A 121,896-nucleotide genomic window follows, 5' to 3' on the forward strand; every position below is an offset into this window, starting at 1 on the left:
GAAGCAATATCAATTGTGAGAGAGGTTGTTCCAATGAGGTGACACTGGATAGAGAGTTTGCTCCAAACACTTGCAACCTGCATAAAGCTCAATCTGTCTTCCAAATGCAGTAAGCAACAACTTCTGAGTTTGGAAAGAGGACAGCTGTGAGATGGGAGCTTTTATAGCACATTTCCAGCTGACAAGTAATGAGATGATTCCATCGCCATTCAACTCCCACCCACCTTGACAGACGTGATCGCCAAGCAGCGTGGACGCCGTGGGCGAGCTGGGAAATTCTAAAGGTGTGTTCAAAGTTGTTGTTAATCTTCTGTTAAAAAAGTCATAATGACCTGAATTGCTTCCCCCGCCACTGCGTGTCAGGTCTGCTCAGCGCTGACTGACCTGACATTTGCTAATGGCAGCAGGTTCCCGGCCCGCTGGGGAAAAAAAACACATTCCCATCCGACGCACCACTGATCGCGCCCGCTGACCCCCCGGAAAATCCAACCCGCAGTGTCAGATTCCCAAGTCCAGCCCCGGGCAGAGTAAATCCCACTGATGGTGTCTAACCAGGGGCATAAACCTGTCTCCAGGTGACATCACAAAGGAGCCACAAATCATGTTATAAAGCAGCCCAAGCCCCTCCCACACTAGGTATTACACGGTCACATGGCCTGGCTCTGCTTCTGGTGTGCAGTGTCACTGGGCATGAGCGCAGGTTGTACAATCTGTCCTGTCTCCAACCCTGCTCCCATTTACTGAGGCTCCAGGCAGGAATCACAGGATACCAAAATTAAAATTTTTAAATTATCCCTCTCATCCCAGAAATGTCAGGTCCCACTATTCAATGGTCCCATGTCTACCTCTTGCTTTATTCACTAGAAAGTATCCCCTCTCTTTATATCAGCCAGTGTGTCTCCCTCCTGCATTGGCAGAGAGAGGCAGTTTGTGGGAATGGTGTTTGAGATGAGGCAAGGATATTACAACCACCTTTGCACTCTGAAACAAGTCTATTCCCTGTAACAGGAAGGGCGTCAGAGGCAATAAGTGAAGGGCCAGGTACAGCATGGATTAGATTCAGTATAAGGCTCTCTCGAAATTTTTGCACAAAGCACAGCCAACTCAGATACAGCATGTGTTAAATGCAGCGTACAGCTCCTCTGACACTATCCAATGAAGCACACCAGGTCAAGTACTGCATGGTAAGAATACAGAATAAAATTCCCTCCAACTGTAAGTGTGAAGCACTCCCAGTTGAGGGATTGGCGAGCTTCACACCGAGTTAATCTAAGGTCAACTTGTTGCATCAAAGGCCGAGCGTTCAGGCAGCTGTCAGACAGCTCCCAGTAGCTGGTTAGACTCTCATCTCGGGCAAAACCCTGGACTGATGGGAATCCCAGTAAAGTTGCTCACCTTTACAATCATTGTTGAAGCTTCTTATTATAGCCCATCTTCAACACTACAGTGGGACTGTTTTTGTGATTATGAATATATTTAATTTGAGTATATTTGTAATGAATAACATTTGGTTGAATTACTTAGTGTAATATAATTTGTTCTTTCCTTTCCCCTATTTATATGGACTAAACTCACTTGCAGGCCGTGATTTTGCTGGCCTCGGCGGGTCCGTGGTGGGCGACGTTGGTGGCTGGTTCCGACCTCGCTGCTGCCTCCATCCCGCTCTCTGAAATGAATTTACCTTGATAGGGCTTGTTAAGCCTGCCCAACGCATTTCCCAGCCAATTAGAGGAAGCGGGTCTGGTGACGTCATTTGATGACGCGTCATCAACTGGTTTCCTTAAAGGGACCATGCGCAAATTTCCTTTGACATTTGGGCTGTCAGTGTTCTACAGCATTGAGGTGCTGCAAACACTGACGAGCACTGCACAGAGATGCATGGCTGCACCCAGGCTGTCCCATGCTTATGGAGTGTGTCACAGGACACAGGGATGTTCTCTTCCCTTCCAATAGGCAGAAGTGACCTCCCCAGGAGACCAACGCAGCCTGGTTGCACATTGCACAGGAGAGCACAAGCAGGGATGTCGTCAGGAGGAGCAGGCTGCAGAGGTGCAAGCCTTTCCATGATCTCAGTAGACCACGAAACGTTACTGCAAAGCCACACTCAACCTCATCCTGCTGTGCCTCTCATCACATCCCCATCACTCTGCCTTCCCTGTCCTACTCCTGCACATTCTTACTCACAGCAACTTACGTTGCACCTCCATCCATCCCTCTCTATCTACATTATCACTTCCCCACCTCACTAGCCATCCCTCACACTCACCCGCATCCTAGTTCAATCATATCAACTAACAACACACAAGGGTAGGCACTTATGTGTTTTAGCCAATGTCCATATGTAGTTTCTGTTAATGTGCTGTCAAACATTGAAATCTTTATTTTCAACACTTTGCATTCTTGGACAGAATTGGGTGCCCTTTTGGAAGTGGCTTAGTGAGTTGCAGTGAATGGTGAGACATAACAGCACCACCCCACCTTGCCACCCAGCCCCCCCCCCCAACCCGCAATGCTGAGGAGTGTGAAACGAATGGCTTGGTCATTGTAGGGATGTTTTATGGTGTTGGTGTGGGGTGGTGCTAACCTGGCACATCATGTGGCAGCCAGGGTGTGCAGCTTCAAGTGAAGTAAATCTGGTCATGGTGAAGCCATCCCTGGTGTCCTGGGCAGCAATGAGTTCAGTTGCTGATGCCCTCTGTCCTGTGCAGCATCAGTTGATTGCGGAGAAGGTTGGTGTGGTTGTTGGTGCTGCTGGTGTGCCTGATGATGCTGGTGTTGCAGCTGATAGTGGTCAGATTCTGAGGACCAAGGTGAGAGAGTATAAACTGTACCCATGCTAATGGAATAGATGGCAGTTGAACTTGAGATGACAGAAGCAATGTCAATTATGAGAGAGCTTATTCCAATGAGGTGACACTGGATAGAAAGTTTGCTCCAAACACTTGCAACCCGCATAAAGCTCAATCTCTCTTCCAAATGCAGTAAGCAACAGCTTCTGAGCTTGGAAAGAGGACAGCTGTGAGATGGGAGCTTTTATAGCACATTTCCAGCTGTCAAGTAGTGAGATGATTCCATGGCCATTCAACTCCCACCCAGCTTAACAGATGTGATCGCCGAGCAGCGTGGACCCCGTGGGCGAGCTGGTAAATTCTAAAGGTACGTTCAAAATTGTTGTTAATTCTCTGTTAAAAAGGTCATAATGACCTGAATTGCCTCCCTCACCACTGCGTGTCAGGTCTGCTCAGCGCTGACAGACCTGACATTTGCTAAAGGTGCATGGTGGCGGGTTGGCAGCAGGTTCCCGGCCCGCTGGGGAAAAGAAAACACATTCCCATCCGACGCACCACCGATCGTGTCTGCTGACCCCCTGGAAAATCCAGCCCACAGTGTCAGCTCCCAAGTCCAGCTCCACGCAGAGTAAATCCCACTGATGGTGTGTAACCAGGGGCATAAACCTGTCTCCAGGTGACATCACAAAGGAGCCACAAATCATGTTATAAAGCAGCCCAAGCCCCTCCCACACTAGGTATTACATGGTTGCATGGCCTGGCTCTGCTCCTGGTGTGCAGTGTCACTGGACATGAACGCAGGTTGTACAATCAGTCCTGTCTCCAACCCTGCTCCCATTTACTGAGACTCCAGGCAGAAATCACAGAATACCAACATTAAAATTTCTAAATTATCCCTCCCATCCTACAAATGTCAGGTCCCACTATTCAATGGTCCCATGTCTACCTCTTGCTTTATTCACTAGAAAGTATCCCCTCTCTTTATATCAGCCAATGTGTCTCCCTCCTTCAATGGCAGAGAGAGGCAGTTTGTGGGAATGGTGTTTGAGATGAGGCAAGGATATTACAACCACCTTTGCACTCTGAAACAGGTCTATTCCCTGCAACAGGAAGGGCGTCAGAGGCAATAAGTGGAGGGCCAGGTACAGCATGGGTTAGATACAGTGTAAAGCTTCACTTTCCCATCAAACACTCCAGGCCAGGTACAGCATGAGTTAGATTCAGTATAAAGCTTTCTCTAAATTTTTGGACAAAGCACAGCCAACTCAGATACAGCATGTGTTAAATGCAGCATACAGCTCCTTTGACACTATCCAATGAAGGACACCAGGTCAAGTACTGCATGGTGAGAATACAGAATAAAATTCCCTCCACCTGTAAGTGTGAAGCACTCCCAGGTGAGGGATTGGCGAGCTTCACACCGAGTTAATCTAAGGTCAACTTGGCGCTTCAAAGGCTGAGCGTTCAGGCAGCTGTCAGACAGCTCCCAGTAGCTGGTTAGACTCTCACCTCGGGCAAAACCCTGGACTGATGGGAATCCCAGTAAAGTTGCTCACCTGTACAATCATTGTTGAAGCTTCTTATTTTATCCCGTCTTCAACACCGCAGTGGGACTATTTTTGTGATTATGATTATATTTAATTTGAGTATATTTGTAATTAATAACATTTGGTTGAATTACTTAGTGTAATATTAATTTGTTCTTTCCTTTCCCCTATTTATATGGACTAAACTCACTCACAGGCCGTGATTTTGCTGACCTCAGCGGGTCCGTGGTGGGCGACGTTGGTGGCGGGTTCCGACCTCACTGCTGGCTCCATCCCGCTGTCTGAAATGAATTTACCTTGTTAGGGCTTGTTAAGCCTGCCCAGCGCATTTCCCGGCCAATTAGAGGAAGCGGGTCTGGTGACGTCATTTGGTGACGTCATTTGATGACGCTTCATCAGCTGGTTTCCTTAAAGGGACCGTGCGCAAATTTCCTTTGACATTTGGGCTGTCAGTGTTCTACAGCATTGAGGTGCTGCAAACACTGACAAGCACTGCACAGAGATGCATGGCTGCACCCAGGCTGTCCCATGCTCATGGAGTGAGTCACAGGACACAGGGATGTTCTCTTCCCTTCCAATGGGCGGAAGTGACCAACAGCCTGTGTGTGTGAGTTAATCAGATTCTGAGGACCAAGGTGAGAGAGTATAAACCGTACCCATGCTAATGGAATAGATGGCAGGTGAACTTGAGATGACAAAAGCAATATTTGGGATGAGGCAAGGATATTACAACCTACTATGTGCTTTGAAACAGGCCTGTTATTGGTTATTGGTCAGTAAGTGCCGCTTGATAGCACTGTCATGGCACCTTCCAGCACTTTGCTGATGATTGAGAGTAGACTGATGGGGTTGTAATTGGCCGGATTGGATTTATTCTGCTTTTTGTGGACAGGACATACCTGGGCAGTATTCCACATTGTCGGATAGATGCCAGTGTTGTAGCTGTGCTGGAACATCTTCGCTAGAGGCACGGCTAGTTCTGGAGCACATATCTTCAGCACGACAGCTGGGATGTTGTCGGGGCCCATAGCCTTTGCTGTATCCAGTGCGCTCAGCCGTTTCTTGATATCATGAGGAGAGAATCGAACTGGCTGAAGACTGGCTTCTGTGATGGTGGGAACCTCAGGAGGAGGCCATTATGGATCATCCACTTGGCACTTCTGGCTGAAGATGGTTGCAAACGCTTCAGTCTTGCCTTTTGCACTCACGTGCTGGGCTCCACCATCATTGAGGATGGGGATATTCATGGAACCTCCTCCTCCCGTTAGTTGTTTAATGGTCCACCACCATTCACGACTGGATGTGACAGGAGTGCAGAGCTTTGATCTGATCCATTGATTGTAGGATCGCTTAGCCCTGTCTATAGCATGCTGCTTCCACTTTTTAGCATGCATGTAGTCCTGTGTTGCAGCTTCCTCAGGTTGGCACCTCATTTTTAGGTACGCCTGGTGCTGCTCCTGGCATGCTCTTCTACACTCCTTATTGAACCAGGGTTGGTCCCTTGGCTTGATGGTAATGATAGAGTGAGGGATATGCCGGGCCATGAGGTTACAGATTGTGGTGGAATACAATTCTGCTGCTGCTGGTGGCCCACAGCACCTCATGGATGCCCAGTTTTGAGCTGATAGATCTGATCTGAATCTATGCCATTTAGCACGGTGGTAGTGCCACACAACATAATGGATGGTGTCCTTAGTGTGAAGACAGGGCTTTGTCTCCACAATTACTGTGCGGTGGTCACTCCTACCAATGCTATCATGGACAGATGCATCTGCGACAGGTAGATTGGTGAGGACGAGGTCAAGTAGGTTTTTCCCTCGTGTTGGTTCTCTCACCACTTGTCGCAGGCCCAGACTGGCAGCTATGTCCTTCAGGACTTGGCCAACTCAGTCAGTAGTGGTGCTAGCGAGCCACTCTTGGTGATGGACATTGAAGTCCCCCACCCAGAGTACATTCTGTGCCCTTGCTACTCTCAGTGCTTCTTCCAAGTGGTGTTCAACATGGCGGAGTACTGATTCATCAGCTGAGGGAGGGTGGTAGGTGGTAATCAGCAGGAGGTTTCCTTCCTCATGCTTGACCTGAAGCCATGAGACTTCATGGAGTCCGGAGTCAATGTTGAGGACTCCCAGGGCCACTCACTCCCGACTGTATACCACTGTGCCACCACCCCTGGTGGGTCTGTCCTGCCGGTGGGACAGGACATACCCAGGGATGGTGATGGAGGAGTTTGGGACATTGGCTAAAATGTATGATTCTGTGAGTATGACTATGTCAGGTTGTTGCTTGACTAGTCTGTGGGACAGCTCTGCCAATTTTGGCACAAGTCCCCAGATGTTGGTGAGGAGGACTTTGCAGGGCCGGCTGGGCTGGGTGTGCTGTTGCTGTGTACATAGCTGGTGCCGAGGTCAATGCTGGGTGGTCGGTCCGATTTTATTCTTATTATTGTGTTTCGTAGCAGCTTGTTAACAACCGAGTGGCTTGCTAGGCCATTTCAGAGGGCAGTTAAGAGTCAACCACATTGCTGTGGGTCTGGAGTCACATATAGGCCAGACCAGGTAAGGATGGCGGATTTCCTTCCCTAAAGGACATTAGTGAACCAGATGGGTTTTTTACGACAATCCGATAGTTTCATGGTTACCATTACTGATACTAGCTTTTTATTCCAGATTTATTTAATTAACTGAATTTAAATTCCCCAGCTGCCATGATGGGATTTGAACTCACGTCTCTGGATCATTAGTCCAGGCCTCTGGATTACTAACCCAGTAACATTAGCACTATATCTCACCTTGTTCCTGGGACTAGGGACAGGGTCACTGGCAAGGCTTGGAAGCTAAGCAGAGCCAGGCCTGGTTAGTACCTGGTAGGGGTTACCTGGAGGGGTGACCATCAGGGTAAGACCAGGTGCAGAAGGTCACGGAAGGAGCCCCGAGGAGGGGCGGTTGGTGAGAAGGTCACGGAAGGAGCCCCGGGAGGGGCGGCTGGTGAGTGGGCGTTGGGCTGAAGATTGTGGAAATGGAATGGCGGCGCGCACAGACGCAGTGGCTTTGCTTCTCCCAGGACGATGCTATTTACATTTAATGTTAATGTTATTTGTACTGGACTCATGGGAGCTTGCAAGATCACATTTCGTTATGCATTGTACAATGACAATAAAAAAAAAAGTTGAAGTTGAACACCAACAATTGCACCAACCTCTCCTCAACCACCTGATGCTGCACAGAGGGCATCAGCACAGAGCTGCACCGCGCCGGAGGCGGAGAATGAGCTTCCTAAACTTGACTGAGCAGCAGTGCCAAAGGAGGCTCAGGCTATTGTGCCAGGTCTTTGCAGACATTTGCACATTGCTCGAGCAAGACCTGTAGCCCAGAGGAGCAGGTAGACACACCTTTCCAGTGGCTGTCAAAGTCACCAGTGCCCTCAACTTCTTCGCCTCAGTGCTCCTTCCAGGGATCTGCAGCAGACATTTTTCGGCATCTCGCAGTCCGTCGCCCACAGATGCATCACACAGGTCACCGATGCCCTCTTTGACAAGTCAGCCAATTATATCAACTTTGCCACTGATGAAGCCAGTGTTACTGAGCGGGCGCTCGGCTTTGCAGCTCTGGCTGACTTCCCACGAGGGCAGGGCATCATCGACTGCACACATGTGGCCATCAGGGCACCCCGTCTTTCTTCCTCTCTTCTTCTAGGTTTTTGCGTTGCCTCCAGTGTTCAATTGCTGCTTTTTTATATCTTTTTCCCTCTCAAAATACTTGGCAACTTGCAGCTGCTTGGGCTGTCTCACCATTCTTGTTGCCAATACCTGACCTTCAATAGTACGGTCTATGATTCCCTCCCTTTTTCTGAATGAGCTTTCCTCTGAGAACTTTTACACAAACAAACTTCCCAGAAATTGCGACAGATGTCTTTTGCCTTTGCGTGCACATCGAACTTACGTTTCTTTTGCAGGTTTTCCCGGGAGGGTAAGTCTCCAGAAGTCAGACATGTAAAAAGCAGTCGCAAGGCCTGCTTTTTACAAGGTAAGTGGTGAGTTAATTAAAATTAAAACATTTTTTCCACAGGTTTATTATTTTTAAATACTTTAAAGAAAGGTAAGTTTCTTTTTAGCCCCGTTAGAAAATAAAATTGTTTTTTTCAAAAATTTAAATTATTGTTTAAAATAGTTATTTCATGTAATTTATAGTTTATTTAAAAAATGTGATTTTTAAAAATTTATTTGAGGTTTTAGTGATGTTTTGGGGCTTATAGTATTTATGGTTTTGACAGCTCTTCCTGTCAATTTTATGAATGGGCATTTCCCTGCTCTGATTGGCTCCCCATGGCCCACGTGATCCCAGGGGACGCATTGAACTAACTGCGCCCCTGGGATACGCAAGCACTGCGCGCCGGCAGTTGGAGCAGACCCAGGATCGGAATTCCACGGGGGCCCACAGCTCAACGGCCGGCGCACAAGATAAGTGCAGGTCGGGGGCTTGCACCCGCGGGAAGCCCCCGACCTGAATTTCTGGGCCATTATTTAAAAACATTATTACACATTAAAAACATTATCATAACATGCAGGTAAGTTCTATCTTACACACCTACCAACAATCTGCACCAATAACGAGGCACATCTCCCATTCTTAGCCTCACCTCACCCGCTTGGAGGAGACGGTGCAGGCCATTCTTGGCAGGGGCATGGCTGAGCCCTTGGCCAGCGGCGGGTTTGAAAGGATACAAGATGCTGTATCCTTGTATGTTATTCTGGTTTTGGCTTGCACCTCTTGCTTTCCCGCCCTCCCATCAGTGCAGCTCCACCCTTGTGCCTTCTTCATTTCACACACCCAAGAAATGCAGCCTGCCCAGCCAATGGGTCGACAAGAAGAGCCAGCCTGCCCGGCCAGTGGGACCGCAGGTGGATGATTCCATCCCGGATATCCCGGCCACAAAAGGGCTGTCTGGGATGCATCCTTCCGTCAGATTCCTCCTCTTCGGCTTCCTCCTCTTCTGCGTCTTCCCCTTTCTTCTGCAAGCGGATGCTGTAAATGTGAAATGACAGCATAAAATGCTGGAAATACGTAGTGGATCAGGCAGCATGTCGACCTGACGTGAACTCTTTTTCTCTCTCCACGGATGTAGCGTGACCTGCTGAGTATTCGCAGCATGTTCTCTCTTCTCAAAGGCCATCATTTACAGTCGCCATCGACTGCGACACGGTGGTGCTCATGTTGGAGGTGGACTCCTCCATTCTCTGAACATTTGCAGACATCGCGCTCGCAAACCTGTCAAAGCCTCCTGCACTTCTTGCTGCACCTCCAAGATCGCCCTCTTTCTGGATGGCCCTCGAGGTTCAGCGTCTGCATGCAGTTGAGCAGAGCTGGGAGCGTCCTGTGTCCTCCGGCGAGGAGTCTCCACTGCTGTCCCTGTATCCACCATCTGCTCTTGCTTACTTGTGACAACGCTACTCTATCTCGCATGGGACCAACCCAGGTGTGAGTATCTGCGCTGGTGCTGGGTGCGCTTATGTCTGGTGACGCTGCGCTCTCAGAGGCTGGAGGCTCTTCTGAGGAGTCATCTTCCTCTTCCTCCTGGACAGTGGGGGCAGGGGGGGGGTGGGTGCAGGGGGCTCTTGATGGACCTGTGGGAGAGTAAAAAGATGAGTTAGCTGTACCAGATGAAGAATGGGTACAGATACCATTATGCACATGATGGCCATTCAGTGGCTGCTGACATCAGTGCCCATATGAGTGACTGCTGTATGCCATATAGCTGAATGAGATGTAATTCTGTTACCAGGTTTCTGAGATCTCCCCTTCTCTCCATTTTCCACCTCCAGCTGCTCGGCCACTACCAATACTTCCAACGCAACCTCCTCGGTTGTTGTGAGGGTGGCCAATGATGGAGGCCCACCTCCAGTTCTCTCCCTCTCCCTCTAGCTAGTAAGATGGGGATGTGATAAAGTAGATAGAGAGAGAGGGATGGGTGGATGTGCAAGGTATGTTGGTGTGAGTGAGGATGTGCAGGAGTTGGGTTGGGGAGGTAGAGTGATGGGGATGTGATGAGAGGAACAGCAGGATGAAGTTGAGTGTGGCTTTGTACTCACCTTTCCTGATCTAATGAGATAATTGAAACATTTGCAGCACTGCACCCAGGTCCTCCTGAACACATCCCTGCTGTTGACCTCCTCTGCAGTTTGGAGCCAGGCTCTTTTTGTCTCCTGGGGAGGTCTCTTCTGCCCATTCGAAGGGAAGAGGACCTCCCTGCGTGCACTGACTCCCTCCACAAGCATGTGGAGGGAGTCATTGGAGAACCTGGGTGCAGGTCTCTCCCTTTGTACAGTCATGTCTCCAAGTGTTTGGAGCAATCAAAGCCTCCAGTGCAGTGACTGCACACTCCTAGATGAACCTTCAAATGCAATGTGGCCATGGCCCCTTTAAATATCCCGCTGAAAACGTGTCATCGATGATGTCATCAGACATGCATCATTTAATAGGACCAGGTAACACGCAGGGTGGGGTTAATAGACCCCATTAGCACAAAGTCGATTTCTGCAGCGGGATGGAAGCAAGAACAGGGTTGCAACCAGCCATGCTGAATGCCCGCACTTGACCCGCCCAGGAAAAGAAACAGCCAATAAGTGGAGGGATATTCAGAGGTATCAAGTGGTGGCACCATCGGAGGATTAATTGGAGGATACATCATGGGCAAAAATGGGGTAAAGCTCCCTCTGTACTATCCGATTAAGCACTCTCAGACCATGTACAACACGGATTAGGTACAGAGTAAAGCTACACTTTCCCATCAAACACTCCCAGAACAGGTACAGCATAGATTAGATAGAGAGTAAAGCTATACTTTCCCATCAAACACTCCCAGAACAGGTACAGCATAGATTAGATAGAGAGTAAAGCTATACTTTCCCATCGAACACTCCCAGAACAGGTACAGCATAGATTAGATAGAGAATAAAGCTACACTTTCCCATCAAACACTCCCAGAACAGGTACAGCATAGATTAGATAGAGAGTAAAGCTGCATCTCAACTGTGTTCTCCCGCTTCGCGTTGCCGGTAACTGGCAGTGCCCTGGAAAAAAAATGGCAGCGTGGTGAAGTCAATCGGCGTGCAACGCCAACTTAACTTCACCAACACGAACTTCGACCCTAGCGCTGAATTCAGCGCAGGGTCCTAAGCATGCCAGGTTAAGGCATGCAAAGAGGCTGACAGTGGCGATGTCCGCAGCTCTTAAAGGGACACACACATCATTCAGGTAAGCTTGAATTTAAGGCTTTGGACTGGTTTAAATTTTTTTTTATTGAATTGGTGGCTTGCTGCAATAGATGTGAAAAGTTTTTTAAGTGTGTAGGGAGTTAGCTGGACACTTACAAGGGCTCGGATGGTAAATGATGGCCTTTGAGAAGAGAGAACATGCTGCGAATGCTCAGCGGGTCACGCTACATCCGTGGAGAGAGAAAAAGAGTTCACGTCAGGTCGACATGCTGCCTGATCCACTACATATTTCCAGCATTTTATGCTGTCATTTCACATTTACAGCATCCGCTTGCAGAAGAAAGGGGAAGATGCAGAAGAGGAGGAAGCCGAAGAGGAGGAATTCGACAGAAGGATGCATCCCAGACAGCCCTTTTGTGGCCGGGATATCCGGGATGGAATCATCCACCTGCGGTCCCACTGGCCAGGGAGGCTGGCTCTTCTTGTCGACCCATTGGCTGGGCAGGCTGCATTTCTTGGGTGTGTGAAATGAGGAAGGCACAGGGGTGGAGTTGCACTGATGGGAGGGCGGGAAAGCAAGAGGTGCATGCCAAAACCAGAATAACATACAAGGATACAGCATCTTGTATCCTTTCAAACCCGCCGCTGGCCAAGGGCTCAGCCATGCCCCTGCCAAGAATGGCCTGCACCATCTCCTCCAAGCAGGTGAGGTGAGGCTAAGAATGGGAGATGTGCCTCGTTATTGGTGCAGATTGTTGGTAGGTGTGTAAGATAAAACTTACCTGCATGTTGTGATAATGTTTTTAATGTGTAATAATGTTTTTAAATAATGGCCCAGAAATTCGGGTCGGGGGCTTCCCGCGGGTGCAAGCCCCCGACCTGCACTTACCTAGCGCGCCGGCCGTTGAGCTGTGGGCCCCCGTGGAATTCCGATCCTGGGCCTGCTCCAACTGCCGGCGCGCAGTGCTTGCTTATCCCAGGGGCGCAGTTAGTTCGATGCGTCCCCTGGGATCACGTGGGCCATGGAGAGCCAATGGTAGCAGGAAATGCTTCATTCATAAGTTTGACAGGTAGATCTGTCAAACGTATAAATACTATAAGCCCCAAAGCATCACTAAATTTTCAAATAATTTTTTTTTAAATCACATTTTTTAAATAAACTATAAATTACATGAAATAACTATTTTAAACAATAATTTAAATTTAAAAAAAAAATAATTTTATTTTCTAACAGGGCTAAAAATAAACTTACCTTTCTTTAAAGTATTTAAAAATAATAAACCTGTGGAAAAAATGTTTTAATTTAAATTAATTCACCACTTACTTTGTAAAAAGCAGGCCTTGCGACTGCTTTTTACATGTCTAACTTCTGGAGACTTACCCTCCCGGGAAAACCTGCAAAAAAAAGTAAGTTCGATGCGCACGCGCTGCCTCTCCTGCGCACGTGTTCGACCTCTGAACCCCTTCTTTCAGGGGAACGGAAGTGCCGGTTTCCCGCGCATGCGCAGTGCATGCACAAAACCGGCCCTTCCATTGGGCCTACGGGTGAGTACCCCGTGCGTACTCACCCGCGGAGACCCAAATTTCTGGGCCATTATATGATAAAAGTAACTGCAATGTATGTTAAGCTTAGCTAACATGATACAGAGCCGAGAAGTAAAGCATGATGGTAAAATTAAGCCAACATAGTGTTAACTGCGAGAATAGTGCTGAAGTGGGTAGAATTTCTGTTATGTTAAAAACAAGAAGCCAGTGAAGGACAAACATTAATTAAGTTTCAAAGTAAGATAGAGGGTTTTCAACACCTAACATCCCTTATTGCTAAAGTTACAGACCAGGCTAGATAATGGGCTATGTCAAAGGCAAAAGACATCTGTCGCAATTTCTGGGACGTTTGTGTGTGTAAAAGTTCTCAGAGAAAAGCTCACTCAGAAAAAGGGAGGGAATCATAGACCGTACTATTGAAGGTCAAGTATTGGCAACAAGAATGGCGAGACAGCCCAAGCAGCTGCAAGTTGCCAAGTATTTTGAGAGGGAAAAAGGTATAAAAAAGCAGCAATTGAACATTGGAGGCAGCGCGAAAACCTAGAAGAAGAGAGGAAGAAAGACTACGGTCAATAGAACACAGCAAAAAGAAAGAGACCGTGCCGCAGTCACTCAGAGGGCTTCCGTTGAGGTTCCAAGGAACAGACTGTTGACTATCATCTTGTTAACTATTATTTCTTTGTACTGGATGTAAAGTACTTAATAAATCTGTTGTGTTTATAAACAATATACCTTTACCCAGAGTGGTTTGTTTTAGTCACGAACGAGTCTCTACTGTCAGATTAAAGTGACGGATTTACAGGTGAGTGATTGGGGGTTGTACGTTGAGCAGTGTGTGAAGCTAATGGTGCAGTTGGTAGGAGATGGCTTTTGAAGATGCATTCACTGACCTTGACCAGTGGTCTGAGGTCATGAAGCTTCTTTGGGCACTGGAGCCAGGTGGTGGGGGCGACACTGCTGGCAGTGACAGCCTTGGTGATGTACTCCCACATCGTTCTTTCTGGAGGGCCTCATGGCCCCTGTGGGTAGTGGGCCGCTCTTGCAGTGCTGACCCCCTGCATAAAGCTGGAGTGCTGCGTGTCAGACCCTTGGTGCCCCTTCCCTGGCTTGCTGAGACATTTGTGTTCGTGCTGAGGCAGTTTTCCCATTTGTTGAGGTTAGGAAGGTAATTCAGCTTTAACAGCTGAATATTCACATTTGAAACTTTTAAATATTGAATATTTCTTAAAAAGCAGAAAGTGCTGAAAAATGTATTGATTCACTGCATTTTATTTTGTATTACTTCAATGTGCATGGCCCCTTTAATTCTCAGACCTCTTCATTGCCCACAGTTCCTTGTGAGCACCACAGCTTCACTCCCAGAGGCTGTGGGAAGCTGCAACTCTACACCTGGACACAAACTGCATCCCGGATTCCTCCAGCAATGCCACCAGGACGCCGTTGCATGGAAAGTAAGCACTGCGCCACCTATCTCCATGCCCTCCAGACCAATTTCACTGGGTTAGCTTTGCAGCCATTTCCAGCGGCTGTTAACTGCAGTTGCTGGTAACACCGGCACCTTTGCTGGTGAACACAAATTTTCCCCCATGTGTTAAATGTAACGTACAGCTCCTCTGACACTATCCAATGAAGCACACCAGGTCAGATAAATCATTGTAAGAATACAGAATAAACTTCCCTCTAACTGTAAGTGTGAAGCACTGCCAGGTGAGGGATTGGCTAGCTTCACACCCGAGTTAAGCTAAGATCAACTTGTGGCATCAAAGGCCGAGCTTTAAGGCAGCTGTCAGGCAGCTCCCAGTAGCTGGTTAGACTCTCACCTCGGGCAAAACCCTGGACTGATGGGAATCCCAATAAAGTTGCTCACCTTTACTATCGTTGTTGAAGCTTCTTATTTCATCCTGTCTTCAACACTGGGGGCCTAGGTCCCACCAAATCTGCTGTGAATCCAGCGACATTGCTTCAGACCCAGTTAGTGTGATGATGATTCAACTCCTCTCTCTCCACCTCCTGAGATACTGTTTACTCCAAGAATTTTTTAACATAAAAGTGATTAATATTAATTATAGAACCAGTAATTGGAATACAAGGGACTGTTTTGTGACTATGATTATATTTAAATAGAATATATTAGTAATTAATGACATTTGGCAGAATTACTTACCTTAATATTAATTTGATTTTTTTTATCCTTTCCCCTATTTATATGGACTAAACTCACTGGCAGTGTCAGCTGCCAAATCCTACTCCACCCAGAGTAACACCCACTGTTGGTGTGTAACCAGGGGCGTAAACCTGTCTCCAGGTGACATCACAAAGGAGCCATGAACCATGTCATAAAACATCCCAAGCCCCTCCCAAGCTAGGTATTATATGGTCACATGACCAGGCTCTGCTTCTTGTGTGCAGTCTCACTGGGCATGAACACAGGTTGTACATTGAGTCCTGTCTCCAACACTGCTCCCATTTACTGAGACTCCAGGCAGGGAGTACAAACTCCCAAAATTACCACTTCTAAATTATCCCTCCCATCCTCCAAATGTGAGGTCCCACTATTCAATGGCCCCCCATATCTACCTCTTGCTTTATACACTAGATAGTCTAACCTCTCTTTATATCAGCCAGTGTGTCTCCTTCTTGCTTTGGCAGAGAGGCAGTTTGTGGGGATGGTGTTTGGGATGAGGCAAGAATATTACAACCTCCTTTGCGCGCTGAAACAAGTCCATTCCCTGTAACAGGAAGGGCGTCTGAGACAATAATTGGAGCGATCTTCAGGGGTATCAAGTGGTGGGACAATTGGAGGATGCATCATGGGCAATATTGGGGTAAATCTCCCTCTGTACTATCCCATTAAACACTCCCAGGACAGGTACAGCACGACTTAAATGCAGTGTAATGCTGTCTCTAATATGTTCATCAAACACAGCCAACACAGATACAGCATATTTTCAATCCAGTGTACAGCTGCCTTGATGCTACCCAGTGCAGCACACAAGCTCAGGCGCAGCATGGAACGAATATGGACGAAAAATGCCTCCACATGTAAGTTTCAAAAACAACCTGGTGAGCTCTCTGGCTCTGTCCCTTTTTCCCCTATTTATATGGACTTGTAGATAGAGGTAGGCCAGGCGGGGAAGACCCTAATAATTCTAATAACTTTATTAAACATTTCTCAATATTAAAGACACTTACACATATTAAAGCTAAGTATCTGCAATAAAAGCAGATTCTAAGAAGTCATATTCAGGACAAGATTAAAACCTGTGAACAAACTATGCCAGTAATCTGCAAGGGCAGGCATGGTAAGTTCTAGGCACCAAACCAAATAGTCAGAAGACTGACTAAATGCAAGCAAATAATAGAGAGGTTATTAGAAAAGATGAGATAGTAAGGTAGAAACCGCTAAAATAACCATGGACTAATAATGCCGTGTCAACTCACTGAAGAGAATTATATAATTTACAAGATGATTTAATGGGTTAATGTGTTATGTATTAATTAAAAATAACCAGAACGCTTTGACATGTTATCATCACATTAGCAATACGTTACTAAGACTATTACAAGTACAACACACAAAGAGCTACCATTAGTCCCACTACAGTACTCTTTCCCCATAGACCTGATTTTTTTCCTTTTCAAGTGTGTATCCAATTCCCTTTTGAAAGTTACTATTGAATCTGCTTCCGCCACCTCGCTTTCAGGCAGTGCATTCCAGATCATAACAACCCACTGAATAAAATAAATTCTCCTTATCTGCCTTCTGGTTCTTTTCCAATTACCTTAAACCTGTGCCCTCTGGTTACTGAGCCTCCAGCCAGTGGAAACTTTTTCTCCCTATCATAACCCTTCAAAATGTTGAATACTTCTATTAAATCTTCCCTCTGTTCTAAAGAGAACAATCCCAGCTTCTTAATTTCTCCACATAACTGAAGTCCCTCATCCCTGGTACCCATTCTAGTAACTCTCCTCTGCATCCTCTCCAAGACCTTGTCATCCATCCTAAAGTGTGTTACCCAGAATTGGACACACAGGGCTGGATTATCTCAGCCCCGAGGAGGCGGGTATGGAGGCGGGACTGCCGGGAAAGTTGCAGAATTTGGGGGCAGGTGACAAACCCGCCCCTGACCTGCCTCCGTGCCCTCTTGCCAGGAGGCGGGAAGCAGTCCTGCCCCGGGTCCCGTCTCCTTGGAGGCGGGAAGGAATTAAAGCCTATTAACTGCCTGTTAACAGGTAGCTAACAGACAGAAAATAGGATTATCCCCATTTTTCATGCTGAAGTGCGGGCTTCCCGACCTGGGGGAATCCCGCCAGGGTGTAGGAGGTGAGCAGGAGGTCTGCGGGGGTCAGACGGGTCTGAAAGTGCGATGTAGAGGTGAGTGATGGGTGCAAGTGTGGAGTGGTAAGTATGTGAGGTGAGTGTAAAGTGTTAGAAAATGTTAATTTACCTTTGTTTCTCCCTACAGTCTTCAGCCACTGTGGAGCTGTAGTCCCCGACATCTCCATTGTAGCGATCACAGACTGGCTGATCCAACAGACAGCTGGTTTCTGCAAAGTAGAAAGGTTTGATGAGTCCTGAACACAAGGACTCATCAAACTACACAGAATGTCAGTGTTTGACAGCTTCACAGAGCTGTCCAGCGATGACATTTCTTCTTGGTGAGACCACATCTTGAGTATTGTGTGCAGTTTGGTCACCTTATCTGAGGAAGGATGTTCTTGCCATGGAAGGAGTTCAGCGAAGATTCACCAGGCTGATACCTGGGATGGCAGGAATGACATATGAGGGGAGATTGGGTCGATTGGGCTTGTACTCGCTGGAGTTTAGAAGAATGAGAGGGGATCTCATTGAAACTTATAAAATTCTGACAGGACTGGACAGACTAGATGCAGGAAGGATGCTCCCGATGGTCAGGGAGTCCAGAACCAGGGGTCACAGTCTAAGGATAAAGGGTATGCCATTTAGGACAGAAATGAGGAGGAATGTCTTCACCCAGAGAGTGGTGAACCTGTGGAATTCTCTACCACAGAAGGCAGTAGAGGCCAATTCATTAAATATATTCAAGAAGGAGTTGGATATATTTCTTAAGGCTAAAGGGATCAAGGTGTATGGGGAGAAAGCAGGGACTGGGTACTGAATTTGGATGATCAGCCATGATCACATTGAATGGCGGAGCAGGCTCGAGGGGCCGAATGGCCTACTCCTGCTCCTATCTTCTATGTTTCCATGTTTCTATGTTTTCCAAAACTTCTTGACAGATGACACGTCATATGTTGACGTGCTCTGTCACTGACTTCCCCCTAATTGACCTGCTGAGCCCGCTAGGTGGGCTTAACAAGGTCAATCAGGGGAAAATCCCGCTGGTTGGCCAGAAGCTGATGGAGGCAGGACTGAAACCAGGAAAGCAGCAGTACAGAGCGGGGGAGCGGCAGCGGGCGGCTGTCAACCGCGCAGCCCGAGACTGCGTTGGCCCGCTGGAGCAGGAGGTGAGTTGGGGTCACTCGGCCCGGGCCTCACAACCGCTCGGCCCGAGACACAGAGCGGGGGAGCAGCAGCGGCCGGCCATCAACCGCGCGGCCCTCTAAACTGCCCTGGCAACGCCGGGCCCCTCCTGATAGTATGTTTATAAAAGACTTTAGTATTCCCTTTTGTGTTGCCCACTAATCTTTTTTCATACAATCTCTTTGCCCCTTTTATATCCTTTTTCAGTTCTCCTCTGCACTTTCTGTATTCTACTTGATTCTCTACTGTATTATGAATCTGACATTTATCATAAGCCTCCTTTTTCTGTATCATTTTAATCTCTATGGGGGAAAAATTGGGTTCCTTTGCATCTCCCATTAGCGTCCCGCGGTGCTGCACCTCCGGCGATGACATCATCGCGGTGCGCAGCGCCCCGCTCGCGCCCCTGCCACAAACTTCAGTTGCGTCTCCTGACCTATCGCCAGATGGCATATTTGCAGCCACGGCAGCGCAAGTTAAAGGGCAGGTGTCGGGCGGCCATTTCTTTTTGGCCGCCTGCCAGCACCTGCCCCCTTCCCCTTTTTTGTTCGGAGTGCCGGCTGCGATTGCTCAGCCCGGCACTCTTCTTGAGTGCCAGGCTGCTTTCCCGGCACCCTGCTCCCTGCTGGTCCAGCAGAACCCCGGTGTGCGCAGCACTAGGCCCCTCCCCTTTAATCAGGGGAGGGAGGCATAGCGCCACAATATTTACTTGTAGCGCCCCAAGAAGGAGCTGGAATGCTTCCAGTAGCGCCCCGTCTCCTGCTTGGGGCACTACCACTGAATTTACGGCACGGAGCGCTAACATTTTTGGGGCGCCATCGAATTTCTCCCCCTATATCTTTAGTATCCAGGGAGCACTAGCTTTGGATGCCCTTCCTTTGCCCCTTATTGGAATGTGTCTAGTCTGTACCCAAAGTATCTCCGCTTTGCTCATTTACTGTTTTACTTGTCAATCTTTGATTCCAATCCACCTGGGCCAGATCCCATTTCAGCTCACTGAAATTAGTTCTCTTCCAGTTGAGTATCTTCACCTTTGATTGTTCCTTGCCCCTTTCCATAACTACTCTAAACCTAATGATATTGTGAGCACTGTTTCCTAACTGCTCTCCCATTGAAGGAAAGAAGAGTTCTCAGACACTTCCCTTGCTCTCCCATTAGGCATGGGATTATGCTAATATTTGACACTGATCTCCATGAGAACAGATCTCAAGGAATTAGTAATAACCCTTAACCCCTGAGAGAAGGTTGCCGCCCATCCTGCAAAATCTCTTAAATCATGTGCTAGAGATCTTTGAACGCGATAAATATTGTTCCCTCTGCCTCTCTTTCCTCCTTTAAGACGCTCCTTAAAACCAACCTCTTTGACCAAGCTTTTGGTCACCTGCCCTAATTTCTCCTGTGTGGTTCAGTGTCAAATTTTCTGTCTTATAATACTCCTGTGCAGCGCTTTACGTTAAATGCACTATAATACAAGTTGTTGTTATTGTTGTTGCTCTCCTTTCCATTACCCCAGGCCTGAACACCTCCAGTCAAAGTCTGTATTTTGGAGGTAATGACTTGCCTCCATGTCTCTGGCTGGAATTTTCCCAGTCCTGAGCATGTGGGTTTGGGGGCGGGTCAGCAGTAAAAATTGCGGAAATTGCCAGCGCATCAGGAACCCGCCGCCATCCTGTCAACTTCCGCATTTAACTCGGGTGCGTTTCCCAGTGCGCCACGGGCCCGCTCGGGAGAGGCGGACGATCTCATTAAAGTACTTAATTGCTTGTTGAGAGACCCTTAAGAGGCTTTTTAACAGTGGGTTTTGGCTTTAACTTCTTGAGCATGGGATTCACACACCTCGGGAACCTTGCCTGTGAAGGGGAGGCGGAAGCTCAGTGGCCATTGTGCGCATTCATTAACTAGCAGCTGGAAAAACACATAAATACTCCCCATTACACCTGCTTCCTTGCCTAATGGAAAGGCTCTTGCTGACTCCATTTTGTGTGGAGATTTAGCGGTCAGGAATTTGCAGGTCATTTCTGCAACCTTGGAAGCCACTCTCATCACATTGTTAGTCACTCTCACAACATTGAGGGTTTGGGCCTCTGATCACTACTTGACCTGCCATCTATTACAGCAACATGGGTGCCGCTTATGCTGTCTCACCTTGGACCTCAGAATCGGACCAAGATGCACCCCACCACCAACAACAACAGCACACCAGCAGCAGCAGCAACCACAATAGCAGCCTTCTCCTCAATGACCTGATGCTGCACAGGAAAGAGGGGGTCAGCACAGGGTTGCACCGCACTGGAGGTGATAACCCCAACACAGGGTATACAGGCAAAGGATGAGCTTCCTGCACATGACTAGCAGCAGTGCTTCAGGAGGCTCAGGCTATCACACCAGATCGTCGCAGACATTTGTAGCTTGCTGGAACAAGACCTACTGCCCAGAGGACCTGGTGGACATGCCTTACCAGTGGCTATTAAAGTCACCACCGCCCTCAACTTCTTCACGTCAGGCTCCTTCCAGGGATCTGCAGCAGACATTTGTGGCATCTCGAAATCCGTCACCCTCAGATGCATAACACAGGTCACTGATGGCCTCTTTGGCAAGTCAGCCAATTATGTAAACTTTGCCACTGATGAAGCCAGTGTTACTGAGCAGGCGCTTGGCTTAGCGGCTCTGGCTGGCTTCCCACAGATGCAGGGTGTCATCGACTGCACACATGTGATCATCAACGCACCCCCACATCACCCAGGAGTGTTTGTGAACTGCAAGGGCTTCCACTCCCTCAATGTGCAGCTTGTCTGCAACCATAAAAAGATCATCATGCATGTGTGCACCAGATTCCCTGGCAGCTGTCATGACTCTTTCGTCCTGTGCCAGTCCACCCTTCCTCAGCTCTTTGCACCTCCAGAGTTACCGGCTGGCTGCTTTTAGACAAGGGGTATCCACTAAAGACGTGGCTGATGACACCCCTGAGGAGGCCAAGCAATGAGACCGAAGAGCACTATAATGAAAGCTCGACGAGCTGTGTCACAGAACAAGCAGTCGGCATGATGAAGATGCGCTTCAGATGCCTTGACAGATCTGGAGGAGCACTTTCGTAAGCACCAGCCATGGTCTCCAGAATCATTAGCGTATGCTGCGTGCTGCACAACATAGCACAACAGCGAAGATTGGAGCAAGGCGCAGAGCGCAGAGCCTCTTCGGAAGAGGAGGAGGAGGAAGAGGAGGAACTGGCAGTACATGAGGAGGGGGAGGAGGAACAGGTGGTACATGAGGAGGAGGAACCTAAGGTGGAGATGGCACCAGCAGCAGCACACATTGCTGCCCGGGAGGTCCGGGATGGCCTCAATGGCCAGATTTACTTAACGCACCAGTGCACCCATATGGCTGCCAGGTACCAACTTCCTAACTTCCGCCACCACCCCCAACAACACCACAAAGCAGTCCTACGCTCACCAAGCCATTCCTATCACCCAAACACCCATTGCTTGAGGTTAAGTAATGTCTCACCACTCACTCCAAGTGACAAAGCCACTTCCCAGGTAGCAGGCAAAAATAAATTTATGCACATCATAAATATAACTGAAACTTAACATTAACATTTTTTCATACACCGATGTGCATCTACGATTGTGTCTTTTTTCTTTTACGTGTGGTTCTACGAGGTGCAACCCCTGTGGCTTCAGCAGGGGTCGAGGCAGCCTGCTCACTTCCCTGCTGCGACTGCTTAGACACCCTCTGAGTTTTGGAGCCCATGAGAGTCCCACCAAAGACTGCTCCTCCTGCAACTGTGCAGGGGCAGACTCGGCCATCGGGACCCGAGACAAAATGTGGGGCTCTGGCTGAGGGGAAGGCAATGGGGGAGAAGTGGGAGCACTTTGAGCAGAGCCCCCCACTTCCACCCCCCCCCTCACCATCAACCCTCTCATGGGCCACGCGCACTTCCCTGCTAACAAAGAGCTGGAGAGCACCTTGCTACACATCAGTGGGGCGATGAAGGCCCAAGCCTACGTTAGTATCCCTTGCGAAATGAGGTCAATGAGTGTCTGCAATCTGTTGTTCACGGCAAGCATGTTCTCATTGGAGTGGCGCATTTGCTGCTGCATACAGGTGGCCATCCTTTCCATGGAACAGCACATCATCACCATCACCTGCGAGATGGTGGTGCTCATGTTGGAGATGGACTCCTCCATTCTCTGTACAGTTGTTCACATCGCGGCTGCAAAAGCTGCCAGAGCCTCATGCAATTCTTGATGCACCTCCAATATCACCCACTTTCTTGACGGCCCTCGAGTCTTAGCATCTGCATGCAGTCCAGAAGAGCTTGGAGCATCCTGCATCCTCTGGTGAGGAGTCGCCACTGCTGTCCCTGTCTCCACCATCTGCTCTTGCTCACTTGTGATGTGAGAGACACCAGGTGACAACACTACGCTATCTCTCACAGGGCCCACCGAGGTGTGCGTATCTGCGCTGGTGCTGGGTGCGCATGGGTCTGCTGATGCTGCACCCTCAGAGACTGGAGCTTCCTCTGAGGAGTTGTCTTGCCCCTCTGGCTGGACAGTGGGGGTGGCATTTGATGGACCTGTGGGAGAGTAAAGAGATGAATAAGAAGTGTTATAATAAGAATGGGAAAAGTTGCCATTATGCACATGATGACATTTCACTGGCTGCTGACATCAGTGACTATATGAGTGACTGTTGTATGCCATGTGGCTGTATGAGATGTAATTCTGTCACCAGGTTGCTGGGAGGTCCCTCTCTCACCACCACCCACCACCAGCAGCTCTGCAACTCCAGAGATTTCTAGGGCCTCCTCCTCTGCTGGAGTCAAATTTGTGAATATTGGAGGTCCACCTCCGGTTCTCTGCCTCTCCCTGTTGTTGTGGGCTCTCTTCTCCTGCAAGGAGGGAAAGAAGTGAACTCTGAGTGCGAGTGATGGAATGAGTGTAAGGAATGGATGGGCTACACCTGTAGAGGGTGACTATGAGGGAGTGGTGTGACATTGCCAAATGGCCTCCTTCTGTGGTGTTGCTATGATTGCATTAGGATGAGGGTGAGTGTCAGTGGTGGTTAGTCAGGTGGGGATGTGAGTAGGTACATAGATGAGAGGGATGGGTGCACCTTGCAAGGTAGGTTGGTTTGAGGAGCGATGTGCAGGAGTAGACTTGGGAAGGCAGAGTGATGGGGTTGGGGTGAGACACACATCAGGATGTAGTTGAATGTGGCATTGCACTCACCTTTCCTGACCTCATGATATCATTGAATCTTTTGCAGCACTGGATCCACATCCTCCTCACCACATCCCTGCTGCTGATCTCCTCTGCGATCTCTAGCCATACCCTCTTAGTGTCTTTGGCTGATCTTTTTCAGCCATCTGCAGGGAAAAGAACCCCCCTGCGTGCTCTTACTCCCTGGACCAGTACTTCCGGGGAGGCATCTGGGACTCTTGGCGCTGCCCTCTGTCTTTATGTCTCCATGACATACAATCTTAATCAGCAATTTTTAGCTCTTGCAAGCACCTTGAACACTCCTACAGCAACCTTCAAATGAGATGTCTGCAAGGCTGCTTTAATTATCTGTGCTGAAAACAAGTCATTGGTGGCTTCATCAGACCGGCTCCATTTAATTGGGCCCCTCGAGCCTGCTCCGCCATTCAATGCGATCATGGCTGATCATCCAAATTCAGTACCCTGTACCTGCCTTCTCCCCATATCCCTTGATCCCTTTAGCCTTAAGAAATATATCCAACTCCTTCTTGAATATATTTAATGAATTGGCCTCAACTGCCTTCTGTGGTAGAGAATTCCACAGATTCACCACTCTCTGGGTGAAGAAATTCCTCCTCATTTCTGTCCTAAAAGGCCTACCCCTTATCCTTAGACTGTGACCCCTGGTTCTGGACTCCCCGACCATCAGGAACATCCTTCCTGCATCTAGTCTGTCCAGTCCTGCCAGAATTTTATAAGTTTCAATGAGATCCCCCCTCATTCTTCTAAACTCCAGCGAGTACAAGCCCAATTGATCCAATCTCTCCTCATACGTCATTCCTGCCATCCCAGGTATCAGCCTGGTGAATCTTCACTGAACTCCTTCCATGGCAAGAACATCCTTCCTCAGATAAGGTGACCAAAACTGCACACAATACTCAAGATGTGGTCTCACCAAGGCCCTGTATAACTGCAGCAAGACATCCTTGTTCCTGTACTCAAACCCTCTTGCTACGAAGGCCAACATACCATTTGCCTTCTTCACCACCTGCTGCACCTGCATGCTTACCTTCAGCAACTGGTGCACAAGGACACAAAGGTCTCCTTGCACTTCCCCTTCTCCCAATCTATTGCCATTCAGATAATAATCTGCCTTCCTGTTTTTGCCACCAAAGTGGATAACCTCACATTTATCCACATTATATTGCATCTGCCATGCTTCTGCCCCTACTGAACTTATCTCTTCCTATCTTGACTCTATCTTTTCTCCCCTTGTCCAGTCTCTTCCCACCTACATCCGCGACTCTTCGGACGCCCTCCGCCACTTTAACAGTTTCCAGTTTCCTGGCCCCAACTGTGGTGTATGTGCCTTTAAGAGCAATGGTGGTGTATGTGCTTTAAGAGCCCCAGGTGTGCGTAATGCCAGTAATTGCCACTTGGGCTATATAAGCCTGTGTATTGTGTATATCCTTTAGACCCCCCCCCAGACTTGCTTAGTAAATACCTATGAACCAACTCCTGTCTTCAGTGTCTTTATCTACACACGGACACTACAGTGGCGACGAAGTGGAAACGGACTTACCTGCAATTCGGCAGCACTCAAGGACATCGATTCCTCCAGCGTCCAGAAGACTCAAGGAAGTAATAGAAACTGTGGTTTCACCAGCTGGCCAAGCTGGTGGCAGGTACTGCGCTAATCCTTCCTGGGCATCAGGCTGGGGCTCCAGTGGCGGGCTCTACAGCTGAGACAAGCAGCGAAATCGGAGGCAAGCAATAACGGACTGGGAGGGTGCACTCGGGAGACGGCCGGCGCGGCAAGCAGGTCAGCGTTTAGACCTCCGTCGGGAACGAGTCTCCAACAGTGAATAAACGGAAACCACAGTAAAACAGCGTTGTTATCGGTAGCAGCGGCGGGGAAGCGCGGGAAGCACCATATCTTTTTTTTGAAATGCCTAAGTCTGGCAATATTGATGCTTTTGATAACGAAACAGAGCCTAACTTTGGCAATATTGATGTTTTTGATAACAAGATAGAGGATTGGACCACATATGTAGAAAGAGTGGAGGTGTTTTGCACCGCAAATGGAATAGAAGATGAACAAAAAGCTTCAGTTCTTCTGGATCTAATGGGCGCAGAAACATACAAGCTGTTACGCAACTTAATCACTCCAGCCGAACCGATGGACAAGAATTTTGAAGAGATTGTTGATACCCTACACTGCCAATTCGAGGCAGGACTGGCAGATTCTCTGCAAGACAAATTCATCTGCGATCCCCTAAGTGTAGAAACACAAAAGAAGGTATCTTCTAGAAAAGATTTAACACTGGACAAGGCTTTCAGTGCAATAGGAGTGGCAAAGATAAAGCAAAGGCCACAGGACTTCGGTACCCATGAAATGACACGGGGTTTCAAGAAATGTTATCGATGCGGCAGATCCAACCATGACCAGAGGGATTGCTGGTTCAAAGAAAAAGCATGCAAGCGATGCGGAAAGATAGGACACATTCCACGTGTATGCCGATCTGAAAATAAAAAATCCACTAACGGGAAAAGAATCAATAAGGAAAAGCACAGAAAGGTACAAATGATGACGGACAGTAGCTCCAAAGACCAGAAGAGCGATAGCGACTCTGGGAACAAGAGACTAAGCTCTCTCAAATTACACAATGTAATTGCCAATGAAGATTACCAAACCATTTGGGTTACCCTCACAATAGCAGGGTCCCCAGTTAAAATGGAGCTAGATACAGGATCAGCTCTAACCGTGATAAATCGACGAGATTACGAGAGGCTATTTTCGCATATACCTCTAAAAGACACATCTATTATCTTAAAAACATATACGGGGCAGAAAGTCTACCCAAAAGGAAAAATAAGGGTGCCTGTGGTATACAACGGCAAAGAAATACAAAAGTTGTATTTATACATTCTACAAGATGGTGGTCCACCGTTGTTGGGACGTGAATGGATAAGGAAGATACGTTTAGACTGGCACTCCATTCAGGCACTGACGGTGACCAGTAAGGAAAAAAACAATGATGACATCATACCTGAACGATTAAAAGACATCTTGGCCAACGCCAAAGAAGTGTTTCAAGAGAAACTAGGAACCTTGAAAGGCATCACCGCCTCAATAAAAGTGGAAGATACAGCAATTCCAAAATTTTTTAAGGCAAGACCGGTGCCATACGCAATACGTCCGGCAGTCGAGGCAGAGCTGGAGAATTTGGAAAAGGCAGGCGTATTATCCAAAGTAGATTGGAGCGAATGGGCAACACCCATCGTTCCAGTCATGAAAAAAGCATTGAAAAATAACTCTGAGGAACAGAGAAAAATTCGCATCTGTGGGGACTTTAAGGTGACTGTAAACCCGGTCCTTCACACGGTACAGTATCCTCTTCTGAGGATAGAAGATATTTTCGCCTCACTATCCGGAGGGAAACGTTTCACAAAAATTGACTTGGCACAGGCATATCTACAGATGGAGGTTGAGGAGACCTCTAAAAAGTATCTCACAATAAACACACAAAGGCCTGTACCAGTACAATCGACTGGTTTTTGGAGTAGCATCAGCTCCAGCTATCTGGCAAAGAGCTATGGAGCAAGTCCTGCAAGGGATTCCGGGGACTCAATGCTACCTAGACGACATCCTTATAACAGGAGAAAACGACAACGAGCACCTTGCCAATTTGGAGCAGGTGCTCACTAGGCTGAAAGAACGGGGCCTACGAGCAAATCGCCCCAAGTGCGAATTTTTCCAAAATCAGATATCATATTGTGGCCACATAATTAATAAGGAAGGGTTGCATAAGTCACCTGAAAAAATTGAAGCAGTTATAAAAGCCCCAGCACCTGAAAATGTTTCACAATTAAGGTCATTCCTGGGATTAATAAATTACTATCATAAATTTTTACCGAACTTATCAACTATTCTACACCCTCTTAATGATCTTCTACAGACAGGAGTGATTTGGAAATGGAACGAAGACTGTAAACGTGCCTTCCATAAATGTAAAGACTTAATCACATCCGAGAAAGTTTTGGCTCATTACAACCCATCACTACCAATCAGACTGGCGTGCGATGCATCCCCTTACGGCATAGGAGCGGTATTATCCCATAGATTCCCTGATGGCTCAGAACGGCCGATAGCTTTTGCGTCACGCTCATTAAACTCAGCTGAGCGTAACTATGCCCAAATAGACAGGGAAGCACTCAGCCTGGTATGGGGAGTGAAGAAATTCAACCATTACCTACATGGACAAAAATTTACCTTGCTGACTGACCATCAACCCCTCATCTCCATATTCAACCCTAAAAAAGGTGTCCCCATTATGATGGCACAAAGACTACAGAGGTGGTCCCTTTTTCTAGGGGCACACCAATACAACATTGAATACAAAGGGTCAAAACAGCATGGGAATGCTGACGGTTTATCGTGCCTACCGTTGCCAACGATAGAAGAGGCACCTACAGTAGACCCAGTAGAGATATTCCACTCTACCATAGTGGAATGTCTACCGGTGACAAATTCTGCCATTGAAAGGGAGACAAGAAATGACCCTACTCTCTCACGGGTCTACGATTTAACAGTGAAGGGATGGCCAGCACATGGCGAGCCACTGTTGCCAGCATTCTTGCAAAGAAGAGAACAGCTGTCAGTGTGCCGAGGAACCTTGATGTGTGGATCCAGAGTGGTGATTCCACCCAAACTCCAGGATAAAGTGCTAAAGGAGCTTCACGAGGGGCATCTGGGTGGAGTGAAAATGAAGAACCTAGCTAGGGCGTTTGTATGGTGGCCAGGTATCGATGGAGACATTGAAGAAATGACCAAGAGCTGCCTAGGATGCCAGAAGGTCCAAAACGCTCCACCACAAGCCCCTCTACATCCATGGGAGTGGCCCTCATCTCCCTGGCAAAGGGTGCACATCGACTTTGCTGGTCCATTTATGGACTCAATGTTTCTAATCGCAGTTGATGCACACTCCAAGTGGCCGGAGGTAATAAAGATGTCCTCCACCACCACGGAAAAAACCATCACAGTATTAAGGACCATATTTGCCAGGAATGGGCTGCCGGAACAGATATGTTCTGATAATGGACCGCAATTTGTGTCCGAAGAATTCAGAAAGTTCTTAAAGAACAATGGGGTAAAGCACTACACGTCCGCCCCATACCATCCCGCCACCAATGGATTGGCTGAAAGGTTTGTCCAGACCTTCAAGAAGGCCATAAAGGCCATGAGTAATGAAGACATAAAACTTCAGCACAAGGTGGATAACTTCTTATTTGCATATAGGAATGCAACACATATGGTTACAAACCAAACTCCCGCCATGATGTTCTACAATAGAAACCTAAGATGCCGGCTGGATTTGGTCAAGCCCAACATCCGAAGGGACGTGGAGAACCGGCAGTTTCAGGGCATGAATGAAAAGCCAACTAGGACCTTCCAGATAGGCCAACCGGTTTTGGCCCGGGACTACCGTACCGAGAAATGGCAGCCTGGAACTATCTGCACACGACTAGGACCACTGATGTATACCGTGGACATCGGAGAAAGCATAATAAGACGCCATGCTGACCAAATCATCAAGTCATCCGAAAAGGGACAACCTACACCACCACTCTATACATCTAACGATGAAGTAGATATACCCATATCTACCTCCGATCCGGTGAGACTGGAACCCGATGAACCCGACACTGGCATTCAAGCCGAATCAGCCTTGCCAGAAGAACCTACTACACCACCAGAAACTACTACACCCCCGAGGCGTTATCCGGACCGAGTCAGGAAGCCTCCTGAGAGACTAACTTATAATTAATTAATACAGCAATGTATCTTATTTTGCATATAACATTTAATTAATAATTACTTAAAATATGATGTACTAGTTAGCTAGAAGGGGAGGAATTGTGGTGTATGTGCCTTTAAGAGCAATGGTGGTGTATGTGCCTTTAAGAGCCCCAGGTGTGCGTAATGCCAGTAATTGCCACTTGGGCTATATAAGCCTGTGTATTGTGTATATCCTTTAGACCCCCCCCAGACTTGCTTAGTAAATACCTATGAACCAACTCCTGTCTTCAGTGTCTTTATCTACACACGGACACTACACCAACCGCTTCCTTTTCACCATGGACGTACAATCCCTCTACACCTCCATCCCCCACCCGGATGGCCTGAGGGCGCTCCGCTTCTTCCTTGAACAGAGGCCCGACCAGTCCCCATCCACCACGACCCTCCTCCGCCTGGCTGAACTTGTTCTCACATTGAACAACTTCTCCTTTAACTCCACTCATTTCCTCCAAATCAAAGGTGTTGCCATGGGTACCCGCATGGGTCCTAGCTATGCCTGCCTTTTCGTGGGCTATGTGGAACAATCTTTGTTCCAGTCCTACTCGGGTCCCCTCCCTCACCTCTTTTTCCGATACATTGATGACTGTATCGGTGCCGTTTCCTGCTCTCGCCCCGAACTTGACAATTTCATTCACTTTGCCTCCAATTTCCACCCTTCCCTCACCTTCACATGGTCCATCTCGGACTCTTCCCTTCCCTTCCTCGACTTCTCCGTCTCCATCTCTGGGGATAGGTTATCGACCAATATTTACTACAAGCCCACTGACTCCCACAGCTACCTGGACTACACTTCCTCCCACCCCGCTTCCTGTAAGGACTCTATTCCATTCTCCCAGTTTCTCCGCCTCCGCCGTATCTGCTCCGACGACGCCACCTTCCACACCAGTGCTTCAGACATGTCTTCCTTTTTCCGCAACCGAGGATTCCCCTCTACTGTGGTTGACACTGCCCTCGACCGTGTCAGTTCTATCTCCCGCACTTCTGCCCTCACCCCTGCCCCTCCCTCCCGAAACCACGATAGGGTTCCCCTTGTCCTCACCTTTCACCCCACCAGCCTCCACATTCAACGGATCATCCTCCGGCATTTCCGCTACCTCCAAAGTGATCCCACCACCAAACGTATCTTCCCCTCCCCTCCCCTTTCAGCATTCCGCAGGGACCGCTCCCTCCGAGACACCCTAGTCCACTCCTCTATCACCCCAAACAGCCCTTCCTCTTCGCCTGGCACCTTCCCGTGCAAGCGGAGGAGATGTAACACCTGCCCCTATACCTCCCCCCTTCCCACTGTCCAGGGCCCCAAACACCCCTTCCAGGTGAAACAGCGATTTACTTGTACTTCTTGCAATCTAGTATACTGTATTCGCTGCTCACGATGCGGTCTCCTCTACATTGGGGAGACCAAACGCAGATTGGGTGACCGCTTTGCGGAACACCTCCGTTCAGTCCGTAAGGGTGACCCCGAGCTTCCGGTCACCTGTCATTTTAATTCACCGCTCCATTCCCACTCGGACCTCACCGTCCTTGGCCTCTTGTATTGTTCCACGGAAGCTCAACGTAAACTCGAGGAACAGCACCTCATCTTCCGATTAGGCACTCTGCAGCCTTCCAGACTCAATATCGAGTTCAACAATTTCAGATCATAAGCTCGGCCCCCATTTCATTTTCTCTTGTAATTGTTCCACTCTTTTCCCCCCCCCCCCCCTTTCCTTTTGTTTCTCTCTCACACCTGGCAGCTATCTTTTGCCCTGCCAGTACACTTTACACCTAATCCCAGCCTATTACTATCTCGTCTAGCTTCTAATCTCTTTTACTTCTTTTGTTTCTTTTATTCTTTTGTCCGATCGCAGCCCTGCCTCCGATCTAGTTTCTTTTCTTTCCAGTTTTGAAGAAGGGTCCAACCCGAAACGTCAACTCAAATTTCTCTCCACGGATGTTGCCTGACCTGCTGAGTTTTTCCAGCATTTTCTGTTGTTATTTCAAATCATACTGGAGTTTCTCGGCATCCTCCTCACAGCACACACGCCCGCCCAGCTTTGTGTCGTCTGCAAATTTGGAGATATTACATCTAGTTCCCTTGTCTAGATCATTAATATATATTGTGAATAGCTGGGGTCCAAGGACCGATCCCTGCGGTACCCCACTAGTCACTGCCTGCCACTCGGAAAAAGACCCGTTTATTCCAACTCTTTCTGCCAACCAGTTCTCTATCCAAGTCAGTACCTTGCCCCCAATCCGATGTGCCTTAACTTTACACGCTAATCTCTTATGTGGGACCTTATCGAAAGCCTTCTGAAAGTCCAAATACACCACATCCACTGGTTCTCCCTTATCTATTTTACCAGTTACATCCTCAAAAAATTCCAGTAGATTAGTCAAGCACGATTTACCTTTTGTAAATCCATGTTGACTTTGTCCGATCCTATCACTGTTTTCCAAGTGCTCTGCTATTACATCTTTTATAATGGACTCTAGCATTTTCCCCACTACCGAAGTAAAAATGTAATGGGGGCCGAGGTTATGATCTGAAATTGTTGAACTCGATGTAAGGCCTGCTTTTACCAGCTTAAGAGTTTTAAAAAATAGAAAAACGAAATTTGATAACTCATTTATAAATTAAAAATTCTCTTCAAAAAGGGAAGTTTATTTTTAGCCCCGTAAAAACATTTAATTTCTTTTTCAAAAAATTAAATTTTTGTTTAAAATATTTAATTAAATGTCATTTTAATTAATTTGACATATGTAATTTAAAATATATATATTTAATGTGTTGGTCTATTTTTTTAGGTGATCCCCATTCATACTTTTGACAGTTCTGCACATACGGACCTGTCAAAAGTATGAATGGGGATTCTTTTCTTTTATTGGTTGGGCCGGCCCACGTGATCCCAGGAGCGCCTATGAACCGCTTGCGCCCGTGGGTTACGTGGGGATCTGCCCGCGCGGACCCGGAGAGGCCCAGGAGCGCAAGCCGCCATTCTTCCCGGGCCACCAGGTAAATTCGTAGACATTTTGCAGGTCGGAGGCGTCCGCCCGCGGGAAGCCTCCGATCGCAAATGTTGGCCCATAAATGTGTTACTTTTGCAATACAGTAACTGTTATGTAAGCAAACCTGGCAGGCAGTTTACTGGCAGGCACGTCCCACACACAACAAATGAATGAATAACCAGATAAGCTATTTCTGGTGGCGATGGCTGAAGTAGCAATGCTGCGACCACTGCTCTCCGCCCAATAGTGCCACTGGATCCTTCAACTGCATCTGAGCAGGCGGGTTTAGAGTTTCCTCTGAAAGGTGGCACCTCCGACACTGCGGCACCGCCTCAACAAGAGACGGAAGAGCCAGCCGAGAAGGATACGTTCAGGTCAAGAGTGGGGAATTCAGCGAAAGGCAGCTTCTTCCCCAAAGTTGCGCATTCACCCGCCGAAGGTGCATGGCCGCTGTGGGCTGCACCTTTAAAAATGAAATGTATAAAGACGCTATTCTGTCGTTGCAGGACAGAAATCCAGCAAGAAACACGCTGCAAGGCCCGCCCCGGGGCTTCCCATGAGCAGCAATATGGTCTGTCTGGAAACTGACACTCCCGCAGTGCGCGGGGCACCAGGATGTCAGTTTCCTCACCGGCTCCGCCAGTGACAGCATCCACTGAAATGAGGGGATTTAAGAACACGGTTTCACTCATCCGATGCAATGGGAGATGATTTTTCTATCCCAAACCATTTTAAAAAGTACCTTTAAAGCATAAGTGCTGGACCTGGTTTTACGCGGTATCATCCTGTGTGTGTGTTGTTTTCCAGTTTAAAAGGACGATTATTTGGGGATCCCCGAGGGTGGAAGTGGTCACTCGGGTGATATGATGTTAGGTTTGGTGCATTGCTCTTGGAAAAGTGACACTTAAAGACCTGTCTTAATAAATAACGTAAAACAAATTAAACGTCTTGAGTTTTTTTTTCTATAGACCCAGGCATCGGTAACCGACTGGACACGTTGAACCCAAGTGTAGAAACGTGAATTCATCATGAACAAAATGGGAAACAAGAGTTCCCTCGAGAGGCTTACAATCGGCGCGGCGCCCAGTTGAAGACACGCCCACTGACTGTTTACAAAATAGTAACAAGGCTACTTGGAATCATAGACATTTACGGCACAGAAGGAGGTTATTCGGCCCATCCTGTCTGTGCCGGCTGAAAAAAAGAGCTACCCAGCCTAAACCCCGCTTCCCAGCTTTGCAGGTTACGTTTCCAGTGCATATCCAAGTACTTTTTAACTGCGATGAGGGTTTCTGCCTCTTACCACCCTTTCAGGCAGAAACAAGTTTAGCACAAAGTCAGGAGAAGGAGCAGAGAGACAGGGGTGACCGGGGGTGGGGGGCTATATAACTGAAGGATGAAAACAATCTGGTCTTCAGCAAAAACATCATGGCACGTTCTCCGCCTGAAGTCAGTGCCCTCTACTTTTTTTTATATTCCAGTCTGCCCGGCAGCTAATGCATATTAAACAGATGATCTATGTGACGTTCAGAGAGAGAGAGATAATGATCATTCAGAGTGTGACGGGTTACAGATGGGGAGACAGATTCCTTCCCTCCCGCCACATCTCTGAAACTGACTCATGCTCCCCCTCCTCCACCCCCCCCCCCCAAAAAAAAACCCACAACTAGCAAAAGTCTCAACCTGTTGGGCTTTTCTCTCTTTCATGTTGAAGGTGCGATTGGAATTCCGTGCGTCCCGCAGCAGCGCGGCGCTGAACCGAGTGATGTGCCACCTTGGCTGGAGGCTGGAGAAATGGGCTCGTGTTCCAACAGAGCGAGGAGTCGGCAAGTTCTCCTGGGATCAGAGTGAGAATTAAAGCGTTCACTGAAAGGGAGCAGTCGGCACCAGCAAGTCGGGCTGAGGGAAGAAGCGAGAGCCGAGTGCGGTTAACTCGGAATCAGTTCAGAGATTCAACAACGCGAGAAAGCGGTGGAAGAGCCTCGGCAAGGTAAGTGTGGAAGCGTCTTTTACAAGGTAGTAGTGGGGGGGAGTTCGGATCTGCGGCATCCCAGTTACTCCCAACCAGAATGTGTTCGGGACGTTTGGGAGCTGTATTGCCCGAGCCTCTTAGGAAAGAGAGAGGCAGCCCGAGAGAACATGAGGACAGAAGGAGGATTAGAAAAGAGCTGCAACTCGGGGATGGAGTGAAGTTTGATCACTGTTTTTCCCTTCCCTTAATAATTCTCCCCTTGCCTCCCACTCTCTCCCGAAGCGGCTGACAGTGGCCGGGGTAAAACTCCACTTTCAGTCAAGCTTCAGAGATGCGTTGGTCAATCCGCCTTCCTGATCCCGTGAACTGCCTAACCGGATTTACCGGGACTCTCTGACCAGGGGGGCTTTACACTAATCTTAAATCTGAGCACATCCTTAATCCGGAGGAGATGTTCCCCGCCTTTCCCCTAATCGGGTTGTCTTTAAAGCGGAACTGTTCAGTTCGTATTTATTATTCCCCCCCGCCCCCCCCCCCCCCTGGTATTGTGACAATACAGTTTTTAAAAAGTTACAGACCTCCAGATATGGAACTTGCCCCTAATTCCCGAGGGGAGGCTGGTCAGGGATCAATCTTTGGGACCCGCCGTCCTTTCTTGTTCCTTGGCTTCGTTCAGTGAGATAGGAACCAAGGTTAAGACCAATGTGGAAATGATAGGTTTCATTCGTCTATTTGGATCGTCATGGTTACCCGTCCAGTAACCATGGCGAGCGATCTCAGGTTTAAGGTAAATGGAAATTGACAACACACAGGGTTCATTTCAGGCCTCGCATCTCCCGTCCGGGCAGATTCACCCCGCCCCTCAACCCAACAACATTCTCCCCTTTTGTTGTGTCTAATTCGGTCGAATCCAGCAGGAAAAAAAAACTTTCAGTTACAACCAGTTGAGTTATTGCACGATCCAACAACAACAACAAAAAACACGATTTAAACATGTCGATCTGCCATTTAAATTAGCCCGTGATCATTATGTGGGAGCTCTCGGTGATCTTTTTTTCATTGTCATAATGTGCAGGACGGGAGGCAAAATTAGTCCCCAGCAAGTTGCCGTTTAATGGATCGTCGCCCGGTCAGCGGTCCTTCAATGGCTTCGAAATGGGTCCGTTAAAGGGTCCGGTTGCTGTTTGGCCGATCGCCTCGTTTTGTGGCGGAGCAGTTACTGCAGCCACTGTAGTGAGCGATACTTGGTGATAATCTCTGCAATTTGAGCAAAAGCGCTTCGTCTCAAAAAGAACGAACACCTGTCTAGAGAGACCAGCCACCGTTCTTCAGTTTACTAGTAGAGCACGAAACTAGTAAATGAAATACATATTTCACAATACATCCTTTTATTTAAACCTCATCTTTATTTTTTAAAAAGTGGCGAAAAGTATAAATCTGTAGGTTTGGTAAATTGTTACCATCACGTTTATGAATAAAATACAGACTTAGCTCTTCAGGTTTTTAAAATTCATTCATGGGATGTGGGCGTCGCTGGCAAGGCCAACATTTATTGCCCATTCCTCATTGCCCTTGAGAAGGTGGTGGTGAGCCGCCTTCTTGAACCGCTGCAGTCCGTGTGGTGAAGGTACTGCCACAGTGCTGTTAGGGAGGGAGTTCCAGGATTTTGACCCAGCGACGATGAAGGATCGGCGATATACTTCCAAGTCAGGATGGTGTGCGACTTGGAGGGGAACTTGGAGGTGGTGGTGTTCCCATAGGCCTGCAGCCCTTGTCCTTCTAGGTGGTAGAGGTCGCGGGTTTGGGAGGTGCTGCCGAAGAAAAATAAAATTCTATTTTTTTTCTATTATTTTTGCAAGAAGTAATGTTTTAAATATTACACTGGAAAATAACATTCGAATGAGTTTTTATGTCGCCCGCAAGGTTTCTAAACTAATTTACAAACATTATTGAAAAATTATTTTCAGTGTTACAGAGCAGCAGTCATAAGAGCTGCTGTGTCTCTGTATGTATGATAGCTGTGTCTCTGTATGTATGATAGCTGTGTCTCTGTATGTATGATAGCTGTGTCTCTGTATGTATGATAGCTGTGTCTCTGTATGTATGATAGCTGTGTCTCTGTATGTATGATAGCTGTGTCTCTGTATGTATGATAGCTGTGTCTCTGTATGTATGATAGCTGTGTCTCTGTATGTATGATAGCTGTGTCTCTGTATGTACGATAGCTGTGTCTCTGTATGTATGATAGCTATTCCAGCGCGCTCCTGTCTGGCCTCCCATGTTGCACCCTCCATAAACTTGAGCTCATCCAAAACTCTGCTGTCGTTACCCTAACTCGCGCCCGTCACCCCTGCGCTCACTGACCTATATTGGCTCCCAGTCCGGCAAAGCCTGGATTTTAAAATTCTGATCCCTGTTTTCAAATCCCTCCATGGCCTCACCCCTCCTTATCTTTGTACCTTCCTCCAGCCCTACAATCCTCCGAGATCTCTGTGCTCCTCCAATTCTGGCCTCTTGCGCATCTCTGATTTTCTTCGCTCCACCATTGCCGGTCGTGCCTTCAGCTGCCTAGGCTCTACGCTCTGGAATTCCCTCCCTAAACCTCTCTGCCTCTCCACCTCTCTCTCCTCCTTTAGGATGCTCCTTAAAACCTACTCCTTTGACCAAGCTTTTTGTCACCTGTCTCCTTATGTGGCCTGATGTCAAGTTTTGTTTGATAACGCTCCTGTGACGCGCCTTGGGACGTTTTACTACATTAAAGGTGCTATATAAATGCAAGTTATTATTTTTATGTATCTGTGTTTAAAAAAAAAATTCTTGAGATGTGGGTGTCACTGGCAAGGCCATCATTTATTGCCTATCCCTAGTTGCCCTTGAGAAGGTGGTGGTGAACCGCCTTTTTGAACCGCTGCAGTCCGTGTGGTGAAGGTAGTCCCACAGTGCTGTTAGGGAGGGAGTTCCAGGATTTTAAACCAGTGATGATGAAGGATCAGCGATATATTTCCAAGTCAGGATGGTGTGGGGCTTGATGGGGAACTTGGGGGTGATGGTGCTCACATGCCCTTGCTGCCCTTGTCCTTCTAGATGGTAGAGGATGCGGGTTTGGGAGGCGCTGTCGGAGAAGCCTTGGTGAGTTGCTGCAGTGCATCTTGTAGATGGTACACACTGCAGCCACGGTGCGCCATTGGTGGAGGGAGTGAATGTTTAAGGTGGTGGATGGGCTGTCGATCAAGTGAACTGTTTTGTCCTGGATGGTGTCGAGCTTCTTGAATATTGTTGCAGCTGCACCCATCTAGGCAAGTGGAGAGTATTCCATCAGACTTCTGAGTTGTGCCTTGTGCAGAGGCTTTGGGTAGTCAGGAGGTGAGCCGCTCACTGTAGAATACCCAGCCTCTGACCTACTCTAGCAGCCATTGCATTTATGTGGCTGGTCCAGTTGAGTTTCTGGTCAATGGTGACCCCACGATGTTGATAGTGGGGGATTCGGCGATGGTAATGCCATTGAATGTCATGGGAAGGTGGTTAGACTTTCTCTTGTTGGAGATGGTCAATACATGGCATTTGTGTGGCACGAATGTTACTTGCCACTTATCAGCCCAGTGTGTGTATGTATTTATGTGTATGTATATGTGTGTGTGTATGCATGTGTGTATATGTGTGTGAGAGTGTATGTATGTGAATGTGTAGAGGAGTTGTTTTCATGTATTTCTCTTTATTGTTTCCCGAAGATGGTGAATCCAGTGTGAGTGCACCTCTATTTTGCAGGATTAAAAAGTCTAGGTGTAACTAAAGGTGTCAACAGCACATAATTTGACGTGACACCCCAACACAAATCTCAGCAATTCAGACACATCAACTGTCGAACAACTTTCTGTCCGAATACCATAAATTTGCATTAAACATTCTGGAGGCAGCGAAATGCTGATTTTAAGCAGATCTGAGTGATAAATCACATCCTAAACATGATGTTCTCTCCCATCCCTGCATCTCTTTCTGGTTGCAGGCAATTTTGTTTATTTCATTTGTAGAAAGTAATAATAAAGAATGCTTTATTATGAAGTAATAATAAAGAATGTATCTCTTAAATTGTGTTCAGTAACACAAGACTTAGATTTTAAGTTTGTTTGGGAAATACATTGGCCCTGAATTTGCTGTTAGCAGTGAAGTGAAGACATTCGCTGCTGGCCCCAAAGTACGCTCCGCACAAGGACCTCGCGACCCCTGTATCGAGAACTTCGGGTTTTCCGACCTTGAACTCAATTCAACAGAACTTAATGGGAATCCCCTTCTGCAAGTTGCTGTAATGTCAACAGGCTGTCTAAGCAGCCAATCAAAAGGCAGAATTCTCACAGACAGCGAACAAAGAAGTGAGTAAGCTGTTAAAATTCAAACTTTTTGAAATAGTTAGAGAGAGCAAAAGAAAGATTGGGGTTCTCACATGGGGAAAAGGCAAACCTAAATTAAAGATGCACAAACTTTAAAAAAATTGTCATTTTTTTTGCAAAAGTTTCTTAAAAATTTCAATTTTTATTAAAGTGAACAAATTTCACACTGCACTAAATTAAGACGAGTTTTCCAGGCCCTTAGCCTTTGTTGAGAAGTCAATATGCTGTTAAAAGCCAAATCCTGAAGTTGCGGTCAGTTTCAAAGGCGGTATGACAGTGTATGCCGACAGTTCGCCATCATACCGACTGAAAATTCAGGGTCATTGTATTTCTAAGTCAGATCAACAGTTTTCAAGTTAGAAGGGGGTTCCCTACCCCTCAAGCCAAATGGGTTGATATGAGATATTCTCCGAGGGTTGAGTGGCACCATTGTTACCACATTGTACACCATCTTCGACAGTTGGGTTCAAATCCACACCACACAGCCAGAACGAGATTCCTATTCCGCTGGCTGTAAGTGTTTTATGTGAAATGAGTTTGGGCAGGTGGAACTGCATCCATAGAGAACACAAGGCCACAGCACAATCTGAGACAGAATTACAGTGAGTAAGGTTGGCTGATGGAGGAAGGATAAACTCCACATTAGATGCTCTTCTGGCATTGCGGGAAGAATGTCTTTATGTATTGGATGTAGTTAGATCGTAAATGCGCTCTAGGTGTATGATTTTCCTATAGTTAGCAAACAGAAAATCTTCCCACATTTCTGGGGTAGAGTAAAAAGAAGGACTTGCATTTCTATCGCACCTTTCATGACCTCAGGACATCCCAAAGCACTTTTCAGCCAATGAAGTAGTTTTGAAGTGGAGTCACTGCTGTAATGTAGGAAACCCAACAGTCAATTTGCGCACAGCAAGCTCCCACAAACAACAATGAGATAATCTGCTATTTTACTGATGTTAGTTGGGGGATAAATATTGCTCAGGACACCGGGGAGAACTCTCCTGCTCACCTTTGAAATAGTGCCATGGGCAGGTGGGGCCTCCGACAGGGCAGCACTCCCTTAGTATTGCGCTGGAGTGTCAGCCTAGATTATGAATAGAGGGAGCTTTGTTTTCCATCTGACCCATGTTATAATTTGCTTGGGAATTGACACTGTGGGGTCTGCTAATGGGATACTGAACATCCATGGCACCCACTCCCTGACAGACTATGCTTAAGGGTCAGTAAAGTCCCAGGGAATATTTAAATTAAAGGGCTTCCCATAATGAAACTGATGAACCCGAGCAATGCTCCAGTGCTCTGTGGGAGCGAAAGTCCGCATTACTTGAGTATCTCAAATGTTCTTTCTGGGCAATCTGTGGTATCAGCACATGATGAGTTAAAACAGTTTCCTGCTGAGCATGTGTTGTAAATTGTGTAAACAGGCCTAAAAGCAAGGATATCTTCACAGGAAAGTAAAATAGTAGAATGTGTAAGAGTCATTCAGCCATATTTGTAATGGTCTGGAATATGTCAGCTTGGTCACTTGTGTTTAGGGGAATGGGAAGAGTTTATGACAGCAACTTGTTTAGTTCATGTTATTCTGTTGGTATTTGTATGTATCTTTGATTTTTTTATTGTTAGTATGCATGGAATGTAGTGATCAAAGGTGAAATGTGGTATAAGAGGTGTGAGTGAACCACTGTTTAGCAGCTCATACTGGTTGTGGATAGTAGGAGGTTTCAATAAAGTCCTGATACCGCATTGCTATAACTGAGCATGTGTGTAATCTGGCGTTTAAAGTAACAAGATGAAAAAGAACAAGAGAGCAGTCCAACATGCTCCAGTGCTCAGTGGCCATTTGTAATGGGCGCTTCAGGTGGAAGCTGGTGGGGCAGAAGAAAAATGTTGATTCGGGGTGACCCTCTCCTTGGTATAGGACTACCCTTATTTATTGCTTTTGTAACAAAAACAGACAAGCAGTGAACAGAACTTGCCTGTTCTCTTCACTGATGCTGCCTGAGTTGCTGAGTGTTTTCAGCATTCTCAGCTTTCCAACATCTGCAGTATTTTGCTTTTTCATTTATTGGCCAAATTGTGTAAGGTAACGTGACCCCAGGGGCTGCAGGCAGGACACCCAATATTGCAGTTCCTGACCTGTTTGTGGGGGGGGTGGGTGGGGTGAAAGGGGGGATTCCTGTATATCATACACTATGGAGGTAATTTCAACACCTAAAAACGAGTGGGTTGGGGTCGGGTAAGATGTAAAAAATGTTTAAATCTCAAACCCGACCACAACCCACCTCCAACCCGCCCACTTCCCGGGTTTAACAGAGGTGGGACAAGGGGGCGGGCAGCCAACCCGCTCCCAGGAGGCGGGTTGGCCATTTAAATATTACAATGAGGCTGGTAGCCTCACATTTAACCTATCTTACAGGTTTAATCCTGGCCGACCGGGTTTCCCAGGCCTCGGGAAACCTGGCAGCTCAAGGGAGGCGAGGACAGCTTTGGGGAAAAGGTAAGTGCTCTTACAGCACTGCTTGTGAGCCAGGAGAAGCAGGAGTGCTTCCACCCAGCCCCCCAAGCTCACCTTCCCCCCCCATATTGAACCATACCCCCCGCTATCGGAACACCCCCACCCCATACCCCGCGGCCTCCTCCGGAGCGTTCCCTGCCCAACAGGGAGTCAAGCCTGTTGATAAGTCTGACTTCTGGGCACGGAACCTGTAGGAAAAAAAGGTGCCTTTAACTCCACAGCATGTGGGGAAACCTGGGCCTCTGGGTTATCTGACCCAAAACCCGCCCTTGTCAATATCGGGGCCTATGTGCCAGAAGTAAATATTAAAATCAGCTGACCATACGTTCTTGGACCCTGGTTCTCTGCTGAAATAATGTCCTGTTCCTCAGCACTGGCATCTCTCACCATGAACACAACACCACACAAAGATATTTTGGGTTTTTTTTTGCACGGAAGTATTTTCCTGTAGAGTGATGAAATAGAGCCCTAATGCACTGTACCAAGGAGTGGTATGAAATGGGGGTGGGAAGTGAACCAACCCATGCCTGTCCCATTCAACGCCTACTGTCTGGCCCAAGAGGCCTTGGAGCAGGATGCTTGGCCATACTCTGCATCAGGGAACTATTCATTCTTATCCTCGTATTCAAATCCCTCATGGCCTCGCCCCTCCCTATCCCTATACTCCTCCATCCTTAAAACCCTTCGATATCTCTTCGTTCCACCGATTCTAGCCTCTTGTGCATCCCCAATTTCCATCGCCCCACCATTGGCGGCCGTGCTTTCAGCTGTCTGTGCCCTAAGTTCTGGAATTCCTTTCCTAAACCTCGCCAACTCTCTACCTCTCGCTCCTCCTTTTAGACCTCTGTGACCAAGCCTGTCCTAATAGCTCTTTATGTGGCTCGGTGTCAAATTTTAGTTTTGAAAACGCTGCAGTGAAGCACCGTGGGACGTTTTATTATGTTAAAGGCGCTATATTAGTGCAAGTTGTTGTTATTGAAAAAATTTACTTAAAAAGTATGGAGGGGGTGTTATCAATTTTAAAATAACGTAATTCCACACTACTAGCAAGTTTCAATTACAGCTGCAGTTTGAGATTCCTCATTTAGTTGGAGCTGGCAGCGTGAGGTGATCTGTTAGCACTTTCTAGTTACTAGCTTTCAAATGCTTGCCTGTCAGATTCAAAACAGAAAATGTATTAGCCAAGAGCTTCAGAGATCTTCCCTTCATCTTCTATCAGGGGTAAAGGGAATTGTGTGGTTGAAAGGTTTATTAAATATTGATGGCTCAGCCCAAGACACCACCTTTTTCCTGTCAGTGACAAATTATTTTGATGACAAGAGTGTCAACCCGCAACTGACATTAAATATGACGACTGGCTCACAGAATTTTTCTACACAATGTACGATACTCTAGCACAGAATGATCCCTCAAAACATATTGATTTTGCAAAATGAGTCGTTAACCACAGTTCATGTATTCTTGCAAATAGTTTGCAAGTTCTGCCAAGTCACGAACTTCGAAAACCAAACAAATGTACATTAATGTTTTTTCCCTGTTTTTCGATAATGTTCCTAAATAATTCTACGTTTTTTTTGCCCAAAAAATGTTGTTCCATGCGTTCTGCATTTTTAAAAACCAGTTATAGGCAATACTATAAAATCAATGGATTAAAATGATCTGAAAGTTCTCTGGTTCAATTGTTTGCATTGAAGGTAGAAGAGTTTTCTTTTTTAATTTTTTTTAAATTACTTTATTATCTAATGTCCTTTAGGGAAGGAAACCTGCCAACCTTACCCGGTCTGGCCTATATGTGACTCCAGACCCACAGCAATGTGATTGACTCTTAATTGCCCTCTGAAATGGCCTAGCAAGTCACTCAGCTGTATTTAAGAAGGCGGTTCACCACCATCTTCTCAAGGGCAATTAAGGATGGGCAATAAATGCTGGCCTTGCTGGTGATGTCCACATCCTGTGAATGAATTTTAAAGAAATGTTGAACTTAAAACTCTATTGTGAATATTCTGGTCATTGCAACATCAAAGGGTATGTAGCAGAGTATAATATAATCAGGATAAGTTCAGCAATATAGAGTTTAATATAGTTAGAATAAATTCAACAATTCGTAACAAAATAGACGAGTTAATGGCACAAATAACTACATATGGGTATGATCTTGTGGCCATTACAGAAACATGGCTGCAGGGTGACAATGCCTGGGAATTAAACGTACCAGGTTATTTAACGATCAGGAAGGACAGGCAGGAAGGAAGGGGAGGTGGGGTGGCTATGTTAATAAAGGAAGGAATCACTGTAATACAGAGAAATGATATTGGGTCAAAAGATCAGGATAATGAAACAGTTTGGGTGGAGGTAAGGAATAATAAGGGGAAAAAAACACTAGTGGGCGTAGTCTATAGGCCTCCGAACAGTTGCAACTCTGTTGGACGGAGTATCAATCAGGAAATAGTTGAGGCTTGTAATAAGGGAGCATCTATAAATATGGGGGATTTTAACTATCATATTAATTGGACAAATCAAATTGGGCAGGGTTGCCTTGAGGATGTGTTCATTGAGTGTATTAGGGATGGGTTTCTTGAGCAGTATGTAACTGAACCGACCAGGGGGCAAGCAACCTTAGATCTGGTCCTGTGTAACAAGACAGGATTAATTAAAAATGTCCTAGTAAAGGATCCCCTTGGAATGAGTGATCATAACATGGTTGAATTCCATATTCAATTAGAGGGTGAGAAAGTTGGCTCTCAAACAAGCGTGCTAAGCTTGAATAAAGGAGACTATGAAGGTATGAGAGCGGAATTGAGTAGAGTGGATTGGGAAAATAGATTAAAGGGTAAGACGATACATGATCAGTGGTGTACCTTTAAGGAGTTATTTTACAACTTCCAAAAAAAATATGTTCCACTGAGAAGAAAAGGGTGTAAAAGAAAAGACAGCCATCCGTGGCTAAGTAAAGAAATTAAGGATAGTATTCGACTAAAAACAAGGGCATATAAGGTAGCCAAATCTAGTGGGAGGATAGAGGATTGGGAAAAATTTAAAAGACAGCAAAAAATAACAAAAAGATTGATTAAGAAAGGGAAGATAGATTATGAAAGTAAATTAGCAAAAAATCTAAGTAAGAGTTTTTATAGTTATATAAAAAGAAAAAGGGTGGCTAAAGTAAATGTTGGTCCCTTAGAGGATGAGACCGGGAAATTAATGGTGGGAAATATGGAGATGGCAAAAACACTGAATGAATATTTTACATCAGTCTTTACAGTAGAAGACACTAAGAATATCCCAACACTGGACAAACAGGGGGCTAAAGGGGGTGGGGAGCTAAACACAATCAAAATCACTAAGGAAGTGGTACTTGGTAAAATAATGGGACTCAAGGCAGATAAATCACCTGGACCTGATGGCTTACATCCTAGGGTCTTGAGGGAAGTGGCGGTAGGGATTGTGGATGCATTGGTAATAATTTTCCAAAACTCCCTGGACTCGGCAAAGGTCCCGGCAGACTGGAAAACTGCTAATGTAACACCCTTATTTAAAAAGGGCAGTAGACAGAAGGCTGGAAACTATAGACCGGTTAGCCTAACATCTGTGGTAGGTAAAATTTTGGAGTCCATTATTAAGGAGACAGTAACAGGACATTTGGATAATCATAATTTAATAGGACAAAGTCAGCATGGTTTTATGAAGGGGAAGTCATGTTTGACAAATTAGCTGGAGTTCTTTGAGGAAGTAACGTATAGGGTGGATAAAGGGGAACCAGTGGACGTAGTGTATTTAGACTTCCAAAAGGCATTTGACAAGGTGCCACACAAAAGATTATTGCTTAAGATAAAAAATCACGGGATTGGGGGTAATATTCTGGCATGGATAGAGGATTGGCTATCTAACAGAAGGCAGAGAGTTGGGATAAATGGTTCATTCTCAGACTGGCAATCAGTAACTAGTGGTGTTCCGCAGGGGTCAGTGCTGGGTCCCCAACTCTTTACAATCTATATTAACGATTTGGAGGAGGGGACCGAGTATAACATATCAAAGTTTGCAGATGACACTAAGATGGGAGGGAAAGTAGTGAGTGAGGAGGACATAAAAAACCTGCAAGGGGACATCGACAGGCTAAGTAAGTGGGCAGAGATTTGGCAGATGGAATACAATACTGGAAAGTGTGAGGTTATGCACTTTGGCAGGAAAAATCGTAGAGCAAGTTATTATCATAATGGCAAGAAACTGGAAAGTACTGAAGAACAAAGGGATCTGGGGGTCCTGGTGCACAAAACTCAAAAGGTTAGTATGCAGGTGCAGCAAGTGATTAAGAAGGCCAATGGAATGTTGGCTTTCATTGCTAGGGGGATAGAATATAAAAATAGGGAGGTATTGCTTCAGTTGTACAAGGTATTGGTGAGACCGCACCTGGAATACTGCGTACAGTTTTGGTGTCCATACTTAAGAAAGGACATACTTGCTCTCGAGTCAGTACAAAGAAGGTTCACTCGGTTAATCCCGGGGATGAGGGGATGGACATATGAGGAGAGATTGAGTAGATTGCGACTCTACTCATTGGAGTTCAGAAGAATGAGAGGCGATCTTATTGAAACATATAAGATTGTGAAGGGGTTGGATCGGGTGGATGCAGGGAAGATGTTCCCGATGATGGGTGAAACTAGAACTAGGGGGCATAGTCTTAGAATAAGGGGCTGCTCTTTCAAAACTGAGATGAGGAGGAACTACTTCACTCAGAGGGTGGTAGGTCCATGGGAATATGCTGTCCCAAAAAGCTGTAGAAGCTACATCATTACATAAATTGAAAACAGAAATAGACAGTTTCCTAGAAGTAAAGGGAATTAAGGGTTACGAGGAGCGGGCAGGAATTTGGACATGAGTCTAGGTTCGGATCGGTCATGGCCCTGTGGGTAGCGGAGCGGGCCCAGGGGCCGTGTAGCCTGATCCTGCTCCTATTTCGTGTGTCTAATTCTGTTAGATTCAGGAGATGGTTCTGTGATAGTGGATTGGCGGTTAGGATCAGATCAGCCATGATCTTATTGAATGGCGTAGCAGGCTCGAGGGGCCGATTGGCCTACTCCTGCTCCTATTTCTTATGTTCTTATATTCTTATGTTGTTTTGAATGGGCTATATCTAGGAAGTAACGCTTGGTATACAAGTGGAATTAAAGTATGCCATCAGCTGCAGGCTTACATTTGATATAAAAACCTATAAAAGACTTGCCCAATTCCTTCAGGTTTTTCTGTCTAGCTCTTCTAACTCGTAATCTACTATGTGTGGCAACATGGCTATCCAGCTTCCAATTGCAGCACCCACATATTTGGGTTAAATAGACGTAACCTCCTCAAGCCTTACAACCCTCCGGGATATCTGCTCTCATCCAATTCTGGCCTCTTGTGCATCCCTGATTATAATCGCTCCACCATTGGCGGCCGTGCCTTCTGTTGCCTAGGCCCTAAGCTCTGGAATTCGCTCCCTAAACCTCTCCGCCTCTCTACCTCTCTTTCCTCCTTTAAGACGCTCCTTAAAACCAAACTCTTTGACCAAGCTTTTTATCACCTGCCCTAATATCTTCTTACGTGTCTCAATGTCAAATTTTCTTTGATAACGCTTCTGTGAAGCACCTTGGGATGTTTTACTACGTTAAAGGCGCTATATAAATCCATGTTGTTGTTGTTTAAATTTGAACTGCTTAAGTGAAAATATTAATATTCCCCACAATGTCTGTCAGTAAGAAAGGACTTGCATTTCTATAGCGCCTTTCACAACCTCAGGACGTACCAAAGCACTTTACAGCCAAAGAATGATTTTAGTCACTGTTGCATTGTAGGAAACTCTGCAGCTAATTTATGCACAGCAAGCTCCCACAAACAACAATGAGACAATGACCAGATACAGGAAACTTTTTTTTATCCGGGACCGACGTGGTGCCGGTTCATCAAAAATTCCAGATAACCGAAAGCTATAGTAAAAGATACGGAGAGCTGAGAGCTCCATATAAAGCAACAAACCCTGTTGCTTAGCAACAGGTTCAGAACAATGGCCACAAGTTCCAAGCGTCTCTGTAGCTTAGCAACAGCTGCAGCCACACCCTTACACAGCAACAGATCGAGGAAGGCAAATAGAATATGAAGTAAAACTTACCTGAACCTACTCCTGAATTTTGCCGGTTAACTGAGATTTCCGGTTATTTAGGTGCCGGTAAATCGAAAGTTTCCTGTAATCCATTTTAGTGATTTTGATTGAGGGAATAAACTTTAACCTTCTCTTTGAAATCATGGCATAGGATCTTTAACATCCAGATGAGAAGGCAGATGGGGCCTTGGCTTAATGTCTCAACCAAAAGACAACACCTTTAACAGTGCAGCACTCCCTCAGCACTGCACTGAAGTGTCAGTCTAAATTATGTGTTCAAGTCCCTGGAGTGGGACTATGAACTCACAACCTTCTGCCGCAGAGACAAGAGTGCCACCCACTGAGCCACTGGCTGACACTTAGTACAGAACACTGCACATCATTTTTGTTCAACTTGGCCCTATCTCTAATGAGCACATTTTTAAAAACCTTGAAAGTCTCTCCATTTTATGAAAGAAATTAGCAGCAGTTGAATTATTCTTTTGTATTTTCATCCTTTGTTCCTCTCTCACTGTGTCTCCATTTCTCTCAACCGTTCTCTCTGTGTTTCATTCTCTTCTTATTTCTTTATGTCCCTATTATTCTTCCCAAACTGAAAATTGTCTCAATTTTATTAAAACTACCAATTATTTTGTAATTTACAGATGTAGCATTGTTGAGGAGGAGTAGGGGAAGAATGCCAGCATGAGCTGGGGGAGGGGAAAGTGAGAAAAGTGCCAACTGGGAATTGTGGGGTGGGGCGGGCGTGGTGGGGAGTTGGTAGAAGAGTGCCAGCATGTACTGGAGGAGTGGGAGAAAAAAGGCAACATGGTGGTTGGGGGTTGGGGTGGTAGGAGATTGAACAGTGCCGGTGTCAACTGAGGGTGGAGGAGAAGAGTGCCCCCATAAATTGGCGTGGGGTTGGGGGTGGGGGGGGGAAATGGGGGTGTCTAGGTGTCACAGTGATAACTCCAGACTTGACTATTCCACTGCACTCCTGGCTGGCCTCCCACACTCTACCCTCTGTAAACTTGAGGTCATCCAAAACTCTGCTGCCCGTGTCCTAACTCACACCAAGTCCCGTTCGCCCATCACTCCTGTGCTCACTGACCTACATTGGCTCCCGGTTAAGCAGCGCCTCGATTTTAAAATTCTCATCCTTGTTTTCAAATCCCTCCATGGCCTCACCCCTTCCTATCTCTATAATCTGTCCAGCCCCACAACCCCCCCAAGATAGCTGCGTTCCTCCAATTCTGGCCTCTTGAGCATCACCATTTTAATCCCCCCACCATTGGTGGCCACGCCGTCTACTGTTAAGGCCCTAAGCTCTGGAATTCCCTCCCTAAACCTCTCCACTTCTCTACCTCTCTTTCCTGCTTTAAAACGCTCCTTAAAACCTACCTCTTTGCCCGAATATCTCCTTATGTGGCTCGGTGTCAAATTTTGTCTTATAACGCCCCTGTGAATGCGTCTTGGGACGGTTTACTATGCTAAAGGTGCTATATAAATACAAGTTGTTGTTGTATAAACAATTTAAAAAACATTTTAACAATCAATCAGATTTAGCAACAGAAAGTACAAGTATGTATCCACAATCACCGGCAATTCGTCCACAAGGAAAGGCTGCAAATCCTGCCGTCTTTGCTGCAATCATCTAAGAGCCAGGTGATGAAGTGTCATGCTGCCTGCTGCTTAATCCAGTGTCACACTGGACTTTCAGTGTAATTACATATCCTAGGTCTATATTCAGGCTGTCATCGAGTTGTCAACTTCTCTGAGACTGACTCCGTGTTTTTGAAACTGTTGGTCAGCTTTGCTAGTTTTCTAGGTTTGTATATAGGTGAAAACCTGCTCTGGCAAGTAAAACAAATGTCACAACCGCAGCCAATTGCTCTGCATCCTGTGACAATGCCATATCTCTCATGTGTCCTACCTAAACACCATCCAATACAGTATTTAATTAAAATTACTTTCAAACAATTGTTCTTCCCCAATCTATTTAAATGTTATGTAAAATAAAACACTGAGGTATCTAATGATGTGGTTTTGGTGGAGAGATTTACATAGGATTACATAGGATTATATAGGATATACAGCACAGCAACAGGCCATTCGGCCCAACCAGTCCATGCCGGTGTTTATGCTCCACATGAGCCTCCTCCCGTCTTTCTTCATCTAAATCTATCAGCATAACCCTCTATTCCTTTCTCCCTCATATGTTTGTCCAGTCTCCTCTTAAATGAATCCATACTATTCGCTTCAACCACTCCCTGTGGTAGCAAGTTCCACATTCTCACCACTCTTTGGGTGAAGAAGTTTCATCCGAACGATTTCTTCACACTTACTTACGATTTACGGAATAAACTGCCTTCAATGTAGGCATGAGTCTTTCATTAGGGAGCTGTCTGTGCTCTTGCTATGAAAGGAAGGGGGCAGTATGGACTTAGAGCAGGGAAAAGATTGTAGCATTTTCTGTTTCAAACTTACCAATGCTAAACTTGTAGTAATGAAAAGAACTGGGGGTAGAAATCTGTCTTGGACGGTAGCTCAATATGGTTGTTATCGCATCGGCTGCCTGTTGTATGTGTTGCCTGATATTCAGGTCTGTCACAGTCAATGGAATTGAATATCGGGCGGGGCGTATAATGGCCGGGCGATCCGATAGCGCCCGTTTTGCGCTTCCGCCTGAATTTCTACGCTTTGATCTTAAAGGGGCACTGCATTCATAAATCTTCAGTGCTATCACATGTAATAATTCAATGGAGCATTTCAACAATTAAAAAAAGGTACAAAAGACTATGTTGTGTGCTTTTCTTAGCCTTTTCGTCTGTTTTTTTTTGCCAATTTTGTCTAAACATTTTTGTCGATGATATTCCAAAGGAAATTCAGTTGGAGAAATAACTGATCCTGACAGGCTGATTGACCTGAAATAACATGCAAATGTGAAAGGGCAAACTCACTGAAGCCTCCTCAGTTAATGGCTGTGTGAGCAGGCCCGGGCGTTGGGCTGAAGATTGTCGGACAGGAGGAATGGTGGAAATGGAATGGCGGCGCGCACAGACGCAGCGGCTTTGCTTCTCCCAGGACGGTGCTATTTACGTTTAATGTTAATGTTATTTGTACTGGACTCATGGGAGCTTGCAAGATCACATTTCGTTGTTCATGTACTTGTGCATTGTACAATGACAATAAAGTTGAATTATTATTATTATATTATGTTAATGTGGCTCTATCACAGGGCTGAGCTCAAGACTGTATCCAACTAGTAATCAGATGACGTCTTCAGAACTCACAGTTTAAACAAGACCCGTGTGTTCATAAAAGTAAAGCAATAGGATATAAAATGAATCAACATCCTAATTCCCTTTTAATAGTTTGTTTTTCAAAACCATGTTGGCAATGAGAATCCATCCTTAAATGGTTCAACCACACCACTATCTGGGGTTTTAAGTAGCAAGTATTTGTGTGCAAGTTATTCCAAACCCTCTGCAAGAAATGTCTGGCCATTTCTGAGAAGCAAACATATATTCCAGCAACTAGTATTAATGCAAAGCCTACCGGCTACCAATAGAATGCATATTTATTTGTCAGATGGTGTCACTAAAATCCTACTTCATTTATATAATGCCCAACAACTCAAAAAATATGTGCGTCCCTGATGTCAGTTAACAAGGATTTCTGCAACACTTTGTCTGGCTTGTTAAATAATTTTGAGAATTTCTTGGCCAGTACGATGCATCTATCGAACAGTTTTTCATAGATGGCCAACCAATGTCTTATATCAGTCACAGGGCTAGAAATTCAGTAGGCTTTGCACCCAGTTTTCGCCCAAAGAGGGCTTTTGCGCCACTTGCTGAGCTTTCGCCGATATTCAGCGCTGCGGTAATGGCGGCGTTAGCCAGTAGCGCTGCGCCGCCACCGATGACGTCATCGGTGTGCGCAGTGCCCCGCTACCGGCCTGACTGCCATATTTAGTTGCGGCCGCCTCTTCCGCAGCGGCCGCAAACAGGGATCAGAAAACGGGGCCGTCCTGTAGCGTTAGTGGGGCGAGTTAAGGCGGAGGTGCGGTCGGCCGCTTTTTCGGCGGCCGCCTGCCCGCACCTCCTTCCCCGGCCTCCTCCACCCCCCCCCGCGGCATTGCCGGCTGTTTTCCGGGAGCCCGGCACTTCTCCGTGGTGCCGGGCTCATTTGCCGGCATTAGCGAGTGGCGATCTCGCTGTTGCAGGCACCTCCCCCTTAAGAGAGGGAGGAAGGCCTGCAGTACCGCAGCCTGCCGCTCCGCAGCGGGTGGCGCTGCGGCACCTAGCGCGCCGATATTCAGTTTCAGCGCCCCAAGCGGGGGCGCCGAAACCCTTGAATAGCGGCCGCCTTCGAGTTGGGGCGCTGAAACTGAATTTCCGGCGGGCGCAAGTGGCTCCGCGCGCAGCGGTACTTTCTGGGCGCGAGCGAGCTGGCCGCCCCAAACTGAATTTCTAGGCCACAGTCTCTATCTCCTGGCCTGTGACTATGTCCAAGGCAGGATCCTGGTATCTCTTTGGCCTGGTCTCTTAATGGTTGCCCAGGTGAAACTAAGGCTTGATGTTGATTGTTGTGCAATTGTTTGACTGAACTATATGTTCATAATATTGCCTGTCTCCACTACAGTAAATTTACTGTCCTGGCAGAAAATGGTAATTACAGATTATGTTTCATACAGTATTATTCAAAAGTCGAATCAGTAAATAATTAGAATGCAATATATTTGTTCAACATACTCAACTAATTAGTTCAACTAATAATTGTCCAAGAATCAAAAGAAATAACATTTTTGGCATCATTATTTTTAAAAAGAGGTGTGTTTTAGGGGGACGTTGATGCACTAATGTACTGCACCACAGAGTAGGAGAACATTGGTTGTGTCTTTGATTCCAGTCACAATGAGTAAGTTCCAGATCTCACCAGTTCATCGGGGTAGATGATGTGCATCTGCAAAAAGGGGATGGGGGCTGTATCAGAGAATGAGACTAAAAGAAACATGAATAAGAGCATAAGAACATAAGAAATAGGAGCAGGAGTAGGCCATTCGGCCCTTCGAGCCTGCTCCACCATTCAATGAGATCATGGCTGATCTTCTGCCTCAACTCCATTCAAATCAAGTCAAATCAAATCAAATCAACTTTTATTGTCATTGTTAGTGCACAAGTGCAGTACAACGAAATGTAGGCTTGCGGCTCCCGAGAGTGTACATTTGGATTAAGACATTTAAACATTCAACATACATTTGGCTTGTAGTATATTAACATAAATATAACCATAATAAAGTGCATTGGCAGATGTGCAGGCTTTAGAGTTTATTTGTGGAGTTCAGTAGGATGACAGCCCTGGGAAAGAAGCTGTTCCTAAATCTGGTCGTACGGGTGCGAATGCATCTGTAGCGTCTCCCAGATGGCAGGAGGGCGAACAGACTGTGGCTGGGGTGGCACTATCGGCCCTATCGGCCCTATCGCCATATCCCTTGATGCCCTTACTAGTCAGAAATCTATCGACTTCTGTTTTGAATATACCCAATGACTGAGCCTCCATAGCCCTCTGGGGTAGAGAATTCCAAAGATTCATAACCCTCTGTGTGAAGAAATTTCTTCTCATCTCAGTCCTGAATGGCCTACCCTTTATCTTGAGGCTGTGGCCCCTGGTTCTAGACCCCCGGCCAAGGGAAACATTCTCCCAGCATCCATCCTATCAAGCCCTGTAATAATTTTGTATGCTTCAATGAGATCCCCTCTCATTCTTCTGAATTCAAGAGAATACAGGCCTAGTTTATTCAATCTCTTCTCATATGACAGTCCCGCCATCCCAGGAATCAATCTCGTGAACCTTCGTTGCACTCCCTTTATGGCAAGTATATCCTTCATTAGGTAAGGAGACCAAAATTGTACATAGTACTCCAGGTGTGGTCTCACCAAGGCCCTATATAATTGGAGTAAGACTTCTTTACTCCTGTACTCAAATCCTCTTGTAATGAAGGCCAGCATACCATTTGCCTTCCTAATGGCTTGTTGCACCTGCACATTCATTTTCAGTGACTCATGTACAAGGACACCCAGGTCCCTTTGAACATCTGCATTCCCCAATCTTTCACCATTTAGGAAATACTCTGCCTTTCTGTTTTTTCTACCAAAGTGGATAACTTCACATTTATCCACATTATATTTCATCTGCCATATTCTCGCCTACTCACTGAGCCTGTCGAGATCCCCTTGAAGCCTCTTCACATCCTCTTTGCAACTGACACTTCCACCTAGCTTTGTATCATCAGCATATTTGGAAATGTTACATTTAGTCCCCTCATCCAAATCATTGATATAGATTGTGAATAGCTGGGGCCCAAGCACCGATCCTTGTGGTACCCCACTAGTCACAGCCTGCCATCCTGAAAAAGACCAGTTTATCCCTACTCTTTGTTTTCTGTCTGTTAACCAATTCTCAATCCATGCTAGTATATTACCCCCAATTCCATGTGCCCTAATTTTGTTCACCAACCTCTTGTGTGGGACCTTATCGAAGGCCTTCTGAAAATCCAGATACACCACCTCTACCGGTTCCCCTTTGTCTACCCCACTAGTTACATCCTCAAAGAACTCCAATAGGTTTATCAAACAGGATTTCCCTTTCATAAATCCATGTTGACTCTGCCCAATCTTACTATTAGTTTCTAAGTGCCCAGTTATTGCATCCTTTATAATAGATTCCAGCATTTTCCCAAATACTGATGTGAGGCTAACAGGTTTGTAGTTCTCCGTTTTCTCTCTCCCTCCTTTCTTAAATAACGGGGTTACATTTGCTATCCTCCAATCTGCAGGAACCGTTCCAGAATCTATAGAATTTTGGAAGATGACAACCAATGCGTCTAATATTCCAATGGCCACCTCTTTCAAAACCCTAGGATATAGGTCACCCGGTCCTTGGGATTTATCGACTTTTAGTCCCATTAATTTTGCTAGTAGTGTACTTTTTTTTAAACTAATAATTGGGAAACAGTTATTCCACATGTTGGGAGTGAATGAGAACTGATTTATTACATTGGGGTGTTCTGTGCTTACATCATATGCACTGATTTGGAATCAACTGTATTCTGCCTTCAGCTATTGCGGAAGTTTTCAAACTAGGATTCCCTGGCCCCTCGGTGATCCCTTGAAGTCACGAATGTTTCTGTATTTGTTGACTTGCTAGTACAATATTTCCATTGCTGTCTATACTAACAGAACACTTCTCCTGCAATAATAGTAACTTCATTTGGAGTAGCTGACAATGTCTCTCAGAATCTGGAATGGGGGTCACTGGCGGTAGTCTGTTAATATTTGTAAGGGCTCCCCCACACAGGAAATTTTGAGTTAGAATGTTTGTGCTACTAACACTACTTTACTTTCTCTAAAACTAGATGCATGAACAAAGTGACTCCTAAAATCCGAATTCCAACAGTCTCCCACCATAACTCGGGGCAGGAGACCGACGGAACCCATTGGAGAACAGCAGCCACCCGGTTGCCCTGGATCTCCGTGGTCTCTGGGATTTTCCCAGCTTGCCATGTAAGGGGCAGAACTTCCAACTGCCTCTTACAAGTAATTGTTGTTGGGAAGGTGGGGTGGGGTTCAGAGAGAAGACTGGAGATCTCTTATGCCAGGAGCCCCTGCTTCCTTGATTCAATCAGAATCTGGAGGCTGGTATGCCAAGTAAGGTGTAGGGGGGGGGGGGGGAACGGGGGGAGAGTAAGGGGGTGCGGAAAGCAGCCTGAACCTCTAAAGAAAGGCACAGTTTTGAAAAAGAAAATCTTGATCAGAGGGGCCTAGATAGAGTGGTTAGGAAGGACCTATCTCCCCTAGCAGAGAGGTCAATAACCAGGAGGCATAGGTTTAAAGTAATTGGTAGAAGTATTAGCAGGGAGTTGAGGAGAAATATTTTCACCCAGAGGGTGGTGGGGTCTGGAACTCACTGCCTGAAAGGGTGGTAGAGGCAGAAACCCTCATCACATTTAAAAAGTACTTGGATATGCACTTGAAGTGCCATAACCTACAAGACTAGGGACCAAGAGCTGGAAAGTAGGATAGCTCTTTATCAGCTCTCACAGGCATGATATGTCAAATGGCCTCCTTCTGTGCTGTAAATTTCTGATTCTATGATTCTACAAAAAATTGTCAGTTCTGATTGTGACAGTTCATCAGTCACAGAAATGCATTGATCTGATGATTGCTCCATCTTTTTTACCAGGTGCAGATCCAACTTGTGCTTTGTGAGAGGGGCTGTACGAGATGGCTACAATTAGCACCCAGCGGTCATATCCACCCGTTCACAGACTCTCGGTCAGGAATAATGACGATGAGCTGGAGAGAATAGAAAATGGCAACAGCAGGTACATTAAACCTTTTGGATCTCCATTGTTCAGCCTATTCATGCCACAGACAAATGTGTACAATGGGAAAATGCCAGGTATCATAACAGTTAATACGATAGCAAAATACTGCAGATGCTGGAAATCCAAAATAACAACAGAAAATGCTGGAAAAACTCAGCAGGCCAGGCAACATCCGTGGAGAGAAATTAGAGTCAACGTTTCAGGTCATAACCCTTTATCAAGACTAAAGAGGCACAGGGAATGAAATAGATTAAGCGGCCAGGCTGGGCGAGAACAAAAGAGAAGAGACATTAAGAGGTATTCAAAACGAGATGAGATGGTGATAGGACAGTGGAGACAAAAGGCAGCTCAGATTAGGTGTGAAATGCGCTGGCAGAATGGGAGACAGCTGCCATGTGGGAGAGAGAAAAAAAGGAAAGGGGGGGTGGGGAAACCAAAACAAAGGGGTGGATAAAAAATACAAGTAAAAATGTAATAGGGGCCGAGGTTATGATCTGAAATTGTTGAACTCGATATTGAGTCCGGAAGGCTGTAAAGTGCCTAATCGGAAGATGAGGTGCTGTTCCTCGAGTTTACATTGAGCTTCCGTGGAACAATGCAAGAGGCCAAGGACGGTGAGGTCTGAGTGGGAATGGAGCGGTGAATTAAAATGACAGGCGACTGGAAGCTCGGGGTCACCCAAACGGACTGAACGGAGGTGTTCTGCAAAGCGGTCACCCAATCTGCGTTTGGTCTCCCCAATGTAGAGGAGACCACATCGTGAGCAGCTACCTCCAAAGTGATCCCACCACCAAACTCATCTTCCCCTCCCCTCCCCTTTCAGCATTCCGTAGGGACCGCTCCCTCCGAGACACCCTAGTCCACTCCTCTATCACCCCCAGCACCCCTTCCCCTTCGCCAGGCACCTTCCCGTGCAAGTGCAGGAGATGTAACACCTGCCCTTATACCTCCCCCCTTCCCACTGTCCAGGGCCCCAAACACCCCTTCCAGGTGAAACAGCGATTTACTTGTACTTCTTGCAATCTAGTATACTGTATTCGCTGCTCACGATGTGGTCTCCTCTACATTGGGGAGACCAAACGCAGATTGGGTGACCGCTTTGCGGAACACCTCCGTTCAGTCCATAAGGGTGACCCCGAGCTTCTGGTCGCCTGTCATTTTAATTCACCGCCCCATTCCCACTCGGACCTCACCGTCCTTGGCCTCTTGCATTGTTCCACGGAAGCTCAACGTAAACTCGAGGAACAGCACCTCATCTTCCGATTAGGCACTTTACAGCCTTCCGGACTCAATATCGAGTTCAACAATTTCAGATCATAACCTCGGCCCCTATTACATTTTTACTTGTATTTTTTATCCACACCTTTGTTTTGGTTTCCCCCCCTTTCCTTTTTTTTTCTCTCTCCTACATGGCAGCTGTCTCCAATTCTGCCAGCGCATTTCACACCTAATCTAGAGCCGTCTTTTGTCTCCAGTAGTCCTATCACCATCTCGTCTCGTTTTGAATACCTCTTAATGTCTCTTCTTCTCTTTTGTTCTCTCCCAGCCTGGCCTCTTAATCTATTTCATTCCCTGTGCCTCTTTAGTCTTGATAAAGGGTTTTGACCCGAAACGTTGACTCTAATTTCTCTCCACGGATGTTGCCTGGCCTGCTGAGTTTTTCCAGCATTTTCTGTTACCATAACAGTTAACTCTGTCTCCACTCAGGATTTTCTAATTTGGTTTCCTTGTTTGGCAGGATACATAGAAGTTCCCTAAAGTCCAAATAACTGCTAGCATCAAGTAAATAGTAATTCCGGTCCCAACGCGTGAGTACAGACGGGGTACTCACACGTGGGCCCATTGGAAGTGCCAGATTTCAGCATGCACAGCGCATGCGCGGAAAACCGGCATTTCCTCTCCTCTGAACCAAGGGGCTAAGAGGCGGTTCCCTAGCGACGTTTGAGGCAGCGCGCACGCGTTGAACTTCGTTTTTTTTGACAGGTTTGTCCGTGCGTGAAGGCCTCTACTTTTTACGAATGTAAAAAGCAGACGTAAGGACTTAATTTTAAAAGGTAAGTGGTGTAATAATTAAAGTTAGAAATTTTTTTCCACAGGTTATTATTTTTAAAGAATTTACAGTAAGGTAAGTGTATTTTTGGACCCGATTTATTGGAAAAAAAAATTTGGCAGAAATTTGAATAATTGTTTAAAATAGTTTTTTAAAGTTATTAATAGTTAATTTAATTATTGGAATGCTTTTTTAACTTTTATTTAAATTTAAGTAGTGTTTTGGGCGCCCGGACTTTTCATGAGTTTGACAGGTCTTATGTCTAACGCATGAATGGACTTTTGTAAACTCCCATTGGTTGCCCAGTGCTCACGTGATCCCAGCCGGCTCATCACACTAAGTACGCCGCTGGATCACGCACGCACAGCGCGCTGGGAGCTGAACCGGGCCACAGACCGGAAATCCACGCAGACCCAGTCTTCAAATGTCAGCGCGATATGTAAGTGTAGGTCGGGGGCTTGCACCCGTGGGAAGCCCCCGACCCGAATTTCTGGGACAATATATTTTAAGTGTCAAGACCATGCACAATACAAAATAACCTTTATTAGAATTTCGTTAGCTGTCCAATATGACTTATCATGGCTTTACACGCGAATCAGCTTTAGTTTACCAAGAGTAGAAGGGAAGTAAATTAGTAAGTCAAGTTTATGTGACTGCAGAAAGATGTTTGTAATTTAGGAAACATATGGTAGCTACGTTCAGCTAGTCTAGGAAAGACGTATGATGCTTTCTTCTATCACGAGGCGGTAATTGCAAGTCTGTGGTCCAGTGCTGACGATAAGAACATAAGAACTTAAGAAATAGGAGCAGGAGTCGGCCATTTGGCCCCTCGAGCCTGCCCCGCCATACAATTAGATCAACGCTGCTCTGGTCTTGGCCTCAATACCTCTTTCCCGCCCACTCCCCATAACCCTTGACTCGCCTGTAGCTCAAATATATGTCTATCTCCACCTTGAATATATTCACAGCTCTCTGGGGTAGAGAATTCCAAAGATTCACGACCCTCTGAGAGAAGAAATTCCTCCTCATCTCCATTTTAAATGGGCGACCCCTTATTCTGAAACTCTGCCCCCTAGTTCTAGATTCCCCCACGAGGGGAAACACCCTCCCTGCATCTACTCTGTCAAGCCCCCTCAGAATCTTATATGTTTCAATAAGTTCACCTCTCATCCTTCTAAACTCCAATGAGGATAGGCCCAACCTGCACAACCTTTCTTCATAAGACAACCCCTTCAACTCAGGAATCAACCTTGTGAACCTTCTCTGAACTGTCTCCAATACAAGTATATCCCTCCTTAAATAAGGAGACTATAGTACTCTGGGATGTTATGATTAAGGTTATCCACCAGGTGGTGCTGTAGCCAATGCTGCTACTAAGGTCAGAGGTTTGCTTCCTGTATAGGTCAGCACAAGGTGGAATGCCAGGATGCTGATGAAGGCTGTCTGTAAACGTGTTTCCCAGTTGTTAATAAAGTACTCGTGTTAATTCTAACATCTAGCCTCTTTGAGTTCCTTGTTCCACTTTCTGGATTTATCACATTTGGCGACGAGGCAACTAAAGGACCCTGCATAAAGAAGAAAAGTCTGCCGGGACGTTTAAACAACAAAATCATGAGCTAAAGTTAGCTACAAGCTGGAAGAGAGCATGGCTGCCACGGTAGGAACGGTTTCCGCTTTTGATATTCAAGCACAAACCTGGGAAGAATACTGTGAAGTGTTGGGTTATTTTTTCGAAGCAAATGAAATAAATGATGCCGGAAAAAGGAAAACCATTCTGCTTAGTTCAGTGGGAAGCCAAACCTACAGTTTGATGAAAAATCTGCTCAGTCCTGAAAAGCCTGGAGACAGCACGGTGGCATAGTGGTTAGCACTGTTGCCTCACAGCACCAGGGACCTGGGTTCGAATCCGGCCTCGGGTGACTGTCTGTGTGGAGTTTGCACATTCTCCCCGTGTTTGCGTGGGTTTTCTCCGGGTGCTCCGGTTTCCTCCCACAGTCCAAAGATGTGCGGGTTAGGTTGATTGGCTATGATAAATTGACCCTTAGTGTTAGGGGGATTAAATACATGGGGTTACAGGGATAGGGTGGGATATGTGTTGGTGTAGGGGTTACGGGAATCGGGTGGGATATGTGTCGGTGCAGACTCGATGGGCCGAAATGGCCTCTATCTGCACTGTGGGGTTTCTGTGATTCTGTGATTCTGAAATCATTTGTTGAATTAGTGGCTTTGCTAAAAGAACATTTCAACCCTAAGCCTAGTGAAATTGTACAGTGGTTCAAGTTTAATTCAAGGAACAGGAAAGAGGAAGAGAGCGTAATGGACTATGTAGTGGTGTTGCGTAAATTAGCACAAGATTGCAATTATGGGAACAACCTGAAGGAAATGCTGCGAGATAGGCTAGTTTGCGGCATTATGGACAACCGAATGCAGCGTAGATTATTATCCGAGACTGGGCTTACTTATGAAAAAGCATTGGAACTTGCTCAAGCCATAGAGACAGCGAACCGAGATGTAAAAGAAATACAGGGTTCAGACAGGGCTAATGCTATGCAAGTTGCAGGTCAGGTTGTTGTGCACAAGTTGAACATGCGTCAGAAACCACAACGTGAGCATGTGAAGGCATGTTATAGATGCAAGGGAGATCACCTGGCGAGTGAATGCCGGTTTCTGGAGGAAAAGTGCTACAAATGTGGGAAACAAGGACACATAAAACAAGCTTGCAGGGCGAAATCACCTGTGGAGGAATCCAAACCAAAAGGGGGAGGACAGCAAAACCAAGGGAGAGAAGTGAAAAAACATGGAGCACACCACATCAGTGGGGAAGCTGAGGAAGAAGAGGACATGTTCATAATGTATAGCATGTTAGAGAACATTCCAAAAGTGGCTCCTATCACATTGCAACTGAGAGTAAATGAATCTAAGGTGAACTTTGAAGTGGATACAGGGTGCGGCGTGACCATAATGAACAAGGCAGAGTACAGGTAGACTATCCTTTATCCGAAAACCTCGGGACCAGCCGAGTTTCGGATAAAGGAGAATTTCGGATTTCGGAAGGTGGGTTGGCGGGGGTCGGCGGGGGGTCGTGCGCACGACTTACGCTGACGCTCAGCGTAAGTCAGTCAGGGTCGGCGGGGGTCGGGGCTGGCGGGGTACGCGGGGGGGGTCGGCGGTTGTCGGGGTCCGCGGGGGGGTCGGCGGTTGTCGGGGCTGGCGGGGTCGGCGGTTGTCGGGGCTGGCGGGGTCCGCGGGGGGGTCGGCGGTTGTCGGGGCTGGCGGGGTCGGCGGTTGTCGGGGCTGGCGGGGTCCGCGGGGGGGTCGGCGGTTGTCGGGGCTGGCGGGGTCGGCGGTTGTCGGGGCTGGCGGGGTCGGCGGGGGGTCGTGCGCACGACTTACCCTTTATCCGAACTTCCGCAACCGGAACCCTCTAAAAACCGTTTTTTCGTTCAGCGTAAGTCGCACGCACGACTTACGCTGAACGAAAAAACCTTCGGTTTTTAGAGGGTTTCGGTTTTCGGAAGTCCGGATAAAGGGTAGTCTACCTGTACTCAAAATTGTGGAACCATGCAAAAGTTCCAGAGTTAAAGCCTTGCTCCCTGCATCTTAAAACATATACAGGTGAATGAGTAGCGACATTAGGTAGAGCTAAGGTAACTGTGCAACACAGGGACACAGTGGAACAGCTACCTGTAGTTATAGTATCGGGTACCGGACCAAACCTGTTAGGTCGGGGCTGGATAAAAGAACTTAAATTAGACTGGGGAGCAGTACATCAAATAGATGCGGGTAAACAGTTGACTTTGCAAGAAGTATTGAGTGAACATGAGAGTGTGTTCAAGGAGGAACTTGGCACATTTAATGGCCCCCCAGCTAAGATTTATGTAGACAAGGAGGCACCACCAAGGTTTTTTAAACAACGACCTGTGCCTTATGCCATGAAGCCAAAGGTAGAGGCTGAGCTTGACCGTCTATTGAGAGAGAACATACTGGAGCCGGTGAAATGTTCGGAATGGGCAGCTCCCATTGTACCTGTGTTAAAACCGGACAATTCGGTAAGACTCTGTGGAGACTATAAATTGACTGTCAATCGGGTGTCCAAACTAGAGCAGTATCCTATTCCCAAAACAGAGGATCTCTTTGCAAACCTGGCTGGAGGAAAGAAATTCACAAAGTTGGATATGAGTCATGCCTACTTGCAGATTACACTGGATGATGAATCAAAGAAGTATGTCACCATAAATACACACAAGGGCTTGTTTACATATAACCACTTACCGTTTGGTGTCTCATCTAGTCCAGCTACCTTCCAGAGGACAATCGAAGATGTACTGCAAGGGATTCCACATGTTTCCATCTATCTGGATGACATTCTGGTGACGGGAAGAACCGACCAGGAGCATCTGAGCACTCTGAGAGAGGTACTACAGAGATTGGAGAGGGCAGGGTTCCGGCTCAAGAGGAGTAAGTGCACTTTCCTGGGGAATGAGGCAGTGTTCCTGGGACACAGAGTGGACGCCACCGGGCTCCATCCACTCAAGGAGAAGGTACAAGCACTGCAGGACGCCCCTGCTCCTACAAATGTGGCTGAGTTAAAAGCATACCTGGGACTGCTGAACTATTATAACAGGTTTTTTACCAAACTTGTCAGCTGTGTTACCACCTCTTCACAAACTACTGTGCAAGGAGACACAGTGGCAGTGGGGAGAGGAGCAGGGGGTTTCATTTGAACAGTCCAAGAAACTGATGCTGTCATCGGATGTGCTGGTACACTACAATGCAGAGAAATACATCATTCTCTCTTGTGACACTTCACCTTATGGGGTGGGGGCAGTTCTTTCACACTGCATGGAAGATGGAACTGAAAGACCAATAGGGTTTATGTCCCGAACTCTAACACCAGCGGAAAAAATCTATTCCCAGTTAGACAAAGAGAGGTTAGCAGTAATGTTTGGGTTACAGAGGTTCCACAAGTACATATATGGAAGGAAGTTCACCATATGCACTGATCATAAACCTCTTCTCTCTCTTTTCAACGAAATGAAAGCAGTTCCACAGATGGTGTCACCCCGGATCCAGAGGTGGGCAGTGACGTTGAGGGCATATGAGTATGTCATCGTCTACAAGGCGGGCAAGTATCATGGGAACGCAGATGCCTTGAGCCGTCTTCCACTGCCAGGCACACCTATCCGTGCAGCTCCAGAGGACAGAGTTTTGATGTTGGAGGACACTGACACGGCACTAGTGATTGCAGAGCAAGTAAGAACATGGACAGGTAAAGATCCAGTACTGTCTAGAGTTCGAGAATATGTCGTGAGGGGATGGCCACAGCATCCGGAAGGGGCTGACTTCACACCCTACAGTGTCAGGAAAACAGAGCTGAGTGTGCAGGATGGTTGCGTGTTGTGGGGAGCACGAGTGATTATTCCACAGCCAGCATGACAGTCTATCCTAGAACAACTACATCAGTGTCATCCTGGGGCCTCGCGTATGAAAGCCTTGGCTAGGAGTTACTTGTGGTGGCCAAAGCTAGATGAGGAGATAGAAAATCTAGTCAAGACATGCAGCACTTGTCAGGAACACCGGAAGGCACCAGCAGCGGCTCCTCTCCACCCCTGGGAGTGGCCGGATAAACCATGGAGAATTTTGCACTTAGATTATGCGGGTCCATTCATGGCGAAGATGTTCCTCATAATTATTGATGCACATTCCAAATGGATGGATGTTTATCCTGTAAATTCTGCTTCCACCACTACTACTATAGACTGCCTGCGTCGGAGCTTTAGTAATCAAGGGCTACCGGAGATCGTGGTGAGTGACAATGCCACTTGTTTTATGAGTACAGAGACAAAAGAGTTCTTGAGAAAAAATGGCATAGTGCAGGTGACCTCGGCTCCATATCATCTGTCCTTGAATGGGCTTGTGGAGAGAGCCGTACAAACATTTAAGGAGATGATGAAAAAAAGTGCAGAGGGGAGTTTAACAGCCAAAGTGTCACGGGTTCTGTTCAGCTACAGAATAACACCTCAATCCACCACAGGATTCTCTCCTGCTGAGATGTTATTAGGTCGTAGACTACGGTCCACTCTTGACCTTGTCCACCCAGACCTAAAAAGGAAAATGGAAAACAGACAAAACAAACAAAAAGAGAACCATGACAAAAGAACAAAGAGCCGAAGTTTTGGAGAAGGAGATGCGATCCTTACCAGGAATTTCACTTATGGACCAAAGTGGATTCCTGGCTTCATAGACTCAATGACAGGTCCAGTATCATACAAGGTCATGTTGGGAGATGGTAGGGTAGTATGCAGACATGTAGATCAGCTACTTCCCAGACAAGGGGAAATTGAAATGAAGGTTCCAGAGGCAATGACTGAAGAGAGGGTTGCCCCAAGTTATCCAAGTGCATCTGTGGTGCCACCACCAGGGACAGAGATAATTCCACAGGAACCTATCCGTCAAGAGGAAACCATCGTTGCAGAGTCAGATACTCTGAGCACTGCTCAGGAGCAGCTGGTGGCTTCACCACAAACAAGCAGGGACTTTACTGTTAGATGTTCACAAAGGCCTCGCAAGCCACCAGAGAGATTGATGCTGACCTGTTAGATTCGTCAAGTATGGAACATGATGAATGGAGACTCCTTATGTGACCCTTAGGAATGGTTGTTTGTTAAGAAATTCATACTGAAATCTTAAGGGGGGAGAGATATAGTAATCTGGGATGTTATGATTAAGGTTATCCACCAGTTGGTGCTGTAGCCAATGCTGCTACTAAGGTCAGAGGTTTGCTTCCTGTTAAGGTCAGAGGTTTGCTTCCTGTATAGGTCAGCACAAGGTGGAATGCCAGGATGCTGATGCAGGCTGTCTGTAAACATGTTTCCCAGTTGTTAATAAAGTACTCGTGTTAATTCTAACATCTAGCCTCTGAGTTCCTTGTTCCACTTTCTGGATTTATCACAGAGACCAAAACTGCACACAGTACTCTAGGGCCTAGAAATTGAGTTTTGGCTTAGCCAGGGCTTTAGCGCCGGAAGTTAGTGCCGGCGCTAAGTCCCCCTGCGCGCGCCAAAAATTCAGCAGGGCCGCGCCCAAATGGCTGCCAGCGCTACTGAAGGGTCTTTGCGGCGGTAAATCGGCGCTAACTGCCGTTTCGCGCCGCAATTCCGGCGCTGCGGCACCCGATGCGGTGCGGCAGGCTCGGGAAGTGCAGGCCTCCTCCTTCCCTTAAGGAGGAGCTGCCTGCACCCGATCGCGGCCCGCGAAAATCTTTTAAAAAATGAGCCCGGCACCTCGGACAAGTGCCGGGCTTGCTTCTGTTCCGGGGGGGGGGGGGGAAGTCCGGGGAGGGAGCTGCGGCCAGGCGGCCGGCGGGAAAGTGGCCGGCCGCCGCGGGGCCTTTAATGCGCCGGCGCAAAGACTCGTAAGACTCTGTTGCCAGAGTCTTAGTTGCGGCTGTCACGGGCGAGGCGGCCGCAACTGAATTTCGGCGCTGCGGCCCGTCGGCATGGCAACCGGGACGCTGCGCACACCGATGACGTCATCGGTGCCGGCGCAGCGCTACCGGTCTACCGCGGCGTAAGGGCCCCAGGCAATTTCGGCGCCGGCACCAAATGCAGCGCTAGGCCCTCTAGCGCCGCAAAATCGGCGCTAAGGGCACTCAATTTCTAGGCCTAGGTGTGGTCTCACCAGCGCCCTGTACAGTTATAACAAGATATCCCTACTTTTATACTCTATCCCCCTTGCAATAAAAGCCAATATTCCATTTGCCTTCCTAATTACTTGCTGTACCTGCATGCTAACTTTTTGTGTTTCATGTACGAGGACCTCCAGATCCCTCTGTACTACAGCATTTTGTAGTCTCTCTCTATTTAAATAATAATTTGCTTTTTTATTTTCCCTACCAAGGTGGATAACCTCACATTTTCCCACATTATACTCTGTCTGCCAAATTTTTGCCCACTCACTTAACCTCTCTATATCCCTTTGCAGACTCTTTGGGCTGGATTTTACTCATTGAGACGCACTGGCGGCGGGACTGCTGCCTTCCGGGTTCTAGTCCTGCCCCCAGCGACGTCCGACGCACAGACGCTATTTTCCCCTGATTGGCCTTGTTAAGCCCGCCCTGCGGGCTTGCCAGCCAATTAAGGGAAAGCCGGTGTCAGATGACGTCAGTCCCCAGTTCCCCCGTCCCATCCTTTAAAGGACCAACATTCACTTTAGCTACTCTCTTCCCTTTTATATACCTGTAGAATCTCTTACTGTATGTTTTTATATTTTTTGCTAGTTTACTCTCATAATCTATCTTCTCCCTCTTTATTTTTTTAGTCATCCTTTGCTGGTTTCTAAAAATTTCCCAATCCTCTGGCCTACCACTAATTTTCATAACATTCTATGCCTTTTCTTTCAATTTGATTTCATCCTTAACTTCCTTAGTTAGCCACAGGTGGTTCATCCTTCTCGTAGAGTCTTTCTTTCTCACTGGAATAAACCTTTGCTGAGAGTTATGAAATATCTCCTTTAATGTCTGCCACTGCTTATTTACCATCTTACCCTTTAATCTATTTTCCCCAGTCCACTTTAGCTGAAATGAACCAGCCACTATTGTGACATGTTACATTAGATTTGAGCTAGAGTGCCGAGTAGGAAGACTCCTGAAAACACACAGAGAAGCCTGCATCTCAGCCACCTGCTGTGTGACGAAAGTCCTGTGGAAACTTTGTGGTAGCAGAGTTTCTAGTGCCTGGCTTACTTTTGTCTTAATTTTTTAAGAGTTATTTTCACAATCTTTTGGCTTTTTATTCTCCTCCTTCAGCTGGGATGGTCTCTGGACCATGAATGTTTCCACAACAGTTGTCAATGTTGCCCTATATCACCAGACTCCCGAGCGATTCCTCCTCCCACATGAGGTTGAATACTCCGTCCATCAGCTCGGTTAAGAACCAGCAACTTTGGCTAATAAGGATATTGGAGTTCAAATGACAATTAAGCCCAGGTTCTGGATTATTACCTGAGCCACGAGCAAATTTGGCTAGGGTAAATAAAATCAGAGAGTTAAATGCGTGGCTGAAAGGCTGGTGTGAGAGAAATGGGTTTTGCTTCTTGGGACACTGGCACCAGTACTGGGGCAGGAGAGAGCTGTTCCGTTGGGACAGGCTTCACTTGGCCAGTGCTGGGACTAGAATCCTGGTGAATCGAATAACTAGGGCTGTAGAGAGGGCTTTAAACTAATTAGTGGGGGGGAGGTTTCAAGAGAGCAAAAAATAAAAATGTCAGCAGAGAAGGCAATAGAGCAAGGTAGCAGTGGGGGAATTAAAAACCAGAGCATGTCAGGAAGGGACAGAATGTATAAAGATAAAGGTAAAGTAGTAAAGGGGGTAAAAGCAGGAATAAATTGTCACAAAACATATTTAAAAGTTCTTTATCTGAATGCACGCAGCATTCGTAACAAAATAGACGAGTTGACGGTACAAATAATTACACATGGGTATGATCTGGTGGCCATTACAGAAACATGGCTGCAAGGTGACCATGACTGGGAACTAAACATCCAGGGGTATTTGACAATTAGGAAGGACAGACAGAAAGGAAAGGGAGGTGGGGTGGCTATGTTAATAAACGATGGAATCACTGCAATAGTGAGAAATGATATTGGGTCAAAGGATCAGGATAGTTAAACGGTTTGGGTGGAGATAAGGAATAATAAGGGGGAAAAGTCACTAGTGGACGCAGTCTATAGGCCTCCTAACAGTTGCAACTCTGTTCCTCGGAGTATAAATCAGGAAATAGTTGGGGCTTGTAATAAGGGAACAGCTATAATCATGGGGGATTTTAACTTTCATATTGACTAGACAAATCAAATTGGGCAGGGCAGCCTTGAGGAAGAGTTCATAGAGTGCATTAGGGACGGGTTCCTTGAGCAGTATGTTACTGAACCAACCAGGGGGCAGGCAATCTTAGATCTGGTCCTGTGTAATGAGACAGGATTAATAAAAAAATGTCCTAGTAAAGGATCCCCTTGGAATGAGTGACCATAACATGGTTGAATTCCAAATTCAGTTGGAGGGTGAGAGAGTTGGATCTCAAACCAGCGTACTAAGCTTAAATAAAGGAGACTATGAAGGTATGAGAGCAGAGTTGACTAAAGTGGACTGGGAAAATAGATTAAGGTGTAAGACGGTACATGAGCAGTGGTGTACATTCAAGGAGATATTTCACAACTTTCAAGAAAAATATATTCCACTGAGGAAAAAGGGGCGTAAAAGAAAAGACAGCCATCCGTGGCTAAGTAAAGTAATAAAGGATAGTATCCGACTGAAAACAAGGGCACATAAAGTAGCCAAATCTAGTGGGAGGACAGAAGATTGGGAAGCATTTAAAAGCCAGCAAAGAATAACTAAAAGATTAATTAAGAAAGGGAAGATAGATTATGAAAGTAAACTAGCAAAAAATATAAAAACAGATAGCAAGAGTTTCTACAGTTATATAAAAAGAAAAAGGGTGGCTAAAGTGAATGTTGGTCCCTTAGAAGACGAGACCGGGAAATTAGTGGTGGGGAACATGGCGAGGGCAAAAACGCTGAACAAATATTTTGTATCAGTCTTTACAGTAGAGGACATTAAAAATATCCCAACACTGGACAAACAGGGGGCTATGGGGGGGAGGAGCTAAACACGATTAAAATCACTAAGGAGGTGGTACTCGGTAAGATAATGGGACTAAAGGCGGTTAAATCCCCTGGACCTGATGGCTTACATCCTAGGGTCTTGAGAGAAGTGGCGGTGGGGATTGCGGATGCATTAGTGGTAATTTTCCAAAACTCCCTGGATTCAGGTAAGGTCCCAGCAGATTGGAAAACTGCTAATGTAACACCCTTATTTAAAAAGGGAAGTAGACAAAAGGCTGGAAACTATAGACCAGTTAGCCTAACATCTGTGGTTGGTAAAATGTTGGAGTCCATTATTAAGGAAGCAGTAACAGGACATTTGGATAAGCATAATTTAATCGGACAGAGTCAGCATGGTTTTATGAAGGGGAAGTCATGTTTGACAAATTTGCTTGAATTCTTTGAGGATGTAACATACAGGGTGGATAAAGGGGAACCAGTGGGTGTGGTGTATTTGGACTTCCAAAAGGCATTTGACAAGGTGCCACACAAAAGATTACTGCACAAGATAAAAAATCATGGGATTGGGGGTAATATACTGGCATGGGTGGAAGATTGGCTATCTAACAGAAAACAGAGAGTTGGGATAAATGGTTCATTCTCGGGTTGGCAATCTGTGACTAGTGGTGTTCCGCAGGGGTCAGTGCTGGGACCCCAACTCGTTACAATCTATATTAACGATTTGGAGGAAGGGACTGAGTGCAACATGTCCAAGTTTGCCGATGATACAAAGATGGGAGGGTAAGCAGTGAGTGAGGAGGACATAAAAAACCTGCAAAAGGACATAGACAGGCTAAGTGAGTGGGCAGAAATTTGGCAGATGGAATATAATGTTGGAAAGTGTGAGGTTATGCACTTTGGCAGAAAAAATCAAAGAGCAAGTTATTATCTAAATGGAGAGAAACTGCAAAGTGCTACAGTACAAAGGGATCTGGGGGTCCTGGTGCATGAAACACAGAAGGTTAGTATGCAGGTACAGCAGGCGATCAGGAAGGCCAATGGAATCTTGGCTTTTATTGCAAAAGGGATGGAGTATAAAAGCAGGGAAGTTTTGCTTCAGTTATACAGGGTACTGGTGAGGCCACACCTGGAATACTGCGTACAGTTTTGGTTTCCATATTTAAGAAAAGATATACTTGCTCTCGAGGCAGTTCAGAGAAGGTTCACTTGGTTGATTCCGGAGATGAGGGGGTTGACTTATGAGGAAAGGTTGAGTAGGTTGGGCCTCTACTCATTGGAATTCAGAAGAATGAGAGGCGATCTTATCGAAACATATAAGATTGTGAGGGGGCTTGATTGGGTGGATGCGGAGAGGATGTTTCCACTGATGGGTGAGACTAGAACTAGGGGGCCATAATCTTAGAATAAGGGGCTGCCCTTTCAAAACTGAGATGAGGAGAAACTTCTTCGCTCAGAGGGTAGTAAATCTATGGAATTTGCTACCTCAGAGAGCTGTGGAAGCTGCGACATTAAATGAATTTAAAACGGAGATAGACAGTTTTCTAGCTGATAAGGGAATTAGGGGTTACGGGGAGCAGGCAGGGAAGTGGACGTGAGTCTAGTTTCGGATCAGCCATGATCCTATTGAATGGCGGAGCAGGCCCGAGGGGCCGTATGGCCTACTCCTGCTCCTACTTCTTATGTTCTTATGTTCTTAGAATGAGCGTGCATCACTCCCACCAATGGAACTGCCAGTCCTAGCATTGCTGGCGGTGGTTGTGCTGTTAGCCAACAGGAAAATATTCATGTTAAAATGCAGCCCCAACAATAAGTTTTTTGTTGGTTGCCAAAAGTAACAATAGTAGTTCACCATGTCATTGTTCAAGAGTTTTCGGGCTTTTCTTTGCTCTTTTAAACGTTATACTCTGTAGGGGGTTTTAATTACAGGAAAGGGTTGTTTGACCCAATGAGCTTGTCCCGCCACCTTGTCAGAATACCTCTTCTTGCTTCAGAAACACATTCTCCAATTGTTTCTTGACCCTGTTTATGCTGTCATCTTTCAATAGCTGTCACTGGTAACTTATTCCATAAGTCTATCAATGTGTGGGTGAAAATGGTCTGCCCGACTTCCTTTATACTCCTAATTCCCTGATTTTTAACTTAGGTTCTCTGGCATTTGAGCTCGTTGCCACGATGAACAATTTGACTGGATCAACTTTGTCAATTCGCAAATAGTATAACCATAATATCAAAGGCAGGCCATTCAGCCTATCTAGCTTATCCTTCCATAGAAACCTACATTCTACCAATACAAATTTCCCTTGTAATCTTGAAAACTCAATCTTCTCCTTTCCAAAGCTAACTGCCTCAACCTTTCCTCATAACTTAAATTCCAAATACCCAGAATCTTCTTTGTTATTTGCCACTGTATTCTCATGAGCAATACTTGCCTTTACCTATTTCTTAATAATATATATATATGTGTGTGTGACAAGATGCTAATGCACAAAAACTGCTGTATTGAAGCAGTTGGATTCCCGGTCAGTCCCAACAATTCAATTCTAAGCAATCCATACTGTTTTTCAAGGAACAGCAGATCAAGTCTGTAAGAACCCAAAAGTGAATGAATCTATCACTGACTTGTTCTCACTTCATTGATTGTTTCGACCTCAGTATGACGTTTGAGGCATTTTAACTTAACAAACACAATTTGCAACTGTTTCTTTTTAATTCCACTTTTCATTGAAGAAAGGTGGTCTGGTGGCTAAGAAAAATCTGTCAATTATACTTTGAATTTGAGGATGATTTCCTAAACCATGATCCTTATTTCTGATTGCTTGCTGCTTAGGGCTCACTCATTGTGTGAGGACACATCTTCCGAGCTGCAGGGAGTGATCTCCGTAGAGACCAAAGGACAGCCTGAATCCCGCCGGAGTTCTTTCACAGGCAGAGGAGCTCTAGCCAGGTAGTGTCACCATCTCTACAAACTGCTCTGGTAAGATAAAGCAGGTTAAATGGGATTGTATAAAACCAGCCTCTGAGGGAGGCCTAAATCAGCATAACGAAGAAGGTCCAAATGGGCTCCTTATGTGCTATAATCTCTGTTTCTAAAATAAATATATAGGATTAATTCAAATTTTTAACTACAACATTTCCCCCCCCATCCTATATTTATTTGCTTATGGGATCTGGGCGTCGCTGGCAAGGCCAGCATTTCTTACCCATCCCTAATTGCCCTTGAGAAGGTGGTGGTGAGCCACCTTCTTGAACCGCTGCAGTCCATGTGGTGAAGGTACTCCCACAGTGCTGTTAGGGAGGGAGTTCCAGGATTTTGACCCAGCGACGATGAAGGATCTGCATATACTTCTAAGTCAGGATGGTGTGTGACTTGGAGGGGAACTTGGAGGTGGTGGTGTTCCCATGCACCTGCTGCCCTTGTCCTTTTAGGTGGAAGAGGTCGCGGGTTTGGGAGGTGCTGCTGAAGAAGCCTTGGCGAGTTGCTGCAGTGCATCTTGTAGATGGTACACACTGCAGCCATGGTGCGCTGGTGGTGAAGGGAGTGAATATTTATGGTGGTGGATGGGGTGCCAATCAAACGGGCTGCTTTGTCCTGGATGGTGTTGAGTTTCTTGAGTGTTGTTGCAGCTGCACTCATCCAGGCAAGTGGAGAGTATTCCATCACATTCCTTACTTGTGCCTTGTAGATGGTGGAAGGGCTTTGGGGAGTCAGGAGGTGAGACACTCACTGCAGAATACCTAGCCTCTGACCTGCTCTTGTTGCCACAGTACTTATGTTTGCTATAAGTTATAATGCAGTATATTAAAGCAGAAGGCTTTATCACTGATAATCAAGCAAAACTCCAGAATAACTACCTAAGCTGTCTAACCTAATATCCTACTTTATATATGCTTGACACTTGACATCATGTCCTCTTTAAAGTAACAGACAAATATTAAACAATGTAAAATACAAAATCCAGAACACAGTCAGTATAATGCAATGCATTGAAGTGAAAGAGCCAGTGGAGAGTTTGGTGATGTCAACAGCTGCGTGTAGACACTTTGCTCTGCATCTGTAACCTAGCAAATTCTTTCTCTAGGTTAACTCATTTCATCCTCATGCTGAGGAACTGGACAACTCGGCACATGCACAATGAAGATCAGAGACCGGATTCATTCTTAGAACGCTTTCGAGGACCAGAGATGAAGGACGTGTCAAGCCGGGAGAGCAACACCCAGTCAGCTGTGGGCAATCCGGAGCATCAAGGCAGGAGTAAAAAGTAAGTTCCACTCCACACCATTGCAGCTTTTATGAAAGATTGGCTAAGGTGATCCCAAAGGTTGTCAAGAATCAAACCAAAATTCAAACCAAATGAAGCATTTGAAAGCCAGTCTGTTCTCCATTACTGACCTTAATTACAGACTAGCTTTGACTAAAATGCATTCTTCAGATAGAGCTGATTAATGTATTCCAGATTGATGCCAAGGGTATAACAGCCCAATTACATGGCTGGTCTTCTGCTGGCACCAGTTTGGAATGTATTTGAGTATAACCTGGCTTGACCCATTCCACATCCTGCAACCAAACAGCTTATTGATGCTCCCTGCCTGATCTGCTGAGTATTTCCAACATTTTCTGTTTATATTTCATACTGCTTATTGGGTTGCTTCATTTCCCATTTTGTGTCATTTGTTACAGCCAGTCCAACCCTTCTACTGTTGCCAGTGCTTATCTATAAGAAATAAAAATCTAATTAAAACTGTTGGCATGAATGCCGGAACTAATGATTTCTATGCTGGCTGACTGAAAGCATGTAGTACAACTGGGACAGATGCACTCAATCTGCCCCTTGCAGATTCCAAACATTGAGCTCAAGGCCGAGGGCTGTTGATGATATTCACGGCCAAAGGCTTAATGCAGTTATATGTCATTGCTGTACCTGTAGAAAGGGAAATGTCATACAATGGGATCAGTGCTGGGGCCTCAACTATTTACAATCTATATTAATGACTTGGATGAAGGGACCGAGTGTACTGTAGCCAAATTTGCTGATGATACAAAGACAGGTGGGAAAGCAAGTTGTGAAGAGGACACAAAGAATCTGCAAAGGGATATAGACAGGCTAAGTGAGTGGGCAAGCACTTGACAGATGGAGTATAATGTGGGAAAGTGTAAGGTTATCCACTTTGGTAAGAAAAAGAAAAAAGCAAATTATTATTTAATTGGAGGGAGATTACAAAATGCTGCAGTACAGAGGGACCTGGGGGTCCTTGTGCATGAAACACAAAAAATTAGCATGCAGGTACAGCAAGTAATCAGGAAGGCAAATGGAATGTTGGCCTTTATTTCAAGGGGGGTGGAGTATAAAAGCAGGGAAGTCCTGCTACAACTGTACAGGGCACTGGTGAGACCACACCTGGAGTACAGTTTTGGTCTCCTTATTTAAGGAGGGATATACTTGCATTGGAGGCAGTTCAGAGAAAGTTCACGAGGTTGATTCCTGAGAAGAAAGGATTGACTTATGAAGAAAGGTTGAGCAGGTTGGACCTATACTCATTGGAGTCTAGAAGAATGAGAGGTGATCTTATTGAAACATATAAGATACTGAGGGGGCTTGACAAGGTAGATGCAGAGAGGATGTTTCCCCTCGTGGAGAAATCTAGAACTCGGGGGCATAGTTTTAGAATAAGGGGTCGCCCATTTAAAACGGAGATGAGGAGGAATTTCTTCTCTCAGAGGGTCGTAAATCTGTGGAATTCTCTGCCCCAGAGAGCTGTGGAGGCTGGGTCATTAAATATATTTAAGGTAGCGAGAGACAGATTTTTGAACAATAAGGGAGTGAAGGGTTATGGGGAACGGAGTGGGCAGGGAAATGGAGCTGAGCCCAAGATTAGATCAGCCATGACCTTATTGAATGGCGAAGACGGCTCGAAGGGGCAAATGGCCTACTCCTGCTCCTATTTCTTATGTAATTTTCCAACCTTTCACACTGGTAAAGGGCTAAAAAGCTAGGAGACATAACTTCAATTTAAAAGTTAGAAGCAAATAAAGGAATTCAGGCAGAACTATTTCCCACTAAGGGTAACGGATTATATGGAATTAAAAAAAAAAAATGTTATTCATTGATGGGATGTGGGCGTCGCTGGCTGGCTAGGCCTGCATTTGGTGCCCATCCCTAATTGCCCTTGAGAAGATGGTGGTGAGCCGCCTTCTTGAACCGCTGCAGTCCATATGGTGTAGGTACACCCACAATGCTGTTAGGAAGGGAGTTCCAGGATTTTGGCCCAGCGACAGTGAAGGAACGGCGATACAGGTCCAAGGCAGGATGGTGTGTGGCTTGGAGGGGAACTTGTAGGTGGTGATGTTCCCATGCGTCTGCTGCCCTTGTCCTTCTAAGTGGTAGAGGTCGCGGGTTTGGAAGGTGCTGTTGAAGGAGCTTTGGCGAGTTGCTGCAGTGCATCTTGTAGATGGTACACACTGCGCCGGTGGTGGAGGGAGTGAATGTTGAAGGTGGTGGATGGAGTGCCAATCAAGCGGGCTGCTTTATCCTGAATGGTGTCGAGCTTCTTGAGTGTTGTTGGAGCTGCACTCATCCAGGCAAGTGGAGAGTATTCCATCACACTCCTGACTTGTGCCTTGTAGATGGTGGAAAGGCTTTGGGGAGTCAGGAGGTGAGACACTCGCCGCAGAATTCCCAGCCTCTGGCCTGCTCTTGTAGCCATAGTATTTATATGGCTGGTCCAGTTCAGTTTCTGATCAATGGTAACCCCCAAGATGTTCATAGTGGGGGATTCAGTGATGGTAATGCCATTGAATGTCAAGGGGAGATGGTTAGAGTCTCGCTTGTTGAAGATGGTCATTGCCTGGCACTTGTGTGGTGCGAATGTTACTTGCCACTTGTCAGCCCAAGTTTGAATGTTGTCCAGGTCTTGCTGCATATGGACACGGACTGCGTCAGTATCTGACGAGTCTCGAATGGTGCTGAACAGTGTGCAATCATCAGCGAGCATCCCCACTTCTGACCTTATGATGGAGGGAAGGTCATTGATGAAACAGCTGAAGATGGTTGGGCCTAGGACACTGCCCTAAGGAACTCTTGCAGTGATGTCATGTGATTGAGATGAATGACCTCCAACAACCACAGCCAACTTCCTTTGTGCTAGGTATGATTCCAACCAATGGAGAGTTTTCCCCTTGATTCCCATTGACTTCAGTTTTGCTAGGGCTCCTTGATGCCACACTCGATCAAATGCTGCTTGATGTCAAGGGCAGTCACTCTCACCTCACCTCTTGAGTTCAGCTCTTTTGTCCATGTTTGGACCAAGGCTGTAATGAGGTCAGGAGCTGAGTGGCCCTGGCGGAACCCAAACTGGGTGTCAGTTAGCAGGTTATTGCTGAGTAAGTGCCGCTTGATAGCACTGTCGACGACACCTTCCATCACTTTGCTGATGATTGAGAGTAGACTGATGGGACGGTAATTGGCCGGGTCGGATTTCTCCTGCTTTTTGTAGACAGGACATACTTGGGCAATTTTCCACATTGCCGGGTAGATGCCAGTGTTGTAGCTGTACTGGAACAGCTTGGCTAGGGCCGCAGCTAGTTCTGGAGCACAAGTCTTCAGTACTATTGCCGGAATGTTGTCAGGGCCCATAGCCTTTGCAGTATCCAGTGTCTTCAGCTGTTTCTTGACATCACGTGGAGTGAATTGAATGGGCTGAAGACTGGCATCTGTGATGCTGGGGACCTCAGGAGGAGGCCGAGATGAATCATCCACTCGGCACTTCTGGCTGAAGATAGTTGCAAATGCTTCAGCCTTGTCTTTTGCACTCACGTGCTGGGCTCCACCATCATTGAGGATGGGGATATTTTTGGAGCCTCCTCCTCCTGTTAACTGTTTAATTGTCCACCACCACTCACGACTGGATGTGGCAGGACTGCAGAGCTTTGATTTGATCCGATGGTTGTGAGATCGCTTAGCTCTGTCTATCGCATGTTGCTTCCGTTGTTTGGCATGCAAGTAGTCCTGTGTTGTAGCCTCACCAGGTTGACACCTCATTTTTCAGTATGCCTGGTGCTGTTCCCGGCATGCTCTCCTGCACTCTTCGTTAAACCAGGGTTGATCTCCCAGCTTGATGGTAATGGTAGAGTGAGGGATATGCCGGGCCATGAGGTTACAGATTGTGGTTGAATACAATTCTGCTGTTGCTGATGGCCCACAGCGCCTCATGGATGCCCAGTTTTGAGTTGCCAGATCTGTTCGAAATCTGTCCCATTTAGCACGGTGGTAGTGCCACACAACACGGTGGAGGGTATCCTCAACATAAATGAGTTACCAGGGAAGACTACTGAAGCAAATAGCATAAGTGGGAATCATGAGGCAACCAGATATGTTTCTGGGGATAGAAAGAATTGTTAGATATCTGTGAGGACAGAAGATAGATTTGAAATCTGCCAAAAAGGGGTATGTTTGTTGGGCCAAATGGTCTTTTCCTCAAATTTCCTATGCCCCTAAATGTATGGCAACAATTACATTCACACCCATATTTTAAAGTATTGGTTTAAAATGTAGATATTGAGCCTGAAGTCTTTACTTTACTGCCTGTACAACAGCAATGGAGCCAGAGCTGGTGCCAAATTCTGAATTGCCACGAGTTAACTGGCAATTTCGAGTGGTTGCATTTTTATCATGTCCATATATTCGAAAATGCTGCAGCTACGGGTTCCTGACAAATGTCAACATCGACAATTGCAACAACAAGGAAGACGAGTGAGTACTCTTCTGTTTCGCCACATTAATCCTAGTCAGAACCTGGTGCATTCCCGGTAGAGTTGTTAATCAACCCGCAGTTGTCCTTTATTAGTGCAGCCCAAACCTTATCCCTAAAACGCTTTGCTGATCTGCCAATTAACTGTGCTCTTGGATCACAGAAGTTCTATTTAGCAGAAGTGAATGAAAATCATTGATATTATATTTCTGTGCTCTGATGAGAACTGTGTTCGGATCAAGTGGACATTTATTGAGACTGAAACGTGTTGCACTGGAAGCCAAACCCTGTGCACCTTTTGGAAATCTGCTTTGCTTCGGTAGCAATGGACTGCTTTGCGTTTCGTGGAAACTGGGAACATCTCCAAAGTAAAGAAAAGAAAAATAAATAAGAAAATAAGGGAAAGAGACTGATTTGTGGTATCCTTTACGGGAAGAAATGCTCTTATTTCCTGCCTCTGTTTGAAAAGGCCGTGAGCGTCCCCTATTGATCAGCCTGGAGTCTGCTGGAGCAGAGTGCCAGCTTTATTGACTCGATCAGTAATCTCCCTGCCTCGTGTGACCCCATTGTTTATGGGATGAGGAGGGGGGAGAATGCATAATGGCCCAGAAATTCGTGTCGGGGGCTTCCCGCGGGTGCAAGCCCCTGACCTACACTTACCTAGCGCGCCGGCAGTTGAGGCCTGGGCCTGCGTGCATTTCCTCTCTGTGGCCCGGTCCAGCTCCCGGCGCGCTGTGCTTGCGTGATCCAGCGGCGTACTTAGTGCGATACGTCGGCTGGGATCACGTGAGCACTGGGCAACCAATCGGAGGAGGGAAAAGTCCATTCATGAGTTTGACAGAAAGAATTGTCAAACTCATGAAAACTCCGGGCGCCCAAAACAGTACTTAACCTTAAAATAAATTTGAAAAAAATCACACTATTTAATTAAACTATAGATAACATTAAATAACAATTTTAAACAATAATTTAAATTTTTGAAAAAAATAATTTTATAAAAAATCGGGGCTAAAAATACACTTACCTTACTGTAAAGTATTAAAAAATAATAAACCTGTGGAAAAAATGTTCTAATTTTAATTAATTGACCACTTACCTTTTAAAATGAAGTCCTTACGTCTGGTTTTTTAATGTGTAAAATGTAGAGGCCTTCATGCACGGGCAAACCTGTAAAAAAAGAGGAAGTTCAACGCGCACGCGCAGACTCCTGCGCGCACGCGTTCGACCTCTGAACCCCTTGGTTCAGAGGATCGGAAATGCCGGTTTCCCGCGCATGCGTAGTGCATGCAAGAAACCGGCACTTCCATCGGGTCCACGCGTGAGTACTCCGTCCGTACTCACGCGTTGGGACCCGAATTTCTGGGCCATAGAATATAGCAGCGCGACTGTTTAGAGAAATAGCATAAAAGTTGTGTGATGACTGAGTAAATCTAAAATCTGATAATTTCACTGGATTAAACAATATGGATAAAAGATGGATTTGCTTATTTAGTGTGGATTTTACAATGGTTATACATATTGATATATTCCCACGGATTAACGCTGTGTAAAAATAGCGCGCACACGAAATGTAGTTTCAAAGGGTTAACCATTCATAAGGATCAAAATTTCTAATCTATGCTTATTAAAGTGAAGCGGAGATATATTACAGAGAACAATGAGGATAATTGGATAGGCAGGCTAGATAGACCAATGGAGGTAGAAATTGGACATTGTTGTGCCCGGTTTACGTAAAATGGGTGCAACCAGGGCCAATTTTGGGAGCTAACGTCCTGCACACAAAGGATGCCTGAAAGACATCCAAAGCGCTAATGGGTGGTGCGATTTTTCAGACCTCTCTGGCGGCCTAAAACAGGCGTTAGCCCCCTTACATATGTAAATGAGGCACCTAGCATCTGTTTTAGGCCCCCTGGCCGATATTCAATGTCGTAGAAGCAGGAGCCTGGCCTGCTCTGCTCGGGATTCTTAAGCAGTCGCTGAGCAACCGGGACCAAAAGGTAAGTGTTTTTTTAAAAACTAAAACCAAGCAAATGTGCTCCCCCTACGCCACACTATACTGATGTTGCCGCTCCACGCACCCTTGGGACTTAACTTTGGATCGCTGGCAGAGAGGCACGAGGCCCGAACTTCACTCAAATGGGCGAACAGTCTGTGGAGTCGGGACAGGCACTGGCAGCTGGCCCAAGTAACATTATTGAGGCCAAATTTGAGGCCAACCTCCAGCCTTCCAGTTCAATGAATTCATACACGGTGGCATAGTGGTTAGCACTGTTGCCTCACAGCGCCAGGGACCCGGGTTCGAATCCGGCCTCGGGTGACTGTCTGTGTGGAGTTTGCACATTCTCCCCGTGTTTGCGTGGGTTTACTCCGGGTGCTCCGGTTTCCTCGCACAGTCCAAAGATGTGCAGGTTAGGTTGATTGGCTATGATAAATTGACCCTTAATGTTGGGGGGATTAAATACGTGGGGTTACGGGGATAGGGTGGGATATGTGTTGGTGTAGGGGTTACGGGGATCGGGTGGGATATGTGTCGGTGCAGGCTCGATGGGCTGAAATGGCCTCTATCTGCACTGTGGGGTTTCTGTGATTCTGTGATACCTCCCCATGGTCCTCTCCTGCCTGACAGACATGTCTACATCACTATAGCCTGCACGTTGCTATTTATTCATGAGCTAATCATGGGCAGACTGAGCGACGATAAATTTCTGGGATTTACTGCTGCAGGTTTACCCAGGATACTGCTGTTTTCAATCTGTGGGGATTATCGCCCACACGATGGGTCAGCCAAGGAGAAGGAAACATCACTAAATCCCCTAAATCAGCTGTGAGCTCTAATCAAGAGCCAGTTATGCAGTTGAAGTAGCACCGTGTAGGATAGATGAACACTAAATCCTGCACTATATGTAAGAAATATATTAGAAACTCCAACATGTAATCTATATTAATTGTATGTTACGAGACAAACCGTGGTCCCCCCCCCCCCAACTTTTCTAGCACATCAGAAAATAGGATTGGGATTTACCATTCATTAGAGTTTTATGTAGGATGCCTGAATTATCTTAACTCCAACTGACGCTCATAATCCAGTCCTTAGAGATTTACTTGTACTTCTCGCAATCTAGTATACTGTATTTGCTGCTCATGATGTGGTCTCCTCTACATTGGGGAGACCAAACACAGATTGGGTGACTGCTTTGCGGAACACCTCCTTTCAGTCCCTAAGGGGGACCCTGAGCTTCCGGTCACCTGTCACTTTAATTCACCGCTCCACTCCCGCTCAGACCTCACCGTCCTCGGCCTCTTGCATTGTTCCACAGAAGCTCAGCGTAAGCTCGAGGAACAGCACCTCGTCTTTCGATTAGGCACTTTACAGCCTTCCGGACTCAACATAGAGTTCAACAATTTCAGATCATAACCTCGGCCCTATCATATATATATATATTTTATCCATACTTTTTGTCTGTGTCTTCTTTTCTTCTCTCCCACATGGCAGCTGTCTTTCATTCTGCCAGCACAATTTACCCTTCATCTAGAGCCATCCTTTGTTTCTTAACCTGTCCCATTACCATCTCCTTTTGCCTTGAATATCTCTTAATGTCTCTTAACCTCTCCTGCCTTCTATCCTATCACAGACCTTCCCTGTTGTTCTTTCATCCCCTCCCCCCTTTCCCAGCCCCTTCACTTGCTTAAAAATCTGTTCCATTTCCTGCTTTTTTCCAGTTCTGATGAAAGGTCATCGACCCGAAACGTTAACTCTGTTTCTCTCTTCACAGATGCTGCCTGACCTGCTGAGAATCTCCAGCATTTTCTGTTTTCATTGGCCCAGAACTTGGTGTCGGGGGCTTGCCGCGCGTGCAAGCCCCCGATCTGCACTCACCCTGCGCGCTGACATCTGAAGCCCGGGCATGCTTGCATTTCCTGTGACAGGCCCGGTTCAGATGTCAACGCGCAGTGCTTACCTGATCCAGCGGCGTAGTTAGTGCGATGTGCCGGCTGGGATCAGGTGAGCACTGTGCAGCCAATCAGGGGAGGGGAAGGTTCATTCATGAGTTTGAGAGTAAGAACTGTCAAACTCATGAAAACTACAGGGGCCCAAAACACTATTTAAACTTTAAATAAACATTTAAAAAACATCCCAATCATTAAATTAAGTATAAATAAGTTAATAAAAAATAATTTAAACAATAATTTTTTTTGTGAAAATTTTTCAATTTTTAATAAAAAGGGTCTAAAACTACCTTATTGTAGATTCTTTAAAATAATAAACCTGTGGAAAAAAAATTCTAAATTACACTAAAACACCACTTACCTGTAAAAATAAATACTTACGTGTGCTTTTTACCGGAGGCCTTTAGACATGCGCAAATCCCCCAAAACAGAGGAAATCCAAGACGCAGACGCTGCCCCCTACAGCGCACGCGCTAGCCTCTTCACCTCTTGGGTTAGAGGAGAGGAAATGCCGGTTTTCAGCGCATGCGCTGTGCATGCTGAAAACCGGCATTTCCTCCGGCCAGACGCGTGAGTACCCCTTCCGTACTCACGCGTTTGGGGAGGAATTACTGCCCCATTATCTTAAATATTCTATACCTTCTCTCGAATCTACTTAGAATTAGGGCAGCACGGTGGCATAGTGGTTAGCACTGTTGCCTCACAGCGCCAGGGACCCGGGTTCAAATCCGGCCTCGGGTGTGTGGAGTTTGCACATTCTCCCCGTGTTTGCGTGGGTTTTCTCCGGGTGCTCCGGTTTCCTCCCACAGTCCAAAGATGTGCGGGTTAGGTTGATTGGCCATGATAAAAAATTAGCCCTTAGTGTTAGGGGGGATTAAATACGTGGGGTTACGGGGATAGGGCTTGGGTGGGATGGCTGTCGGTGTAGGGACCGGGTGCTAGGGTTTGGACGATCAGCCATGATCTCGTTGAATGGCGGAGCAGGCTCGAAGGGCCGAATGGCCTACTCCTGCTCCTATCTTCTATGTTTCTATGTAATTAAAAACACTTTCTTCACCTGTTTCCCTCTGCCTCCTGGGTCCCATTATCTGCTTTCGAGTCGGTACTCACATTGGAAAATTGATTGCTTGTTAGGTTGGAAACTGGTTCCACACAATGTTGTTTTGGTCCTAGATCATCTGATTTTCTGTACTGACAATCTGATCACAACTAAATAAGGAACTCGGCTCTTGGTACACGATGGGTCAATGATAAGATCATTCATTTTGATCTTGCACACATTGTAATGTTGTAGTGAGACTGAAAAAACAATTGTGGGGCAGCTTACTAGATTTTCTGGCTTAAAGAGGACAGAACTTTGCTTCCCTTTCTTTGGAGCTGTGCCTAGATGATGTCCTACTGTAATGCTTTACCTTAAGTTCAATGCACAAGAATACATTTGGCAAAGATTACAAAGCTAAGTACAGATGAGGAAGACATTAGCCCATCGAGCTCACTTTTCCATTATAGTATCTAACTGCCTCTTGAATTCTTCCAGAGTTTTTGTCCCCACTACCCTACTTGGAAGACTAGCTATTGATCACTCTCTGTGGGTAATTGTAACATTCAGCGATGGTATAAAACAGACAATATCAGATCAGCCACCCCTTGTACAACCAGCCTGATTTGGCTTTCCATCAATGTCATAGAAAAGTTCTGGTTGGACCCCATTTGGAGGAAACATTGGCCTTGGAGGGGGTGCAGTGCAGATTCACCAGAACGATACCGGAGCCAAAAGGGTTAAATCATGTGGACATTTTGCGTAGACTAGGCTTGTATTCCCTTGAGTATAGAAGATTAAGGATGAACTTATTGAGGTGTTTAAGTTGATTAAAGGAGTTGATAGGGTAGATGGAGAAAACTATTTCCTCTGCTGGGAGAGTCCAGAAAAAGGGGGAATAACCTTCAAATTAGAACTCGGCCGTTCAGGAGTGATATCAGGAAGCATTTCTTCACACAGAGTAGTGGAAATCTGGAACTCTCTCCCCCATAAAAGCTGTTGAGGCTGGGGGTCAATTGAAAATTTCGAAACTGAGATCGATTGATTTTTATTAGGCAAGGGTTACGGAACTAAGGCAGGTAGATGGAGATAAGATACAGATCAGCTATGATCCAATTGAATTGCGGAACAGACTCGGGGGGCTGAATGGCTTACTCCTGTTCCTATCTTCCTAACCTAAAATGGAATTTTAAGTGTGAGAAATTGACACAGACAGACATCAATTTTAATTATAACTTTTAATGAATACTAATCTTTTCTATTACATACTGTTGAATTTCTGGCTACATATTGTAGGATGTAGAATATTATTAGCTGTGTGATTCTATGTCTAATATCATTAACCAGTATCTTTTCTAATTAGGTTTGTTATTCACCATATTCAAAGTGTTACCAGAATGTGATTGCATTTCAGGATTCTGTATATGTAAGAACACTTAAAGGGGCATTGTTACGATAATGGAGAGATTTTAGGAAAATGTGTTGCTCATGCTATCCTGCTCAAAGTTGGTTGTTACCATTTTATAATATGCTCTTTGTTGCTTTTATTGTAGTTTATTTTAAAATAAATTCCACTGCCGATGTAATGATTTTCTATCCCTGTGCACATCATCAAATCTGCCAAAACTTCCCCTGTTCTGAGCTAAAGTGTAGAAAGTAAACTCAGATTATTTAAATGAAATGTCTGTTGCAGTATTAAAGGCATTATTTCAATAACAAGGCAAAGTTTGTGTTTTGTAACACAATTGTATTTTGCAATGCGGCAGCCAGCAGTCCTTGGCACATTTCAATGTAAACAACTGCAACAACAAGGATGAAGGGTAAGCGGCTTAGATAGACTTCATTCTACTAGAGATCCCACTAGAGATTCTAACCACTCCTGCTAACAATATACAGTAGCCCGTTCCGTTGATCCTGACAAATGCACAATTAATATGCCAAGATACTTTATGCCTGAATAATAGTCATATAAAGGAGGAATGCATTAATATGCTCCTTTGAAATGTTACACTTGGATTCCATTTGTGGTTTATCAAAGCTAGATTATACCCTCTAACAATTTAAATTAGCAGAAACTAAGAAGATTGGATTATCTGATTAGATGGCTTATATTTGTGTATTAATCAAATAAATCATAATCAGAAACCCTGTTGTTTGATTTGGATACTTGGGGCTAGATTTTCAGTATAGACAGTTTTGGGGCGCTAACCTTAGCGCCCGCCCGAAGTTAGCGCCCGCCCCAAAGTAGCGCCCCGTTGCTGGAAATTCAGTGGCTTCGCCCTAAGAGGTTGGTGGAGCGCTAAAAGAGGCGTTCCACTACTATCTTTAGGCGCTAAGCCGGCGGTGCAGAGCGCAACACCCGCGCTCGGGCGCAGCGCATGGCAGACACTCTGGTGCCAGTGAGCTCTTAAAGGGGAAGGGTGCATGTGTTTTTTTCAAAGGCAGAGTCTGGGGGGAAAACAGGAGGAGGAGGAGGAGGAGGAGGATAAACCGTTCACAACAACACACTGGATCCTTCCACACAACACATGCAGACTGCCTTTTATAGTGCAGGAGGAGTGCCCTTTAATTTGCGCTCCCCAGGGTGTGTTGCGTTCCATTTTACAAACGCTCTGGACGCCAGCCGCACAATGGGGCGGTCCGACTGAAGTTTGGATTCGGGGCGGCCAAAGGGCGTTGCACGAGGATGTGACGTCATTTTCTGCGCGCGCATCCGGGCGGCCGCTAAACTTTGCACCGGCGCTAACGGGCAACTTAATTTGGGGCGGGGCGCAAACTGCGCTGCGCCCGGGCGCTACACGCATAGCGCCCGAAAATCACTTCTCTTAAGGCGCTAACTGCTGGCGCAAGCAACTGAAAATCTAGCCCCTGGAATCTAAAACAAGATGTTTTTCACTCCCATATTAAGATCTTAGGATATTAAGATATTAAGACCTCAGTCTAGATGAAAACCATTGCAGTGATCAATTTTGGAAAAACGTTTTACTGAAACATAAAAAAATTGTTTCGTTTTTGTTTGTAACTGGAATTGTCCATAAGTTGAAGGAACGGGAAAGCCTGAAGCAAATGACAAAAATGCAGAAAAAAAAGAGAAAGGGTAAAGTACAGAAATGAATGTCACATTATACAGCCTTGTTTTCTAGAGCAGACCTCCCTGTGCATATCATCTAAATTAACATCTTAATAAGCAGCATTGCAGATTAAATGAGGAGATCTCCCAGGGATGTACGGTCATCAAGATGTAATGAAAATAATTTGCCCACTTGCTTTGCAGTGAAACAAATGCCTCCTGGCGAGATCGCGGAGGTAAAAGCAACTAATTAAGGGCCTTTCCTAATTAGCAAGGATGGCATACAAGATCTAAAGTCATTACAACAAAACCCAAGGAAGAACATAAAGCAAGACCATTCAAAACTAAAATGAACAATTCAATGCATCTGAGTCTTTCTAATTTCTTATTAGAAATTAACATAACAAAACAAATGAATTGAAGTATATAATATAAATACTGTAATATGATAATGAGATGAGCAAATAAGAAGACTGTCCTGCAGATGTTTTTATTCTAAATGTAATCTTGGTTGTTGTAGAGTTTAGTTACTGTGCAGTATTAAGTTGTAGTTATCAACTTATTACTATAATGCTGTTGGTGGTAACTGTTATAGAAACACAGAAAGATTCTGAAAAATACGGTGTAATATATAAAATTTGCATTTTGTCAATGCAAAATAATATTCCTTTAGAATCCCCTTCCTAAGATGCTCCCAGATGCTACCTCTCTGTCCTTTCATCGATAAGGTCTGTAGTTTATGTGAATCGTGACTTTTAGACATGACCTGTAGATTTCACAACTGGCTATACAATTCGCTGCATTTTTAGGTTTCCTCACAATCAACTAGCTGTGTTTTTACACACATCAACTAAAATCCACATCAAAATACTGTACTTCATTTTAAATGATCTCGTTAGGTTTTCTGACCAAACTAGGAATAGTTTGACTATTGTCCAACAACCATGGCCTAGAAATTCGTCCCGGGCGGTGGCGAAACACGGGCGGTATTGGATCGGCTGCCCGTTATACGCAGTGCCTGATATTCAGTTTCATTGACTGCAATAGAACTGAGTGTCAGGCGATGCGTATAACGGGCGGCCGGTCTGATCCGATAACGCACGCTTTTCGCCACCACCCGAGACAAATTTCTAGCCCCATGCCTCTTGAGTATTGCTTCTTCTATATGTGTCAATGTGCCAATAGATAATGTGTAATGATAAAATGATTGTGGCCAATTGTACCATCAGAATATTGTTTTTGGCCCTTCCACTTTGCTTACCATCGGGCCCCGTTTCTGCAGCCACGGAGACGAGTCTGGGCCAGATAACCACTATCGCTTTCTATGATTGGCCGGCTGGACTGAAACCTCTTGCTTCTGCATGGCGCTCCCTCTGGCCATCTTAGTCCAACTGAGAAGCAACATATTTTCCCAACTGAGATAAATGGCTCTGAGCAACTGGTGACTCTCTGGGAATCAGTTCTGCTCATAGAATGATACAGCACAGAAGGAGGCCATTCGGCCCGTCATGTCTGTGCCGGCTCTTTGCAAAAGCTATCCATAGTCCCACTCCCTTGCTGTTTCCCCATAGCCCAGCAATTTTTTCCTTTTCAAGTATTTTTAATGACTTTGGCATATTGCTACAAAATTCCTGCAATTTAAATACTGATCAACATACAAGGCAGTAATCTGATCAGTGGATTCAGTAGAGATAGAGAGATAGAGATTCATAGAAGATAGAGGCCTAGAAATTGGGCTGGGGCGCCAAAGTGGCGCAAAAGTCGCCTGAGCGCAGGATTTAGCGCAGCGATCGGAGTAATACCGATCGCCAGAAATTCAGTTTCAGTGCCCCTCGAGGGACACGGGGCGAGGCTCGAGGCGCTCCGCGTCCCTCTTAGGGTGCTGAAACTGATTATCGCAGCGCAACGTGCCGCAGCGCCACACGCTGCGGCACGGCACGCTGCGGTACTGCAGGCCTTCCTCCCACTGTTAAGGGGGAGGTGCCTGCAACAGCGCGATCCCCGCTCGTGAGTGCCGGCAAATGAGCCCGGCACCAAGGAGAAGTGCCGGGCTCTCGGGAAGCAGCCGGCAATGCCGCGGTGGGGGGGGGGGGGGTTAGGAGGCCGGGGACGGAGGTGCTGGCAGGCGGCCGCCGAAAAAGCAGCCGCCCCGCACCTCCACCTTAACTTGCGCCGCTGCCGGCACAGTAAGGCCCCGTGAACCGGGCGCGGGTAGCGAACGACGCAAATATCGTGAACGGGGCACGAATGGGGTGCTGCGCACACCGATGACGTCATCGGTGGTGGCGCAGCGCAACAGGCTAACGCCACCATTAGCGCCCCTCCTGAATATCGCGGGAGGCGCAGCCAGTGGCGCCACAGCCACTGCCTGCCTCTTTAGGCGCTAACAGGTGGCGCTACTCACCCAATTTCTCCCCCAGAGATTCATAGAATGCTCAGACAGCATCCATTTTGTTGCTAGCATACCTGGAAGCTCCTTGCTATGAGAATATTTCATTTCATTATCCCCCTTCCCCGTGAGTTCTTTCTCTTTCAAGTGTTCGCCTTTAATTGAGTGGATGTCTTCACAAATGCAATTGGCAGTGCTGTTTTGTGTTCAGCAGCAGGAGGCACACCCTAGCACAAGGACAAGATAGGCGATGGTAGAGGGTACGGTCGTGTAGTGATTATGTTACCGGACTGAAATCCAGAGAACGTGAGTTCATAATACCACCATGGCAGCTTAAGGACTTTGAATTCAGTTTTAAAAAGCTGGTATCAGTGAAAGTGATACTGTTGTAAAGCTGTTGGATTGCTGTAAAAACCCAACTGGTTCACTTTATGGAAGGAAACCTACAGTCCTTACCTGGCCTGGTCTATAAATGGCTCCAGTCCCACACCAATGTGGTTGACTCTTAACTGCCCTCTGAAGTGGCCTAGCACCTTCTCAGGGCAACTAGGAATGGACAATAAATACTGGCCTTGCCAGCAATGCCCACATCCTGAGAATCAATTAAAAAAAATAGACAATATAAGTTTCTTCGGCGCTTCGTATGAGATATCCTACTTCTGAGACATTCGCTCTCCCTTCCCAACAGCCTACAGTTGAGCAAACTCATTGCATTATTACTAGATTAGATCAGAATGTTTGGCATGCCTTGGGCCTAAACATCCTAATAAACACGTGCCACCATCATCATGCTTTATCATTAAACTACAATAGGAAAAACTGGGTGAAATAAGCACAGTGTGGCGGAGCCACTAAGAGACTCAGGGCAATTAGTAATCTTCCCTTTAACTACCGTGTAGTGCAGCTGTGGACTGCACCTTTAAACTGTATGTACTTTCTTGCATTTCCGCGTGATGACGTCATGACGCCGATCACGTGACCACCAGTTGGCGCGGAGAACATGATGACGTCATGACGTCAGCTTCCAGTACTTTGCAGCAGTCTTTGAGTTGCTGGCAGGCTGCACAGACCTGTGTACATCTTCTCCTGTAGTGTTACCAGTTAAGTCGTTTGTTTAATAAACTTTGTTATTTTGTTTCACTGCGTCGAACTTCATTATTCGGATAGGAACCTCCGTTCCTATAACAACAAAATAATACGCATAGCCAATTGGGAATTTGTATGGGCACAAAATATAAGTGATAATCCAATTAACCATCACATAAGAGAGAAGTAATAAGCTCTTTTTTATTAAGACATTGGGTTTGTAGCTGGTCTAGATAAAGGGACCTTATTTGTGATTGGGCTATTTTATTGGCCAGTGTTGTCCTTTCTACCCCACGATCCTTAGTAACAGACTATTTAACGTGCAGTAAGCTGTTAAATACTGATGTTCACCATGCAGCAAGGTGGAAGAAAAGAAAGATGAGAAAGAGGAAGACAAAAAAGATGAGTAAAAGAAGGAAGAGTAAGTAATCGGAATAAAAGTGAAGAACATTGGTACACTATTTTTCTTAAATTCTTTTGTATTCCTGTTCCTTTACATATCAGCCTGCCTGGTCTGGTCACCGTAATTGTTAACTTGAAATGCTTTCACTACACTTTTAGTACTTGCATTATACTTGTGCTAACTGCAAGCAAGACGTAATGATGGGGATTTTCTGATTCTGTGCTGTCCAGCTATGACTTTCCACCCATTTGCTTTAATGGACAGAAGATTGTGTGCTGGTGATTGTGGAAGTAGAAAATCCCTTTTTTACAAATGAGAGGCCCATGGTATCCTAAAGGTACTAATGTTTACTTTTCAGCTGAATACAATAATGATTTAATTTTAATGATTTATTACATTGTATTAAGTATGAGCTATCGCTGTTGCCTCTGAGTCCGAAGTTTCTGGCTTCAAGTCCTATGGCAGGACTCAAGCACATAAATCCAACATTCCAATGCAGTATTGTTGGAGGTGTCATGGTTTGGATGTGATATTAAACCAAGGGTCTTTCTGCCTCTTCCAGTGGTTCAGTAGAAATTTAAAATCCCATGACACTTGCTGAAGAGGGGAGTTCTTCTGGTGTCCAACTTCACTCCCTCAACCAACACCACCAAAAACAGGCTACCTGATCGTTTATCCCATTACTGTTTGTGTGGTCTTGCTGTGTGCAAAAATGGCTGCCATGTTCATCCACATTACAGCAGTAACTACACTTCAATGTAATCTACTGTGCACAAACGGCCTGGAGATCCCTCTAGGTTTGCGCTGGCTTTTTTCAACGCAATGCACCCAAAATCAGCCAAACCACTGCAAAAAGATTGAGGAATTTGAAACGCAAATTACGTCCAGTGCAAAATCGAGTTTCCGTAAATGTTTTGCATTTGTTTGAAAACAACATCGTGCTGGAAACTGCCCCGCCCACAAAACTGGCCAAGCCCATCAGATCGAATTAATCACCATTTGGAGTTTCCGCTAATTGCTCCCGTTTGCAGGCCTTCGAGGAGGTTCTTAAAATTAAGCTGCTTTTTTCGGCGCAAGGAGGCAAATAGGCACCTTTTAAAAGCTTTTAAACATTAAATATTTAATTTACTCAGAGACTGACTACTGTACACCAATGAAACAACTGAATGGTTCTGTATGGTTTTTTAAAGCCATTTTCAACTATTTAAAATTGGGTTACTCACAGGTGATGGACGAGACACTCATTAAAAAAGCTTATTTTTTGTGATAAACCCATTTCCAGCTGTATTAATAAAACTACACCAAGGTTACTACTCTTAAATATATCGAGGAATATTTTTTAATGCCAAAACATTTTTTTTGTAAAATTACGTTGTAAAACGCTGCCCGATTGCGCTGCTTCGTGGAAGATTTTTCTGTTCGGCGATATGCAAATGAGTTTGAGTGGAAACCTGAGCAAAATATTCAATTCCGAAAAACAAGCGCAGTTTGCGCCCGGACCGTCGATTGCGCCCAAAGCGGAAACTCTTCGCCAAAGTGCTTTGGGATGCTTGCGAGAGACATGATGAGGCACTGTATCATGCGTCTGTTATATTTCTCATATTTATTCAGAAGAATGCTGTTGCCATAGTTCAAGGGGTTTAGTGTGATGACATTTTTAGTTGATCTGTTTGAACTTGGAGATGGCGAGTGTAGATTGGCATACAGTTTGGTTCTTCCGTTATTGAATTGTGTGACATACATTGGTGTGAAGTTGCTTCTTCCAGTTTTGAATGGGATAGTGTACATAAAGCTTATAGTTGATGGATTATCATGGACAGCAGTACCAGCAGACTGAAAGCTGTGCGTGAAATGATGGTGACTAATAACTTGTGTGCCTTGGCTCATAGACTATATCTTGTTGAGTTTAATATTTAATATTAAGCAAACTGTGTATTGTACTTAACCAGGCAAATAGTTTTTCATGAGTTTTGAATTTGTATATCAGAGAATATTTTAACACCAATTTTACATGGAATATTTTTAAATGAAGAGTATTAGCAGTGATATTTATATTTCATGAATGTTTCTCTTGATTTTTAGATGGAAAACATTGGTTATGCTGCAAGAACTCCACCGAGTGAATTTAACTGGATTAAAATTTTGTGCTGAAGGTACCTGTTACGACATATTCTGTTTTGGTTCCCAGGAAGAAAGAGGTGTACGTCATTGACCCTGCAGAAAATCTTTACTATAGATGGCTGTCCATTATCGCAGTGCCCGTACTGTACAACTGGTGTATGCTGGTGTGCAGGTAGGTTTAAGACTTACAGTAAGTAATTACGATTGGTCATTTGTTTTCCATCTTATAAGTCAAAACATATTGGGTTAAAGGAGCATTGCTGCCTGTCATACGTGCCAAGATTCATAAACATAATGTGCATAGGTCCCTGAAGGTGGCGGGACATATTGAGAGAGTGGTTGGCAAAGCATATGGGATCTTGGGTTTCATAAATAGAGGTACAGGAAACTCTTTGGTATCCGGCACCGATGGGACCGGGATGTTGCCGGTTGATTAAAAATTCCGGATGAAGGAGAGGATTATCTGCCGAGGCTATTTTTAACAAACAAAAATAAAAAAATCAAGAAATGTGCAGTATTCAGTAATTGGGTACTCACCTACAGAATGCTGTGTTAAATAGATGGTGGAAGATGCTTGATTAAGTACAGTACTGCCAGTTGAGGGTAATCCACAACTCAGTAATGACTTCCGACAGCGCCAAGAAGCCGAGTAGTGGCAGTTTGGAGAACTACCCCCACTGACTAACTCGGCCACCGCGGGAGACTCGGACTCGGCAACATTTCCGGTTATTGAGGTGTTGTTTTCAGAGTATGAATTTTGCCGGTTAATAGAGAATTCCGGATGTTTAGGTGCCGTTTAAACGAGTTTCCTGCATTGAGTACAAAAGTAGAGAAGTTATGCTGAACCTTTATAAAGCGCTGGTTAGGCCACAACTGGAGTATTGCATCCAGTTCTGGTCACCACACTTTAGGAAGGATGTGAAGGCCCTTGAGAGGGTGCAGAAGAGATTTACCAGAATGGTTCCGGGGATGGGGGATCTTAGCTACAAGGACAGGTTGGAGAAGCTGGATTTGTTTTTTATTAGAGCAAAGGAGGTTGAGGGATGATTTGATAGAGGTGTACAAGATTATGATGGGTTTGGATAGGCTCGACAGGGAAAGGCTGATCCCACTAGTTGATGGTACAAGGACTAGGGGACACAGATTTAAGGTTTTAGGCAAGAGATACAGGGGGGGATGCGAGGAAAAGCTTTTTTATGCAGCAAGTGGTGATGTCCTGGAACTCGCTGCCAACAGAAGTGGTGGAAGCGGAGACACTCAATGTTTTCAAGGGGAGACTGGATAGGCACTTGAGGGAAATAAACTTGCAGGGCTACGGGAATAGAGCGGGGGAATGGGTCTGACTGGATTGCTGTACAGAGAGCCGGCACGGATGCGATGGGACAAATGACTTCCTTCTGTGCCATTATGACTCTGTGGGCGCGATCTTGCCAGCCCTGGGGAGGCGGGTTTGGAGGGGGGACTGACGGGAAAATGGCAGAATCTGGGGGCAGGTACCCATCCCGCACCCAACCCGCCTCCGTGCCATCTTCCCGGGAGGCGGGTACCCAACCCACGCCGGGTCCCGTCTCCTGGAGGCGGGAAGAGGATTACAGCCACTTAACTGCTGGTAACAGGTAGTTAACAGGCAGATAAGAGGATTATCCCCATTTTTCCAATAGAGGCGCGGGCTTCCCGACGTCGGGAAACCCCGCCAGGGTCACCGAGGCGAGCAGTGGGTCTGCGGGGGTCAGTGGGGTGCAAAAGTGTGCTGTGGAGGTGAGTGATGGGTGCAAGTGTGGAGAGGTAATTATGTGAGGTGAGTGAAAATGATAGAAAATGTTTACTTTCCTTTGTTTCTTCCTGCAGGCTTCAACAGTTGGGGATGCGGAGACTCCCGCATCTCACCGGCAGAGATGACAGATGGCTGCTGCATTCTCCAATGCAACATCCATCTAATTTCTGCTCACAAAAGAGGTTTGAAGAGTCTTGAATTCAAGAACTCATCAAACAACAGAGAATGTCAGTGTTTGACAGCTTCACAGACCTGTCAAACAATGACAATTCATCTGTCAAAAATTTTTGACAGATGAAACGTCATACGCTGATGTTCTCTGTAACCGGCTTTCCCTTAATTGGCCTGCTAAGCCCGCTGGGCAGGCTTAACAAGGTCAATCAAGGGAAAATAGCGTGGGTTCACCACAAGTCGATGGGGGCGGGACTAAAACCCGACAAGCACAGTCCCACCTCCAAAAGCTCCCCATTGACAAAATCGTCCTCTATGACTCTATGGGCTGGATTTTGCCAGCCGAGATGAGTTGGGGGCAGACTGCTGCCTTCCGGGTTCTAGTCCCGCTCCCAGCAACGTCTGATGAACCCACACTATTTTCCCTTGATTGGCCTTGTTAAGCCTGCCCTGCGGGCTTACCGGCCAATCAACGGAAAGCTGGTGACAGATGACATCAGCGTATGACGCTTCATCTGTCAAGATTTTTTTGAAAGATGAATTACATAAGAACATAAGAACATAAGAAGTAGGAGCAGGAGTAGGCCATGCGGCCCCTCGGGCCTGCTCCGCCATTCAATAGGATCATGGCTGATCCGAATCTAGACTATGTCCACTTCCCTGCCCTCTCCCCGTAACCCCTAATTCCCTTATCTGCTAGGAAATTGTCTATCTCCATTTTAAATTTATTTAATGTTGCAGCTTCCACAGCTCTCTGGGGTAGCAAATTCCATAGATTTACTACCCTCTGAGTGAAGAAGTTTCTCCTCATCTCAGTTTTGAAAGGGCAGCCCCTTATTCTTAGATTATGCCCCCTAGTTCTAGTCTCACCCATCAGTGGAAACATCCTCACCGCATCCACCCGATCAAGCCCCCTCACAATCTTATATGTTTCGATAAGATCGCCTCTCATTCTTCTGAACTCCAATGAGTAGTGTCCCAACCTACTCAACCTTTCCTCATACGTCAAACCCTCATCTCCGGAATCAACCGAGTGAACCTTCTCTGAACCGCCTCGAGAGCAAGTATATCTTTTCTTAAATATGGAAACCAAAACTGCACGCAGTATTCCAGGTGTGGCCTCACCAATAACCTGTATAACTGCAGCAAGACTTCCCTGTTTTTATACTCCATCCCCCTTGCAATAAAAGCCAAGATTCCATTGGCCTTCCTGATCACCTGCTGTACCTGCATACTAACTTTTTGTGTTTCATGCACCAGGACCCCCAGATCCCTTTGTACTGTAGCACTTTGCAGTTTCTCTCCATTTAGATAATAACTTGCTCTTTGATTTTTTCTGCCAAAGTGCATAACCTCACACTTTCCAACATTATATTGCATCTGCCAAATCTCTGCCCACTCACTTAGCCTGTCTATGTCCTTTTGCAGGTTTTTTATGTCCTCCTCACTCACTGCTTTCCCTCCCATCTTTGTATCGTCGGCAAACTTGGATATGTTGCACTCGGTCCCTTCCTCCAAATCGTTAATATAGATTGTAAAGAGTTGGGGACCCAGCACTGACCCCTGCGGAACACCACTAGTTACTGATTGCCAGCCCGAGAATGAACCATTTATCCCAATTCTTTGTTTTCTGTTAGATAGCCAATCTTCCACCCATGCCAGTATATTACCCCCAATCCTGTGATTTCTTATCTTGATCAGTAATCTTTTGTGTGGAACCTTGTCAGAAACTGTCAAACACTGACAATCTCTGTTCTAAGGTGAGCTCTTGCACAAAGGCTCACCAAGACCTCTCCTCAGCAGAAAGCAGATGGCTGCAGCATCTGAGAATGCAGCAGCCATTCTGTCATCTCTGCCGTTGAGATGAGGCACCTCCCGATCCTCAACGGTTGAAGCCCGCAGGAAGAAGCAAAGGTAAGGAAACTTTTTCCAACACTTTACACTCACCTCTCATACTTACCTGTCCACACTTCCACCCATCACTCACCTCTACATCTGACATATCGACCCCTCTCACCCCCGCAGACCCACTGCTCGCCTCGCTGACCCTGGCGAGGTTCGCAACCGTCGGGAAGCCCGCAATTGTAGGCGTAAAATGGGGACAAGCCTCAAAACTGCCGGTTAACTACCTGTTAATAGGCAGTTCATTGGCTCTAATCCCCTTCCCGCCTCGAGGAGACGAGTCCCTGCACGACTCGGAGACCCGCCTCCCAGGAAGATGTCACGGAGGCGGGTTGGGAGCAGGGTTCGGTACCCACTCCCAGTTTCTGCCATTTTCCTGTCAGTCCCGCCTCCAAACCCGCCTCCTCAGGGCTGGTAAAATCCAGCCTATGACTGTAATGGTATAATTGGTGAGGTGAGAATATCAGCATATCACTAATCAGCAATGTAGAAACCTCATTCTCTATCTCGATGGCAGCCCTTTGAGACCAGACCTTCTCAAAGGCTCTTGACTTAAACTCTAAGGGCTCGATTTTTGCCAAACATGAGGAAACGGGTTTGGAGGCGTGCGAGGTGGTAAAATCGCAAAAAGTGGCGGGTGGGCCCGATCCCGCCTCCATCCCGCCTCTGAGCAACTTTCCCAAATGTGTGTTTTCTGACCCCCTTTCCATCCCGCCTCCAAGAGATGGGATAGGCCCTTAAGGCCATTACCAGCCACTTAATTGCCTCTATTAGCCCATTTTGAGAGGCTTTTCTGATTTTTAGACATTTCCCCCATCCTACACGCCTCCTCTGGAACACGCCAGGTAATCCTGGCGGCCTCACTGGTGGATTGCTTACTAACAGCTGCAGCTTCACCATTACAAAGGAGTTTTCACCGATGATCATTTGCAGGTGGCAGAACTTTGTTGTCTCAGGTCTGGGCGAACTTTTAGCAGGCCTACTCATTGTTCTGGAAGTTTGGAGCCTGACACCCATCTCCAGTGTGACCTCCTGGGAAACCCCTCTCCCCACCTTGACTGAGCGCTTCCTCAACTGAGGCATATACCAGAAGCATGGCGACCATTTAATTCCTTTCCTCCTGGACATCAGATTCGGATGCAGACCAGCCGCGGCAGCAGCAGAACCATGAACAACAGCAGCACCAACAGCAGGAGCATCAACAGGAGCGCCAAGCTGCTAGTCACCCACCTGAAGCTGCACAGGCCAGAAGGCGCCAGCGCGCGACAACATTGCTGCCCGGGACACACTCATCTTGGTCAGATTTGGTGAGCCTGCACAATCAAACATTTTTGTCTCACACCTTCTTACCAGAGCATCCACAATGGACAAGAACCTGCGGATTCCTATCACTCTGACCACCATACTGACAATTGGAAGGCGCCCTAAGCCCTCAATGTGAGAGTCCCATTTGCGAAATGACACAGGCCACAACTTCAACAGTTTGCCATCAAATCTGTTTATAATACACACAAGACGATTGGAGACTAGGCTCTGCTACAACGGCCTAGCACACACACACACAAACATAATGCTACTGTCCTCCTCCCTCCTTCCTGCAGGTCCTCTCTGCCTGGGTTTCATAGGAAGCATTGTGGTCCTCCCGACCTCGCTGTTGGCCCATGCCGCACTTTCCCTGGGCCCCGACCCCGCTGCTGGCCCACGCTGCGCCACTCCTGGGCCTTGACCTCGCTGCTGGGCTCGTCCTCGCTCCTGGGTCCCGGCCTCGGACATGAATGATGTTGCCTCTCACAGGATCAAATCAGCATGTCGTCGAATTACAGTATGCAGACAACACTTGCGTCTGCGCTCACTCGGAGGTCGAACTCCAAACCATCGTCAACGCCTTCACCGAAGCATATGAGAGCATGGGCCTTACACTAAACATCCGTAAGACAAAGGTCCTCTACCAACCTGCCCCACCACACAGTACTGCCCCCCGATTATCAAAATCCACGACAAGGCCATGGACAACGTGAACCACTTTCCATACCTCGGGTGCCTACTGTCAACAAGGGCAGACGTCCACGACGAAGTCCAACACTGCCTTCAGTGTGCCAGTGCAGCCTTCGGTCGCCTGAGGAAGAGAGTGTTTGAAGACCAGGACCTCAAACCTGGCACTAAGCTCATGGTCTACAGAGCAGCAGTGATACCCGCCCTGCTGTATGCCTCAGAGGCATGGACCATGTACAGCAGGCACCTCAAAGCACTGGAGAGGTACCACCAACGCTGCCTCCGTAAGATCCTGCAAATCCATTGGCAAAATAGGTGCACCAACATCAATGTTCTTGCTCAGGCCAACATCCCCAGCATCGAAGCTTTGACCATGCGCAATCAGCTTCGATGGACGGGTCACCTTGTCCACATGCCCGATACGAGACTCCCAAAACAAGCGCTCTACTCGGAGATCCGGCATGGCAAGAAAGCCCCAGGTGGGCAGAGGAAAGGCTTCAAGGATACCCTCAAAGCCTCCTTGAAAAAGTGTAACATCCCCACCGACACCTGGGAATCCCTGGCCCAAGACAGCACAAAGTGGAGGAGAAGCATCCAGGAAGGCACTGAATACCTCGAGTCTCTTCGCTGGGAACAAGCGGAAGCCAAGCGCAGGCAGCGCAAGGAGCACACACCCACCCGCCCCTTCAACCACCGTCTGCCCCACATGTGACAGAGACTGTAGGTCCCGCATTGGACTCATCAATCACCTGCGAATTCTTTTTTAGTGTGGAAGCAAGCCATCCTCGGTTCCGAGGGACTGCCCAAGAGAGAAGAAGAATACAATGACAATGATGGCTGGTCCAAATACAAAACATCATAGCACCCAAGTGACTACCCTTGTGACTACTTGTGCTTTATCTTCCTCTTATGCCTGCTCCTATGTAGTGCTTCCCCTGTGGCTTCAGCAGGTGTGGAGGCCCCTTGCTCACTTTCTTGCTGCTCCTGTCTCAATGCCTTTAGAAACATAGGCCTAGAAATTGGGTTGGGGCGCCAAAGTGGCGCAAAAGTCGCCTGAGCGCAGGATTTAGCGCAGCGATCGGAGTGATACCGATCGCCAGAAATTCAGTTTCAGTGCCCCTCAAGGGAGACGGGGCGAGGCTCGAGGCGCTCCGCGTCCCTCTTAGGGCGCTGAAACTGATTATCGCAGCGCAACATGCCGCAGCGCCACACGCTGCGGCACGGTATGCTGCGGTACTGCAGGCCTTCCTCCCACTGTTAAGGGGGAGGTGCCTGCAACAGCGCGATCCCCGATCGCGAGTGCCGGCAAATGAGCCCGGCACCAAGGAGAAGTGCAGGGCTCTCGGGAAACAGCCGGCAATGCCACGGGGGGGGCGGTTAGGAGGCTGGGGACGGAGGTGCTGGCAGGCGGCCGCCGAAAAAGCGGCCGCCCCGCACCTCCACCTTAACTTGCGCCGCTGCCGGCACAGTAAGGCCCCGTGAACCGGGCGCGGGTAGCGAGCGGCGCAACTGCGGCGTTCGCTACCAAATATCGCGAACGGGGCACGAATGGGGCGCTGCGCATACTGATGACGTCATCAGTGGCGGCGCAGCGCAAATGCCTAACGCCACCATTAGCACCCCTACTGAATATCGCCGGAGATGCAGCCAGTGCTGCTACAGCCACTGACTGCCTCTTTAGGCGCTAACAGGTGGCGCTACTCACCGAATTTCTCCCCCATAGAAACATAGAAGATAGGAGCAGGAGTAGGCCATTCGGCCCTTCGAGCCTGCTCCGCCATTAATGAGATCATGGCTGATCATCCAAATTCAGTACCCTGTCCCTGCCTTCTCCCCATATCCCTTGATCCCTTTAGCCTTAAGAAATATATCCAACTCTTTCTTGAATATATTTAATGAACTGGCCTCCACCGCCCTCTGTGGCAGAGAATTCCACAGGTTCACCACTCTCTGGGTGAAGAAATTCCTCCTCATTTCAGTCCTAAATGGCTTACCCCTTATCCTTAGACTATGACCCCTGGTTCTGGACTCCCCGGCCATTAGAAACATCCTTCCTGCATCTAGTCTGTCCAGGCCTGACAGAATTTTATAGGTTTCGATGAGATCCCCTCTCAATCTTCTAAACTCCAGTGAGTATAAGCCCAATCGACACAATCTCTCCTCATACGTCATTCCTGCCATCCCAGGTATCAGCCTGGTGAATCTTCGCTGCACTCCTTCCATGGCAAGAACGTCCTTCCTCAGGTAAGGCGACCAAAACTGCACACAATACTCAAGGTGCGGTCTCACCAAGGCCCTGTACAACTGCAGCAAGACATCCTTGTTCCTGTACTCGAATCCTCTTGCTACGAAGGCCAACATACCATTTGCCTTCTTAACCGCCTGCTGCACCTGCATGCTTACCTTCAGCGACTGGTGCACAAGAACACCCAGGTCTCTTTGCACTTCCCCTTCTCCCAATCTATTGCCATTCAAATAATAATCTGCCTTCCTGTTTTTGCCACCAAAGTGGATAACCTCACATTTATCCACATTATAGTGCATTTGCCATGTTTCTGCCCAATCACCCAACATGTCCAAATCGTACTGGAGTTTCACGACATCCTCCTCACAGCTTACCCTCCCACCCAGCTTTGTGTTGTCTGCAAATTTGGAGATATTACATCTAATTCCCTCGTCCAGATCATTAATATATATTGTGAACAGCTGGGGTCCTAGGACCGATCCTTGCGGTACCCCACTAGTCACTGCCTGCCACTCAGAAAATGACCCGTTTATTCCAACTCTTTGCTTTCTGTCCGCCAACCAGTTCTCTATCCAAGTCAATACTGTTATATCCGTGTATCTTAATGTTGTGTCCTTCAATAATCAGACAACAGACTGCAGGGAACGATCAACAGGTGTTTACTGAATGAGGGTTACTCTAGAACTAACTGTACAGATCACTACTCAGGGTTTATATACAGGTGTGGGCACTGCCGGTACTACAGTATACAGGAGCTGTAAAAAGTAGTTCTCTCCCTTAAGGTATATATACATTACATACATTACAAATACCTTGCCCCCAATCCCATGTGCCTTAATTTTGCACGCTAATCTCTTATGTGGGACCTTATCGAAACCTTCTGAAAGTCCAAATACATCACATCCACTGGTTCTCCCTTATCTATTTTACCAGTTACATCCTCAAAAAATTCCAGTAGATTATTCAAGCATGATTTACCTTTTGTAAATCCATGTTGACTTTGTCCGATCCTGTCACTGCTTTCCAAGTGCTCTGCTATTACATCTTTTATAATAGACTCTAGCATTTTCCCCACTACCGATGTCAGGCTTACCGGTCTATAATTCCCCGTTTTTTCTCTACCACCTTTTTTGAATAGTGCGGTAACATTAGCTACCCTCCAATCCATGGGTACTGTTCCAGAGTCTATCGAGTTCTGGAAGATGACCAGCATTGCATCTACTATTTCTAGGGTCACTTCCTTAAGTACCCTGGGATGTAGATTATCAGGCCCTGGGGATTTATCGGCCTTCAGTCCCATCAATTTTCCTAACACCATTTCCCTACAAATACTGATTTCTGAGGCATCCTCTGGGGTTGCGAACCTGTGAGGGCTTGACATCAGTCTGCTGCTCCTGCGGCTGTGCAGGGGCTGAGACGCCCCATCTCAGTTGGGTAAGGACTCTGGTGGGGCTCTGACCGAGGGCTTTGCAGTGGCATTATCGTGTGAGCGCTTGGAGAGGAGTCCCCCTTTCCTTGTTGTCTGCCACCAACATCCCTCTCATGGGTCAGCCCCACTTCAGAGCTAGCAAGTGGCTTGACAGCACCTTGCTGCACTGCAGGGGGGCCATGAGGACCTGTTTCTGCACTGGAAGTCCTACTCCAGAGGACTTCCATGAAGGTCTGGTTTGTATGCTCAGTAACTGACCATCGCTCCTCAAGAGATGTCATTTAGTCTGAACAATTACCATGTCTTCCATACCCTGGCGACTAAGATCCTCCATGGCCGTAGCCATCCTCCCCCCTACCGTAGCCATCCTCTCCTCTACGGTAGCCAGCCTTACCATGGAGTTAGCCATCCTTTCCATGGAGGTTTCCATCCTTTCCACAGTGATGCGTTCATGCGCCAATGACTCCACAAATGCTCTGCTCATGTTCACGATGGACTCCTCCATTCGCTCCACACTCGCAACGACTCTGGTGACAAAACCTGCCAGAGACTCCTGCACCTATTCCTGGAGTTCCAGCACTGCTCTCCTTCTGGATGGACCCGGAGGCACAGGGTCGACATGCAGCTGAGCTGAGCTGGGAGAGTCCTGTGCCCTCCGACGAGGACTCTCCACTGCTGTTCCTGTCTCCACCATCTGCTGATGCTTACTTGTGCATTGTGATACACCAGGTGCCAACACCTCTCCACCTCGTGAAGGTCCCACCGAGGTGTGAGTGTCTGCCCTGGTGCTGGGTGCGCTGAATTCTGCTGACGCTGAGTCCTCAGAGGTTGCAGCTTCCTCTGAAGAGTCTGGAAGCTCAGGCTCTTCCTCCTGGACAGTGGGGACGGGGGCTGTCGATGGTCCTGTGGGGGAGTAAAGGAAAGAGGTAGAGATGTGAGGTCAAGGTTACATGCACATTGAATAGTGCAGATGATAAGTCAATCTGTTGGAGCATCAGATTCAGTATCAGTGACTCATGCAATGTGAATGAGAGAGATGCCAAACTATTCTGTCACCAGCTTGCTGTGATGCGCCCGTCTGTCCGTCCCCCACTTGGGTATCGTCCTCGATCCCAGCGATTTCCAGGGCCGCCTCCTCCCAGGGGGTGAGCTGGGCTACTGAGGGTGGCCCTCCTCCTGTCATGGCTCTTTCCCTCTTATTGTGGGCTCTCTTTTCCTGCAATGAGGGACACAAGTGGAGTTTGAGTGAGAATGAAGGAGTGAGTGTAGAGAATCCATAGCATAGATGCTTAGAAGGATGCAAAGGACCCTCCCTGTGTGTTGTAAGTTGTTGTTGTCATTGCATCACAGTGATAGGGAATGTGAGGGCTGCATGGTCAAATAGTTAAGTGAATATGACCTTAGAGAGAGAGGGAATGGGTAAGGGTGCAGGGATGTAAGTGTCAAGTGGATTGTGGAGGAAGAGGTTGGCAAAGCAGAGTGCTGGCGAGGAGAGGCGATGGGGATCAGATTGAGGGTGATGGGAAAGTCATACTCACTTTTCCTGTGCGGAGAAGGTCATGAAACCTCTTCCTGCACTGCAGCCAGGTTCTGCGGCTCATTGAAATGGAGCTGACCTCCTGGGCCACTTGCAGCCACACAGCTTTTTTCTGCTGGGGTGGCTTTTTTCTCCCTGAGGAAGGGAACAGCACCTCCTTATTACAGCTGGCTCCATACCCCAGAGCTTGGAGGGAGGGCTCATCAAACCGAGGAGCACACTTTTGCTTGATCGTTGACATTGTCGGGAAATCAACTCCTTCATACAATTTACAGAGCCTTTACAGTCTCCAGAAGAAGCAAGGCTGCTTGCAGGCCTTAAATGTAGCAGCATTGATTACGTCATTGGAGGCGACTTTCTGTATGAAAAGATTCAATGGGCCAGTGGTTCCCACACGCAGGAAATCAATTGCCCAATTAGGGGCAAATTTTACTTTTTCAACACTTCACTTAGGAGTCGGGGTCCTGACACGATTTCCACCTGACACGCCCCAGCCGGCCCACACTGACAAAACCCAGCCCATTAAGTATTATGTTTACTTTTTCATCTGTTCTTACAAATTGCAATTTCTCTTTTGTTTTTTAATTGCTTGTGTGACGTGTGAAACATTACACTTGAAATTTTGCATTTTGTTTTATGTTAAGATTTCACCGCCCTCCTTAAACCTCTTTCCCTAAAAACTCTCCTGCTCATATTCAGATCCACAACCTTCATATTACCATCTCCCGGGGTGTTGATCACTGCCGAGGCCATCTCTCACCATTTCCTTGTATCTCTCACCTTCCACATTCCCCTAACCCATCCAACCCCACTTCATTCAGTATCTGCCCCTGGGAAAAAAAACTCTCCTCCAAGTCACTCTCAAACACTTTCAAACTCCTAATGGCCTTTGGCCCTCCATTTGCTATGATACTCCTGCAGCTGTCAATTTGCTCAACCACTCCCTCACCTCCACCTTTGATACCCAGTCCCCAGTAAAACTGATAAATCCATTAAGTGGAACAAGGACTCAAAGAGGCGCTATCGTAGAATTGACATGAGTACTTTATTAACAACTGGGAAACACGTTTACAGACAGCCTGCATCAGCATCCTGGCATTCCACCTTGTGCTGACCTATGCAGGAAGCAAACCTCTGACCTTAACAGGAAGCAAACCTCTGACCTTAGTAGCAGCATTGGCTACAGCACCACCTGGTGGATAACCTTAATCATAACATCCCGGATTACTATATCCCTCCCCCCTTAAGATTTCAGTATGAATTTCTTAACAAACAACCATCCCTGAGGGTCACATAAGGAGTCTCCATTCATCATGTTCCATACTTGATGAATCTAACTGGTAAAATAGATAAGGGAGAACCAGTGGATGTGGTGTATTTGGACTTTCAGAAGGCTTTTGATAAGGTCCCACATAAGAGATTAGCGTGCAAAATTAAGGCACATGGCATTGGGGGCAAGGTATTGAATTGGATAGAGAACTGGTTGGCAGACAGAAAGCAAAGAGTTGGAATAAACGGGTCATTTTCCGAGTGGCAGGCAGTGACTAGTGGGGTACCGCAAGGATCGGTCCTAGGACCCCAGCTGTTCACAATATATATTAATGATCTGGACGAGGGAATTGGATGTAATATCTCCAAATTTGCAGACGACACAAAGCTGGGTGGGAGGGTAAGCTGTGAGGAGGATGTTGTGAAACTCCAGTATGATTTGGACAGGTTGGGTGATTGGGCAGAAACATGGCAAATGCACTATAATGTGGATAAATGTGAGGTTATCCACTTTGGTGGCAAAAACAGGAAGGCAGATTATTATTTGAATGGCAATAGATTGGGAGAAGGGGAAGTGCAAAGAGACCTGGGTGTTCTTGTGCACCAGTCGCTGAAGGTAAGCATGCAGGTGCAGCAGGCGGTTAAGAAGGCAAATGGTATGTTGGCCTTCGTAGCAAGAGGATTCGAGTACAGGAACAAGGATGTCTTGCTACAGTTGTACAGGGCCTTGGTGAGACCACACCTTGAGTATTGTGTGCAGTTTTGGTCGCCTTACCTGAGGAAGGACGTTCTTGCCATGGAAGGAGTGCAGCGAAGATTCACCAGGCTGATACCTGGGATGGCAGGAATGACGTATGAGGAGAGATTGTGTCGATTGGGCTTATGCTCACTGGAGTTTAGAAGATTGAGAGGGGATCTCATCGAAACCTATAAAATTCTGTCAGGCCTGGACAGACTAGATGCAGGAAGGATGTTTCTGATGGCCGGGGAGTCCAGAACCAGGGGTCATAGTCTAACGATAAGGGGTAAGCCATTTAGGACTGAAATGAGGAGGAATTTCTTCACCCAGAGAGTGGTGAACCTGTGGAATTCTCTGCCACAGAGGGCGGTGGAAGCCAGTTCATTAAATATATTCAAGAAAGAGTTGGATATATTTCTTAAGGATAAAGGGATCAAGGGATATGGGGAGAAAGCAGGGACAGGGTACTGAATTTGGATGATCAGCCATGATCTCATTGAATGGCGGAGCAGGCTCGAAGGGTCAAATGGCCTATTCCTGCTCCTATCTTCTATGTTTCTATGTTTCTATGTTTCAGTATCAATCTCTCTGGTGGCTTGCGAGTCCTTTGTGAACGTCTAACAGTAAAGTCCCTGCTTGTTTGTGATGAAGCCACCAGCTGCTCCTGAGCAGTGCTCAGAGTATCTGACTCTACAACGATGGTTTCCTCTTGACGGATAGGTTCCTGTGGAATTATCTCTGTCCCTGGTGGTGGCACCACAGATGCACTTGGATAACTGGGGGCAACCCTGTCTTCAGTCATTGCATCTGGAACCTTCATTTCAATTTCCCCTTGTCTGGGAAGTATCTGATCTACATGTCTGCGTACTACCGTACCATCTCCCAACATGACCTTGTATGATACTGGATCTGTCATTGAGTCTATGAAGCCAGGAAACCACTTTGGTCCATAACTGAAATTCCTGGTAAGGATCGCATCTCCTTCTCCAAAACTTCGGCTCTTTGTTCTTTTGTCATGGTTCTCTTTTTGTTTGTTTTGTCTATTTTCCATTTTCCTTTTTAGGTCTGGGTGGACAAGGTCAAGAGTGGGGCGTAGTCTACGACCTAATAACATCTCAGCAGGAGAGAGTCCTGTTGTGGATTGAGGTGTTATTCTGTAGCTGAACAGAACCCGTGACACTTTGGCTGCTAAACTCCCTTCTGCACTTTTTTTCATCATTTCCTTAAATGTTTGTACGGCTCTCTCCGCAAGTCCATTCGAGGACGGATGATATGGAGCCGAGGTCACCTGCACTATGCCATTTTTTCTCAAGAACTCTTTTGTCTCTGTACTCACAAAACAAGTGGCATTGTCACTCACCACGATCTCCAGTAGCCCTTGATTACTAAAGCTCTGACGCAGGCAGTCTATAGCAGTAGTGGCAGAAGCAGAATTTACAGGATAAACATCCATCCATTTGGAATGTGCCTCAATGATTATGAGGAACATCTTCCCCATGAATGGACCCACATAATCTAAGTGCAATCTTCTCCATGGTTTATCTGGCCACTCCCAGGGGTGGAGAGGAGCCGCTGCTGGTGCCTTCCGGTGTTCCTGACAAGTGCTGCATGTCTTGACTAGATTTTTTATCTCCTCATCTAGCTTTGGCCACCACAAATAACTCCTAGCCAAGGCTTTCATACGTGAGACCCCAGGATGATACTGATGTAGTTTCTCTAGGATAGAATGTCGTGCTGGATGTGGAATAATCACTCGTGCTCCCCACAACACGCAACCATCCTGCACACTCAGCTCTGTTTGACACTGTAGGGTGTGAAGTCAGCCCCTTCCGGATGCTGTGGCCATCCCCTCACCACATATTCTCGAACTCTAGACAGTACTGGATCTTTACCTGTCCATGTTCTTACTTGCTCTGCAGTCACAAGTGCCATGTCAGTGTCCTCCAACATCAAAACTCTGTCCTCTGGAGCTGCACGGATAGGTGTGCCTGGCAGTGGAAGACGGCTCAAGGCATCTGCGTTCCCATGGTACTTGCCCGCCTTGTAGACGATGACATACTCATATGCCCTCAACGTCACTGCCCACCTCTGGATCCAGGGTGACACCATCTGTGGAACTGCATTCATTTCGTTGAAAAGAGAGAGAAGGGGTTTATGATCGGTGCATATGGTGAACTTCCTGCCATATATGTACTTGTGGAACCTCTGTAACCCAAACATTACTGCAAACCCCTCTTTGTCTAACTGGGAATAGTTTTTTTCCGCTGGTGTTAGAGTTCGGGACATAAACCCTATTGGTCTTGCAGTTCCATCTTCCATGCAGTGTGAAAGAACTGCCCCCACCCCGTAAGGTGAAGCGTCATAAGAGAGAATGATGTCTTTCTCTGCATTGTAGTGAACCAGCACATTCGACGACAGCAGCAGTTTCTTGGACTGTTCAAATGAAACCCCCTGCTCCTCTCTCCACTGCCACTGTGTCTCCTTGCACATTAGTTTGTGAAGAGGTGCTAACACAGTTGACAAGTTTGGTAAAAACCTGTTATAATAGTTCAGCAGTCCCAGGTAAGCTTTTAACTCAGCCACATTTGTAGGAGCAGGGGCGTCCTGCAGTGCTTGTACCTTCTCCTTGAGTGGATGGAGCCCAGTGGCGTCCACTCTGTGTCCCAGGAACACTGCCTCATTCCCCAGGAAAGTGCACTTACTCCTCTTGAGCCGGAACCCTGCCCTCTCCAATCTCTGTAGTACCTCTCTCAGTGTGCTCAGATACTCCTGGTCAGTTCTTCCCGTCACCAGAATGTCATCCAGATAGATGGAAACATGTGGAATCCCTTGCAGTACACCTTTGATTGTCCTCTGGAAGATAGCTGGATTAGATGAGACATCAAACGGTAAGCAGTTATATGTAAACAAGCCCTTGTGTGTATTTATGGGAATATACTTCTTTGATTCGTCATCCAGTGTAATCTGCAAGTAGGCATGACTCATATTCAACTTTGTGAATTTCTTTCCTCCAGCCAGGTTTGCAAAGAGATCCTCTGTTTTGGGAATAGGATACTGCTCTAGTTTGGACACCCGATTGACAGTCAATTTATAGTCTCCACAGAGTCTTACCGAATTGTCCGGTTTTAACACAGGTACTATGGGAGCTGCCCATTCCGAACATTTCACCGGCTCCAGTATGTTCTCTCGCAATAGACGGTCAAGCTCAGCCTCCACCTTTGGCTTCATGGCATAAGGCACAGGTCGTTGTTTAAAAAACCTTGGCGGTGCCTCCTTGTCTACATAAATCTTAGCTGGGGGGCCATTAAATGTGTCAAGTTCCTCCTTGAACACACTCTCATGTTCACTCAACACTTCTTGCAAAGTCAACTGTTTGCCCGCATCTATTTGATGTACTGCTCCCCAGTCTAATTTAAGTTCTTTTATCCAGCTCCGACCTAACAGGTTTGGTCCGGTACCCGATACTATAACTGCAGGTAGCTGTTCCACCGTGTCCCTGTGTTGCACAGTTACCTTAGCTGTACCTAATGTCGCTACTCGTTCACCTGTATATGTTTTAAGATGCAGGGAGCAAGGCTTTAACTCTGGAACTTTTGCACGGTTCCACAATTTTGAGTACTCTGCCTTGTTCATTATGGTCACGCCGCACCCTGTATCCACTTCAATGTTCACCTTAGAGTCATTTACTGTCAGTTGCAATGTGATAGGAGCCACTTTTGGAATGTTCTCTAACATGCTATACATTATGAACATGTCCTCTTCTTCCTCAGCTTCCCCGCTGATGTGGTGTGCTCCATGTTTTTTCACTTCTCTCCCTTGGTTTTGCTGTCCTCCCCCTTTTGGTTTGGATTCCTCCACAGGTGATTTCGCCCTGTAAGCTCGTTTTATGTGTCCTTGTTTCCCACACTTGTAGCACTTTTCCTCCAGAAACCGGCATTCACTTGCCAGGTGATCGCCCTTGCATCTATAACATGCCTGCACATGCTCACGTTGTGGTTTCTGATGCATGTTCAACTTGTGCACAACAGCCTGACCTGCAACTTGCGTAGCATTAGCCCTGTCTGAACCCTGTATTTCTTTTACATCTCAGTTCGCTGTCTCTATGGCTTGAGCAAGTTCCAATGCTTTTTCATAAGTAAGCCCAGTCTCGGATAATAATCTACGCTGCATTCGGTTGTCCATAATTCCGCAAACTAGCCTATCTCGCAGCATTTCCTTCAGGTTGTTCCCATAATTGCAATCTTGTGCCAATTTACGCAACACCGCTACATAGTCCATTACGCTCTCTTCCTCTTTCCTGTTCCTTGAATTAAACTTGAACCGCTGTACAATCTCACTAGGCTTAGGGTTGAAATGTTCTTTTAGCAAAGCCACTAATTCAACAAATGATTTGTCTCCAGGCTTTTCAGGACTGAGCAGATTTTTCATCAAACTGTAGGTTTGGCTTCCCACTGAACTAAGCAGAATGGCTTTCCTTTTTCTGGCATCATTTATTTCATTTGCTTCGAAAAAATAACCCAACACTTCACAGTATTATTCCCAGGTTTGTGCTTGAATATCAAAAGCGGAAACCGTTCCTACTGTGCCAGCCATGCTCTCTTCCAGCTTGTAGCTAACTTTAGCTCATGATTTTGTTGTTTAAACGTCCCGGCAGTCTTTTCTTTATGCAGGGTCCTTAAGTTGCCTCATCGCCAAATCTGATAAATCCATTAAGTGGAACAAGGATTCAAAGAGGCAATATCGTAGAATTGACATGAGTACTTTATTAACAACTGGGAAACACGTTTACAGACAGCCTGCATCAGCATCCTGGCATTCCACCTTGTGCTGACCTATGCAGGAAGCAAACCTCTGACCTTAACAGGAAGCAAACCTCTGACCTTAGTAGCAGCATTGGCTACAGCACCACCTGGTGGATAACCTTAATCATAACATCCCAGATTACTATAAAAACTGTCTAATTCTGGTACTTCCATCTGGTATGGGCCCCATCTTTGCTCCCTTAAGACCAAGGGACACAGACTAGCGCTTATTGACAGCACAACTGGCTCAGCTCCCAGATCTGGCTAGCCAGTCCACATCAAGTGCTATCGGGCCTTGCTCTCCCCTGCCCCCTACACCCTTACCTTCAAAAATAAGGAGCTCATTGACTTCTTTTTCACCATTTAAGACCATGCATTTAGCTGCCTCTACTGCTTCCCCCATTCCCTTGTCCACCTTCTCTTTCTACCCCCAAACCATTACCGCCAGTGTCCCCAAGGATCAATCCTTGGTCCCTTCCTCTTCCTCATGTACATGTTGCCTGTTGATGACATCAGCCACAAACATAGGATCAGCTTCCAGATGTACGCTGATGACACCCAGCTTTACCTTTCCACCACCTTTCTTGACCCCTCCACTGCCTCTGTGCGGTCAGACTTCTTCTTCAGTATTGCGTGAGCTGCAATTTCCTCTAATTAAGACTGAAGTCATTGCCTTTGGCCCCACCACAAACTCCGTACCTTTGCCATTGATTCCGTCTCTCTCCCTGGCCACTGTCCCAAGTTGAACCACACTGTTTGCAACCTTGACATCCTATTTGACCCTGAGCAGAGCTACCGACCCCCCATATTCTCCATCACAAAGACAGCCTACTTCTATGTCCTAAACATTGCCTGTCTCTGCCCCTACCTCAATCCATCTGCCACTGAAACCCTCATCCATGCCTTTGTTACCTCCAGATTTACTATCCCAATGCTCTCCTGACCAGTCTCCCATCTTCCAGCCTCTCTAAACTTCCACTGATCCAAATCTCTGCTGTCTGTTTCCTATCCCACACTGAATCCTGTTTGTCCATCACCTCATCCTGCTGATGTACATTGGCTCCCAGTCCTCCAATTTAAAATTCTCACCCTTGTTTTTAAATGTCTTCATAGACTTGCCCCTCCCTATCTCTGAAACGCCCTCTCCTGTTCCTCTGACTCTGACCTCTTGTGCACCCCTCCTCCCTTCACCTCACCATTGGCAGCCATTCCTCAGTCACCTAGGCCCCACACTCTGAAATTCCCTCCCTAAACCCTCCTCCTTGCCACATCCCTCTACTCCTTTAAAGACCCTCCTTAAAACCCATCTCTTTGACCAAGCTTTGGTCACCCCTCCTAATATCTCCTTCTTTGGCTCGGTGTTCATTTCTTATTTAGGCTTCTGTAAAGCACTTTGGGAGTTTTTATAAGAACATAAGAAATAGGAGCAGGAGTAGGCCATTCGGCCCTTCGAGCCTGCTCCGCCATTCAATGAGATCATGGCTGATCTTCTGCCTCAACTCCATTCACCGGCCCTATCGCCATATCCCTTGATGCCCTTACTAGTCAGAAATCTATCGACTTCTGTTTTGAATATACCCAATGACCAAGCCTCCACAGCCCTCTGGGGTAGAGAATTCCAAAGATTCACCACCCTCTGTGTGAAGACATTTTTTCTCATCTCAGTCCTGAATGGCCTACCCTTTATCCTGAGGCTGTGGCCCCTGGTTCTATGTTAAAGGCATAATATAAATTCAACTTTTGTTGTTATTGATGTTGTTGGTGAGTCCAAAATTTCCCTCCCTGAACCAGATAAATGTTGGGCCTCGGAGAGCAGCAGAAGGCCCCAATGCCCACACCCAGGAGCCTCTCCGGCTTGCAGCCACATTCCTATTTCTGACCCTCGGTGTGTCCTTTCCCAACTGCATATACAAACCGAGGCAGACTTACCTGTACTTGTGAGACGAACAGCATATGTGTTGACTATGGTTGAAATAGAGTTGTACCTAATTTAGCAAGGAGATGAAGTAAAGGAGACTGAGGAGGCTGAGCCTCCAGCAGTAGAGCTACCTTTGCCAACTGCTAGTCAGTTGACAGGCTCTCTAAATTATATCTTTTTCTAATTACCCTCCACTCCTCAAAACACGCACCCTCACCCTTATTGCCTTCACCTTATAATGGACAACCAAATTGAACACCTGGCATTTATATATCACCTTTCACAGCTAATTAAGTACTTGAAGTATAGTCACTGTTGTAATTTAGGGAAACACATTCATGTCACCTGTTCATGCTGTATGCAACACCGTAACAAAAACACTCTCTGGACATGGTACAACTTAAGCCTTAACTATTGTTTTCCATTGTGGTGCTTTCCTTTAGTGACAGAGTGTTAATTGCTGTGTTCTGGAACCTCATGTTGTGCTTCTTCTACATGCTCCCCCAGTGGTAAGTGCATGTGAGGTCACAGGCTGCTGTGTGCCCATGTGAGGCTCTGAGGATTGAAATGATCCTCAACCTTTGTGTGCAGGCTCCTGAACTGACCTAGTCGCAGGCTGCACCAAGTACACAGTGGCAGGGCCTGCCCACTTTCTCACACATTTGCAGTCATTAGACAAGGATTGCTAGAGGATCTGGAGACGTTGTCATCCTGAGAAACAGCAACAACATCCATGCATGTTCCATGCATCCCTGCAACTTAGCTTGACCTCAGCATTTGAACTGATCTATGTGACAGCAGACCCGGTGGCAGTAATGAGTTTGTCAAAGTTACTATCAGTGGCTCTCCCTATGCATTTAGCAATCCAGGCAAGGAGGAGGAGAGAATCTGTTGCATATTGGAGCCCAAGGCAACTGTGGAAGCAGTCAAGAGATGCAACAATTGGTTGTAAAGTCTTGGCTGTGGTTGGGGACAGTGGAGGGTACTCTGATACACAGCTGCCACTCGGTGGCAGTCTGCAATGTTTCGATATCGCCTATCAATACAGTGGACTCCTCCCCACTAGCTGAAGGCTGCATGGCACAGTCTCCAATGATTGCTGCAATCTTTCATACTCGGGAATCATCTTTCTTTTAATAGGGGGTCCACTGTGGTCCAGTACTGGAGCTCTAGATTTCAGAGGAAACCGGGGCATTCAGCATTGCATGCTCTACAACGTGGCTCCACGCAGATTGTATCTACCTATGTGAGTCAGGAAAGGCTGTTAAAGCAAACAATATAAGTGAGTTCAAGTGGCAGTGGTCTGTATTAGACAATTAGATTGTCTTCTGGAGAAAAAAAGGATTGAGGGATATAGCGAGGTGAGTAGGATTGTTCTATGGAAAGGTAATAAATGGCCTTTCCCTAGTTCTAAAAATTCTTGGGCCAGAAGTTACTGGAAAAAAATAACATTGTGTGAAGGACGCTCGCCATTATTAATGTGAAAATTGGCCAGCAACTTGTGGCGAGGATGAGATACCCCGTGAATTGCGAATCTTCACAAGTTGCTGGACGATTAGCTTCATGAAAAGTCGTCCTTAACCTCCCCGTAATTTCATGAAGTTGGTGTATTTGCACATTAATTGTCCATTACACTTGCCACAGAAAGTAAAGTCTAGTAATTAATAGCGTAAGTACCCTTTTAACGATGTGATAATTGTTAATGACTGCTAATCAACCTCGCTGACGCACAAAGTGAACAATTAAAAGTGTGGTGTCTCATTCCTTCAGGTAGTGAATTGTTGTTGGAGATTTTTAAAATGTTAAATTTTTACATTTTTATCTTAGTTTTCCTTTCTGACTTTTTTTTCTCTATTAATCTTTCTTTCTCTCTCTTTCACAGAATCACAGAATCACAGAAACCCCACAGTGCAGATAGAGGCCATTTCGGCCCATCGAGCCTGCACCGACACATATCCCACCCGATCCCCATAACCCCTACACCAACACATATCCCACCCTATCCCCGTAACCCCACGTATTTAATCCCCCTAACACTAAGGGTCAATTTATCATAGCCAATCATCCTAACCCGCACATCTTTGGACTTTATTTCTCTTTCTGCGCCTGATTTAACATCAAATTCATCCACTCTAATTCACCCTACTTCTCAGTTTATTTCTCAATCCTTAAATCTCATTGGATAAGGACTATTGGTCCCGTCTTTCACCAAGGTCCCAGATGCCCTGTTGCCTGCGCCGTGCCGTTATCAGCTCAGACTTCCAGCAACTTACAGGACAAAAAAATTGAACTGAAGGGTGCGGGATAAGTCTAACTAACTGGGCATGCAACGTGATGCCCCAATCCAACAAATTCCAGCCCATTAAGTTTACTGGCCTCAAGTGTTGAGCTCATGTTGATATATATGTATTGTAGGTTTAAAGTGGCTCCAGTGCTAGATATGTATCAGATTCTTGGAATTAGCTCCAACTGTTGCACTGAGGCTGACACCGTTACTCCTCACCATTAACCTGCCACCTTCAATGAATCTCACTGCAGGTGATGTAGCTAAAACAGATTCATAGGTTTTATATGATGATTTTTGGACTGTTTGGTAACAAGAAGTGGTGGAAGCGGAGACACTCAATGTTTTCAAGGGGAGACTGGATAGGCACTTGAGGGAAATAAACTTGCAGGGTTATGGGGGTAGAGCGGGGGAATGGGACTGACTGGATTGCTCGACAGAGAGCCGGCACAGACTCGATGGGCCAAATGGCCTCCTTCTGTGCCGTTATGACTCTATGGCCTAGAAATTGGGTTGGGGCGCAAAAGTCGCCTGAGCGCAGGATTTAGCGCAGCGTTCGAGGCTTTAGCGATCGTCAGATATTCAGTTCCATTGCCCCTCGAGGGACACGGGGCGAGGCTCGAGGCGCTCCGCGTCCCTCTTAGGGCGCTGAAACTGAATATCGCAGCGCAACGTGCCGCAGCGCCACACGCTGCGGCACGGCGCGCTGCGGTACTGCAGGCCTTCCTCCTATTGTTAAGGGGGAGGGGCCTGCAACAGCGCGATCCCCGCTCGTGAGTGCCGGCAAACGAGCCCGGCACCAAGGAGAAGTGCTGGGCTCTCGGGAAACAGCCGGCAATGCCGTGGGGGGGGGTGGTCAGGAGGCCGGGGACGGAGGTGCTGGCAGGCGGCCGCCGAAAAAGGCGGCCGCCCCGCACCTCCACCTTAACTTGCGCTGCTGCCGGCACAGTAAGGCCCCGTGAACCGGGCGCGGGTAGCAAACGGCGCAACTGCGGCGTTCGCTACCAAATATCGCGAACGGGGCACGAATGGGGCGCTGCGCGCACTGATGACGTCATCGGTGGCGGCGCAGCGCAAATGGCTAACGCCACAATTAGCGCCCCTGCTGAATATCACAGGAGGCGCAGCCAGTGGCTGACTGCCTCTTTAGACGCTAACAGGTGGCACTACTCACCCAATTTTTCACCCTATGATTCTAAGAAGATGATAGCTTAATAATTCAATGCTTTGTATCCACGTCAACTGGAACTAACTTGAAAGTAGCCAAATTCATTTTACGTAGGGTGCTTAGAACCAGCTGGAGGAAACTTTCCTCCTAGCAACCTATGTTGAATGTGAATCAAGACCCCAGGCTTAAAAGAAAAGCTAACCCACTGGGCAGGATTTTCATTGGGCCGTGGAAGCGGGATTAGAGGCGTGTGGGGGTATAAAATCGTGAAATCGGGGGCACAAACCCATCCCGCCCCAACCCACCTCCATGCCCGGTTCAAAGGAGGCGGGTACCCGACCTGTGCTGGGACCCGCCTCCCTGAGGCGGGACGAGGATTAGTGCCAATTAACTGCCTGTTAACAGGTAGTTAACAGGCAGTTTTTAGCCTAATCCCTATTTTTATCCCTGAAGTGTGAGATTCCCGACGGCTCCAAACCACGCCAAGTTAGCGAGGAGGACCGTCGGACTGAAGGGCTTGGAGGGTTCGAGATGTCCGGTGTTCAGGTGAGTGATGGGTGCATGAGTGCAGAGGTAAGTGTGTTTGGTGTGTGTAAAGTGTTTAAAGAAGTTCTACTTACATGTACTTACCTTTACAGCCTTCCTTCCTTCAGGTCTCGGGAGTCCCTCATTGCACCGGCACAGAAAGCAGAATGGCCGCCAGCTGTCAAAAGTTGCAGCATTCAGCTTTCTGTTCTGGAGAGATCTTTAAATCAGCCTGAGAGGAAGAAATCAACTTGGAGTACAGATTGTCAGTGTTTGACAGCTTCAAAGAGCTGTCAAATGCTGATATTTCATCTGTCAAAAGCTCTTGACAGATGAAATGTCAATCTGTGACGTCACCTGTTGCCGGGTGGCCCTTAATTGGCCTGCTGAGCCCGCTGGGCGGGCTCAACAAGGTCAATCAAGTGAAAATCGAGTGGGTTGGCCACAACTCGATGGAGGCGGGACTACAACCCCAAAAGTTGTAGTCCCGCCTCTTGCAAGCCTCCAGTATCAAAATCCAGCCCTATGTGTCACTTCACACTTTGGACATACAACAACAACAACTTACTTTTATATAGCGCCTTTACATTACATAGGATTACATTACATAGGATATACAGCACAGAAACAGGCCATTCGGCCCAACCAGTCCATGCCAGCGTTTATTCTCCACACGAGCCTCCTCCCGTCTTTCCTCATCTAAATCTGTCAGCGTAACCCTCTATTCCCTTCTCCCTCATGCGCTTGTCCAGCCTCCCCTTAAATGCATCTATACTATTCACTTCAACCACTCCCTGTGGTAGCGAGTTCCACATTCTTACCACTCTTTGGGTAAAGAAGTTTCTTCTGAATTCCCTATTGGATTTCTTGGTGACTATCTTATATTGATGGCCTCTAGTTATGCTCTTCCCCACAAGTGGAAACATTCTCTCTGTATCCACTCTACCAATTTTTCAGAATTTTAAAGACCTCTATTAGATTACCCTATAGCCTTCTTTTTTCAGGAGAAAAGAGACCCAGCCTGTTCATCCTTTCCTGATGTGTATACCCTCGCATTCCTGGTATCATCCTTGTAAATCTTCTCTGCACCTTCTCCAGTGTCTCTGTATCCTTTTTATAATATGGCGACCAGAACTGTACGCAGTACTCTAAGTGTGGTCCAACCAAGGTTCGATACAGGTTTAGCATAACTTCCCTACTTTTCAATTCTATCCCTCTAGAAATAAACCCTAGTCCTTGGTTTGCTTTTTTTATGGCCTTGCTAACCTGTGTCGCAGCTTTTAGTGATTTGTGTATTTTACTCCTAGATCTCTTTGTTCCTTTACCCCACCTAGACTCGTACCCTCCAAACATAGTAAAACATCCCAAGGCGCTTCACAGGAGTGTTATCAAACAAAATTTGACATCGAGCCACATAAAAAGATATTGGCCCAGAAATTCGGGTCGGAGGCTTCCCGCGGGTGCAAGCCCCCGACCTGCACTTACCTACCGCGCCGGCCGTTGAGTTGTGGGCCCGCGTGGGATTCCGATCCTGGGCCTTCTCCAACTGCCGGCGCACAGTGCTTGCGTATCCCAGGGGCGTCCCTGGGATCATGTGGGCCATGGAGTGCCAATGGTAGCAGGGAATGCTTCATTCATAAGTTTGACAGGAAGACCTGTCAAACTTATAAATACTATAAGCCCCAAAACATCACTAAATCTTCAAGTAAATTTTTTTTTAAATCACATTTTTAAAATAAACTATAAATTACATGAAATAACTATTTTAAACAATAATTTAAATTTTTGAAAAAAATAATTTTATTTTCTAACAGGGCTAAAAATAAACTTACCTTTCTTTAAAGTATTTAAAAATAATAAACCTGTGGAAAAAATGTTTTAATTTTAATTAATTCACCACTTACCTTGTAAAAAGCAGGCCTTTTGACTGCTTTTTACATGTCTAACTTCTGGAGACTTACCTTTCCGGGAAAACCTGCAAAAAAAACGTAACTTCGATGCGCACGCGCTGCCTCTCCGGCGCATGCGTTCGACCTCTGAACCCCTTCTTTCAGGGGATCGGAAGTGCCGGTTTCCCGTGCATGCGCAGTGCATGCAGGAAACCGGCACTTCCATTGGGCTTACCCGTGCGTACTCACCCGTGGAGACCCGAATTTCTGGGCCATTAGGGCAGATGACCAAAAGCTTGGTCAAAGAGGTAGGTTTTAAGGAGCGTCTTAAATAAGGAAAGAGAAGTTCAAAGATGGAGAGATTTAGTGAGGGAATTCCAGAGCTTAGGGCCTTGGCAGCTGAAGGCACGGCCACCAATGGTGGAGCAATTAAAATCAGGGATGCTCAAGAGGTCCGAATTGGCGGAGTGCAGGAATATTGGGGGGTTTCAGGGCTGGAGGAGATTACAGAGGCAATGGAGGAATTTGAAAACAAGGATGAGAATTTTAAAATCGAGGTGCTGCTTAACCGGGAGCCAATGTAGGTCAGTGACCACAGGGGGGATGGGTTTAATGTAGATTCAATGGATTGTATTAAACTGACCTTTGGGCTTCTTACATTGTAGTTCTTTAAAAAATAAAATAAACATCATTAACAGTTATTTTCAGTTGGTGTTCTCCATTCTATACATAACATCAATCTTCCATGTATGGCTAATACTACACTACACTGCATCACAGTTACTATCAGAATGAATATGCTATTTCTTTATTGTCAAATTGAACTTTGCATCTTGTATTCTAGAGCTTGTTTTGATGAACTTCAAACAAAAAATCTTGCCATGTGGCTGGTGCTGGATTACATATCAGATGCAATCTACATTATGGATTCAATTGTAAGATTTCGAACGGGTAAGCAAGCCTTTTTTTAATGAGCTGTGTGTTTACTTTTCCCATTTTTGTAAGATATTATCTCCTCCCCTTCGGCCACCCTCTTCCAATGCTATGCCTCATACCAATATTGAGAGGATGGGTTTGTAACCTGCCTTCTCTCAGCCATTCATCTGGAGGTGCAGTTGATAGATTATTTGCTCCAGGTGTCTGCTGAATGTCCCCACAGTCTACCCAAACAGTTCTGTTGAGATATGTAGGTCAGTTTTCAGATCTGTATGCAGACCTGGCAGGAGGCTGGTGCTGTGGGATATCTACATGACCAATTGGATGAGATCTAACCCTGCTGGAATCCAGAGTCAGCCTAGTTTAATAGTTCAACCGAGTTATTGGGCCTGTTGCTAGGAGTTCACTCAAGTGAAGTGAGGAGGAAATTAAGTGAGATCAGCCATGATCTAACTGAATGGTGGAACAGACTCGAGGGGCTGAATGGCCTTCTCCTGTTCCTATGTTCAGCAGCCTACATACAGTACCAGGAAACTCTTTGGTATCCGGCACCGACGGGACCGGGATGGTGCCGGTTGATTAAAAATCCCAGATGACGGAGAGGGTTATCTACTGAAGCTATTTTTAACAAAACAAAAAAATTTTTAAATCAAGAAATGTGCAGTATACAGTAATTGGACTTCCGACAGCGCCAAGAAGCCGAATAGTGGCAGTTTGGAGAACTACCCCCACTGACTAACTCGGCCACCGCGGGAGACTCGGACTCGGCAACATTGACGGTTATTGAGGTGTTTCCGGAGTATGAATTTTGCCGGTTAATAGAGAATTCCGGATATTTAGGTGCCATTTAAACGAGAGTTTCCTGTAATATGTTGGAGTGAGGCTTGAACCCACGATTTTCTAGTTGAAATGCAAGAATGCTACTAACTGAGAAAAATGACACCCACAAAGATTTCTTCAATTAAGTAGTCATAACCTTATGATGCACTTTATTTTCATTTCTAAAATGTATCAGTTACAGATAAAATTACCTCTGTAGCAGTATTTCGGGTTAGGTTTCAGAACAACTCATCCAAGGCCTTTGACACTGCCAAAACTCCCCAGTGCAGGGTAAACACCTCTTTAAAGTCATTTTTTTTTCATTTTCCACGTGGAGTACTCTTTGCAACTATTAATACACCCCCAAGGACCCTCTGTCCTGTGTGTCAGCTATTTAAAGGAAAACTGTGCAGGAAATTTTCTTTTATTGGCCTACAGTAACAAAAATAAACTGTTAGTAAGTTAGAAATGATTCAACATATCAGAAAGCTGTTGATCTTGCAGGCCCACTAGTTCGAGAACCTTATGCTTTAAAGTTTTGGACGTCGTGCAGCTCACTAACACTACACTTCTTTATCTAGGTTTTCTTGAACAGGGGTTGCTGGTTAAGGATGCAAAGAAATTGAGAGAGAATTACATGAGGATGCCTCAGTTTAAACTGGACACACTCTCCCTTTTACCAACAGATTTAGCGTACCTTAGGCTGGGATTTAACTTCCCTGAGGTACGATTTAATCGTCTCTTCCGCTTTAGCCGAATGTTTGAATATTTTGATCGCACGGAAACCAGAACCAACTACCCTAACATATTTCGAATTGGAAATCTTGTCTTGTACATCCTCATCATCATCCACTGGAATGGCTGCATTTATTATGCGATTTCAAAATCGATTGGGTTTGGTATTGACACCTGGGTCTATCCCAACATATCCCATCCGGAATATGGGCGGCTTAGCAGGAAATACATCTACTGCCTTTACTGGTCCACTTTGACTTTGACCACCATTGGAGAAACTCCTCCTCCAGTCAAGGATGAGGAGTATCTGTTTGTGGTAATTGACTTTCTGGTGGGAGTCCTAATCTTTGCTACCATCGTTGGTAATGTGGGCGCCATGATCTCAAACATGAATGCCTCTCGAGCTGAGTTCCAGTCCAAAATTGACTCCATCAAGCAGTACATGCAGTTTCGTAAAGTGAGCAAAGATCTCGAGGCCAGGATCATCAAGTGGTTCGATTACCTGTGGATCAACAAGAAGAGTGTGGACGAGAAGGAGGTCCTCAAAAACCTACCCGACAAACTAAAGGCTGAAATTGCCATCAATGTCCACTTGGACACGCTGAAGAAAGTCCGGATCTTCTCGGATTGTGAAGCCGGCCTCTTAATCGAGTTGGTGCTCAAGCTACAGCCTCAAGTGTACAGTCCCGGAGATTACATTTGCCGAAAGGGGGACATTGGCAGAGAGATGTACATCATCAAAGAAGGCAAGCTGGCAGTTGTAGCTGATGATGGGGTAACTCAGTTTGTGGTCCTGAGTGATGGCAGTTACTTTGGAGAAATCAGCATCTTGAACATAAAGGGCAGTAAGGCAGGCAACAGGCGGACAGCCAACATCCGGAGCATAGGCTACTCCGATCTCTTCTGCTTGTCTAAAGTTGACCTGATGGAAGCCCTGACTGAATATCCAGATGCCAAAAAGATTCTGGAAGAAAAGGGACGTCAGATTCTGATGAAGGATAATCTGTTAGATGAAGAGGCGGCAAAATCGGATGCAGATCCGAAAGATCTGGAAGAAAAAGTGGAAAGAATGGAGTCCTCCTTGGACAGCCTGCAGACTAGGTTCGCCAGGCTCATGGCCGAGTACCAAGCCACCCAACTGAAGCTGAAACAAAGGCTCACCAAGGTGGAAAACAGAGTAAAAAACTTTGGCAGCGGGTACCTATCGGATGGCCTCGACAGTTCGACTGACATAGAAATAGGGAAACAGTGACGGTGGCAAGAATAAACAGCAATTCCTTGTGTGTTTTTCTTACTATTTTTGATACTAAGATACACTGATGAGAAAATAAATTATTTTTGTATGAGATTGTATAAGGATAGTTTATACACTATAACTCATTATAAATATCAGTTAGCATTTGAGGTAGATCTGTCATTAAACTTTAGAAACAAACTGTGACCCATTTTAATACCGAATGATTTTAGGTAGCTGCAAGTGTACTTGTTAGGTGGTTATGTCAGGGAGCGGAATTCTGATACCGTACACTTTAACCAGTTAACAATAACAAAATAGAAACGGAACCAGGATATACACAGTTCACGTTTTAACATCTGTGTTTTCGAAGTTTAAATGAATTGGAGTTTTACTTATCGTTATATATATTGTATAACTATTAGATAATATATATGCACTAAAGCCCATGCCTGAAGCTTGAATGAATTCATGCATTATCTACCCTTAAGGGGGATGTAAAAACCTCCCTTTAAATTTCAAGTAGACATGGCTGATGGAATATATGATAACACTTCTGTACTTGAGTGTTAAGCACTGCAAGTCAGCATTAATCATAGAAACAGCTGCCTACCTATTAATACGATTTAATTTTCCTGACCCCCCTTACCCTGACATGTCAGGAAACTCCTGTGTGATCACCAATGAGAGCATGGCAACAAGCCACACTGTGGTCGAAGTTGGTACCATGCAGAGCAGTTGCTACTAGCACCACTGTGTTTGCTGAAATCTGCCTCTTGGTAATATCAAAATAGTAAGTTGATAAAGCAAGTTTTCATCCAGCTACTTCTCCAAATGTGACTAAGCAAAGTCTGGCAGCTACAGACCCTGGGAATGGTCTTCCAGATAGGATAATGGGGGCTAATGTGTTGGAAACATTGAGAAGATAGCTTGATGCTGTGTGAGACTGTCGATTTTAATTGAAAGATGAACTAGCTGGGCCAATTAGCCTTTCTCATCTGTACTTTGTGAAAATAGAAACACAATAGACTCCAATCATGTACCTCACC

General features: G+C 46.3%; 1 protein-coding gene across 1 annotated transcript; it reads left to right on the forward strand.

The window, feature by feature from the left end:
- The first annotated feature begins 55,869 nt into the window (after nt 1–55,869).
- cnga3a (cyclic nucleotide gated channel subunit alpha 3a) lies at nt 55,870–120,959 on the forward strand. The gene is made up of 6 exons (XM_085999538.1): nt 55,870–56,007; nt 71,506–71,622; nt 72,758–72,937; nt 91,547–91,651; nt 117,968–118,074; nt 119,460–120,959. The coding sequence occupies exons 1-6, from the start codon at nt 55,907–55,909 to the stop codon at nt 120,863–120,865; spliced, it is 2,016 nt and encodes a 671-aa protein (XP_085855664.1). The 5' UTR covers nt 55,870–55,906; the 3' UTR covers nt 120,866–120,959.
- Nucleotides 120,960–121,896: the final 937 nt, after the last annotated feature.

The sequence above is a fragment of the Somniosus microcephalus genome, chromosome 10 (genome assembly GCF_052327205.1).
Source record: "Somniosus microcephalus isolate GS21.2 chromosome 10, FLI_Smic_1.0, whole genome shotgun sequence".
In the NCBI taxonomy this organism is placed as follows: domain Eukaryota; kingdom Metazoa; phylum Chordata; class Chondrichthyes; order Squaliformes; family Somniosidae; genus Somniosus; species Somniosus microcephalus.

Coding starts and splice junctions, on each gene's coding strand:
- cnga3a (XM_085999538.1), top strand. CDS start 55,907: ATGGCTACAATTAGCACCCAGCGGTCATATCCACCCGTTCACAGACTC. Junction 91,652..117,967: donor TGGTGTATGCTGGTGTGCAG/GTAGGTTTAAGA, acceptor CTTGTATTCTAG/AGCTTGTTTTGATGAACTTC. Junction 118,075..119,459: donor AATTGTAAGATTTCGAACGG/GTAAGCAAGCCT, acceptor TTCTTTATCTAG/GTTTTCTTGAACAGGGGTTG.